The 126,763-nt window shown below is 39.4% G+C and overlaps 3 protein-coding genes across 4 annotated transcripts; 2 read left to right on the forward strand and 1 right to left on the reverse strand.

The window, feature by feature from the left end:
• Positions 1 to 508: 508 nt before the first annotated feature.
• On the forward strand, positions 509 to 6,796 carry LOC130910046 (ankyrin repeat and SOCS box protein 12-like). Its single transcript, XM_057827077.1, has 3 exons — positions 509 to 602; positions 1,228 to 1,995; positions 5,346 to 6,796. The coding sequence occupies exons 2-3, from the start codon at positions 1,236 to 1,238 to the stop codon at positions 5,495 to 5,497; spliced, it is 912 nt and encodes a 303-aa protein (XP_057683060.1). The 5' UTR covers positions 509 to 602; positions 1,228 to 1,235; the 3' UTR covers positions 5,498 to 6,796.
• Positions 6,797 to 8,702: 1,906 nt separating this feature from the next.
• Positions 8,703 to 87,485, reverse strand: LOC130910044 (zinc transporter ZIP11). Of its 2 annotated transcripts, none has more exons than XM_057827074.1 (10): positions 87,283 to 87,485; positions 85,640 to 85,757; positions 80,875 to 80,913; positions 75,628 to 75,786; positions 50,805 to 50,919; positions 38,901 to 39,059; positions 15,918 to 15,987; positions 11,120 to 11,218; positions 10,890 to 11,048; positions 8,703 to 9,246 (listed from the first exon to the last, which is right to left on the reverse strand). In XM_057827074.1, exons 2-10 carry the CDS (start codon positions 85,745 to 85,747, stop codon positions 9,165 to 9,167), a joined length of 990 nt encoding a protein of 329 aa, XP_057683057.1. In that variant the 5' UTR covers positions 85,748 to 85,757; positions 87,283 to 87,485; the 3' UTR covers positions 8,703 to 9,164. The 2 variants fall into 2 exon arrangements, with proteins under 2 accessions (XP_057683057.1, XP_057683056.1); XM_057827073.1 differs by having other exon boundaries at positions 50,784 to 50,919; positions 87,283 to 87,482.
• Positions 87,486 to 96,399: 8,914 nt separating this feature from the next.
• LOC130910045 (somatostatin receptor type 5) lies at positions 96,400 to 97,614 on the forward strand. The gene has a single exon (XM_057827076.1). The coding sequence runs from the start codon at positions 96,616 to 96,618 to the stop codon at positions 97,612 to 97,614; it is 999 nt and encodes a 332-aa protein (XP_057683059.1). The 5' UTR covers positions 96,400 to 96,615.
• The last annotated feature ends 29,149 nt before the right edge of the window (positions 97,615 to 126,763 follow it).

Genomic DNA, 126,763 nt, shown 5'->3' on the forward strand with positions numbered 1-126,763 from the left:
GTAGTAGTAGTGACATAATACAAGACACGATGTTTACTCACTTCCGCTTAAGTCCAATGGTCCCAAAGTTGTCAGACTTGGTGCAGGGTGGGGGGTTTTGAAACCCAAAAAGGCTCCTAAGTCTCTCCCTGGTGCAGCTACAAAAGCCTGCAGCGCATTTGGCTGACGTGATGTGAAACAAACAAATTAATCCACAAAATCAGCTGAACCCGAGACTGGAGCCGGAAGTCACTCATTTTCATGGTGCGGGATTCAAAAATTGAATATATAAAACGATCGCTTCCACACACATCCAAGCAGTCCATTTCATTCAGGAGCATAAAAAACGGTGTAAATAAATATACATAAACATGTTTTTTGGTGTCATACGCACTTTAAAGGTTTATCAAGTTGAACATTCTTAAAAGCAAAAAGAAAAACAACTACAACACAAAATGATATTCAACACGAACTTAATTTTTTCCCCCTGACGAATATAAGTGTAATTCTAAATGGAGACACAGGGGGGCAGTTACGTACAGTTGTGACCGAATTCCAACGTAAATCAGGCACGACGAAGAATAAGACAGGAGGAAAAACAGACGGCCTCGGGTGAAACAAAGGTATATTATCGACAAAAATGTCTCATAAAATTAAAACATATGTTTTATGTGGTGGTCGCGGTTGTTGTTTTTACGACAACGACAACAAAAGAACGTAATGACATGGATTGGTGGGCTTTAACTGTATGTTTACATTAGCTGCTAACGTTAGCTTTACTTAGGATCAATATGCAGCTTTAGTTATTATTTCCAGGTCATAAACAGTTAATATACATTGATGTTACGGTCGTTCAATTATTATTAGTCACTGACTTAAGAGCGTCATTCAATTCAATATTCGCATTTTCAATTTTAGTAATTTTCATTGTATTGTATTGTACATTGCGTTGTAAATACATGGCAGTTTTTGTATTGTTTCCTGAGGACTAGAAAAATATTTTAAGCTTCTTTATTCATATTTTGTCTTAAAATTGAAGAAACCTGGGGTTCTCTATGGAAAATGTCAAAATGTTAAAATAGTTACACACCACTGCGTAGTACATAGTACAACAGCAATATTAAACATAGGCCTATTGTTAAATCAAAACCTTCCGAACACTAAATATTACTTGGATTGATTTAACCAACTCAAAAATTTGATACCTTTTTGGATATTTGAGTAACATACGTTTGTGTTTTTGTGCAGGAAGCTCTATGCGCCTCCTCGGGAGCACCGAAGAAGATAGCAGTTGCGAGATCTCCCGGCTTCGACGAGTGGTGTTACAAAACAATGAAAAACTCCTGGATGAGATGTTGTGTCAGGAAATCTACAAGAAGGTCATCAACTACCGAGGCGGCTGGGGCGTCGCGGGAACCCCTCTGCACGCTGCCGTGTCCAAGGGTCACCTCAGCTGCCTCCGGGTCCTGCTGACCCACGGCGCCGTTGTCGACTGCGTGGACGTCAAGGCCCAGACTCCGCTTTTTGCCGCCGTTCGCGGGAAGTACCTGGACTGCGTGTTAGCGCTCCTCCGGTCCGGCGCCGACCCCAACGGGAGCCCCTCCAACAATGGTTCCCCCGTCCTCACCGCCGCTCGCGAGGGCGACGCGGAGATATTGCTGGAACTTCTCAAACACGGCGCCGAGGTCAACTCGCGCTCCAAAGTTCTGCTGTGGACCTCCGGCGCCAGGGTGTCGAGTGGCCCCTTGTACCTGGCGGCCGTGTACGGACACATGGAGTGCTTCAAACTGCTGCTCCTCTACGGCGCAGATCCGGATTACAACTGCGCCGACGCCAGATTGCTGGCCGCAGTCAAGCAGCCCAAAACCGTCCTGGAGATGTGCCTGAGGCACGGCTGCGGCGTGGAGTACATCCAGCTCCTCATCGACTTCGGCGCCAACGTCTACCTTCCCACGCTCATCATCGAGAAGTCCACCAAGCAGAATGAGGCTGTGGAGCTGCTTCTGCAGGAGAGAGGTGTCGCCAATATCGTTATTAGGGAGCGTAAATAGTAGAATTAGTGCAATTAGGGATGTCCCCGATCCAACCACTTGATTAGAAATCGGACCCAATCGTGTTATTTTCAGGGAATCGGAATCGGTTGTAAAAGATGGGTGTTTAAAATGTATGTATTTGTTAATTTTAAGTCATTGACTGCCATTAATGGCACTAAAGGTCAATGACAGTAAAACGTGATCACTCAATGCCGGCCTTCCTAGATGAAGTGGATTTCACGTGAATGGCAGTGAATGAGCTAAATGCTACCAGCAATACAATAATCCAAAGGTACAGTAAAGCAATACATTTCAAAAACCTGATCTTTTTACCTGATTCCAATTCTCATCTTTAATAAATACTAGACTTCATAACCTATTGACATGACACGGGAAACGGGGCTGATTCGTAGGGGGCCTATTTTCAAAAACTTCAAATATTTTCAAAACCAAAGCTGCTACAGACCTAAAACCAAAACAGGCACCTACCTTAGCCATATATGAGTCCGCATGAGTAGCGGCATCCAAAAAAGTCGTTCCCTTAAAATCCAGATTAATTATTTTTTATATAACACAACATAAAATGGCTATAAAAGTCTCAGATTTTACACTAGATGCACAAAAATCACCAAATGCAGAGATAATCACCTATATTTTCAGGATCAATAGCAATATTTAACATATAAGGTTTTGACCAACTTAATTTTTTTTTATTTACTACAAGTTTTCAACAGCTAATAAATCACTCAATTTAACATCAAAAGCTTAATACTTGAGGAAAACATGCAGAATCAATTATAAATAATATGTAAATACATTATCAATAAATTCTATATACAGTTACAACTTATTATTGAACAGAATAGCCCCATATAATCATTATACACTGTTAGCGAATGAGGCTAGCGGCTGCCTGGCGTAAACAGAGCTTTTCTGGCGAAAATTCTTTTGAATAAATGCTTAAATCGCTGTATTCTTCATAGATATGGATGTAAAACAGTCTCGATTCTTGGTTAGAAGCAAAAGAAAACGTGCAGGTAGCATGTATTCTTTATGCTGTCATTATTATATAGACAGTGCTGGCCAAAAATATTGGCACCCCTGCAATTCTGTCAGGTAATTTTCAATTCCTCCCGGAAATTACAATTACAAATGCTTTGGTAGTAATATCTTCATGTATTTTGCTTGCAGTGAAAAAATACAAAAGAGAATGGGGGGAAAAAAAAAAAAAACATTATCATTTTACATAAAACTCCAAAAATTGGCCGGACAAAAGTATTAGCACCCTCAGCCTAATACTTGGTAGCACAACCTTCAGACAAAACAACTGCCAACAACCGCTTCTGGAATCCATCAATAAGATTCTTACGTTGCTCTGCTGGAATTTTCGACCATTCTTCTTTGGCCAACTGCTCCAGGTCTCTGAGATTTGAAGGGTGCCATTTTCAGATCTCTCCAGCGGTGAACTATGGGATTGAGGTCTGGACTCACTTGAGAAGTCTCCAGTGCTTTCTCTCAAACAATTTACCAGTGCTTTTTGAAGTGTGTTTTGGTTCATTGTCCTGCTGGAAGACCCATGACCTCGGAGGGAGACCCAGCTTTCGCCATTATGCTGCAAAATGTGTTGGTAGTCTTCAGACTTTATCATGCCATGCACACGGTCAAGCAGTCCAGTGCCAGAGTAACCAAAGCAACCCCAAAACATCAGGGAACCTTCACCATGTTTGACTGTGGGGACAGGGTTCTTTTCTTTGAAGGCCTTGTTTTTTTCCCCTGTTAACTCTATGTTGATGCCTTTTCCAAAAAAGCTCTACTTTTGTCTCATCTGATGAGAGAACATTCTTCCAAAATGTTGGCTTTCTCAGGTAGGTTTTGCCAAACTCTAGCCTGGCTTTTTGATGTCTCTGGGTCAGAAGTGGAGTCGTCCTAGGTATTCTACCATTGAGTCACTCTTCATTAAGACGCCGACGGACGGTACTGGTTAGCACAGTTTTACCCTCGGCCTGCAGGACAGCTTGAACTTGTTTCGATGTTAGTCGAGGTTCCTTAGTCTTTACCGTGCACATCTAGGGAGGTTAGCCACAGTGCCGTGGGCTTTACACTTATTGATGACACTGCGCACGGTAGACACAGGAACATTCAGGTCTCTGGAGATGTAGCCTTGAGATTTCCCATGCTTCCTTACAATTTTACTTCTCAAGTCTTCAGACCGTTCTTCTGTCTTTTCTTTTCGCCATGCTCAATGTGGTACACACAAGGACAAAGGTTGAGTCAACTTTAATCCATTTTAGCTGAAATCAAATGTGATTTAGTTATTGCCACCACCTGTTATGTGCCACAGGTAAGTAACAGGTGCTGTTAATTACAAAAATTAGAGAAGCATCACATGATTTTTCAAAGGGTGTCAAAACTTTTGTCCGGCCCATTTTTGGAGTTTTGTGTAAAATGATAATGATTTCATTCTCTTTTGTGTTTTTTCATTGCAAGCAAAAGAAATGAAGATATTACTACCAAAACATTTGTAATTGCAATCCTTTTCTGGGAGAAATTGAGCATTATCTGACAGAATTGCAGGGGTTCCAATACTTTTGGCCAGATACAATATTTACAGAACAAGCATGCCTGAAGCTTACCTGTGGCAGCCTGTTTTCAAGCTGTTGCGGGGTCCTACGGTCAGTCAGCGGCAGCCGCAGTTGCCCACACAGATGCCTGATTTTTTCAGGGGGGGGCGGGATCAATATATCGGCTGGCCGATATATCGGTTGACCTCTAAAAAAATACAACTAAACAAAAAAAAAAAAAAGCGGACAGAGACTCTTATTTTGTAAATCGTTAGCCTCACAGCATAATTGCCTTAGTCACTTTTTGGCCAAACTGCGATAGCTGATGAAATTTATGTTATTTTCAATTCTGCGTAATCTTGCCTTTCTGCTTAAATCCTTGGCGAGTCACAGTGTAAGCAATTATGCTATGAGGCTAGCAAAATAATTGTCATTTTCTATATTCCAGGTGCACCTTCATTTGTAGAGATGGGCTTTCAGTTTTCTTCTTCTTTCCAAAAGCTTGTTTTTAAACACAGTGCTTAGTCTCCCATTGTGCAGGTAGTTTTGAAGGCTTCATTGCCTCATTGGTTGGTCAATCATCAATTGCAATAAGTCCATGTTTTGTTTTGTATTCAATTTATAACACCCTGCCATCACATTCCTTGATGGGACTAATCGTCCCAAAAAGAAAAGCTGTTTGGCATTTGTGAGATTCTGAAATCCCTTACGCGTGCAGGCCATTAAAAGCTATATTGAGAGACTCACATGATGAATGTCATTCTTCTTTCAGGTAATCCCAAGGCCTTGACTTCACAGTGCCGACTGGCGGTGCGAAGATACCTCAGAAAGATCAACAAAATCCACTGTATCGAGCAACTGGACGTGCCGACGAGTCTCAAAAGCTTCTTGCAGTACAAGCCGCTCCCAGTTATGATTCTCTAGCGACGCGTTAAATCAGAATAAATGTCGTTTTTTTTTTTTCTTCTTTAATTGACCTCCCAATCCTGCTTTGTTCTGAAAAATCTAATACATTAAACGTATTTATGTGTGGCTCTGCAGTTATTTTGTTTAGCCATCTTGGGCGTTGTACATAAAAGTAGGGTTGTCATATTTTCTAGAAAAAGTTTTCAAAATTAGATTTGTTTATATGAGTAGTTATTTTTGTTTCAATATTTTGTAATAGTCAATAATCTATAGGGTGTTAAAAAATGGTTGACCCCATTAGTGCTGCAACGGTTAATTAACTCGAGTATTCGATTAGGAAAAAAAAAAAAATCGAATTTTGCTGATTCGAGTATTCGTTTGATTATTGTGGCATTGTAATAGTTTATTTCAAAAGTGTTTGCATTGTTTTATTGAATGGATACACTGGCCTCTAGTCTGCCTCATTTTACATCCAGCTGCTCCATGTTAAGACCAACATAAGCTAAGTTTTTGTTTGAGCTATTTTTTTTTTTAATGCATTCATAATTTAGTGTACGAGTATATTTGGCCGTTTTTTGTGGGAATGTGTCTGAACCATTGAAGAGCATTGTAAAGAAAAATAAAACAACTTTTTATAGCATTTAAGCTAGCGGAATTTTGCTGTGTAAATTAGCCAATTCTTCTTTTGGTAAACATAGATCCTTATTTATTTTTTAAACCGTTTGAGACTCAGCTCATGTATTTTAACTTTTCATGTTCCTTATCCGATTAGTCGATTATTCGAACCAACTAGTTCATCGATTAATCGACTACTAAAATAATCGATGACTGCAGCCCTAAACCCCATTCTAAATGTATCTCGGAAACTACTCGATGGATCTTAATGAAACTAAATGCAGTTTATGTTGAAGGTCATACGTTTTATTGGTTACACTTACAAAGAAAAAGTACCAATATTTGTTGGCTCTATGACAGATTTTCATTCATCAAATTGCCTTTTCTTTTGAAGTGAACGGCATTTCTTAACCTGAAAAGATAGAAATGCCAAACGTTACTCGCAACAACTTGAAACGTTTTTACACAACCTGTGAAATTTTGAGGTCATTCCAACGAAAATTGTCAAAATGATTGGCCTACGAAATGGGGTCAAACATTTTAGGAATACAAAAAAACCCTGCTAAAAAAACGCCTTGACGCCTGAATTTGCATTTAACAAATACATTGAAAATCATTGTTGAAATACACTAGTACATTAAAATGATCGTTAAAATATACATATAGTAAATGATTTGACAATACCGTGAACCTAAAACGTTTGTTTTAAAACAAAACTTCTAGCCAGTAGATGGCAGCAGATCGCTGTAAAAGGCACGGATATTGAAATGGACTTGACAAATGTTGATCAAAATGAATGAAATCAGTAAAAGGCGATTGTTTAGTTTATTACCTTTATCATCAAACATGGCAAAAATATCCCTTAAAAAACATTTGCATATTTCAGCATCCCATTAAACAACATAGTGAAACCTCAGGATATATTTTATTTCTTCATTAAAAAAAAAAAAAAAAAAAAAAAAACTTTTAGTTTCAAACAAGCAGAACAAATCATTCAGCTCAATATGAATCACAGAGTTCAAGTATTGCCACCATGAGGTAATCAAAACAACTGAATGTACACAGAAAACCCCTTCAAATAGGAGGATTTCCGTTTCTATGTAAATTGTAGTTGGGGAGGGGGGGCATACGCTGCTGGCCAAAAGTATTGGCACCCCTGCAATTCTGTCAGATAATGCTCAATTTCTCCCAGAAGATGATTGCAATTACAAATGCTTTGGTAGTAATATCTTCATTTATTTTGCTTGCAATGAAAAAACAAAAGAGAATGGGGAAAAAAATGAAATCATTATCATTTTACACAAAACTCAAAAGTATTGGCACCCTCTGAAAAATCATGTGATGCTTCTGTAATTTGTGTAATTAACAACACCTGTTACTTACCTGTGGCACATAACAGGTGGGGGGCAATAACTCAATCACACTTGCAGCCAGTTAAAATGGATTAAAGTTGACTCAACCTCTGTCCTGTGTCCTTGTGTGTACCACATTGAGCATGGAGAAAAGAAAGACCAAAGAACTGTCTGAGGACTTGAGAAGCAAAATGGTGAGGAAGCATGGGCAATCGCAACGCTACAAGTCCATCTCCAAAGACGTGGAATGTTCCTGTGTCTACCGTGCGCAGTGTCATCAATAAGTGTATAGCCCATGGCACTGTGGCGAACCTACCTAGAGAAGAAAAATTGACGAGAGATTTCAACGAAAGATTGTGCGGATGCTGGATAAAGAACCTCAACTAACATCCAAACAAGTTCAAGCCGTCCCGCAGTCCGCGGGTACAATAGTGTCAACCCGTACTATCCGTCAGCATCTGAATAAAAAAGGACTCTATGGTAGGATACCCAGGAAGACACCCCTTCTGACCGAGAGACCTGAAAAAGCCAGGCTGGAGTTTGCCAAAACTTACCTGAGAAAGCCAAAAATGTTTTGGAAGAATGTTCTCTGGTCAGATGAGACAAAAGTAGAGCTTTTTGGGAAAAGGCATCAAAATAGAGTTACAGGGGGAAAATACGAGGCCTTCAAAGAAAAGAACACGGTCCCTACAGTCAGTCCCTGATGTTTTGGGGTTGCTTTGCTGCCTCTGTCACTGGAATGCTTGACCGTGTGCATGGCATTATGAAGTCTGAAGACTATCAACAAATTTTGCAGCATAAAGAGGTCATGGGTCTTCCAGCAGGACAATGACCCAAAAAGCAGTAGAAAATGGTTTGAGAGAAACTACTGGAAAGTGACCAGCAATGAGTCCAGACCTGAATCCCATAGAACACCTGTGGAGATGGCAGTTTGGAGAAGGCCCCCTTCAAATCTCAGAGACCTGGAGCAGTTGGCCAAAGAACAATTATTTGGCCAATGAGAATTTGGCCACATTCTCATTGATGGATACCGGAAGCAATTATTTTGTCTAAAGTTTGCTCTACCACGTAATTAGGCTGAGGGTGCCAAAACTTTTGTCTAGCCCATTTTTGGACTTTTGTCTAAAATGATAATGATTTATTTTTTTCATTGTCTTTTGAGTTTCTTTCATTTCAAGCAAAATAAATGAAGATATTACTACCAAAGCATTTGTAATTGCAATCATTGTCTGGGAGAAATTGAGCATTATCGGACAGAATTGCAGGGGTGCCAATACTTTTGGCCAGCAGTGTAGTCATGTTCAGGAAACCTAAACAAAAAAGTTTTTAAAGGTCAAGCCGCTTTTCCACCAGAAAATACACAGTTTGGTCAATATATTCCCGAGAATGAGAGATGATTTAAAATGTTGCCGTTACACATTTTCAAAACTATTTCCACTTTACGCTAAGTAATGAACCTGCATTTTTGGGAGCCAAAAATCAGTACCTAACTTTACTAAAACGAGGTCATGATAAAGACAACGTAACCATCCTTTGCACAGTATACGTGTGTGACATTTAGGATGAAGTCACTTTTATTACCATGGCAACGTGAGGTCATACTGCACGGTGGGAAAGCGGCTTGCTTTTTATTGACATTTCAACAAAACGTGAATCGGTCCCCTTCTTTGACACCGACGTGTCGTGGTCAGGATGGCTTTTGTCGACTGTAGTTACGCTCATCCGGCCAGTCCCACATCGAGCGACATCATCACGATAAAGCCCAATATAGAAGTCCAGGAGGCCAGTTTCCCGTTTCCACTACGGAAAAGTTAAGAGCGGAACGTATGGGGTAAAAACCATTTTTGTTGTTGTTGTACAGACTGCTAAGCACGATGGAATTACTTTACATTCAAACGAGTATGTACTGTAATTTTCGGAGTATATTCCGCTTTTTCCCCCTCATTTTGAATCTTGCGGTTAATAGTCCAGTGCTGCTTATTTGTTGATTTATTTGGGTTAATACTAGTAGGGCTGTCAAAATGATCACGTTAACAGGCGGTAATTAATTTTTTTAACTAATCACGTTAAAATATTTGACGCAATTAACAAACATGCCCCGCTCAAACAGATTAAAATGACAGCACAGAGCAATGTCCACTTGTTACTTGTGTTTTCTGGAGTTTTGTCGCCCTCTGCTGGCGCTTGGGTGCGACTGATTTTATCGGCTTCAGCACCCATGAGCATTGTGTAATTATTGACATCAACAATGGGGGGGCTACAAGTTTAATTTTTGATTGAAAATTTTACAAATTTTATTCAAACTAGGGCTGTCAAACGATTAAAATTTTTTATCAAGTTAATTACAGCTTAAAAATTAATTAATCGTAATTAATCGCAATTCAAACCATCTAGAAAATATGCCATATTTTTCTGTAAATTATTGTTGGAATGGCATCGACGGATATATAAATTCAACATAAGTACTGTATATGTTTTATTATAACAATAAATCAACAGATGGCATTAACATTATTAACATTCTGTTAAAGCGATCCATGGATAGAAAGATAAATGTTAGTACAAGTTATAGAAATTTTATATTAAAACCCCTCTTAATGTTTTCGTTTTAATATAATTAGTAAAATTTTCAATCAAAAAATAAACTAGCAGCCCACCATTGTTGATGTCAATAATTACTTACACAATGCTCATGGGTGCTGAAGCCTATAAAATCAGTCGCACCCAAGCGCCAGCAGAGGGCGGCTAAACTCCATAAAACACAATTAACAAGTGGGCAGTTCACTGTACTGTCATTTAAATCTGTCTGAGTGGGGCATGTGCGTTAATTGTGTCAAATATTTTAACGTGATTAATAAAAAAAATTAATTGCCGCCCGTTAACGCGATAATTTTGACAGCCCTAATTAAAACGAAAACATTAAGAGGGGTTTTAATATAAAATTTCTATAACTTGTACTAACATTTATCTTTTAAGAACTACAAGTCTTTCTATCCATGGACCGCTTTAACAGAATGTTAATAGTGTTAATGCCATCTTGTTGATTTATTGTTATAATAAATACAGTACTTATGTACAGTATGTTGAATGTATATATATCCGCCTTGTCTTTTCTTTCCATTCCAACAATAATTTACAGAAAAAAAAGCCATATTTTATAGATGGTTTGAATTGTGATTAATTACGATTAATTAATTTTTAAGCTGTAATTAACTCGATTAATAATTTTAATCGTTTGACAGCCCGAGTTAATAGGTAACACTTTATTTGACAGCGGCAACATAAACAGTCATTATTTTGACATGGCACTATCATGAGCATTAATGAATGCTTATGACAGTTGCTTATACTTTTACAGTATCAACCGATGCAACACAGCCGAGTTTTGTGAGCCCAAACAATGATATCTGCGCTACACTAAAAGCAACATCCTTCTCTCCTACCTGACTTGAGCCTCAGGTATGATGTCATCCACTACCACGTAAACCATGGCCCCGGCAGCGAACGCCAACGCGTAAGGCAACACGGGCTCGGCCAACACCACGGCGATGGCGCCTAGGAGCCCGGCGATAGGCTCAACCATGCCGCTGAGCTGCCCGTACCTGAGAGCAAGAAAGCAAACGGGCGCAGTCAATCCGTGCGCGCGTCGGGCTCCGATGAAGAATGTTTTCACCAGAAGGCAGTCCACGTCGAAACGCCCGAGCCTCGAAGTGGCAAGCTGACGGCAAGGCCTTCTGGGAAATTTTGGATGCCGATACCAACAGCCAGATTTCTGCGGAGTTGAAGAAGAAGAAATTGAAGGCAATAGATTTTGATGATCTACTACTGGGATCCCAAACAGATTATTTTGCCACCAAAACATACAGTGCCCTCCATAATTATTGGCACCCCTGGTTAAGATGTGTTTTTTAGCTTCTAATAATTTTTTTTTAAATTCAAATAATATGGGACCTTAATGAAAAAAAAGAGAAAAAGCCAACCTTCAATACAAGTGCATTTATTCAGTGGGGAAAAAATCCCAGACAGAGAAATAATTATTTAACATCAAATAATGTGTGTCTCAATTATTAGCACCCCTGGTGTTAATACTTTTTACAACCCCCTTTTGCCAACAAAACAGCACCTAATCTTCTCCTATAATGTTTCACAATCTTGATTTTGTGTCTGGTGAACCATTTCTGTGTAGATTTGGCCATATGTTTAGGGTCATTGTCTTGCTGAAAGACCCAGTGACGACCCATCTTCAGCTTTCGGGCAACAGATTTTGATTTCAAATGTCCTGGTATTTCAAGGCATTCATGATGCCATGCACCCTAACAAGGTTCCCAGGGCCTTTGGAAGCGAAACAGCCCCACAGCATCACTGAGCCACCCCCATACTTCGCAGTGGGTATGAGGTGTAGGGCTGCAGCTATCGAATATTTTAGTAATCAAGTAATCGACTGAAAATTCTATCGATTAATCGAGTAATCGGATAAAACAAATATATTTTTAGGTGAAGAGCAATTATAGATATACATGAGAAAACAAGACATTTTATCATTTTCAGTCAATCAATGTCTTTATTTTTGATGTATATTGTTGAAAACAGCCAACAATTGCATCTCAGATGTAACTAGAATTTTAAAAAATGACTAATTCACTGCTTTCACTCAAAAAACCTTTAGATCTTATATATATATAACACACCTAAAAATGCCTTTACGCTTGATAACACACATCACTTAAAAGTTAGGATTTTTTCCTACGTTTTTCAATTAAATTTCTATTTGTGTCAAGCCATTTTTAAGTTCTAGTTAAGTTTTAAGTTAGTCTAAACTGTAAGTCCTGATAGGATTTAAGTTTTTGCACTGTTCAGAATAAATGTATGATACAGGCTGTATTGGAGCACATCAGGGAGTAGTGCTACTTGGTGTTTTATCCAGCAATGATTACTGAGCTAAAATTGATAGTTAGCATTGTTGAGTTTTTATTTGACATGCTCATCACTCCACAACGCTATGTTATGTTATAGCCTGTATGTAAGACACGTTAGCCACGCATCGAAAGCGGTCTTAATTAATTGAAACCTAGCCCTCCGCAGTGCTAACGTAAGGTGAGCTAGTAGTGACAGTAACGTTAATCTTATACAGTATATTAGCGTTTAGCGCTCTTTATTAGCGCTCTACTGCTTTAAGATGGCGGCTGTTTGCTAACGCTGCCCAGACGCGGCCTAGTCTGTCATTGCGCATCTAGTTCAACATACATGTGATCTCTATGAGACTCACTGGACGCCACCTGCAACTAACGTAGCATGAGCGGGCTAGTATTTAGCAACGTCGGCGTCGTTTGTAGCGGTTGTCGGCTGCAGTAAGTTTTTTTTTTTTGCTTCTTCCTCTACGCACGTGACATCAGCGCGTTGTCCCGCATTAAAAGTAGTCCGAGCAAAACGTGATGCTTAGAGCTGTCAAAATAAACGATTACTCGAGGTGAATAAAATTACTCGGATCAGTTTTTAAACTCGAGTTACTCGAGTTGCTCGAGTATTCGTTTCAGCTCTAATGAGGTGCTTTTCAGCATGCGCATCTTTCGTGGCACGCCAGACCCACTTAGCGTGTTTGTTGCCAAAAAGCTCGATCTTGGTCTCATCTGACCAAAGCACACAGTATTTTTGTGTGAGAATAGAATGTGTGAGTTTCTTTCGTGGCACGCCAGACCCACTTAGAGTGTTTGTTGCCAAAAAGCTCAATCTTGGTATCATCTGACCAAAGCACACGGTCCTAGTTGAAGCCTGGGATGGTTCACCAGACACAAAATCAAGCTCCTCCCATGGCCATCTCTGTCCCCAGACCTTGTTTTGTTGGCAAAAGAGGGTTGTACAAAGTATTAACTCCAGGGGTGCTAATAATTGTGACACACATTATTTGATGTCAAGTAATTATTTCTTTATGTGAGATTTTTTCCCCACTGAATAAATGCACTTGTATTGGAGGTTGGATTTTTCTCTTTTTTTTCCCATTAAGGTCCCATATTATTTGAATTAAAAAAAAATATTAGAAGCTAAAAAACACATCTTAACCAGGGGTGCCAATAATTATGGAAGGCACTGTAACTGTATCAAAATAGTTTGTTCAGTGGTGCACGAGTTAAAAAAAAAAAAAACACACACACACAAAAAACCAACAAAAACCATAAATCGATGCAATAAGTAGTGTTGTATGTTATTTTTCAGATCACACAGAAAAGTTTTTATTGCCAGAAAATAGCCCATTGAATCACTCCCACAAATTCAGTTCTTTTCCTCCTTAAATTAACAGGGGTCTCAAACTTATAACCCCTGCAATTCTGTCAGATAATGCTCAATTTCTCCCAGAAAATGATGGCAATTACAAATGCTTTGGTAGGAATATCTTCATGTACTTTACTTGCAATGAAAAAACACAAAACAGAATGAAATAAATCATTTTACACAAAACTCCGAAAATGGGCCGGACAAAAGTATTGGCACCCTCAGCCTAATACTTGGTAGCACCACCTTTAGACAAAATAACGGCCAACAACTGCTTCCGGTATCCATCCATGAGTTTCTTCCAATGTTCTGCTGGAATTTTAGACCATTCTTCTTTGGCCAACTGCTCCAGGTCTCAGATTTGAAGGGTGCCTTGTTCAAACTGCCATTTTCAGATCTCTTCACAGGATTCAGGTCTGGATTCTTTGCTGGCCACTTTAGAAGTCTCCAGTACTTTCTCTCAAGCCATTTTCTAGTGCTTTTTGAAGTGTGTTTTGGGTCATTGTCCTGCTGGAAGACCCATGACCTCTGAGGGAGACCCAGCTTTCTCATACTGGGCCCTACATTATGCTGCAAAATTTGTTGGTAGTCTTAAGACTTCAAATGACATGCACACGGCCAAGCAGTCCAATGCCAGAGGTCGCAAAGCAACCCCAAAACATCAGGGAACCTCCGCTATGTTTGATTTGGGGGACCGTATTCTTTTCTTTGAAGGCCTCACTTTTTTCCCCCTGTAAACTCTATGTTGATGCCTTTTCCCAAAAAGCTCATCTGACCAGAGAACATTCTTCCAAAACGTTTTTGGCTTTCTCCGGTAAGTTTTGGCAAACTCGAGCCTGGCTTTTTTATGTCTCTGGGTCAGAAGTGGAGTCTTCCTAGGTATCCTACCACAGAGTCATTTTTCATTCAGACGCCAATGGATAGTGCGGGTTGACACTGTTGTACCCTCGGACTGCGGGACAGCTTGAACTTGTTTGGATGTTAGTCGTGGTTCTTCATCCACCCTCCGCACAATCTTTCGTTGAAATCTCTCGTCAATTTTTCTTTTCCGTCCACATCTAGGGAGGTTAGCCACAGTGCCATAGGATTCACACTTATTGATGACACTGCGCACGGTGGACACAGGAACATTCAGGTCTTTGGAGATGGACTTGTAGCCTTGAGATTGCCCATGCTTCCTCGCAATTTTGCTTCTCAAGTCCTCAGACAGTTCTTTGGTCTTCTTTCTCTTCTCCATGCTCAATCCGGTACACACAAGGACACAGGACAGAGGTTGAGTCAACTTTAATCCATTTCAACTGGTGTGATTTAGTTATTGCCACCACCTGTTATGTGCCACAGGTGCTGTTAATGACACAAATTAGAGAAGCATCACATGATTTTTCAAAGGGTGCCAATTCTTTTGTCCGGCACATTTTTGGAGTTTTGTGTAAAATGATCATGATTTAATTTTTCTTTCCATTCTTTTTTGTGTTTTTTCATTGCAAATAAAAACAATGAATATATTACTACTAAGCATCTGTAATTGCAATCATTTTCTGGGAGAAGAGCGTTATCTCACAGAATTGCAGGGGTGCCAATATTTTTGGCTAGCAAAGTGTGTACATGATATGTTTTTTTTTTTTTTTAAATTATACTTTGGGGAAAAAACAAAAACACATGCCTTATATGTATCTCTTTCCAAATCTAAATCTGAATAAATACACTGTGCACACACACACACACACACCAAAAAAAATGTGTTACTTTGCGGTTTTTCCACTTGTCGCGGCGGGTTCTGGTCCCCGTTAACCGCGAAAAATGACGGATCACTGTATTTCACACAGCTTAACTCTTTGGCTGCCGTTGACAGCAATAGACGTCCAATCCATTTTAACAAGGAGGTGCCGGAAACGATTGTTAGAGCCAACCAATTCAAAGTGATTGGACGTCTATTGCCGTCAAAATGTGTTTCCAATGTCAATTCCCCCATTTTCCCAACTAACAACACATACTCTGCCGATGCTTGAAATCTTGACAAAGAAATAGAAACTAAAAAGTTCTAGAATGTATTTAACATGAAAGGAATTTCTACTTTTCAAGTATTCTGTTCTTCATGACTTATTTATGTTACAATGATTCAATGCAAACTGATGCGAGGCCTTGAGCTGACTTCACACAAGTCAAGGACATTCAACTTTGGAAGCTCCGTTGTGTTTGTTTACCTGGCATTCTCAAACGTTGCAGAGGAAGTCTTCCCAATGGCCCCGAATCCAACTCCAACTGCTAACCCCTCTGCAAAAATAAGACCTTGAGAATGACATATCTGCAGCCCGGCACACCTTTTGAGCACGTTACCGTCACATTATTAGGAGGAAATATTAAACAAATACGATCAGACGGCAGGAGGGCAATGTACAAATTGAAAAATATGCTAATGAGACGGGATTTATTCACACCGTTCGCACGGATGGCTTAATCCACGTTCTCGAGCCGACCCATTTGAATATTTCAATTTCCCCAATTGGCTGTAGTCTGAGAACGACGACTATGTATGGCATTTAAAGAGCTGAGACTAACGACACTGGAGGCAGAGAAAATTAATTACATCACGACACAAACAGACACTTAATTAGAATGATTTAAATAGTCCTTTCTGTCATGGAATAGTGTGACACCCCCAGGCTCTTAAGTCCCTACAATCAAGCCATCAACAGTATGTGCACGCTTTGAAAGTCGACCACACGAGGATTGTTAACCCTTTAAGGCGGACTGTGGACAGCTATTCAAAGATTGACACTTAAAGGCAAAGTTCAGAATTTTTGACAAGAGGCTTAATCTTGGAGTTTGCGAGGGTTTAGTTTGTCGGTGGAGTTGGTTCGCTAACTCGAAGAATTCGAGTAACTGGATTTAAAAAATTGATCGAGGAATTTTCTCCACCTGGAATAATCGCGAAATTTTGCCATCTCTAAGCAAGACGCATTGACTTCATTAACTATTGATGTGACACTTCGTTCATTCTTTGCGTCACACCCTATCAGACGGGGCCGAGCTTCATTTAGTATAGTCAGGCGAAGACGGCACACGCTCATGTCTAAGTTGGAATCAAGCCAGGATTTTTGAAGAACTACGAAAGCTGTACCGCATACAAACAGGAAGGATTGTCTCAGGAGGATTCAAGGTAATTATTATATTTTTCGTACCATGCATGCATTTTGAAACGTTGTGAAAAAAAAACATCAATGGGAGAATGGGAACCGCTACGGCATTGGCGTCATTCTTCGACATATATACTTAAAATAGATGCGTAACTGCCCGTTTTTTTTGCTCTTTTGACAAAGAATCAAGACAGTTTTACGTCCATATATACAAAAAATTCAGTGATTAAAGCATTTATTCGCAGGAATTTGTTTCTTTGTTTACACATGGCGGTGGCTAATTTTCGAAACTGACTAGCCTCATAGTCGGCAATATTTATGCGAAATTAATACCATGGCAAAATGTGGCTTTTTTTTTGCCATGTGGCAAAACGGATTTTGCCATGTGGTATTTTTTATTTATTTTTTGCCCTGTGGCATTTTTTTGCCATGTGCAAAATGGATTTTGCCATTTGGCATTTTTTTTGCCATGTGGCATATTTTTGCCATGTGGCAAAATGGATTTTGCCATTTTTTTTTGCCATGTGGCAAAATGGATTTTGCCATTTTTTTTGCCATGTGGCATATTTTTTTGCCATTTTGCATTTTTTTTGCCATGTGGCATTTTTTCCATTTTGCCACATGGCAAAAAAATGCTTGATTTTGCCATGTGGCTTTTTTTTTTTTTTGCTATGTAGCATTTTTTTGCCATGTGGCATTTTTTCCATTTTGCCACATGGCTAAAAAAATGCCACATGGCAAAATAACACTTTTCGTTCTCGTTCTTCGTTCGATTACAAATGTTGCTGTTCAGCCTCCAATTATTGACATGCAATGGTAAATTTTAAAAACTTTACCCTAAAAATATACCCAACACTAATGATTGCATGGGTCATCAAGGATTCTCATGCGCGCATATTGCATGTTGTTGACTCGCACTAGTGTAGCCACTCCGGAGCCCTGAAATTGACAAATAACAAACTGCATGGAATTTGTTGAAACCAACTCCACCGACTAATTAAACCCCCGCTAACTAAAAGATCTCGAACTCTTTGTAGCACAACTGGCTATTTTTGGTCATTTTTTGTCATTTAAAGCAGGAAGACTGGCCGTGAATGCTCATTTTTTAGTGCCATTAATGTTGCTAGATGTCCAATCCAATTAGACCGTAAGGGGGCAAATGAACATTCGCCCTGTGAGATCAAAAATTATAAATGGCGCATGAAAGGGTTCATGCTAATGAGACATTCTTCGAAGCTTACCTAAAGCTTTATACTGTAGTTAGCTGGACCAGAGCAACGTCGGAGCAATTATGTTTCACCGTTTACTTGGACACTGTCAGAATGACAATTTTCCACAGTGCAAAAATTCCATTTTTCTTGGCATATAAGAGCACCACACACCTTGATGAGAGTTATTTTTAGTGGCTCAAATAAGATGTCACATGGCGTATTGGCTCTCGAGAGCTTTAGGCCGAGTGCAGACTTCCTCACATCTCGCTCACCCCCTCTTGTTCTTGCCGACATGTTCCTGTGGTTACCAATGACACATGGGGAGAAAGCAGCCTGCAGGAAGCTGTCGATAATCTATTCAGGGGATTGAAGATTGACAATTACTGCTACCTAACGCTGCAAAAGAAACTTTAGTATGAGCTAGCATACACTGTAGGCATGTGTCGGTTACCAGTTACAAGGTATACCGGGTATGAAATCGTCACGGTTTCAAAACCAGCAAAATTTGCCGTCATACCGTAGTTATGGTATTAGCTATTTTTGAGCTCCCAAAAAATGTAGTGAGATGTCCGTGGCTTGGAACGACAGCGCTCACCCATCCCCTTCCAGTTGTTGCTCGGTCCTGTGTCTGTCAGTGATACTACACCTAAGCTTTTTCAACGCTCAAAAATAGACAAAGTCGCTAGTACGGGAGTTCTTCGGCTAATGAAAAGAACCAGACGGCGGCGGCTTAGAGGAGGAAGGACAGCAGACGTGCAGGCAAAACTTCCTACATGATTTAACATTTACGTGATCACGTTACACAAAGTTCAAGGTAAATAAACTAGTGCTGCAACGATTAATCGATTAACTCGACTATTCGATTAGAAAAAAAATATTCGAATTTAATTTTGTTGCCTCGAGTATTCGTTTAATTTAAGTGGCGTTGTAATGGTTTATTTTGAAAGTGTTTGCATTTAGTTTTATTGATTAGGGTGGATACACTGCCCTCTGGTCTGCCTCTTTTCACATGGCTGAATCCAACTGCTCCCTGTTAAGACCAACGTAAGTTTTTGTTTGAGCTAATGTTTTTTAATGCATTCATAATTTAATATATAGGTGTAATTAGATCCTGGGGGGTAGCACAGCCCATCCCTCCTCCCGCAGCCCATGATGAATCAGTTTTAAAACTTTCACATGTCGAAAGTAGACAGAAGGGAAATTATGAAATAACTGGAGCAATTTTAACAACTTTAACGGTTGATTCACAACATTAAATGAATTGAATGTAGTTCAAAGCTGCTGATACAGAATGGGGACTTGAGGTTTTTTTTGTACTGTTTTTAACTTGATACTAAAATAATAGTTTGCTTTAGCCTGACAGGATTTTTGAACAATAAAATTAAAAGCCGGGGTTCACATCAATAATTGATTTATAATTGAATCGTTAGGTGCCCAAAGATTCCCACCTCTCGTCTTAACCCCTTGTACTGACTCCATTTTGAAAGCTGAAAAAAGGCTTTGAAACAAAAGTTGACCATTTATTCTGAGTCGACAGCAATCGTACAGCACAGAGGCACCCAAGCGGGGATTCAGGGTCACCATATCACAAGTCGACAAAAGGTTCCCGAGAAAAATGACAATGCTTCGTTAAACATTGTCTTTTTGAAGGCTCTCGCAGGTCGGGCCGTGAGCAGGAAGAAGAGTGTGTTTGGCCGTTGTTTAGGATAATCTTCTATCGCAGTTTGGGCTGTTTAGTTCGTGCGTCACAGTTGCTGAGTCACCGTTACTGGGGCAACCACAGTGGGAGATTTTGCCCGCCTCAGCGTCAAAGGGGCTCTTGGAGTTTTATCAGTCGTGTTATCAGTTAAATATCGGGCGTTCTTCGGTGTTCCTTGCGTTGGGACAGGACGTCCCGCCATTTGTTCTGGATTGGCCGGAAGAACTGATTACGGTAGTTGGTAGTGCAGACATGGGCTTGTAGATGTCTTGTGGCCCTGGGGTGGCATCTCTGCTCGTCTGCGTGGCTATCGCATGTTTGGTGGGATTCGTGCATGGCTGGATGTGATTGGGTGCGCTTGGGTGGAGGACCTCAGTGCCGGGATTGGCGATGGGGCGGCGTAGGGTGGGTTGCCAACGGGCTCACACTCACAAGGGATTCACACGATCTGTGTTTTACATCGCAGGGCTGATTTGTGTACACTCCACCCCTCCCAATCCCTTATCTTGTAGACTCCCCCCCCATCGAACATGCCCCCCACATGGTGTCAACCGGAAATACATCTAGCTGACGATAGCACCAACATATTCATAGTTAGTGTAGGCGTTCAATGCATTTCTTTTTGTGTGTGTTTCTTCTGTCTCTCTCTCCTTCTTTTCTTCTGTTCCCCCATAACCCCTTCCTGTTCGCTGCTTTGTCTTAATATACGAGTTATGTTGAATGATCACAATGGGAGTAGGTCATACTCCAGTGTGAAACATTAAAACTGTTCGGAGCTACCAGACACCCAGACTTCCATTCGCCGTGTCAAACAGCTGAACAGGACAGGTTTAAAAAAACAAAGAAAAAAATCACATAAGTCGGGAACGTTGTAACCGAGGACTACCTGTACTAAGACATCATGTGTTGATGCGGTGCATTATGTACTCTGACATATAGTTTCAGTTCCTGCTTAGAGCGACTATGTTAGAAAGTCACATTAGCATGGTTGGTGCAGTCAGGCAGTCAAAAAATAAAATAAAATAAAGAGCCGAAGGATCCACCAAGTTCAAAGGTTTGAGCGTAGCAGAAACTCCATGCTAGAATTATTCATGTTCAGCCCCAAGCCACAGGTGAAAGTGGCATACAGTATATAAAAAGAGCAATGTGGAGACTTTAAAGGAGACAAATGAAAGATGAAAGCATGCGGCGCACAGGCAACTTGGGGATCCTCCACCCTGTGCAGCTGCAGATAGATAGGAGCCTGAAGGGCCACTTGATCATCATCTCATGCCTGTCATTACCTTGGATAACGACAAATCTATTCCCCCCTGCCCATCCAGGTTGAAATAATGAAGTCCTATTCCGGGGGAAAGCGCTGTTCACTTGCACTCAATCCTCTGGATTGCTGGGAAATGCCACAGGGACCCTAGAAACTCTATTTGCACTTTAACACTTTGTTTAACTATATAAATTAACAAAATGTAGTGTTTTCCTTTGGGTGAACGCTACTTAAAATGTCTGAGGATGTTTTGTTGTACAGTGAAAACTTTCAACACTTCATACTCCTGAAGTATTCGTACTTTTTTAGAATATTAATTTTAATTACATTGTTTTGCTTTGCTGAAACCACCCAACTAATATCATTTTTATATGACTCGAATGTTGGGATAACTTTGTTTAAATTGGCATTTGGATGTGCTCCTGAATACATTTCAGAGTGATTTGATCGGTATTGTCAGATCTTCAAAATAGGATGACTCAGACTCCATCCATCAATTATCCACCGCTAAATTCGAGGTCGGGTCACGGGGGCAGCAGATTTAGCAGGGAAGTCCAGGCTTCCCTCTTCCAAGCCACCTCAACCAGCTCCTCCGGCAGGATCCCAAGGCATTCCCAGGCCAGCCGAGAGACAGTCTGTCCAACGTGTCCTGGGTCGTGCCCTGGGCCAACTGCCGGTGGGACATGCCCGGAACACCTCTCCAGGGAGGCATCCTGGCTCCTCTCTACGCGGACAAATAGCGGCTCGACTCTTGAGTCCCGCCTGAATGACCCAACTTCTCACCCCATCTCTAAAAGCGCCCGGACACCCTGCCGGGGAAACTCATTTCAACTGCTCGTATCCGGGATCTTGTTCTTTCGGTCACGATCCACAGCTCATGACCCACGTGACGTAGACATACTGGTAAATCGAGAGCTTCGCCTTTTGGCTAAGCTTCGTTTTTTTACCACAATGGACCGGTGTTTTGCCAAAATCTCCTACATCGGCGAAACGTCCTACTTTAGTCAAATTTGACACCCAAAGTACTACTGTGCGCTCTAAACTTGTTTTGTTTAGATGCATACAGGAATAACGTACAAAAAAAATGCCTGCAGAAAATACTTAAATGTAGTTATATCAAATAAAGACGGTTTAAATACGCTACGTGCCTAATGTGGTCAACTGCTTCAAAGCTAACACAAAAAACACACTGGTTAAAAGTATGAGAGGGTAATACATGCAAAAAGTATCTTTGAGACAGTGAAAAGGTTCTAAATAACTAAATAAAAACAAAAATAGCGAGTACTCGCCGCTTCTGACCGATGTGCGCATGCGTGTGGATGCATGCGCAAGCGCGCTGAGCATTGTGTAGGACGTTTCGCCGCGTAGTAAGGAATGGCCGAACACCGGCACAGAGTGCGCACCGCTGCAGACGTTGCACCGATCCGCCTGTCAATCTCCAGCTCCCTCCTGCCCTCACTCGTGAACAAGACCCCAAGATACTTGAATTCCTCAACTTGGGGCAGGATCTACACCCCAACCTGCCACCCTTTTCCAACTGTGGACCACGGTCTCGGATTTGGAGGTGCTGATCTTCATCCCAACCACTTCACCCGCAGCTATGAACCGCTCCAGTGGGAGTTGGAGATCACGGCTCGATGAAGTCAACAGCACATCATCTGCAAAAAGCAGAGATGCAACGCTGAGGCCACCAAACCTGAGACCCTCAACGGTTCAGGTGTGTCTAGAAATTCTGTCCATAAAAGTTATGAAGAGAATTGGTGACAAAGAGCAACCTTGGAGGAGTCCAAACCTCACTGGGATCGAATCTGACTCACTGCCCGCAATGCGGACCAAACTCCGGTCGTACAGGGGGCTCGGAACCCCATACTCCCGAAGCACTCCCCAAAGGGCACGGTTGAACGCCTTCTCCAAATCCACAAAACACATGTAGACCGGTTGGACGAACTCCAATGCACCTTCAAGGAACGCAGACTCATATTTAAAAATTTGTTATCGGGATATCGCTACACTGCTAAAATGACTGCAATTACAATTTTTCTCATCGTAATATCTTCTTTTTAGGGTTGTCAAACAATTAAAATTTTGAATCGAGTTAATTAAAGCTTAAAAATTAATTAATTGTAATTAATCGCAATGCAAACCATCTCTAAAATATGCCATATTTTTCTGTAAATTATTGTTGAAATGGAAAGATAAGACACAAGACGGATATATACATTCAACATATGGTACATAAGTACTGTATTTGTTTATTATAACAATAAATCAACAAGATGGCATTAACATTATTCACATTCTGTTAAAGCGATCCATGGATAGAAAGACTTGTAGCTCTTAAAAGATAAATGTTAGTACAAGTTATGGAAATTTTATATTAAAACCCCTCTTAATGTTTTTGTTTTATTAAAATTTGGTAGATGTCAATAATTACACCATGCTCACTCATTGTGCTTAACCCTTAAATACCTGCAACATGAAGCCATTATCAGAGAATCCCAAAATTTGAAAAATAAGGTCCTAACGAAACCTTATTTTTCAAATTTGTAAAATGAAAGGTCAAAATGAATATGTGTAATCAGCGCTCTGATATCTATAACCCTTGCTAAATCCTGTTTGTTTTTCTCATTAAACCTGCAGATGCATGAGTTGACTTGCATCCATCATTTTTTTTTTCAAAAAGAATTGTCAAAATTCCGAATAAGTCTCAAAATCATGAAATTTTAGGTGTATCAAATGTGATACGTTTGGCAATAAAGGGTTAAACACAAAAAATCATTTGGACCCAAGCGCCAGCAGAGGGCGCCAAACACCAAAAAACAAGTAACAAGCGGACATTACACTGCTGTCATTTTAATCTGTTTGAGCGGGGCATGTGAGTTAATTGCGTCAAATATTTTAACGTGATTAATTTAAAAATTAATTAACGCCCGTTAACGCGATAATTTTGACAGCCCTACTTCATTTATGTTGCCCGCAATGACAAAAAAAAACAAGAGAAAATTTTGATGGCCCTGGCGCCAAGCTTCAAAAACAAGACTCTGTCAACTGACAGCGGAGGTCGCATTTGACAGCATTCGTGCCGCGGTCCTCCTCGCCAGCTGTTTGCTCGCCATTCACTCTCGTGTGCGTTTGATCGCTACTTTGTTACATTCCCGCTATTTCGGTGAGGTCTATTGTGTTTTGCCATTATTGGATCGTTTTTGTTCACCACTGTATAAATAAGAGCACAGAAGCAGTAGGGGTAAGCCGCCATTTCTGTTCAACCCATTTTCTCCTGTTTTGTTTAGAGTAGGAAGCTAGGGTAGTGGCTGTCTTTGTGTTCTTTCCTTTTTACGATCAGGGTTTAGTTAGCGGGTGGCGTTGAAGTGTAGATTCCTTTTATTTGTTGTTTTGGCCTGGGCTTACCCTGAAGCTGTGCTTCTTCCACATTTTGTATATACAGTATTGTTCATTGTGAGTTTGACTGTGTAAATAAATTTGTGCCACTTGTGAACTTGTGTGGCTCGTTTTATGTTACGCCCTTAGCGAGCCGTCCGTGGGACGTATCAAGAATGAAAAAAAAAAAAAATTAAATCATTATCATTTTACACAAAACTCAAAAAATGGGCCGGACAAAAGTATTGGCACCCTCAGCCTAATACTTGGTAGTACAACCTTTAGACAAAATAACTGCGAACAACCGCTTCCGGTATCCATCATCCATCCATTTGTTCCAATGCTTTGACTGAATTTTAGAACATTCTTCTTTGGCCAACTGTCTCTGAGATTTGAAGGGTGCCATTTTCAGATCTCTCCACAGGTGTTCTATGGGATTCAGGTCTGGCCACTTTAGAAGTCTCCAGTGCTTTCTCTCAAACCATTTTCTAGTGCTTTTTGAAGTGTGTTTTGGGTCATTGTCTGGCTGGAAGACCCATGACCCATGACCTCTGAGCTCTAACCTCTCAAATTATTCTGCAAAATTTGTTGGTAGTCTTCAGATTTCATTATGCCATGCACACGGTCAAGCAGTCCAGTGCCAGAGGCAGCAAAGCAACCCCAAAACATCAGCGAGCCTCTGCCATGTTTGACTGTGGGGACCATTTTCTTTTCTTTGAAGGCCTCATTTTTTTCTCCTGAAAACTCTATGTTGATGCTTTTTCCCAAAAAGCTCTACTTTTGTCTCATCTGACCAGGGAACATTCTTCCAATGGGTATTTGGCTTTCTCAGGTAAGTTTTGGCAAACTCCAGCCTAGCTTTTTTATGTCTCTGGGTCAGAAGTGGGGTCTTCCTTGGTATCCTACTATAGAGTAGCTACCAAGTATTAGGCTGAGGGTGCCAATATTTTTTTTCCAGCCCATTTTTGGAGTTCAGAGTAAAATGATAATGATTTAATTTTTCCCCCCTATTCTCGTTGGTTTTTTCATTGCAAGCAAAATTAATGTAGATATTACTAGGGCTGTCCCAAACGACTAATTTTCTCCCGATTAGTAAGCCGACTATTTTTACGATTAGTCGACTAATTTAATAATTAATTTTTATTTTTATTTATTTATTTTTTACTAATTTAGCAATGAAATTTTTGTTGACGCTTATCAATTCACAAAAAACATATTGGAACACTCAAATTATTTATTAAAGTACAAATAAACACGTAAATAACAATAATAAATCACAAATAAACAATGAGTTCAAATGCTGATAGAATTAACTAGTGTAGCATCCCGATTGAAAAGATGGTCTCTTAAACTGATGGTTTACAACTTTTATTCCATCCTTGATGTAAACACACTGTAAGAGCTACGGTACACACAAATAAAGCAACACAATTAGAAATTAACAAAAACTTTTCACCTTTTTCCTTTTAAACCTTATTTATATATCAATGAATTGCCTATATGAATTGCCTTTACCTTATTACCTTATCATTGACAATCTCTCCCTTGAGTGCAATCACTGTATATACTGTATATATTTATGACCTTTTAACCTTATTTTAACCTAGTTTTCTATACCATAAAATAAACCATAACATGAAATAAACCTTTCAATTAGCAGTAAGAACAATACTAATAGCACTTATAGGCCCATTGGCAATGAAACATTATTATTTAGTAAGGCGACAGCACCCTCTGGTGTACAAAAAATGAAAAAAAAAAAAAAAATTACAAACTGTGTGAAGGCGCTTGAGGTGTTTATTCACGGCCGACGTGCAGCCAAGCTTGGCATTGAAGAGACAGGACAGAAGAGTGTACTCTCCTTTGTTTCTTTGAAATAAGGCAATGTTTTGGACACTCTGGTGCGCTTTTTTTGGCTTTGTGCCGCTTTCCCCGCTTGCAAACAGAGCATCCGACATTCTAACTTTCCACGCATATATTTTTTTAACCCTTCATTAACCGTCGACGGGATGTTGTGCTCGTCGACGGATTTACGTCATCGATGACGTCGACTATGTCGACTAGTCGGGACAGCTCTAGATATTACTAATTAATTAAGTAATTGCAATCATTTTTTGGGAGAAATTGAGCAACATTTGACAGAATTGCAGGGGTGCCAATACTTTTGGCCAGCACTGTAACATGTATTTGTGACATGTTTTGATGTATTTTTATTAGGGCTGTCAAACGATTAAAAATTTTAATCGAGTTAATTACAGTTTAAAAATTAATTAATTGTAATTAATCGTAATTAATTGCAATTCAAACCACCATAAAATATGCCATATTTTTCTGTAAATTATTGTTGAATGGAAAGATAAGACACAAGATGGATATATACATTCAACATACTGTACATGAGTACTGTATTTGTTTATTATAACAATAAATCAACAAGATGGCATTAACATTAACATTCTGTTAAAGCGATCCATGGATAGAAAGACTAGTTCTTAAAAGATAAATGTTAGTACAAGTTATAGAAATTTTATAATGAAACCCCTCTTAATGTTTTCATTTTAAAAATCTAACATTTTCAATCGAAAAATAAACTAGTAGGTCGCCATTGTTGATGTCAATATTTACACAATTCTCATGGTCATAAAATCATTCGCACCCAAGTGCCAGCAGAGGGTGACAAAACACAAGTAACAAGTGCACATGACCCTGTTCTGTCATTTTAATCTGTTTGAGCGGGGCATGTGCGTTAATTGCGTCAAATATAAGTAAGCGCGATAATTTTGACAGCCCTAATTTTTATGCATCATTAAAGATTTATGTCAGAATTTTGGCTAGGAACATAATAGGGAATTTACAAGGAAGACACGTCTCTACTTACAGAATTTTAATGTTATAAAACTACTTCTAGAACCAAGTAATTTTGTAAGTAGAGCGGCACGTCAACTGCTTTCCACCTGAATTGTTTTCCTGGAAAATAAGCACTCTGCAGGAGTAAATGTCCCCACGCATCCACCCGTGGAGTGGCCGTCTCGAGCGTTCGATCCCAGGGGCGAGTCTGATTGTTCTTCTGCGGACAGTTAATTGGCACAACACAGACTCATTTCCATGGCATTCTTCTCCCCACCTACTTCTTCATTTTCCATCAATTGTGTTGCCATTTGCGGGCAATCAATACTTCCTCTGTAAGGCTGCCTTTTCACATTACACAACAACTAATTAAGTATTATTTTCCCAATGCATAGGTGCTAAAGCTCATTAGGCCAGTTGGAACAATGAGTATTGAGTTTAGCAGATACCAGTGAAGGTCATGCGCATTTTACTGATCCGACCCAATGCCGGCATAACACAGATTTGCAGGTAAATTGCTGACAAATAGCCACATCCATCTCAAAGCTTATTTGAATGGATATTCCATCTAATTTACCATAAAGACATTAGGAATAATCAACATTGACAGTTATTACGTGAAGCAAATAGGCATTCCATCGCCTCGTGCATTGTTTCACGGAACTGATGCAGATTGTTGTCTTTTCAGAATGCGTTCACGTTGGGATTGACCAAGAAAAAAAAAACATCTACATGTACAGTGATTTACAAGACTCTAGCTGAACAGCAAAACCAATTTGAATTAGCCAGGTGTTAGCGGTTGGTGCCCGAGGCTCCAGATGGTAATTGGAAGTACAAGCTCATTGTCTGCTATTTGAATTGATTGAAATAAGGCACAAGATGAGGATCGAAGGATTGCTTTCAGCCCGCCCTGGGCGAAATGTATTGGACGTCTACTGCTGTCAATACAGTGCTGGCCAAAAGTATTGGCACCCCTGTATTCTGTCAGAAAATGCTCAATTTCTCCCAGAAAATGATTATAATTACAAATGTTTTGGTAGTAATATTTTCATTGGTTTTGCTTGCAATGAAAAACACAACAGAAAATTGATTTTTTTTTTTTTTTTAATCATTATCATTTTACACAACATTTCAAAAATGGGCCGGACAAAAGTATTGGCACCCTTCGAAAAATTGTGATGCTTCTCTAATTTGTGTAATTAACAGCACCTGTTACTTACTTGTGGCACATAACAGGTGGTGGCAATAACTAAATCAAACTTACAGCCAGTTAAAATGGATTAAAGTGTGTCCTTGTGTGTACCACACTGAGCTACTTCCGACATGTTTGAGTGGTACGTGACTACGCCAGTGGCATAAAAGCAGGAAGTAAGAACAATGGTCACCAGGGCTCCATCCAGCCATCGGACTTTGATGGAGTCTAAGCCGAAAATAGGGCACCGCTACGGGGGTGTGACATCGGTGAGTGCCCGCGATGGTACGATGCCCTGTCGCGGGGAACACGGTGAACTTCACCCGCTGCCCTGACTAGAGATGTCCCGATCAAAGTATTGGAATCGGCAAAAAAATATCGGACATGCCTTTTTATCATATATATATATATATTTTTTTTTAATTAAATCGTTTTCTAATTGTATTTAACGTTACAAACATAATATGTTACACTCATCCAGAGTCTTTAGTTTAGGCTTGAGGGAGGGTTATCAAATTTATCCCAATAACGGCGGTAATTAATTTTTTAAAAAATGTATCACATTAAAAAACGCAATTAATGCATGCGCTGCACGACCCACTCACGCATTGTCGCGCTCAATCTGTAATGGCGGCGTTTTACCTATATAGAGAGATAAAAGGCAGCTTAAAATGAGCAGAGTGAATTTTGGCAGCCTTAGGAGCCTTTTGTTAATTGGCAATAGCCTTACAATCCCTCTCCCTACGATTAGAAATATCATGGGAAGCAAGCATGCACGACCCACTCACGCATTGTCGCGCTCAATCTGTAATGGCGGCGTTTTACCTATATAGAGAGATAAAAGGCAGCTTAAAATGAGCAGAGTGAATTTTGGCAGCCTTAGGAGCCTTTTGTTAATTGGCAATAGCCTTACAATCCCTCTCCCTACGATTAGAAATATCATGGGAAGCAAGGTAATAATTGATCTTTTTCTTAGAACCCTATGTTATTTCCCAACGCAGAGAATATATATCAATTGGTAGCACTACGCACAGTCATGGGTGCACTTCCCATCATGCATTTGGGCAGAAGTTAAATGTCTGAGTTATCATTTACTGAAAGCTCATAAAAATCCACTAGATGGCAATATTTAGTCACAATATACAAAGTCACATCTGTCCTTTAAGAATTACAAGTCTTTCTATCCGTGGATCCCTCTCACAGAAAGAATGTTAATAATGTAAATGCCATCTTGAGGATTTATTGTCATAATAAACAAATACAGTACTCATGTACTGTATGCTGAATGTATATATTCGTCCGAGTTGTGTTCATTTTTTTCTAAATGCATTGCCAAAACGTATATGATTGGGAAAAATTATCGGGAATGATTGGAATTGAATCGGGAGCAAAAAATAAAAAAAAGCAATCGGATCGGGAAATATCGGGATCGGCAGATACTCAAACTAAAACGATCGGGTTCAGATCGGGAGCAAAAAAACATGATCGGAACAACCCTAATTATAATTACAAATGTTTTGGTAGTAATATTTTCATTGGTTTTGCTTGCAATGAAAAACACAAAAGAGAATGGATTTTTTAAAAATAATCATCATTTTACACAAAATTTCAAAAATGGGCCGGACAAAAGTATTGGCACCCTTCGAAAAATCGTGATGCTTCTCTAATTTGATAATTAACAGCACCTGTTACTTACCTGTGGAACATAACAGGTGGTGGCAATAACTAAATCAAACTTACAGCCAGTTACAATGGATTAAAGTTGACTCAACCTCTGTCCTGTGTCCTTGTGTGTACCACATTGAGCATGTAGAAAAGAAAGGCCAAAGAACTGTCTGAGGACTTGAGAAGCAAAATTGTGAGGAAGCATGGGCAAACTCAAGGCTAAAAATCCATCTCTAAAGACCTGAATGTTCCGGTGTCTACCATGCGCAGTGTCATCAATAAGTGTAAAGCCCATAGCACTGTGGCTAACCTCCCTAGATGTGGTCGGAAAAGAAAAATTCACGAGAGACTGTGCGGATGGTGGATAAAGAAAGAGTTTTGCTACCCTCTGCTGGCGCTTGGGTGCCACTGATTTTATGGGCTTAAGCACCCATGAGAATTGTGTAATTATTGACATCAACAATGGCGGGCTACCAGTTTATTTTTTTATTGAAAATTTTACAAATTTTATTAAAACGAAAACATTAAGAGGGGTTTTGATATAAAATTTCTATAACTTGTACTAACATTTATCTTTTAAGAACTACAAGTCTTTCTCTCCATGGATCGCTTTAACAGAATGTTAATAATGTTAATGCCATCTTGTTGATTTATTGTTTGTATAATAAACAAATGCAGTATTTATGTACAGTATGTTGAATGTATATATCCGTCTTGTGTCTTATCTTTCCATTCCAACAGTAATTTACAGAAAAATATGGCATATTTTAGAGATGGTTTGAATTGCGATTAATTACGATTCATTAATTTTTATGCTGTAATTAACTCGATTAAAATTTTTAATCGTTTGACAGCCCTAATTAATTTACGCCATTTTCGTGTTGCACATGTATGTTTATGATGTATCTAGTTTAGTTAGCAGCTTTGGATAACATTGAGAGTCCAACTGAATGTAAAAGAGGGCTTTTTCAGCGCCACAAAAGCTTTGGGAGCAAAATTTTATAAGGGAGCAAATTTTGACAGAACACCGGTTGTTTCCTTGTTGTGACCTCACCCACACAATATGCTAGATTTCCGGGATCTCGGGCGCCGGTCGTTTTAGCTTGACAATCGATCCAAATTTCTATCATTTTCTTGGTGTTGCGATGTGTATGATTACACGAAGTGGCATGATATGAATCCAAAAGGCATGCGTTTATGGATAAATGATGGAATATTAGCATTTCCCCAGGTGTTATAATACCCTTTAACAACACTACATATGATGACATAAGCTTTAACAGTATAATATGCTCAGCCTCGGCAATTTTCCTGTCAGACATTTTTACCTCTTTCCCCTCATAAGAGTTGTTGAAACAAGCTGTCACATCGAATGTAGGCACGGTGAGGAAGTGTTGACAGTGACAAATATCAGTAGGCGGAGAGGGTTGCTACTTGGTGGCAGAAACTGCGGTTTAAATGCCAATACTATCCATCAAAAGGAAAAAAAAGTATTGATGAAAAAGTTTATTTTAAAAACCTAATTCGAAGCTTTGGCATTAATTATTTATTTAGACTAAAATACGCCACGCTTCTCCATGATAAATTGAAGAATTGAACCCTTTTTGGAACAGTTGTTACTAGGGGTGTGACAATATAATGAAAAAGGTGATCTATCGTAATACTTTGTAGCCCAAAAGATTATCGATATGCTCATAGGCGGAGTTTGACTTCTGGGGGAGGGGGGGCACAACATGTTGATGACCCCGAAACACTGTGTCAGCAATAAAATTAACTTGCAAGAATATTTATAATAATATGTTGAAAATGAGCGTTATTTTGTTTCCTATCGTTCTTGAGGGGAATTCTAAATCAGGCTGCTGGCCGGACAGCTATACATTTCGCCAAGATCATCATCCATCTAATATGGTACGACCGCCGGTGTCGTGCCAATGTAGTTACCTCAGTCAAAAATTGTAGCCCCTGGGCGGAGCCATACGGAGGTAGATTTGTGTCTTCGTTATTCGATCAAAAAGAAAAATTGCTTCATTAAAAAAAAAAAAGTTGCTTCGATCAAAATATATGTTCAATTAAAAAAAAAAAGTCACTTCAATAAAAGAAAATGGGTTTGAATGCAACAATACATTTGAAACTAAAAAAAATGCATATGAAAGCTATTTTTATTTGAAATTTTTTTTTTTTGGTTGAAGCAACTTTTTAATTGAAGTAATGTTTTTAGGGCTGTCAAGCGATTACAAGTTTTAATTGAGTTAATCACACCTTAAAAATTATTTAATCGTAATTAATCGCAATTCAAACCATCTACAAAATATGCCATATTTTTCGGTAAATTATTGTTGGAATGGAAAGATAAGACACAAGATGGATATATACATTCAACATACAGTACATAAGTACTGTATTTGTTCATTATAACAATAAATCAACAAGATGGCATTAACATTATTAACATTCTGTTAAAGCGATCCATGGAGAGAAAGACTTGTAGTTCTAAAAAGATAAATGTTAGTAAAAGTTGTAGAAATTTTATATTAAAACTCCTCTTAATGTTTACGTTTTAATAACATTTGTAAAATTTTCTAACAAAAAAGAAACTCGTAGCTCGCCATTGTTGATGTCAATAATTACACAATGCTCATGGATGGTACTGAAATCAGTCGCACCCAAGCACCAGCAGAGGGCGAAAAAAAACACCAAAAAAAAACACAAGTAACAAATGGACATGACACTGTCATTTTAACCTGTTTGAGCGGGGCATGCGCGTTAATTGCGTCAAATGATGTAACACGATTAATTTAAAAAATTAATTACCGTGATAATTTTGACAGCCCTAGCTGTTTTGTGTTTGGGCATCATTTTGGCTAGGACATTTGTGTCTTTATTATTTAATCCAAAAATAAGTTGCCTCATACAAAAAAATATATATATTTTCAAAAGAAAAATCACTACAATCAAAAAAAGAAAAATTTCAATCATAGAAAAAAAGTTTTGAATGCGAAAAAATATTTCAGACTCAAAAATTTGCATTTGGACACTTAATTTTTTCATCAAAAATATTTTTTTCTTTGATTTTAGCAATACTTTTTGTGTTTGGGCCATATTATGGGTAGGACATTTGTGTCTAAATTATTCAATCCCTAAAAAAGTTGCTTCAATCAAAAAACAACAAAAAATGTATATATATTATTATAAATTGTTATATATTATTATATTATATATTATATTATTATTATTATATATTATTATTTTTATATTATATTTTTTTCCAATCAAAGAAAAAAATGATTTGAAAAATAAAATTGCCCTCCCCAATTTTAATTTTTTTTTGGGGGGGGGGGGGGGGGGTCAATATGCAAAGCAAATGACCGTGTAAGGTCATGATCTGTTCGAAAAATCATTTGGACCCATTATAAAAAAATTGTTTTTTCATTTAATTCATTTTTGTTGTTTGTTTTCTTGCTTTACAACTTATATATATTTATATATATATATATATATATATATACATAGGAAAGTCAATTATATGCAATGACACTTTTCGGCCACCGGGGGGGCCTGCCCCCGCTAAACTCCGCTTATGGATATGCTCCCACAAAGAACCGATATATCATTTTAAAAAGGTGTCACTGTTAAGAAAACAAAAAACAAAAAAACAAGTTGCTAACAAAATCCTAACGCCAAGTCTCACAATCACAACTGCATATGACGTGAAATGTCACTGGAAAAACACTGCACAATTGCTTGTCCACCTCCACATTTGCCTGCGCTAAAATTGGCTTCTCTCCACATATTTTAATTATGGAAATGTTGCTGCGCAGATTGAAACAGCCCTGCCAATCAGCAAGGATGTGTTAAACATTTAGCGTATAAAAGGGCAGCTGCATGAGGTCCGCAACTAATGGATGCCTTACTGGTGATGCATTGTTACTGTGCAATTAAATCAATGAAAAGAATAAACAGACGGTTTCAAACATAATGGCAATTTGTACGGAACGTCAGGATTACTGTGTTCAAGAGCTAAAATGAAATTGTTGTTTTTTTAATGGAAATATTGATTCGCAACAAAAGCTCCTCCTGCCTTTTAAGTGGCACAAATGGAAAATCAAATCAACTGATAAATTATTCAGCTGCATTTTAGTGTTGCACCAATACCATTTTTGGCTTCCTGCAGAGATTTCGATATCGATACCGTACTAGGGCTGCAGCCATCGATTATTTTAGCCGTCGATTAATCAACCGAGTAATCTGATTAGGAACATTTAATCCGTCACAGAACAAACTTTAGGAGATGGAAAATAAAGGCTTGCCCTTTCAAAAGAGCATTAAAGCGCCTGTGACAGCATAAAAACATCTTAAATGGCATAATGATGTGGATTTGAATTTTATTTTGAGACGATTCGACTACATACAACAATTTAGCAAAGCTCAGATGATGAGAAATTAGTCTTTTGATCTGCTGTTTAGACCCGCCTGTCATTATAGCGCTCTAGCGTCTCAACAGGAGGATGACGTCGGCAGGGTCACTGTTTCATCTGATTTAGCCCATTGAGGGGGAAGTACCAGAACGAGGAAAATACGACACAGAGCAGCGAAATGTCATCATTGTTTCAATCTCTCCACAATATTTTTACGGGATATTCTTTTTATCTAAGTATTTATGTTATATTATTATATATTTAAGTATATGCTAAATAAAAGGTATGGTCATGACATGTGCTAAATGGAATATGAAATATTCAAAATGCATTTATTCAGTACAACATGGCAAAATTACTCCATAATGGTCAAAACTGTCTACTTCATGCACATCCCGAACGATATTTTATGCCACCGGAGTTTGTCTGGCTTTTGTCATTTCCCTGCCCCGGCTTCGGAGAGCGTAAACAAACCAGGAGGTGTGACAGCTAGCCAGGGGTCACGTTAACTGAATATTTTCCGTCGTTGACCGGTTTTTTAAAACGGTGACGGAAAAAACTGAAGTCCATCTGTCATTTTGACAGGTTGTAATTCACACCCCAGACCACAGGGTGGCGAGTGAGCATATTAATTAGCTATTGTCTCTCTTGATGCATGACGTCGTTGGCCTTACTCGGAGTTTCTTCAAAAAAGTTTCTTCTTGAGACATTTGATTATGCACAAGCGGGCACGCAATTCAAGTCCATGTGCACCAGGTGGAAAGTGTGGAGGCTCAAACACACTAGAAACGTCAACGTTGCATCGACGATCCCGCCGCGATAACGCACCAGTGACGCTCGGCGTCAATTTCCATAGGACGCATTTCACGAGCAGCGCGTCTGTGGAGCGGCTCGATCGGCTCACGCGACGATTGCAAGATCGCACGAGAATAGCGGGTATTTAAAGGTAATAAAACAACAACACTTTGCCTTTCAGACCCCGCATATTGGCCAGCTTTCTTTTTGAAAGAAAGAAGAAAAAAAGTCATGTGCTGAAGCAAAAACCGATCCCAATGACAAAGATTAGGGCTGCAGCTATCGAATGTTTTAGAAATCGAGTAATCGACTGAAAATTCTATCGATTAATCGAGTACTCGGATAAAATATTTTTATTTTCAGGTAAAGAGCAATTACAAATATACATGAGAAAAAAAGACATTTAATCCAATATTGAACCATTTTCAGTCAATCAATGTCTTTATTTTCGATGTACATTGTTGAAAACAGCCAACAATTGCATCAAAGATGTGACTAGAAAAAAAAATTCACTGCTTTCGCTCAAAAAACTTCTAGATCTTATTAAAAAACAACAACATATTTCTTACCTAAAAGTGTAATTACGCTTGATAACACACATCACTTGAAAGCTATGTGTTTTTCCCCACGGGTTTCAATACAATTTCCATTTGTGTCAAGCTATTTTTAAGTTTTAGTTAAGTTTTAAGTTAGTCTAAACTGTAAGTACTGGTAGGATTTTGAGTTTTTGCAGTGTTCAAAATAAATTTATGATACCTGCTGTATTGGAGCACATTTATTCAGTAATGACTACTGAGCTAAAACTGACAGTTAGCTTTATTATGTTTTAATTTTACACCCTCATCACTCTACAGCGCTGTGTTTTTACAGATTAAATAAACCCTTTATGTAAGACACGTTAGCCACGCATCGATAGTGGTCATAATCAATAGAAACCTAGCCCTCCGAAGGGCTAACGTTACGTGAGCGGGTGACAGTAACGTTATACAGGGTGACCCAAAAAAAAAGTTTACTCTCAGTTGACTGCCATTGAAAGCCATTGAAACATATCTAAATAGGTTGTCATGCTTAAGTGATTCATTAAGGTCACTCAATGCAGCTGGTAATCTCTCGTCTCTACAATTCCTGTGCTTCTGCTGAAAATGAAGAAAACTTTAGCTGTACCTGAATTGCTGCGTGCCGGTCTGACACCTACTGAGATTGCAGCAAATCTGAGAATATCCAGATGTGCAGTCTACAAAGTTAAAAAGAAGCTGAAAGATACTGGAACAGCCTCACGAAAACCTGGGTCTGGAAAACCCGATCTGTGCGGGCCAAAAAGTTGATTGACAAGGTGATATGTGGCCACTCCAGAGTCCAGATCTCAATCCCCTGAATTATAACATATGGGCAACTGTGGAGGACAGTGCCTGTAAGAAGCCACAAACTTCTGTGGCAGCCTTGGAGAGGTCCATTGTTAAATCTTGGGAAAAGATGAAAGCATCCTACATAAAGAAGCGTTCCGCAGGCGCCTGGAGGCTGTTGTGACACTTAAGGGAGGACACATTGAAAAATAGAGTGTACTGTACATGTTCTTTACAATAATGTATAATTTGTGATTAAATTCTAATTCTAAGATGAATAAACATGGCATTTAAGTTGTATTATGGCAGTGTAAACTTTTTTTTGAGTCACCCTGTATTTATTAGCAATGAGACGTCTACTGCTTAAAGATGGCGGCTGTTTACTAACGCTGCCCAGACGCGGCCGAGTCTGTCATTGCAATTCTGGTCTTAAATGCATGCGATATCTATGAGATGCATCGGACACTACCTGCTACTAAACTAGCATCATGCGGGCGTAGTTTTTAGGGAAGGCAAGGCAAGGCAAATTTATTTATATAGCACAATTCAACACGAGGCAATTCAAAGTGCTTTACATCACATGAAGATCATAAAAATCACATTTAAATCAATACAACGTAAAAACCAAGACAAAAGTTCGCACTTAGTCACAGAATAAAAATAAATAAATACAAATAAAACAAAAATAAAAAATAAAACAAAAACTACTACTCCTAATAATAAAATAAAATAAAATAAAAAATAAATAAATAACATTTTAGCAACGTCGGCGTAGTTTGGAGTGGCTGTCGGCTGCGGTAAGTTTAAAAAAAATTTTTTTTATTGCTTCTTCCTCTACGAACGTGACGTCAGCACGTTGTCCCGCATTAAAAGTAGTCCGGGCAAAACGTGATGCTTAGAGCTGGCAAAATTAAACGATTCCTCGAGGTGAGTAAAATTACTCGGATCAGTTTTTAAACTCGAGTTACTCGAGTTGCTCGAGTATTCGTTTCAGTCGTAACAAAGATTTTAACAATTTTTTTCTTATGAACATTTTTCTAAGCTTTATTGATGATTTTTCTCAAGTTAAAGCACCACGCAGAAATTAATTTAATTGTGTAGCAGGATTTGTGTATTATTCGTATTAATTGCAGGTGTTTTAGCTCATTTCAGTTGATTTTATTTATATAGTAAGTTACGATTGCATATTTTGAAAATCGACAGGATCCAACGTATTTTTACACGAGTGACTTCCGGCCTGCCCGATCCTACCTAGTAGTATTGACGCAAGGGGCCGCCTCTCGCGTCAAAAAACAAACTCTGCTGTTCTTTTCGCGTGCGTCGCATTTAGCGCTTCTGGGACGCGTCTAACACGCGGACGCACTGCGACTGGTGTGCATTGACTGATTGACTTTAATGGTCGCGTTTCGAAGTGTAATCGCGGCGAGATCGTTGACGCGACGTTCACATTGCTGGTGTGTTTGAGCCTTGAGACTGCGTTCAGGCCACAGCAGGTGAACTGTTAATTTCATTGTTCCATATGTAGCCTACCTACTGGGGCCACAGTCAGCTGTTTTTGTCACTGCGGAGAAAAAGTTACATATTCATCTGCTTGATGTGTGATGGCACGGTGTGGATTCTCTGTTAAGCTTGTTCGGACAGAATATTAATTAAAAATGAATGAAAACTAAATACGTCATTATTATCATCATCGTCAATATGTCATTATTATCATTTTAAAAATTTAAGTGACAGGTAAAAATAGATTATGACCGGATTTTTATGACCCTGTCAGTCAAAATGACAGACAACGAAAAAGTCTAGCGCAACCTCTGCAGCTAGCCGACATGCTAACCCGAATCAAGCGGCGTTTCAAAGTCTTATTCTCGCCTTTCAAAGCGAAAAATCACACAAAACTACCCTGGCTCATATCACACGGCGGCGGGGTTGTCGATTGTCTTCACCGATCGGGCAACCCCGCCCCTGCCTGTTTTGTAATATTGTAAGATTTATTTTTCTTGCATGAGAGAAAATGCAATGTTTTAGCCTTTTAAGGTGTTTACTGAGTGATCTTGACACTGTAAACGTAACTTGTAGCATTAGCGAAGCATTTGCATTAGGATTAATCCTTTGTCTCAGGTCATCATTGTAGATTTGAAGCATTTTTTTAAATGACCAATTAATCATAATCTACGTGCTTTAAAAAAAGTATATCAGCCGCAAATATCGGCTATTTAATATCATATTCTATCAAATTGTTCTTACCTGGAATGTTGTGAATAGTAATGGCGAGGATTAGAAGAAGGATGCGTCTCCAGCTGCTTCCTGAATGGCCAGTCAATCCGAGATGTTTGTTTTCTGTTTCATGATCACCCGACGAAGCCCAATGAGATACTCTCTTTCTGGGGAGTTGAATCCCCTCTTCTGTTTCAATGGCAAAAACAAAGAGAACAGAAATACAGCTAAACTTAACCCAAAAAGAAACAACAACAAAGGCAATTTTTGAAGAAAGGGAAGAAAAATATTTGATGAGGATGAGGAAAACGGCAATGAACAACGCTCAAAATGATAGAAGGCTCTAAATACTGAAGTATGCAAATGTTCGTTATTATAAATTGGTGAGGAGCCAGATGAGTAAGTGAAACCTTCAAATTTCCGCGACTCATTAATCAACCTGTAACCAATTTATCCGATAAAAGTTTCATATATTTTTTTTCCTCATTTCCCAATAATTACCCATTATTTAACCCTTTACACTCCAGGCATTTTTGTGAAATTATGGGTTGATTTTTCTATGAGTATTTATAAACTAAAAAAAAAAAAAAAAAAACAGTTCAAACATGCCTTGTTACACATCTTTTTATTCCTAAGTAATCAAGGGATAAAGTCATGAACTTTTTCTCAAAATGTTTACATTTTTGAAAGTGTCATAACCAGACATACTTGAAGAATTTCAAATGCCAAATACAGAAAATCATACACACTGCCCAATTTCTGATAAACTATGAATCTCGAGCTCCTTAAAAAAATTAACATCTTAGCTTTAATTTGACGTATTGCACATTGAGTTTGAGCAAATGAGCAAATTTACATTCCAAAAATGGCACTTTTTGACAATATTTTGTAAACAATAGACATTATTGTCATGAAACGTGAAAAAATAACTGGTGTCCTACACCTCTTCTCCCCCTGCCTTGTCGTTGTGAGGCCATTTTGTCAATGTAATTGTGAGAAAAATTGATTACTCCAGCAGAGACGTGATATGAAACATCACGAATGCAAGAGGGCGGCCACTGACGTGAACATCAACTCACTAACTTCAAGTCAGCTCAGGAAAACTCATTTAGTTACCATGCGACAGTGCTGCCATCTGGTGTTGAACGAAATCGTTACTATTCCTCTATATACTGGAAAAAATATGACATCTATGTAACGAGTACAACTGACGTTATGGCCGACAGAAATCAAGCGGACGCCGGCGTCCCCGATTGTACAGCGTGGAGTGTAAAGGGTTGAATGAGTTTTACACCCGTCCATATTTACTTGTGTTGCACCGATATTGTACCGATACGGCACTAAAATTATGTTATCGGTATCCGGGAGTACACGTAGTCCCCAGGTTACGAGGGAGTCCCGTTCCGACGCTGGCGACGTAAATCGAATTCCACGTGAGTTGGAATTTACCCTTTAAGTAACCCAAAATAACTATCCAAAAATTGCAACAGTTTTGTATTTTGTTAAATGACGAAGGATACACTGCCCTCTGGTGGCAGCGTTGGGTCTGGGTGGAGTATTGCCTTCTATGACTGAGAAGCAGACTCAGACATCTGATAGGATAAGGATAGCTGCGCTCTGATTTGGCCCACATAAGGCTGTAAGTTGTTTCAGCTAATATATGTTTGTGTATGCATTTGTAGGTAAATTTACAGCTACAGTTTGTGGAGTGACGTGTGATCCATTTGCTATGAGGATTGTAAAAACGTTAGCATTCATAGCATTTAAGCTAGCTGACTTTTTTTAGGCAGATTAGGCTAATTTAATCGACTAACTTACCATATTGATCATACTAGATGAATGTTTGAACACCAGTTGTATTGTGTCAAGTGTTTTTTTTTTTTTTTTGTTGGAATGTGTGGCGTTTGGAACATAAGTGTACATACAGTGGTATGAAAAAGTATGTGAACCTTTTGGAATTTCTCAAATTTCTGCATAAAATCATCAAATGTGAACTGATCTTTTTTTCAAAATCACACAGATGGAAAAAAAACAATGTCTGCTTGAACTAAAACCACCCAAACATTTCGAGGTTTTCATATTTTAATGAGGATAGCATGCAAACAATGACAGAAGGGGGATAAATAAATAAGTGAACGATCACATTTAATATTTTGTGGCAACAATAACTTCAACCAGATGCTACCTGTAGCTGCAGATCAGTTTGGCAGATCGATCAGGATTAATCTTGGCCCATTCTTCTCGACAAAACTGCTGTAGTTCAGTCAGATTCCTGGGATGCCTGGCATGAATCACTGTCTTTAGGTCGTGCCAGAGCATCTCAATGGGGTTCAAGTCTGGATTTTGACTTGGCCACTCCAGAACGTGTATTTTGTACTTCTGTAACCATTCTGAAGTTGATTTACTTCTGTGTTTTGGATCATTGTCTTTTTGCAGCATCCATCCTCTTTTTAGCTTCAACTGTCTGACAGACGGCCTCAGGTTTTCCTGCAAAGCATCCTGATAAACTTTTGAAGTCATTCTTCCATTAATGATTACAAGTTGTCCAGGCCCTGAGGAAGCAAAACAGCCCCAAATCATGATGCTCCCTCCACCATGCTTGACAGTGGGGATGAGGTGTTGATGTTGGTGAGTTGGTCAATTTTTTCTCCACACATGACATTGTGTTTTACTCCCAAACAATTCAACTTTGGTTTCATCAGTCCACAAAATATTCTGCCAGAACATCTGAGGAGTGTCCAAGTGCCTTTTTGTGAACATTAAACGAGCAACAATGTTTTTTAGGTCAGCAGTGGCTTCCTCCCTGCAGTCCTCCCATGAACACCATTCTTGGCCATAGTTTTACATCTAGTTGATGTGTGCACAGAGATATTGGACTGTGCCAGTGATTTCTGTAAGTCTTGGGCAGACACTGTAGGGTTCTCTTTTACCGCTCTGAGTATTCTGCGCTGAACTCTTGGTGTGATCTTTGGTGGACGGCCACTCCTTGGGAGAGAAACAACAGTGCCAAACTCTCTCCATTTGTAGACAATTTCTCTGACTGTCGATTGATGAACATCAAGACTTTTAGAGATGGTTTTATATCCGTTCCCATTTCTTGATCGCAGGTCTTCAGACAGCAGTGCCCTGATGCACAACAGACAATGCTTCTCATCAAGACAATTCTTACCAGGTGTGTGTTTTATAGTGGGGAGGGCAGTCTTAAACTACTCATCAGTGATTGGGCACACACCTGACTTAAAATGTTTGGTAAAAATTGGTTTCAATTGCTCTTTAAGTCTCCTTACGCAGAGGGTTCACTTTACCCCCCCCCCTTCTGTCATTGTTTGCATGCTATCCTCCTTAAAATATGAAAACCTATAAATGTTTGGGTGGTTGTAGTTCAAGCAGACACTGTATTTTCATCTGTGTGATTTTGACAAAGGTCAGATCACATTTGATGGTGATTATATGCAGAAATTTGAGAAATTCCAAAAGGTTCAGATACTTTTTCATAACACTGTATGTACACTTTTGTTCAAAACGACACACATTCTAACAAAAAAAAAAAAACACTTGACACAATACAACTGGTGTTCAAACATTCATCTAGTATGATCAATATGTTAATTTAGTCGATGAAATTAGCCTAATCTTCCTAACAAAAGCTTAAATGCTATGAATTTATGAAATTTTTTTACAATCCTCATAGCAAATGGCTCACACATCACTCCACAAACTGTAGCTGTAAACTTACCTACAAATGCATACACAAACATATATTAGCTGAAACAACTTACAGGCTTATGTGGGCCAAATCAGAGCGCAGCTATCCTTATCCTATCAGATGTTTCAGATACTTTTTCATACCACTGTATATGTGTTACAGCTTCACAAATTGTCAAAAGTGAAGGAAGTCAAAAGCTTCAAAAAGCAAAATTGCTTGATGTCCGTCAAGCCGAACAACTTCACGTTTAGTAAGGTAAAAAAATGTCATATTGATAAAGCAAAGTAAAAAATAAGATACTGTTAGGTACAATAAGGCACTGTTTATGCGATTAAAAAAAAAAAAAAAAAAAAGACTGGAGACAAGATGGCGGACGAGATACTGACGTCGTAAAGTCGAAACCGCATGAGTACCGTACGTCGTAACCTGGGGACTACCTGTACCAAGAATAATAACAAAAATAAAGTTTTCACGCACCAATATTTTCAACTAGAATAGTGTTTTATGTTAACTCATTGGACATCTAGCTCCACCATTGGCACTCTAACATTCAAAGCCACTCCTCCCAGTTTATATAAATTGAACATCTAGCTTTGTCAATGGCTGGCAATGAGTCACTTTTTTTTTAACACAAGAATGTTGCAACAATACAGTGTTGCTGTATTAGTTGACAGAAATATTGCAGTGAAATATTCTCAGTCTGTGAGGACGACAAAAGTTTTTGACAGATTGTCCGTGACGGCGCAAAAAAATAAACTTCTATGTTGGCTCCAGAATGGAGATAAGGGTAAAAAAGACACAGACAGAGAAGGGAGAGTGCTATAAATAATACAAAAGGTTAACGTCTGAACTTAGTTGTTAGGAGTGTTGAATGTTTACACCTCTGGTCCAACTCTACAGAAGCTCACCTTGATCAAACCGAGCCCCCTGCTGTCATCTGGGGGCCGATTGTCATTAGTATGAAACGGGGTGAACCATGAAAGCGGGGAATTTGGAAACGAGAAATGGAGACTTTATAGCTGCAAGGTCGTCCGGTCTAAAACTAAAAACTGAGCAAGTCTGCTATAATTATTGTCTAAATAAGAAAAGAAATCAATTCAGTAGATCATTAAAAATACAGTCATTTGGGGTTACTGTGCTCCAAATTAAGTTGATGCTCTGGCAGTCTGTGCACAGATCAACCAAATGAAAATGATGAACTTTGTCATCACAATCTCCACACTCTCCCATGTTAAAACAAGATAACCAGCTCCTAAAAAAAGGCAAAGAACTAATCGAATTGGTGAAAGAAAAAGGACAGCTGTAGATAATACATACCATCCACATTCATATACCACACATTTCATAGTAAGGAAGCAGATATTTGCTTATTCTTCTGTGATGGCTGAAAACTGAGAGACCCTTTCAAAGCACCGAAACAACAGAAGACCCACCACCAATAATCTTGCTGTGACTGAAACACACAGAAACTTGAAAGAGGTCCAGAAGAGCAATAAAATGATTAGAGCAATGGTTCTTAATTGGGCTTTGTTCTGATCGAAACCTAGGGGTTCGGTGAGTAAGCCTCAGAGGTTGGATGAAGACTAAGAAATGCAGAGCCCTATTTGGAGAGACGGCGAGAACCAAAAGTGGTATTCGCCATGTGGCAACATTGAGTTTGCCATGTGACCATTTTTTGCCATGTGGCAAAATGGGATTTTGTCATCTGACATTTTTTTTCCCATGTGGCAAAATGTGGCATTTTTTTTCCATGTGGCAAAATGGATTTTGCCATGTGGCATTTTTTTGCCATGTGGCAAAATAGATTTTGTCATGTGGCATTTTTTTGCCATGTGGCAAAATGGATTTTGCCATGTGGCATTTTTTTGCCAGGTGGCAAAATGGATTTTGTCATGTGGCATTTTTTTTTTGCCATGTGGCATTGTTTTTGCCATGTGGCAAAATCGATTTTGTCATGTGGCATTTTTTTTTGCCATGTGGCAAAATGGATTTTGTCAATGTGGCATTTTTTGCCATGTGGCAAAATGGATTTTGTTATGTCGCATTTTTTTGCCATGTGGCGTTGTTTTTGCCATGTGGCAAAATGGATTTTGCCATGTGGCATTGTTTTTGTCATGTGGCAAAATGGATTTTGCCATGTGGCTTTTTTTTGTCCACGTGACAAAATGGATCTTGCCATGTGTCTTTTTTTTTTTATTATTATTATTTTTTTTGCTACGTGACAAAATTGATTTTGCCATGTGGCATTGTTTTTGTCATGTGGCAAAATGGATTTTGCCATGTGGCTTTTTTTTTTTTGCCATGTGGCATAATTGTTTTTGTCATGTGGCATTTTTTTTTGCCATGTGGCAAAATGGATTTTGTCAATGTGGCATTTTTTGCCATGTGGCAAAATGGATTTTGTTATCTCGCATTTTTTTGCCATGTGGCGTTGTTTTTGCCATGTGGCAAAATGGATTTTGCCATGTGGCATTGTTTTTGTCATGTGGCAAAATGGATTTTGCCATGTGGCTTTTTTTTTGCCATGTGGCAAAATGGATTTTGCCATGTGGGATTTTTTTTTTTTTTTTTTGCCATGTGGCAAAATGAATTTTTCCATGTGGCATTTTTTTGTCCACGTGGCAAAATGGATCTTGCCATGTGTCTTTTTTTTTTTTATTATTATTTTTTTTTTTGCTACATGACAAAATTGATTTTGCCATGTGGCATTGTTTTTGTCATGTGGCAAAATGGATTTTGCCATGTGGCTTTTTTTTTTTTGACATGTGGCATAATTCATTTTGCCATGTAGCATTTTTTTTTTTTTTTTTGGGTATGTGGCAAAATGGATTTTGGTAAGTGACTTTATTTATTAATTAATTAATTTATTTATTTATTTATTTATTTTTGGTATGTGGCATTTTTGGGGATATATGGCATCTTAGCAGGTCATCCACGTCCAAATTTTCCATTAATTTTAAATGGCAGAAAATCATGTGTAGCTGTGATTTTTGACTATACACTTACGATTAAAGCCATTACCACATGGCAAAATAATGCCAGATGGCAAAATCCATTTTGCCACGTGGCAAAAAAAATGCCACATGGCAAATCCATTTTGCCACGTGGCAAAAAAAATGCCACATGGCAAAATCCATTTTGCCACATGGCAAAAACAATGCCACATGGCAAAAAAACATGCCACATACCAAATACCACTTTTTATTCTTAGCCCTGCTGCCATTTTGTGCGACTAAATCTACTACATCTAGGCAATTATTATTAAGAGTACCGTAGTAGAAAATCAAAATTTCCCCATGACAACGAATTTTGGTGACCTGTGTCGTACATAAAATGAAATAAATGAGTATCGATATTTTTGCAATCAAATATCATATCTGGATACAACAGCTCAGTATCGATATTGCGATACTTTTGACAACCCTTCTAAATACATAGAGCTCATCGGCCACAAAATAATCCATATATAAGCAGCACTGGAATAAAGGCTGAAGGGTTCAAAGCGGAGAAAAAAGTAGCGGTTACTTGTCTGAAAATGACGGTATCATCAAATTTTGAGATGTGATTAAATGGCATACAGAGCATCTGTTAATAATAGCACAATTTTTTCTTCTCCTTGGAACTATTGTCACTGTAGTACCATTCAAGTGACTATTAAATAAATCAAAGCTTATTTCTGGGATTCGAAAGAAAATATCTGCAAACTACTCACATTTACTTGTCTCGCCTACTGTGTGAATTTAGCACTCAGAGGGGAACCACTGTTGACAATGTGAGCCCTGAGGATCTAATGAGCCCTTTTTCCTCTGAGCTGTCAGCATGCAGGCTGGGCGACATTTGCCACTGAGTATGGCGGAGAGGGGTCATGCTTTCAAAAGCATTTGTCTGCTCTCATCTGAATTATGTTTACGGCAGAGAATGTTAAGCACTTATTGCTATAATGTGGCAGTCGGCCACTCTGAGAAGACATTCAATTGCAGAATTGACTGGTCTATAGCAAGAGTAGTGTTGCACCGATACTAGAGGTCGACCGATATATCGGCCCGATACATGGACTTGTTCCCAACATCTTCCGATGAGCAATAAAAATAAGACGATAAAAAGGATTTTTATCAGGCATCTTTGTGGGCAACTGTGGCCGCCGCTGACTGACGGTAGGACCCCGGAAGGACCCTGCAGCACCTTGAAGGCAGACTAGTATTGGAAGGTTCAGGCTTGCCTGGTTTGTAAATATTGCAAGATTTTAGCATGAGCGAATATGCAATGTTGCTATAGCCTTTCAAGGTGTTTACTGAGTGCTCCTTACATTCTAAATGTAACTCGTAGCGTTAGCGTTAGCATGGCGAGCATGCTCTTAAACGCTCACATTCGTTTACATCTCGTCGTGATGTCCTGGTGGGCTTGATTAGTTGAAAATAATATACCTTACCTGCAGAGTGTGCACAATCATAAAAAGAAGTGCTGGGTTCGTTGGTCTGGTAGCACTAGACCGAATTAACCCTTAAAGTTTAGGGCAGTGGTGTCCAAACTATTCCACATAGGGCCGCAGTGGGTGCGGGTTTTTGTTCAAACCCATCATGAGGACAACCTTTCACCAATCTGGTGTCTCACAAGTGTAATCAGTTGATTGCAGTCAGGTGCTGCTTGTTTTAGCACAAACTTCATTTGTTAAACTCTCTGTGCTCGATTGGTAGGAACAAAAACCAGGACCCACAGCGGCCCTTGAGGACAGGTTTGGACACCCATGGTCTAGGGTCATCATTGTAAATTTTAAGCGGTTGAAACTTTTTTTTTTTTTTTTTTAATTGCCTTTCATTATCTTCGTGCTTTAAAGAAAAAAGTGTATCGGCCTCAAATATCAAATATCAGAATGCTGATCTGTGTGTGTCCATGAATGTGAGTATTTTTTCTTCATTTTGGAGGGTTCCAGCGATAGGTTAGGTTGTTGTAGCCACTACATGCGCGGCCGTTTCATGGCTTTGCCATTGCAATGGCGGGTAGCCAGCAGTGAGCATTGTTTACATCATATTCACGTTGCACATTTATGCCGTGAGGCGACATGTCCGTTTAGCACCTAGGGGATGTGCTGCAAGTTTGATTGAGTGCAAAGTGCTTTGTTACCGCCACGTTTTGTGGTTAAATTGACCGTGTTTCGTACCCGCTCCCACTTATACTCCAGTGCGACTTATATAAGGCTGGTGCGACTTATACTCAGGTGCGACTTATAGTCCAAAAATACGGTAATAGTGCAATAAATTTGTGAAATTGTCATATAAATATGCTTGCAATCAACCTGGGGACTAAAAAATGTTTGGCAGTAATCCACATTTTCTTAGTGTTTTGTTTGCAGTTATTTCAGAATCCATCTTGAATGAAAACTAGTTGGCATTTATTTGACATTTAACAATTCTCATTTAAATTCTGGTTCCAAACAGTTGTCGCAAGGCGCAAGGACGAAATGTTTTTCAGGGTTTAAATGATTCAAATTTTTTTCCCAGAGTGTTTTATATTCTAAAATAAAAAAGAAGACATTTTTTTTCCCCTGATTTTGCCTTGGCATTGAAGCAATGACACATCATTCGTTAAGATGTGACGCCGGGTCAATTTAGCACAGAATGTTCCTGTTCTGGTTTTAAATGTGGGGATGAAGTTGGATTTGCAACGCAGAGTTGGATTTTGTGTTCATTTCTGCTGCACCCACCTCCATCTGAACTGTCATGGTGGCATGTCACCAAGTCGTCAGCTAGCAAGCGGCTACGACAGAGTATTCCGAAATTTCGCCCTAGATGCTCGTGACCTACGATTGGCTGGCAACCCATTCGGGGTGTACCCCACCTAATCTCTATAGTACATAGGGATAGGCTACAGCACCCCTACGATCCTCTTGAAAATGAAAAGTATGAATCATAGACATCATAATGTAACAACATTACACATTCCCCATTGACTGCGTTACACCTTCCTGAAGGGGGCCGTCCCACACTCCGCTTCATGCAGCGATCTAACGCCCGATTTAGGTTAAAAAAGTACATAAGCTGTACTGCATACAAACAGGAAGGATTGTCTCAGGAGTAATTTGTTCAAGGATTCAAGGTAATAATATTTTTCGTACCATGCACGCATTTTATTTTGGAACGTTGGGAAAAAGATCAATGGGAGAATTTAGACGCTACAGCATTGGCATTATACTCGCAATATTTACGTAAAATAACTGCTAACTGACTGTTTTTTTTTTTTTGCTTTCAACTAAGAAACTAAGAAAGACCGTTTTACGTCCATATCTATAAAGAAGAAGGATTTATGCATTTATTCACAAGAATTTTCAACGGAAAAAGCTCTGTTTACATATGGCGGCCGCTACATTGATTAACTGATTGACTAGCATCGTACTTCATAGTTCGCAATATTTATGTAAAATAAATGCTAACTGCACGTTTTTTGTTTTTTTTTTTTTCCACTTTCAACCAAGAATCGAGACTGTTTTACATCCATATCTATAAAGAATTCAGGGATTTAATCATTCATTCACAAGAATTTTCACTGGAGAAGCTCTGTTTACATATGGCAGCTGCTAATTTCCTTACAGACTAGCCTCATAGTTCACAATATTATGTAAAATAAATGCTACCTGCACGTTTTTTTTGCTTGTAACCAAGAATCGAGACTGTTTTACGTCCAGATCTATAAAGAATTCAGAGATTTAAACATTTATTCACAAGAATTTTCAATGCAAAAAGCTCTGTCTGTGATATGGCAGCAGCTAATTTGCTTACCAACTAGCATCATAGTTCGCAATATTTACGTAAAATAAATGCTAACTGCACGTTTTTTTTTAGCTTTTAACCAAGAATCGAGACAGTTTTACGTCCATATCCATAAAGAATTCAGGGATTCAAGCATTTCTATAAAGAATTCAGGGATTTATGCATTTAATCACAAGAATTTTTTTACGGAAAAAGCTCTTTGTCTGCGTTTCCACTCAGTCAGCTTTTACGGAGATAGGCCCCCTATTAATCTGCCCCGCGCCCCGTATCCCGTCAATACATTATGAAGTCTATGGATGGATGAATGAACTTCCCTTATGAAGAATGTGCATCCCTCATTTTCAACAAAGCTACTATGCATATTTATGTATTTTAAATTAAATGCAAGGCATATATAATTATATATAATGTGTACATATAATGAGTTCAGTCATATAGGTAATTTAGAATATGTTGTAAGGATAGAATAGACCCTAACATTATTAAGTGAATGATTTTCATTATGTTCAAACTTACATTTACCCCTTTTCACTTGCTGAACATGCCGGTCCACCCCCCCCAAAACGCACGTTTGATTGGCTGATGACTTCACCCCACACTCACACACACAAGCAAACTCACACAGCACTGACAGATACAAGATACGGCAGATACTCTTTCAAAAGACTGAATTCTTTGGCTAGCCGCCATCATATTTCGTGGGAATCTTCGAAGAGGAGGGATATTTGAATTTTTTTGGGCCAGCAGCAGCCACTCTAATTAATGTAAAAAGACGTCAATGCTGTGCATGTGGGGGAAACACAACTAATTTTGCTACTGAAAGTCGGACCTGCATTAGAGTTAGCATAACATTAAACAGTGTGAAGTTGCTAACCTAAGAAGCTATTGCAGTCAGGCCAATCTTCACAAGCAACAACGAAGTCAAGCTAGCTTTGGGGACAAAAAGTGACAGAACAAGAACTTGTCTTATATGTATCTCTTTCAATTCTAAATAACTACATTGAACACACACACAAACACACACAAAATCGCAACTTCGCGCTTTTTCACGTATTGCGTGGTGTTCTGGTCCCCATTAACCGCAAAACTTGTTTTATTAGAGCCTTCAATGGTGACGTAACAATTACCTAAGCAACATACAGTTTTATTGGTATCAAGCTAACTAAATTTCAGGTGAATTCACGTCTTCAGAATAAACCCTGAAATGTGCTTAAAGCATCAGCATTCTGCCTTTTCTCAAACTATTTAGATAAAATTCGTGATAAAAATAATAATCATGCGATACAAGCGATGCCAACGCCATATAATTGACAACCCCAATCAAAGGACACCACCCCAGTATGAAAAAAGTAGAAACACAAAGATGATGACAGTCGATGTTAGAGGAAAGAAGCCATCAGAGAAGATCTTTTTTGAGTGGTGGGTATATGAAGGGTGGCTTGCCTGTAAGAGGTCCGGCTCTACCTAGCTTGATGGCTTGGGATTCAGAAAATTGGTAAAACTGTTCCTCTTCTTTCTCTTTGACCATCTTAGATTCTGAAGCAAGGGCCAAAGCAATGTTAGGATCGGCGGATACACCCTGTGGAGACAATAGAAATGGCATTTAACATGGAATACTGCATAATAAATCTCTGATGATTTGCATGAATGGCATCATAATTAAATATACAAGCAGTTTACAAGAAGAAATCATTTGAAAATTAGGTCCAAAATTTATTCAATTGTCATTCATAATATTTCCAAATAGGATTAAAACTCATGTTGTACCGATACTCGGCGTGTGACAAATATCGAAATAGTGAAATATCGTGATACTTGGTATCTCTAAAGGTAATTCATATGTTCCTGCCAAGAATCGGCATATTGTTTTAAAAAGGTGTCAACTCCAGAACGTGTATTTTGTTCTTCTGAAACCATTCTGAAGTTGATTTACTTCTGTGTTTTGGATCATTGTCTTGTTGTAGCATCCATCCTCTTTTTAGTTTTAACTGTCTGACAGACGGCCTCAGGTTTTCCTGCAAAACATCCTGATACACGTTTGAATTCATTCCTCCATTAATGATTGCAAGTTGTCCAGGCCCTGAGGCAGCAAAACAGCCCCAAATCATGATGCTCCCTCCACCATGCTTCACGGTGCGGATGAGGTGTTGATATTGGTGAGCTGTTCCATTTTTCCTCCACAAATGACGTTGAGTGTTACTCCCAAACAATTCAACTTTGGTTTCATCAGTCCACAAAATAACTTCTGTGGAGTGTTCAAGTGCCTTTTTTTTCTCGACAGCAGTGGCTTCCTCCGTGGAGTCCTTCCATGAACACCATTCTTGGCCATAGTTTTCTTTTTTTTTTTTTTTACATATAGTTGATGTGTGCACAGAGATATTGGACTGTGCCAATGAATTCTGTAAGTCTTTAGCAGAACCTTTAGGGTTCTTTTTACCTCTCTGAGTATTCTGCAGTTAACTCTTGGTGTCATTTTTGGTGAACGGCCATTCCTTAGCAGAAAAGCAACAGTGCCAAACTCTCTCCATTTGTAGACAACTTCTCGTAATGTCGATTGATCAAAATCCAGATTTTTAGACGTGGTTTTGTATCCTTTCCCAGCTATACAGACAATTCTTTTGACTGAGCCATGATGCACATCAGACAATGCTTTTCATCAAGACAATTCTTACCAGGTGTGAGTTTTATAGTGGGCAGGGCAGCTTTAAACCACTTTGCAGTGATTGGGGTCACCTGACTTAAAATGTTTGGTAAAAATTGGATTCAATTGCTCTTTATGTCTCCTTAGGCGGAGGTTGGTTTTAGTTTAAGCAGACTGTTTTTTCATCTGTGTGATTTTGACAAAGATCAGATCACATTTGATGGTGATTTTATGCAGAAATGTGAGAAATTCCCAAAGCTTCAGATACTTTTTCATACCAGTGGAATTCCCAATTCGGAACTATTCCTTATTTAAATGGACGGGTGGCAAGCCTAAACTTCAAAGTGGTCCGTAGAGATGCTTATAAAGCATATCTAGCAATAGTCAAGGTTTCGTCCTTCTTTAATTGTTTTTTTTTTTTTTTTTTTTTTTACTTCCGTGTCATCCTCTTGCAGCCGTGCTGTGGCTTCTTGCAGTTGTGAAAATGGCTTCTTGAATTTGTCTTGCGAGCCATTTGCATTCGTGTTGTGGCAACTGGGGTTCGTGCCTTTGCCAATCTGCAATTGCAATTTAGGAATAGGGGATCGTGTTGTGGCAGTTTGTATTCGTACGTTTTTCTTTTGCATTTGTGTTGTGGCAATTGGGTTTCGTGCTTTTTCCAACTTGCAGTCGTGCTTTGCTATCTGAGAGTCGTGTTGTGCCAGCTTGCATTTGTGCTTTTTTTCTTTTGAAAAGCATTTGCAATTGGCATCTGTGCTTTTTCCTTTTTGCAAAGTGTTTGGACTTTGCATTTTGCCTGACATCTCTCAGCACCATAGACTTGGGTGAAGGCAGCGTAGGTTCGGGTTCTACTCAGGGACAGTGTGAACGTAAGTAGTATTGTTTGTCAGTGACTTAGGCTAGGATCATACTACAGGTCTTAATGCACGAATCCGATATTTTTCGTGTTTTTCCGACTCGAGTAAGGCATTAACTTGACTGTCTGAACGGGACAAGTTGCATAGAAGTGGACCATTTCAAATCCGATCTGGGTCACTTTCGTATGTGGTTTAAATCCGATCTGAGCCACATTTATCCAGAATGTCGTGGCAGCCTGAACTGTCAAGTCTCCGAAATCGGAATTCATGCAGGAATTACGTCAGAAAGGAGCGAGAAAGACAGCACGCTACGGTAGCGGTGCAGCTGTGCCTTATTGCCTAGCTTGCCTTGAACACGGCTTTTGGGAAAGGCTTGGGCTTGGCAACAGTAATTTTAAAAATTCAAATGGATTGAGGATAAGCCTGAGAATGATCGGTTTTCTCTCTGCTCTCAATGAGCAATATTTCAAGATTGCTTACACGGCTGAAAGTCGGGGCATCTAGGGAGGTTAGCCACAGTGTTGTGGGCTTTACACTTATTGATGCCACTGCGCACGGTAGACACAGAAACATTTAGGTCTTTGGAGATGGATTTGTAGCCTCGAGATTGCCCATGATTCCTCACAATTTTACTTCTCAAGTCCGCAGACAGTTCTTTGGTCTTCTTTCTTTTCTCCATGCTCAATGTGGTACACACAAGGACACGGGACAGAGGCTGAGTCAACTTTAATCCATTTGAATTGGATGCAGGTATGATTTAGTTATTGTCAGCACCGGTTATGTGACACGGGTAAGTAACAGGGGCTTTTAATTACACAGATTAGAGAAGCATGACATGTTTTTTCAAAGGGTGCCAATACTATAGTCCGGTCCATTTTTGGAATTTTGTGTAAAATGATAATGATTTTTTTTTCCTTTCCCCATCCTCTTTTGTGTTTTTTCATTGCAAGCAAAATAAATGAAGATATGACTACCAAACCATTTGTAATTGCAATCATTCTCTGGGAGAAATTGAGCAATATCTGACAGAATTGCAGGGATGCCAATACTTTTGGCCATCTCTGTATGTGCTCTGCGATTGGTTGGTGACCAATTCAGGGTGTAATCTGCTTTTTTCCCCGAAGACAGCTGGGCAATGATAAGTCATGTTGAAAAAGGATTGATGGATTGTTACACTTCATTGCTACTTGACCATGCAGTAAGAGAAGCTTAAAGCTAAGAATGTGACACAATATAGGAGAGTATTTGCCCAGGCATGAACTCATCATAGTGTGCGTGTGTGTGGGGTAAACGTGTTGTTTCACCCATGAAAATACTGATTTTTTTTTCCAGCACTGAATCCATTAAACAGTTGGGATTTGCCAATACTGTCATTTGAAAAAATATATATTGTCTACTACTGCACAGCTTTTCTTAGGCACTAAATCCTGTTTGCTTGTCTTCTATGTGATTATTGTTAGGTGCCACATTTATTGCACATCGTGCAGGTGCACTACGGAATCCAGCTGGGCTTCTGTAGTGACCCATAAAATGACAGCTTGTCAAAGCTCCGCTTGCAACCAGTTCAGGGTATCGCCCGCCGCTTACCAGTAATCGCTTGGAATAGACTCAAGCCTTAGCTAATGAATGAATGAGAGAACCATATTTAAAAATTACAGTTTTTAACAATCATCGTTTTGTAGTTTATTCCTTTAGTTGCGTGACCTTCAAAACAGGAATACACAGATACACTTAACACCATTTAAAAGATTGCTCTGTCATATTTCATCTAACTAAGATGGACACATCATTGATGACAGCAAAATGCTAATGCAAATGACACCCTGCATGCTACTAAAAGAAGCCGTACTTGAAATTAATGAGCTTTTACATCAGCAGGAATGAAAGTATCATTTGGAATGAACTGACATTTAGAACACACAAGCATACACACAAACCCACACACACGCAGATGTGTGCAATAGGGTGAAAATCCTGTGGGCATCAACATGTGGATTGTGCTAATGATGATGTTGTTCAAGTTGGAACCTGAATAAGTGACTGATCATAAAAGCTGACCCATTTCACGGACAAATTACTACATATAATCATGAAGTTTCACAAAATCAAACAATACCAGTAAAAGGAGAGGTTATGATTTTATTCCATCATCGCATGCACTGAAGCAATGACGCCGAACCTCTGTGTTGCCATGGGAGATAATCACAAATGACCCAATGTCACTTAATTGGTTTGGAAATGTACGGATATACAATACTATTCACTCTGTTTTCAGAAGCTGATCAAAACTAGCGGAAACTCATCATTTTAGGGGAACCATATTAATACAAGAACCTTTAAAAGACAATGTTGAACTAATCACTGTCATTTTTCTCGGAAATTTTTTGTTGACCTGCTGATTTGGTGACCCTGGATCCAGCCTTCCTCTTCGTCTGGGTCAGTTTGCCGTTTTTGCCTTGCTGTCTGATTGCGGTCGACTTGGAATAAATTGTCAAATTGTGTTTTGAAGCCTTTTTCCAGCTTTTAAAATGGAGTCGGTAAGAGTCGTTAACGTAGTTAAAACTAAGGTGAATGTGCGGAGTTTGGCTAAGGTGAATGTGCGGAGTTTGCCCTTTTGGCAGAGTTGTTTGTGTTGTGCTGGCGGGGTTCTGGCGGTTTGGCTATAAGGTCAAATTCCAACACTATTACAATACTGGGGGTATTGGAAACGGGGTATTGGAACCCATACTGTACCAATATCCCATTTTTTCAGTTTTAATTTTTTTTTAATTAAATACATTTTTTCTAAAGTTCTTTATAAAGTTTTTGTATTTATTTCTATTTTTTCAATACCAAATTTCTTCATACTCCAATGAATGTTGTCATTTTTTAATCATTTATTGGTTGCCTCTGATAGCCGTAGCCGTCCAATCCATTTGAAGTTGAAGGGTGGCAGCGAATGAACGTACGCCAACCCTCCCACTTCAAATGGATTGGACTTTGTAGGAATTTGACCTTTTAACTAGATGTCGGAATCCTGCCAGCTAAATCGCCGGAACTGCGCTAGCACAATTCGAACGACCCGGGCCTGTGGTATGCCAACAATCCGGCCAAAAGGCCAAACTCCACGTGAATTCGAAACACAAATTGACAATGTATTCCAAGCAGACAGCAATCAGACAGCAAGGCAAAAACAGCAAACAGACCCAGACGAAGAGGAAGGCGGGATCTAGGGTCACCAAATCAACCGGTCAACAAAAGATTTGCGAGAAAAATGACAGCGATTAGTTACACATTGTCTTTTAAAGGTTCTTCGGAAGAGCGCCGTGGTCCGGAATAAGGGTGTGTTTGGGCGTTGTTTAGGGTTATTATCTGTTGTGGATTGGGTAGGAGAGTTCGGGCGTTACTGTTGTCAGAGCAACGAGTGTTGAGGATTTTGCCAGGCTGAGTGTCCAACAGGTTCCTTTGTTATCAGATGTTCCTTGTGGGAGGAGAGGAGATGTCCTTGCATTGTTCTGGACTGTCCATTGTTGGTAAAGAGAAGAGCTGATAGTGATAAACTCATTCAAATTGACAGCAGAACGATAATCGGACACTACACGATTAGACGTCTATCATCATCTCACTTTTTACAGAGTTGTGCGTAGCTGGTGGCCATCTTGGGTGGGGCAATCAGCGGTTTGAAACAAGATCTCGAAAAGTACATATTGCAAAGCAACGTTACTTATTTGCACTGCAGTGAAATATGCAACCCGTCCACCACAAATCTCATTTTACAAGAAAAGCAGAGCACTTTCCATATCTAAAATCTTGACTGAACACTTAAATTGCTCACAGAGAGAACATAACTAAAAACAAAACATCAAGTCCCTGGGGTGGAAGTGTACAGCCTGGCGTACTATGTTTAAAACAATCCCTCGATAACAAAACAATCAAAAATCAACCGCACAAAACAAAAATACTCCAGTGAAGGAAAAATATAAATCTGAAGAAAACACAAGAGTATGGAATGTGAAGCCGTGCAGTCTTGAAACACACACACAAATGAACGGAGTCACGCACACATCAAGTTGCAAAAGGTTAATTAGTGGAATACCGGTAGGAATTAATGATTGACTAGGAAGGCTGTGTGCTTGGATGCAGCAACAAATCCAACTAAAGAAAATCCAGGAGTGAACGCTCATTTTAAAATCCCAAGTGACATACTGAATATGCATTCAAACCGTTGATGCGATTCGAGGGATGAATAGCAGATGAATGACTGTAGGGATGTCCCCGATCCGATCATGTGATCGGAAATCGGGCGGGTTTTCACAGATCGGAATCGGGTGTAAAACATCTGCTTTTTATAATGTATTGAATTCATTTGGTTTTTAGTATTAATTCATTGGCTGCCGTCGACGCCGATAAAGGTTCAATTGAACCTTTGAGAATGAGCTGCCAGCCCTCCCACTTTAAACAGACTGGACGCCTAGCACTGTCATTATAGGAATGACATTCAAGTCACTACAGAAATATAGTAACAAAAAGAATAAAATATTTAAAAAAAAAACAAAAAACAACAACAACAATACAAAACTTGATATCAGAGCAGTATTAGCGATACCACACAGCAGGGTATCGGAATCAGGAACCGGAAAAAATATATATATATTAAAGATGCACGATAATATCGGTTACCGATAATTATCGGCCGATAATGGCAATTATGACGTCACGCCGATAATAGCCTTCAATTGTGTGCAACCGACACACTTTTGTCGAATTCTGGGCCGGCACCCCAACCCCTCCTAAAGGTATTTTTTGTGCAATTAAGTAATTAATTTGTAAGCATTATGAATATTAATTAATATACAATGATTTGACGTTGGAATTTACTACTTGCTCACATTTGATGTGGAAAAAGTAGCGATAAATTGTATTTTTGCACAGTAACATTTCGTCTTTTTTATAATTTAAATTTGTATATGTGTATATCTTTTCGGCTTGACATCGGTTATCGGCTGGAAGAAGGAGGTGATTATTGGTTATCGGTTGAAAAATGCATTAACGTGCATCACTAATATCTGTATATATATATATATATATATATATATATATATTTTTTTTTTTTTTTTTTTTTTTTAATTTTATTTATTTAAAAAAAATATATATTAATAAAAAAAAAAAAATATATATATATATATATATACATATATATATATATATACATATACATATAAATACACTTATTATTACCATAGCTGTACCATAGTACCATTGTATTGAGGTGTCACATCCGTCAGCCACTGCACAACACCAACGCCAGATTTTGGTTGAAAAAGTATGAAAAGCTGTTCCGCATTCCCATTTCTACAAGAATTTTTTAACCGAAAAAGCTCTTTGTTGTAAGGCTGCCGCCACATTGTCTAACAGACTAGCATCATACTTCGACATATTTACGTAAAATAAATGCTAACTGCACAGGTTTTTGTTGTGCTTTTAACCAAAAATCGAGACTGTTTTAGTCCATATCTATAAAGAATTCAGGGATTTAAGCATTTATTCACAAGAATTTTCAATGGAAAAGCTCTATTTACATATGGCAGCCGCTTCATTGGCTAGCATCGTAATTCGACATATTTACATGAAGTAAATGCTAACTGCACTTTTTTTTTGTTTGTTTTGCTTTTAACCACAAATCAAGACTTTTTACATCCATGTCTATGAAGAATTCAGGGATTAAGCATTTATTCAAAAGAATTTTCACCGGAAAAGCTCTGTTTACATATGGCAGCTGCCACATTGACTAACAGACTGGCATTGTACTTCGACACATGTACGTAAAATAAATGCTAACTGCACATTTTTTTTTAGCTTTTAACCAAGAATTGAGACTGTTTTACATCCATATCTATAAAGAAATTAGGGGTTCAGGCATTTATTCACAAGAATTTAACGGAAAAAGCTCTGTGTTTACATTTGGCTGCCGCTAATTTGCTTACCAATTAGCATCATAGTTCGCAAAATTCACATAAAATGAATGCTAACCGCACGTTTTTGTTTTTGTTTTTTTTTTGCTTTTAACCAAGAATCGAGACTGTTTTACGTCCATATCTATAAATAATTTTGGGATTTAAGCATTTATTCACAAGAATTTTCACCGGAAAAGCTCTGTTTACATATGGCGGCCGCTACATTGACTAACAGACTAGCCTCGTACTTCGACATATTTATGTAAAATAAATGCTAACTGCACGTTTTTTTGCTTTTAACCAAGAGTCGAGACTGTTTTACGTCCATATCTATTAACAATTCAGAAATTTAAGCATTTATTCACAAGAACTTTCACCGGAAAAGCACTGTTTACATATGGCGGCCGCCACATTCACTAAGACACTAGCATTTGAATTTGACATATTTAAGTAAAATAAATGCTAACTGGATGGTTTTCTTGCTTTTAACCAAGAATCGAGACTGTTTTAAGTCCATATCTATAATGAAATCAGGGATTTAAGCATTTATTCACAAGAATTTTCACCGGAAAAGCTCTGTTTACTTATGGGGGCTGCCACATTGACTAACAGACTGGCATTGTGCTTCGACAAATTTACGTAAAATAAATGCTAACTGCACTTTTTTTTTTTTTTTTTTTAGCTTTTAATCAAGAATTGAGACTGTTTTACGTCCATATATTTGAAGAATTTGGGGATTTAAGAATTTATTCACAAGAATTTTTACCAGAAAAGCTCTGTTTTCATCAGACTGCCTCTAGCTACCGTAATTTTCGAACTATATGTCGCATTTTTTTTTCGTAGTTTGGCTGGGGGTGCGACTTACAGTATACTCAGGAGCGACTTATGTGTGAAATTATTAACACATTATTATATCATTTCACATGTTATTTCGGTGTTTTGGAGTGACACTGATGGTTTGGTAAACTTGTTAGCATGTTCTTTATGCTATAGTTATCTGAACAACTTTTAATAGCTATGTTACGTTAACATACCGGCCATGTTCGCATTTCGTTGTTCATGCATTATGTAATATTATGATATTGTACACTTATTCAGCATGTTGTTCTCTATTGTAGTTTTATTTTAAATTGCCTTTCAAGATGACATAACTGTCTTATGTGTTGGATTTTATCAAGTAAATTTCCCCTAAAAATGCAACTTATACTCCGGTGCGACTTATATATTTTTTTTCTTCTTTGTTGGGCATTTTATGGCTGGTGCGACTTACACTCAGGTGCAACTTATAGTCCGAAAAATACGGTACTTTTACTAACAGACTAGCATTGCACTTCGCAATATGTACATAAAATAAATGCTAACTGCACGTTTTTTTTTTGTTTGGTTTTTTTTTGCTTTTAACCAAGAATCGAGACTGTTTTACGTCCATATCAATAAAGAATTCAGGGATTGAAGCATTTATTCACAAGAATTTTCAACAAAAAAAGCTGTCTGGGATTCCACTTGGTCAGTTTTGACGGCCTCGCCAACAATGCAGGCCCCCATTTATCGGACCCGCGCCCCGTGTTCCGTCAATACTTTATGAAGTCTGCGGCTCAATATACTTTTCTGCGCTCAAAATCTAAAATTGCTCGCTCAGAATAGTGGCACAAACATAACATAAGTGTGCAGAGACATGGCCTCCAGGATTCCTTTTTGTACAGCAATCTTCATCATTCAAAGATAAACCCCTTTAGCCTGGAATAAACAGTATTAATTGGGTCATTGTGAGTCAACCAAAGCCTTCCCAAACAGATCTATTCAAGTCATCTGGTGAAAAGTCTTCTAGTTGTAATATCGCAATATATAATCACAAACCCCAAAAAGTCACAATGTCAGTTTTTTCCAATATCGTGCAGCTCTACTACCTGTGCTACCTTTTGTGCTCATATCCAAAAAATGAACTAAAGTACATTGAATTCAAGTCCTAAAAGATAAGTTGGCACCACTTGAAACTACCAATATTTCCAGAAAATGTTGAATTCCTAACCGGATAACGTCTTGTTCATTAAACATGATCAAGGCTTTCTGATCAGACGGGAAATGTGCGTGTTATCAATGAAAACCAGCAAACCGCATGAGATTCTCACATTCATACACAGAGATAAGAGAATCCCCGGTGAATTTCCGTAGTGTCTCCGAGGGCCACAGAGTTTGCCCGGTGACATTTCAGACAACAATGATTATTCAAGTAAAGCGGACGATAGCCAGCGCGGTAGGAAAAACACAGAACACACACACATACACGCTGCCTTTTGTAAAGTGATATTCAGTATGGAGCATGAGTTCTGTGTCCATGTTGTGAATAAATGAGGTGGAGAGACACTGCTGGCTGCATGAATCATAGGGTGATGCTGGACCTCTGCTACCTGAAAATCCTCGTCACCCTCAGGGCTATATTCACACACACAGTCAGCCACAATTAGGCATTCATGCCGATAACGATTAAAAGCAAACGCTGAACATACTTTTTGGAATTTATGAGGGTACAGGTTCCAACAGTTCATATTAGGGTTGTTCCGATCATGTTTTTTTGCTCCCGATCCGATCCCGATCGTTTGAGTATCTGGCGATCCCCATATTTCCCGATCCGATTGCTTTTTTTTTTTTTTTTGCTCCCGATTCAATTCCAATCATTCCCGATAATTTTTCCCGATCATATACATTTTGGCAATGCATTAAGAAAAAAATGAATACAACTCGGACAAATATATACATTCAACATACAGTACATAAGTACTGTATTAGTTTATAATGACAATAAATCATCAAGATGGCATTTAGATTATTAACATTCTTTCTGTGAGAGGGATCCACCGATAGAAAGACTTGTAATTCTTCAAGGATAAATGTGACTTTGTATATTGTGACTAAATATTGCCATCTAGTGTATTTGTTGAGATTTCAGTAAATGATACTGCAGCCATTCAACCCAAATGCATGATGGGAAGTGCAACCATGACTGTGCGTAGGGGCACCAATTGATATATCTTCTCTGCGTTGGGAAAGAACATAGGGTGTTAAGAAAATGATTAACTACTACCTTTCTTCCCCACATTGCCTCCCAATTTAATTGCTAAGAGAGGGAATGCAAGGCTTTAGCCAAATAAAAAAAGGCTCCAGAGGCTGTCAGAACTCTTTCTACTCATTTTACGCTGCGTTTAACTCTATACATTGGTAAAACGGCGCCTTTATAAATTGAACGCGACAATGCGTGAGTGAGTCGTGCAGCGCATGCGTTAATTATTTAACGTGATTAATTAAGAAAAAATAATTATGCCATAAATTTGATAGCCCTACTTTAAGCCAAAACTACTCTGGATGAGTGTAAGACATTTTGTCTGTAACGTTATATACAATTAGAAAACGATTTAAATAAAAAAAATACATATATATATATATATAATAAAAAAAAGGCATGTCCAATATTTTTTTGCTGATTCCGATACTTTGAAAATGACGTGATCGGACCCGACGGGACATTTTTAGTTCATATACATGAAGCACGATGTGGAGACATGGGATGTAATAACTGACTGTTCTTTGAGAGACCAGAACCACAGTTGCGATGAGATTCACAGTGTGGACCCAGAAATGTTCTTTTAGCACCCCTAAAATTTTGGGTTAGAGACGAGCACGCTCGCTGGTAAAATGAGTTATGGACGTGACGCGAAGTCAGAAAATTCTGGAGGTGCACGTAAGGCTACGGTGGAGGGTCGTAAATCGGGTCTTCCTTGACGGGCAGGTCTGACGCGGAAGCATAATTCGGCCTAAAGGGAGATCCTATGAAGGAAACTCATTTCAGCCGCTTGTAACCGGGATCTTGTTCTTTCGGTCACGAACCACAGTTCGTGACCATAGGTGAGGGTAGGAACGTAGATCGACCAGTAAATTGAGAGCTTCGCCTTTCAGCTCAGCTCCCTCTTCACCCCGACGGACAGATGCAGAGTCCACATCACTGCAGACTCGGCACCGATCCACCTGTCAGTCTCCAGTTCCGTTTTATCTTCACAATTGAAGATACTTGAACTCCTCCACTTAGGGAAAGACCTCATTCCTGACCTGGAGTGAGCATTCCACCTTTCCCCGACTGAGGACCATGGTCTCTGATTTGGAGGTGCTGATTCTAAACCTGACCGCTTCACACTCTGATGCAAACCGTTCCAGGGGCCACGGCTTGTAGAAGCCAACAACACTAGATCATCTGTAAAAAGCAGAGATGGAATACTGAGGCCACCAAACAGGACCCCCTCAATGCCTCGCCGGTGCCTAGATATTCTGTCCTTAATAGTTATGAACAGAACCAGATCACATTCGTCAACCTCCCTGCGAAGGTCTACTCAGCGGTACTGGAGAGGATGGTCCGTTTGGAAGTCGGATCTCAGATTGAGGAGGAGCAGTGTGGTTTTCGTCCGGGCTGCGGAACAGTGGATCAGCTCTATACCCTCAGCAGGGTTGTCGGAGGGTCATGGGAGTTCGACCAACAAATGTTTTTTGTGGGCTTGGAGAAGGCGTTCAACCGTGTCCAGTGGGGAGTCTTGTTGGGGGTTCTCCAGGCGTATAGGCTATCGGAATCCCTGATACGGGGGTCCCGTCCCTGTATGACCAGTGTCAGAGTTTGTTCTGTGTAGCTGGTTGTAAGTCGGATCAGTTTCCAGTGAGGGTTGGACTCCGCCAAGGCTGCCCTATGTCACCGGTTCCGGTTCCAATGGAGATAACGATTGTAGTTTCTAAGTTTTGCACGATTACACTGTACATCCTACCTGCTGCACACCCACACGACCGTGTACGACAGAAATCCAGTCCAACTCCAATACATCAACACACGACACAATCAATTTAAGTAATGACCCAAGCCAATGGCCATCAATTACATGCCAAGGATTTGAAAGTGGCTTACGGTTTTTCCACTCAGTTTGGTTTCACCTCTTTACAAGATTGATTAGTGAAGAAACCATATGGAATATCAGGTGGGGAATGCACATTGTGTCATCACAAAAGCTCCCAGAATTGTACTTTAAAGTGTAATTTCTTTTGCTCACACTGTTAAAGTGAAACAAAGCATCTGGCTTATCAGGTTAGCCTTGACTGGATAATAGACTATTTTAATTGACTGTGCAATGTAATGTTTTCAAACTATTGGAATTTGTGAAGAACTCAAGACAATGCACGCGTTTCTATCAAGAAAAATGTCTCCGTTTCATTACTTTTAAATGCAGAAAAACAACCATTTGTTGACAAGAACGCAGCAATAATTGTATTTACAAAAATGTTGCGCTAAATATTCTGATGGTCAATGAGAAAAACAAAAGATTTTGACGGATTGTTCATGACAGTGCAAAAATATTTCCCATTTAGAAATGGCTGTTTTATTTTTATTTTATTTTAATTTTAACACATCTTTTAAAGTGAAATTGCCCCGTTTTTCCATTTATTTATTTTTGTGTTTTAAATATATAGTATAGTATTATAGTGAAATTTGTATTGACTAAAACTTAACAAATATTTTGCAGTAAAGTTATTAGTGGGGTTTTTTGATATAAGGATTATTTACTCACATAGGTCAATCTTTTTGTAAAAAATATGAATTTTTGGGTATTCATTTTGGTCTGCTTGGCTTAATGAAGGTTCATGGCATATATTTAAAATTTAAGTTTTAAAAATTCGGTTTCTGACACGTTTAACTCTCATTGCCATTGGGCGATAGACGTCCGATCCATTTTTGACTGGGAGTCAAAGATGGATCGGCTATCGTAGAATATCAAAGGTTGATTTCCTGACCCATGCATCGATAATTGTTGAATGTGCCAATCACATATTTTTGCACACGAGTCCTAGTCACCAGATTTTGAGAATCTGCCGACACAGAGCCCTCATCTGATACTGAAATAAAAGAAGTATTTTTATTTGAATAAAAGTTCCAAACATGTTACAGTACTGTACTGTTTACGGTACTTCCTCTTTTTCCAAGAGTGTTGCAAAATATAAAACGTAAATATTTTTGTTTATTAGGGCAAGGCCATCATATTTCCGGATCATTTTGTTACTATTTACCCCTTAAAAGATTTTTTTAAAAATACATACACTACCGGCCACAACTTTGGGCACCCCTGCAATTCTGTCAGATAATGCTCAGTTTCTCCCAGAAAATGATTGCAATTACAAATGCTTTGGTAGTAATATCTTCATTAATTTTGCTTGCAATGAAAAAACACAACAGAGAATGGGAAAAAATTAGATCGTTATCATTTTACACAAAACTCCAAAAATGGGCCAGACAAAAGTATTGGCACCCTTCGAAAAATCACGTGATGCTTCTCTAATTTGTGTAATTAACAGCACCTGTTACTTACCTGTGGCTAAATCACACTTGCAGCCAGTTAAAATGAATTAAAGTTGACTCAACCTCTGTCCTGTGTCCCTGTGTGTCGCCATTGAACATGGAGAAAAGAAAGAAGACCAAAGAACTGTCTGGGGACTTGAGAAGCAAAATTGTGAGGAAGCATGGGCAATCTCAAGGCTACAAGTCCATCTCCAAACACCTGACACATGTTCCTGTGTGGACTGTGCGCAGTGTCATCAATAAGTGTAAAGCCCACGGCACTGTGGCTAACCTCCCTAGATGTGGACGGAAAAGAAAAATTGATGAGAGATTTCAACAAAAGATTGTCCGAATGGTGAATAAAGAACCTCAACTAACATCCAAACAAGTTCAAGCTGTCCCACGGTCCCAGGGTAAAACAGTGTCAACCTGTACTATTCGTCGGTGTCTGAATGAAAAGGGACTCTATGGTAGGATACCCAGGAAGACCCGGCTTCTGACCCAGAGACATAAGAAAGCCAAGCTGGGGTTTGCCAAAATTTACCTGAAAAAGCCAGAAACGTTTTGGAAGAATGTTCTCTGGTCAGATGAGACAAAAGTAGAGCCTTTTTTGGGAAAAGGCATCAACATAGAGTTTACAGGGGAAAAAACGAGAAAAGAACAGAACACGGTACCCACAGTCAAACATGGCGGAGGTTCCCTGACGTTTTGGGGATTTTTTGCTGCCTCTGGCACTGGACTGCTAGACCGTGTGCATGGCATTACGAAGTCTGAAGACTACAAACACATTCTGTAGCATAACGTAGGGCCCAGTGTGAGAAAGCTGGGTCTCCTTCAAAGGTCATGTGTCTTCCAGCAGGACAATGACCCAAAACACACTTCAAAAAGTCTAGAAAATGGTTTGAGATAAAGCACTGAAGACATCTAAAATGGCCAGCAATGAGTCCAGACCTGAATCCCATAGAACACATGTGGAGAGATCTGAAAATGGCACCCTTCTAATCTCAGAGACCTGGAGTAGTTGGCCAAAGAAGTATGGTCTAAAATTCCAGCGGGGCATTGTAAAAAACTCATTGATGGATACCGGTAAATTCGGGTTTGGGCTGCACAATTTGTAAGGTGGTGGGAACTTTGGGGCCAGAGATGACGGAGGGGGGGATGAAACTCACAAAAGAATGGGTTTGTGTTATTTATTGTAATCTCAGATTTTTTTTTTTTATGTTTTACAAGCTAGACCTGTTGAGAAACTAATAGCTGACTGTGTACTGTAAAGCCTGAGTTATACTCCCGCGTTGCGGTGACGGCGCAGCGACTACGGCGTCATTCGACATTCCATAGTTCTGCGGTGAGGGAACGCGTTGCTCTGTAATTCACCGCCAAGTCACTAGAGGGATGTGGATGCCGCACAGAGAGTTTTAGACTCGGGTGGAGAGAGCTAGCTGTGGCGGCTAGCTTCAAACTGGCGTCGAGCACTGCGTTCAAGGTCTGCAAAGCCCTCCAGCCCGATTTGTTTGCCGTGTCCTACAACCAGCCAGGGGGAAGCCATAGCAGATTTCTGGCATCTATGGGACTTCCCAAACTGCATTGGGAGCCTTAATTTTAACGTCATCATAAAAGCACCGAGGCACTCTCAATCAGTGATGATGTATCGTGTGTGTGAACTGTCTGTTATTGATAATTAAAGATCAAAACAACTCTTTTGACACCAAATCTCTGCTTTATTCTTCATATACTTGAAGTGTGACACGTAAATAAGCCACAGACTCACAGCAAACATATGTACACAATAAATGATGAAGTGCACCAACCAAAAATACGACATAAAATGATAAAAAGTTGGCAGTTTTTGGCCGACTGGGTCACCGCTTCGTGTGGCCACTCGATTCCGAACACACACGTCTCGGTGGTTCTTCCATTTTTTAAAAATTTTTTACCCCCCCCCCCCCCCCCCCCCCCAATCGCCGACCTTGCCGTTTGGCAATCACAATAATGTCTTGACGAGACTTGCTCTTTGATGATACTCCCGTCGGCTTGGTCCATTTTTGCGTGTAGAAAATAATGTTTGATTCTATTCTAAAATGGCGGTGATTTCGCGCTAAACCGGGAACAACAGTCTGAGCTGACCAATCACAGTCCGTTTACGCCACGTCATACACGTCTACGTGACGCGAAGGTTAGAAAATTCGAGAGGCGCGCGTCAGGCTACGGCGTAGGGTCGTAACTCGGTTCTTCCTTGACGGCGTAGGTCTGACGCGGAAGTACAACTCGGCCTTTAGTCCCACCTGTGGCTATGTCGGCAATTACCCGTGCTGTGTAGAGAAAAGCCTATATAATTGTAAATTTTGTCCTAACAAAATTGAGGCTTGTAAGTCCCACAGCATAGCAAGTGGGCATTTGCGTGTTGTTTTCAGCACCATTTTTTGTGTATGTTTCGGGACCTGCGTCCGTCTCCTCATCCCTGCTGTCATATGTACTTTGCACTGATTAGGACAATGCACATTAATCAATACATCAGGAATAAACATCACTAGAAATATGCCCGATTTAGCATAGTTGCTAAATTCCATCCGTTCTCCGAAGGCAGGTGTTCTAAAACAAAATAATTATAACACAAAAGAAAATACAGACATCACACAGAATACCTACAGGTGTACAAAAGAATGGAAAGCCATGTTCACACAGTACACAATAAGATTGAGATCATTAATGGGAGCAGGTCTGGCTTGTTTTCAGCCACTGTTTAATAGTACCGAGTTAGGTCTACACCCCTATTACTGCGTGTCAAACTTCCTCCCTGGGTAACCATGACAAGCTTTTTAAATTGCTCACTCCGTTCGAATACAAGAAATGCCATGTGTTTGCTGTGCTTTTCTCATTTGGTCATCCAAATAGCCCTTGTATGCTACAGGACAGAAATCCCAGTTTTGCTGATATATTGAGTATCATGACATCAGCCTCTACGCGTCGGCGAAAGCTCTTGTAAGGTGAAATACAAATGTCAGCGATGCGAGACAATGACTCAGACTTGATTGCATTTGAAGTGACAGCAAATACTGTACACGCCAAGACTATCCGAACAACTCATGACTGGGGAGGGTCTTCTATATCCTTACAAATCAGCAAAAAGTTTGGGAAAATAAACATGTTCAGGCAATCATCATCAACCAATGAATCCATCATGCTCTGTCCTTTTCACCCCTACTTGTTCACACCTGACTAGCGTTCTGTTGCCTTATCGACTATCCTTCTCACAATTTATCTTTTTCTTCTCCCGGGGCACTTCATCCGGCTCTGGTGTTTGTTGAGGAATCTGTAAAAGTGGCCACCAGCAGCTGTCCAAACATCGATGGCACCATTTGTGTTTGTGTTGAAGACCCCCTGTGTTCCAAGTTGATTTCATGCTCGCTATTATCGCGGTTCCACATTTCCCCTACAATCACCATGGAACCAGGTAAAGAAACAGCATTTGTAAGAGAGGAAAGAATATGAGGACAAATGCAAAAGGGAGGAGGGCTGCAACTCGTAATGTAACCGGGGAAAAACATCAGTGAAAAAGACAAAGATGATCTAGAGTTGAGACTGAAGTAGAACTACCCAACTATGGTTTCAGTGGAACATTACGCAGACAATGAGATGCTTGAACTGCAAAAAAATAACAATCTATACAATGACATTCATTAAGACGGCGCATATTTATCAATGGATGAAATGGTGCTTAACAGGCCCAAGTACCCTTGAGTACACGCAGTGGATTCATTTCGGTTTCATTGTTGAATACCCTGACGAGAGAGTGAAAAATATTCTATTGAAAAAACCCATCCATCCATCATCTACTGCTAAATCCAGGCCGGGTCGCGGGGGCAGCAGCTTTAGCAGGTAAGCAATAGGGGTGCAACGGTTCAGTTAGCCCACGGTTCGGTTTGAACCTCGGTTTTGGGATCACTTTCGGTTCGGTTTCGGTTTTTTTTTTTTTTAATAAAATAAAAAACTGCCTTTATTTTGCTTCTAAGAAAGTGAAATAAACACTTAAAATGTAAACATTTTCGACTGTTAAAATTAAAGATATCCCGATCGATCGGGATGTCCGATAACGTCATTTTCAAAGTATCGGAATCTGCAAAGAAATATCGGACATGCCTTTTTTTAATATACATATATATATTTTTTTTTTTAATTAAATCGTTTTCTAATTGTATTTAACGTTACAGACAAAATGTCTTACACTCATCCAGAGTCTTTAGTTTTGGCTTAAAGTAGGGCTATCAAGTTTATCGCGTTAATGGCGGTAATTAATTTTTTTTAGATTAATCACGTTAAAATATCTAATGCAATTAACGCATGCTCTACACGACCCACTCACGCATTGTCGCGTTCAATCTATAATGACGCCGTTTTACCAATATAGAAATAGAGAAATAGTCTCGGACCCAGCCTATTAACGGCCTCTCGAGCTAGGTACAAAATCAATCGTCCAATCAGATTTGTTTATTTGCGTGACGTGTTCTTAACGAGTAACGTCACTCTTGCGCGCCGAAAGTCGTGTCTACAACAACACAGATGGTGAACGGGAGAGCCGAGAATATGTTCCAATACGCGGTAAAACCAGTTTTAAATGACCAAAAACACATCGAAACAAGTCATTGACAACAGACAACATGGCTTGCGCTAGCCGTGTTGAATAAACTTCTCCATTCTCCGCTCACTTTTTCAATATTTTCTCTCCCTCCGCATTGTAGTCCACGGGGAAACCGAAATGTTGCCACACCGCAGATTGGAAAGAGGCCGGTGCTTCCTCAAAATTCGGTCTCTCCACTCCTCCGCTCGCCATAGCGTTTTGTTTTCTTTCTTGTTTCACTTTCACTTCGCTTGTAAGCGAGAGAGGGCGTTTCTCTGCTACTAGACGTATTTTGAAATGACTAAAATATGACGGACTAATAAGTATTTTTATCCAAAAGACTAAAGCCTGAGTTATACTCCCGCGTTGCGGTGACGGCGTAGCGACTACGGCGTCATTCGACATTCGATAGTTCTGCGGTGAGGGAACGCGTTGCTCTGTAATTCACCGCCAAGCCACTAGAGGGATGTGGCGTTATGTTTGTACGGTTTTGGGGCATGCTTGTTTACTTCCGCTAGTCGGAGAAAAATAAACAATGCAATATGGAACTCTTGAAAGTAAATATTCTGCTCATCAACACTGAATAAATATTGAACATACAAATGTTGTGGGGCAGGCGACACAGAAGACGGTTTCGAGGCGGTCTGGCCGACTTTTGATGCCGCACAGAGTTTTAGACTCAGGTGGAGAGAGCTAGCTGTGGCGGCTAGCTTCAAACTGGCGTCGAGCACTGCGTTCAAGGTCTGCAAAGCCCTCCAGCCCGATTTGTTTGCCGTGTCCTACAACCAGCCAGTGGGAAGCCATAGCAGATTTCTGGCGTCTAGGGAACTTCCCAAACTGCGTTGGGAGGCTTGATTTTAAGGTTATCATAAAAAGCACCGAGGCACTCTCAATCAGTGATGATGTTTCGTGTGTGTGAACTGTCTGTTATTGAAAATTAAAGATCAAAACAACTCTTGACACCAAATCTGTGCTTTATTCTTTGTATACTTGAAGCGTGACACGTAAATAAGTCACAGACTCACAGCAAACATATGTACACAGTAAATGATAAAGTGCACCAACCAAAAATACGACATAAAGTGATAAAAAGTTGGCAGTTTTTGGCTGACTGGGTCACCGCTTCGTGTGGCCACTCCATTCCGACCACCCACTTCTCGGTGGTTCTTCCATTTATTTATTTTTTCGATCGCCGACCTTGCCATTTGGCAATCACAATAATAATTTCTTGACGAGACTTGCTCTTCGATGATACTCCCGTCGGCTTGGTCCATTTTTGCGTGTAGAAAACAATGTTTGATTCTATTGTACAATGGCGGTGTTTTCGCGGTAAACCGGAAACAACAGTCTGAGCGGACCAATCACAGTCCGTTTTCGCTACGTCATACGCGTCTACGCGACGCGAAGGTTACAAAAATCGAGAGGTGCGCGTCAGGCTACGGCGTAGGGTCGTAACTCGACTCTTCCTTGACGGCGTAGGTCTGACGCGGAAGTATAACTCAGGCTTAAGACTCCGACAAAAATTAAAATGGCTGCCAAAAACAACACTGCTCACTTGAATGTAAAATAATTCCTGTCATGGCTTGGTCAGACATTGCTAGCAGTTTCATACCTGAAGCAAAGCACTGGCCAGCTTTTTTGACATTAGCGGTACATTTGCAAAGGAAGGTAGAAGAAAACCAAAGAGTTGAAAAACAGTATGCATACTCAAGATTTGTGCAATGAGCAGAATGCTTCTGTATTTTCAGCATGGGATATTAGCGTGCTACACCCACCAATGTCCTTAGTAAACTGTGTTTGTGTGTGCATACGTGTCATCTTTTATAAAATTACATGACAGTGATCTGCTATTTCATATGCTGTTTGTGTCACTGCTTCTGTCCTAGCGTGAACGCAGAAGCTTGAGGCAACAGCCAATCTCTGCGACTTGGACCACTGTCGCTCCTTTATTTTTCCCCAACTATATTTAGTTTAGCCTGGTCTAAGTTTGGAGTCGAGTATGCTAATTGCTAAGCTAAACTCCCAAGCGGAAGCCTACCGGGGCTGGCTCAGAATGTCGAGCAGATGGCGGCGCTAGGCTGGGGAGCCAGAGGTATGGTGCATAAAAACATATGAATGATTTTAAAATAGAAACTTGCAAATTGGCTTGCGATTAAGGCTGCATTAACTAATCGATGAATCAATTAGTTGTCAATGAAATTGATAATCGATTTTTGCCGGCGGCTATGAGCAGCCTCCTTTGGGTCATTGTGCGCGCGCGCCAGTGTATAGAGCAAGAGAGAGAGTCTGCTACACTCAGGTTGGGGTGCTGAATCAATAACTTTACAAAGTGTCGGGAATTAGATTGTCTTTTTTGTAGCTATAACTAGTGTGCCTCCATCAGAGGTGAGTAAATGAAACCAACTGTATGGGACGTTACTACTTAGCGCTAAGCTAGTTAGCGATGATGCTAATCAGTGTCTTTTGGAGAAGCATATTAGCACTTGAGTTATTGTTAGATAGTAGTTCTCATTTCTTTTTATAAAGAAACCGCACATATGAACCCATTCATATACAGTTTTTTTCACATTTCTAAATAAAACCACCATCAAATGTAATCTGACCTTTGTCAAAATCACAGAAATGAAAAAACAGTGTCTGCTTTAACTATGAGGATAGTATGAAAACAATGACGTTGGGGGGCTGGTGGAGTAAGTGAATCGTCACATTTAATATTTTTTGCCCCCCCCCAATTTGGCAGCAATAACCAGACGTTTCCCGTAGCGACAGATCAGTCTGGCACATTGATCAGGACTAATCTTGGCACGTTCTTCTCTACAAAACTGCTGTAGTTAAGTCAGATTCTTGGGATGTCTGGCATGAATCACTGTCTTTGGGTCATGCCACAGCATCTCAATGGGGTTCAAGTCTGGACTTGGACTTGGCCAATCGAGAACATGCATTTTGTTCTTCTGAAACCATTCTGAATTTGATTTACTTCTGTGTTTTAGATCATTCTATTGTTGCAGCATCCATCCTATTTTTTACTTCAACTGTCTGACAGATGGCCTCAGGTTTTCCTGCAAAACATCCTGATAAACTTTTGAATTCATTTTTCCATTAATGACTGTAAGTTGTCCAGGCCCTGAGGCAGCACAACAGCCCCAAACCATGATGCTCCATCCACCATTCTTCACGGTGGGGATGAGGTGTTGATGTTCGTGAGCTGTTCCATTTTTCCTCCAGACACGACGCTGTGTGTTACTACCAAACAATTCAACTTTGGTTTCATCAGTCCACAAAATATTTTGCCAAACTTCTGTAGAGGTTCAAAGTAGAGATGTCCGATCACGTCATTTTCAAAGTATGGGAATCGGCAAAAAAATATCGGCAATGCCTTTTTTAAATATACAGAATATATATATATTTTTTAATTAAATCGTTTTCTATTTGTATTTAACGTTACAGACATAATATGTTACTCTCATCCAGAGTCTTTAGTTTAGGCTTAAGGTAGGGTTATCAAGTTTTTTAAATGTATCACGTTTAAAAAAATTTTTAACGCAGTTAATACATGGGTTGCACGACCCACTCACGCATTATTGCGCTCAATCTGTAATGGCGCCATTTTACCTATATAGAGAGATAAAAGCAGCATAAAATAAGTAGAGTGAATTTTGGCAGCCTTTGGAGGCTCATTTTAATTGGCTAAAGCCTTACAATCCCTCTCCCTACGATTAGAAATATCATGGGAAGCAATGTGGAGAAGCAAGGTCGCATGTGATCTTTTTCCTAACACCTTATTTTATTTCCCAACGCAGAGAAGATATATGAATTGCTACCACTACGCACAGTCATGGTTCCACTTCCCATCATGGTTCCACTTCCCATCATGCATTGGGGCATGGCTGCAGTATCATTTACTGAAAGCTCAACAAATACACTAGATGGCAATATTTAGTCACAATATACAAAGTCACAAGTCTTTCCATCCGTGGATCCCTCTCACAGAAAGAATGTTAATAATGTAAATGCCATCTTGAGGATTTATTGTCATAATAAACAAATACAGTACATATGTTGAATGTATACGTATTAGTGCCGCAATGGTTAATCGATTAACCTGAGTATTTGATAAGAAAAAAAAGATTCAGATTAAATTTTGCTGCTTCGACTATTCGTTTAATTAAAGTGGCGTTGCAATGGTTTATTTTGAAAGTGTTTGCATTTTTTTAATTGATTTGGGTGGATACACTTCCCTCTAGTCTGCCTTATTTCACATGGCTGAATCCAGCTGCTCCATGTTGAGTTTTTTTAAGCTAATGTTTTTTTCTAATGCATTCGTAATTTAGATTATTGGTATATTCAGCATTTTTTTTTTTTTTTTTGGTGTGTGTGTGGGAATATGTGTCTGAACCATTTTTTAAGAGCATTGTAAAAAAGCGTTAGCAATTTATAGCATTTAAGCTAGCAGACTTTTGCTATGTAAGTTAGCCATTGTTCTTTTGTTGTACATAGATTGTTATTTATGGGTTTTTTTTTTTTGTTTGTTTTTTTGTTTTTTTTTAAATACCGTTTAAGGCTCAGCTCAGGTTTTTTAAGTTTTCATGTTCCTTATCCGATTACTCGATTATTCGTACTAACTGGTTCATCGATAAATCGACTACTAAAATAATCGATAGCTGCAGCCCTAGTTTTAACAATTTACATCGAAAATAAAGACGACTGACTGGAAGTGGTTCAATATTAGATGAAATGTCTTGTTTTCTCATGTATATTTATAATTGCTCTCTACCTAAAAAAATATGTTTTATCCGATTACTCGATTAATCGAGAGAATTTTCAGTCGAATACTCCATTACTAAAATATTCGAAAGCTGCAGCCCTAATACGTATATTCGTCCGAGTTTTATTCATTTTTTTCTTAAAGCATTGCCAAAATGTATATGATCGGGAAAAATTATCGGGAATGATTTGAATTGAATTTGGAACAAAAAAAAAAGCAATCGGATCGGGAAATATCGGGATCGGCAGATACTCAAACTAAAACAATCGGGATCGGATCGGGAGCAAAAAAAACATGATTGGAACAACCCTAGTTCTAAGTGCCTTTTGCGAACATTAAACGAGCAAAAATATATATTTTTTTTTTTTTAAAGACAGCAGCCGTTTGCTCTGTGGAGTCCTCCAATGAACACCATTCTTTTCCATTGTTTTACATATAGTTGATGTGTGTACAGAGATATTGGACTGTGCCAGCGATTTCTATAAGTCTGTAGCAGACACAATTAACTTCCAGTTAATTGATTATAAAAACAGTCGTTAGTTGCAGCCCGACTTGTGATGAATTAAAACATCCATATTGTCCTTGACTCGGTTATAAAAAGAAAAAAGTCGAGAGAGAAATGCGTTGTATTTTTCAGCTTGAAGCAGTAGATATTGTATATTATTATGTGTAGCACACCTTAGCTGTGCCTGAAACCTGATAATATTTTGCTGTAATACAACTGATTGGAGATATAACCGGCAAACCTTTCTCTGGATGACAGCTAAACTGCAGAAGTACAGGATGAAACCCAGATATTGAGCAAAGATGCTTGTAAACAACATTGAGCACGTTTTATCTATTGATACTTGGCAACCTCAGCAGGCATTTCCCCATCTGCGCAGGCTGCTATCATGCCTGCTGTGACAACATCTGCCTGATAGACTAGAAAATTCAAATGCTGTTCACTCAGTAAGTGAACAACTGTGCCAATAAGAATTTCTTTTAAATGCATGTACTTGATCATTTATTCACAATAATTGACAACACTGACAAAAGGTATTTTGAGTTGTGTTTTACATATGACGCAGACTTAAGATTGAGTGCATGTGTCAGTTATGAGGTAAAAGTCTTACCAAAAAGGGCAAGGCCACGTCAGCCAAGTAAACAAAAGCAGCCCCGAGTGCGAAGCCAATGGCTACAGGCAGAAACGCAAATGAGCCATACGTCCCAGAATCCTTAGCCATCTCGATCGCCGGCGCCAGCAATGACCAATAGGACGCAGCCAGCATCACCTAAGTGAGGACGAAAAGGCAAAGTCAAAAAACAAAGAAAGGAAAGGATACCTCGTCTTTTGATTGGTATTCAAAGTAGGAGTGTGATCGTGATACTTTGCATCCCAAAAGGTTAGCGATATGCTCATGCCAAGAAACGAGATATTGTTTTCAAAAGGTGTCAGTGTTTAAAAAAGAACAAATAGGGAACCAAAAAGTTGTTGAAATCTTCCACCAAAATAGTATCTCTGTTAGCTCTATGGCTGCCATTGACGGCAATGGACGCCCAATCCATTAAGACAAGGAATAGTGAATTTAGGAGCATTTACAGGTCACTTTCTGTTCATTCCTGTTGAGTTTGAGTCAATGCCTATCCATTTCCCGGTCGCTTCCTGTTCTGTAACCCAAAATCAACAGGAAGTGACCCACAAAATGCCCCGAAATCAACATGAATTGACCCTGAAATAAGGTGTGCCATGGTCCGGTCGTGGACCGCGGTTCGCTGATTGAGGACCCCGACCCTAAAGGGACATCGACAGAAATAAAATACATTTAAGCAATCTGGTGCGCACCAGAAACAACCTGGTATACATTAGCATTATATAGCATTTAAGCTAGCGGACTTTTGCTATGAAAAATTAGCCAATTGTTCTAAACATTAGCATTATGTAGCATTTAAACTAGCAGACTTTTGCTATGCAAGTTAGCCAATTGTTGTAAACATTAGTATGATGAAGCATTTAAGCTAGCAGACTTTTGCTATGAAAGTTAGCCAATTGTTGTAAACATTAGCACTATATAGCATTTAAGCTAGCGGACTTTTGCTATGCAAGTTAGCCAATTGTTCTAAACATTAGCATTATGTAGCATTTAAGCTAGCAGACTTTTGCTATGAAAGTTAGCCAATTGTTGTAAACATTAGCACTATATAGCATTTAAGCTAGCGGACTTTTGCTATGCAAGTTAGCCAATTGTTGTAAACATTAGCATTATGTAGCATTTAAGCTAGCAGACTTCTGCTATTAAAATTAGCCAATTGTTCTAAACATTAGCATTATGTAGCATTTAAGCTCGCATACTTTTGCTATGAAAGTTAGCCAATTGTTGTAAACATTAGCACTATATAGCATTTAAACTAGCGGACTTTTATTATGGAAGTTAGCCGATTGTCGTAAACATTAGCATTATGTAGCATTTAAGCTAGCGGACTTTCGATACGCAAGTTAGCCAATTGTTGCAATATTGCAATTGGCTAACTAGCATAGCAAAGTCCGCTATCTTAAATGATACATAATGCTAATGTTTACCAGATAGTTTCTTTTATTACTAGTTTTGTAGAATTTCCCAGAATGATTTTCTGACCAATGTATCAATCATAGTTGTATCGCCATATCATGAAATCATTGGTACCGCGAGCTTTGTATCGCAAATCATAACGTATCGTGAGGTACCAAGAGGTTCCCACCCCTAATTCAAAGAAGGAATAGAAATGATTTCAATAGAAAAAGTGAAGAACACACTGTAATTAGTATGGGCCACTTCCTATTCATTTAGGGGCATTTTCGTGTAACATTTTGGCTTCCAATGACGGCCGGCACTAGACAGTCAATCCATTTTCACTGGTAGGGGCGAATGACGTCATCCCCGCCAATGGCAGCCAAGGAGTTAAAACTTAAAAAAAGATAAATACCGATATTTTACGAATGAGATTTTTTTTTTTTTTTTTTTTACCCTATACCGACCCTCTGATACTGACGTGATAAGGGCTGATTTCAAAACATCCACTCAAAAGAAAGTCTTGCAAATGTAAATATGGAGTGTTTTCACACATTGCTGACCCAATCCAGATCCACAGGAGAAAATTCTAATAAAAAGAGGTTTGTATGGTAACCACATGCATCATGCATCGATTTATCCACCTCCCTTTTAACCTGATGTTCCCGCTGCTGTAGAACAGGGTCAACGTAGACTCTCATCAAACCGTGACATTATGTTACCCATCTTCATGTTCCCTTGCAAATTGGAATATTTTTCAAAATGCTCTCTTATCACAATAAAGCTGTTTACAACTAATGATGTTCTAGGTCTGACAATATATTGACTAAGGGTGTGGCAAAATATGGAAATGGTGATATATCGTGATACTTTGTTTCCCAAAAGGTTATCGATATGCTATTAATACATTTAACTAATTTTATTAGTTAAATAACATAACATAGCAGATATTACTACCAAAGCATTTGTAATTGCAATCATTTTCCGGGAGAAATTGAGCATTATCTGACAGAACGGGAGGAGACAATTGGAGAATACTTTTGGCCAGCAGTGTAGATAAGGTAGTTTTGGGAAAGTTTAGATCTGTTCGAGAAACTAAATTTGCAATTTCGGTGTTAAGCAGTTTAAGTGTGGGAGGCCCTGATGTTGTAAATCTAGGAGACTTATTTAAAAAGAGACATAACACAGAGGCATCATTTTTGATTCTAAACAGACCAGCAGTCTGAAGAGGAGTTGTACTCTTTAAGCCAATGGTGACAAGCTATCTAAATGTTAATTAGCTACAAGCCAGGAGTGACTGTTTAATGCAGTCGAGCCAAAAGAGACTCCCCCAATTGTCTACACACACACATGTGAATGAATGGCTTTTCATTAGAGATTTTTATTTACTGTTAATTAACATTGTCTGTGAAACCCTTTGAGCTGTTTTGGTGATTTAAAGCTACCGTGTTTTCGCGCAACAGTGCAACAGTGTAGTGCATTTGTTCTTTATCTTTTAAAAACTACAAATACCGTTTCATTTATGAATGTATTTATTGAGGGATTTGTTTTATTTATGGGTTTGATGAGTGTGTGTTTTGAGCACTTTACTGGAGCAGTATAATACTGTCATGCTCAAACAAATAGGTTCGAGGTCATTCAGCGTAACCAGAAGTCATGGATAAGGTGCGCTATTTTGGGGGAAAATTAAGAATTTTATTTTGCGCAATTAGGCCTCAACGATATATAATTTGAACGTCTGCTTTACGTCCTCATACCCACCGCAGGTCAACTTGCAACTGAGTAAAACCAGTTTCTCCTTCCGTCAACTTGCTACCGTTAATGGGAAAGCAAAGAGACCTGCTTATTGGTTTGCAAGGAGTCAGCAGTGCTCACTCTCTCATTCAAGATTCCAGTATTTTAGAATTTAAAGCAGAAATGTGAAGTAATTTCATAAAATGCCAAATAGGGTCACATTAAAGTAACTAAACGTTGTTCAACAAATAAAGCATGAAAAAAATAATTTATATGTTGTATATTTGACAAAATAATCGCGTTTCCGAAGTTCGAGCCTGAAAGGGGATGAACGGAAGTGATACGTCACACCGAGAACAGTGATACGGCCGCCATACAAAGCCCTTCAAACAATGATTCAAACAGCGATATAAGCGATAGATCGGGCGCAAGGGAGGAGATCCAAGTTTTTGAAGAGTTGGAGGAAGAAGAGGAGGTTGGAATTTTATGTTGGACCTAACATGTATTAGCCAGATGCTAATCAGGATGCAAACAATGTGCCTAGACTACCTGACATGGGATGGTGACAAGACCCATCGAGGTTACAAGATTGGTAAAATATAGGCTGTTATTATTTTCATGATTTGAAGATGCAGGCATTTGCACATATTTTTTTGTTTTTGTCTATCTGATGACATTGTTTAAAAAATATAATAATCAGACTTCATGTTCATTTTGGCAGATCCGGCAGCTCTCGTGCATATAAAATAATAATATAAAAACGTTGGGGTGAAAGAAGGAGATGAGTCGTTGATATTGACAACACGCTAGTTGCCACCCGTCTTTTATTCACGTATCCTACCTACCAAGCGTTACGTATGTAAAGCACACGACAGCTATGGATGCTAAAAATCTACATAATTATACTGGGATAAGATTGAAAATGCAATAGTTTACCTTGAGGAAAAAAAACTGGAGTTCTCAACAGCATACACTCTCTAGCTCCATTGTCATTGAGACGCACTTCCCGCGAGTACATCACCAGTTTTTTCCAACTCTTGTCTTATCAAGTACTGTATTTCCTGCTCTCATTTAGCCTTTGCTGCTCGTCTTGTGAACGACCGACAGTGCTGTCCTGCTCTTCACTTTTCCGATCCGGTTCAAATAGGAAGGGCAGAACCGACGACATGTTGCGGTAGCTAAGAGTGACACGCTGAAAGTTTGGCAACGGACCTGGTAACGTCACGCACTGCGACGTAACAAGAACGGCGACCTATCACTTAAAATAATCAGACAAACTTTATTAAAACGAAAACATTAAGAGGGGTTTCAATATCAAATTATTATAATTCATACTAGCATTTATATTTTAAGAATTACTTGTCTTAAAGATCGAGGATCACTTTAAAACCATTTCCAAGTTTTTGAAAAAAGTCTTCTGTCATTTTTGGTCAAAATGAATATTGTATGAAGAATTTCAGCACCTATATCACAAAGATCATCCAGTTTTGCACTGCACTTGGTACTGCTCTCAAACAACATCAATCCAGCACATCACAATTTCACTTGTTTGTGTAATTTCACACTTCATGAGTGGGCAACCCATCCAGAGGTTCAACAATTTGTATACAAGCAATTAAAAAGTCAATTTTCCCCTTTAATCAACCATTTAAATCATAGGCTGAGAACTACATATGACAAACGCATGAATAAATGCTTATATAACCAATGTGATGAATAAAACATATTATGTGGTGTTTACCGAGCTGTATTCGTGGAAGAATTGTGTTTCTTTGAGTGTGTGTGCGTTGAATTCAAAAATTGCAAACACCAAAAAAAAATTATTACTTTTTTTTTGGGGAAACACTAATAGTACACTCTGTCTGTTATACCAAATATAACTACATTGTGACCTGGTAGTGTAAGATATGAATTGTCTTCTATCCAATTTTATGTTTTTTTCCTCCATACAGGTTAAGAGATATCTCTGTAGCTATTTAAAAATGGCAACTGTCTTCTCATCAAACAATGGTCTCTTAATACAAAAATACATGAAGGAAAGTGACACAAATCAACTCTGCTTCATCTGTGCGATCATATTTAAAGAAAAGAAAAACTCACCCCTGCTGCAAATCCTAAACTTCCATCCAATATGTGCCTCTGAAAAAAAAAACAGACAGATAAGGGCATTCAATTGAAGTCTTGAGGTTAGCAAATATGTTCAACTTGTATAAATATATTGCTGGGATCAGCTAAACTGTCACATCTAAATCAAGGACGTAGATTTGCATAGGGACAGTAGCGACATAACACTACCAACTTTTCAGGATGCTTTAATTGTCCCCACCAATTTTAAAGCAACCAATTTTTGCATTATATAATTTGTCCAGTTATATTGGTCATTTAGATTGTCTTCCCATATGTTGTCAGGATAGAATTGACCCTACCATTATTCAGTGGATTATTTTCATTATGTTAAGACTTACATGTACCTCTTTTAACTTGCTGAATGTGCAGGTCCATTTTTCCCCTTATATGCACGTTTGATTGGCTGATGACTAGATTTCCCCCCAAAATCTAAATCCAAAATCCAACCCCCCAAACGCACACTCACACAACCCCAACAGAAATACATGTCAACGTGCCCTCAGCACAGCAGCAGCAGCCACTGTAAGTAATGAAAAGAGACGTCAATGTTCCGGAGGTGGGAAACACACCACAAATGTTGCTATTGAAAGTCCCAACTGCATCATAGTGAGCATAACATTAACCTGTGTGACCTTTAGTAGGAAGCTGCTGAGAGAAAAGTGTCCCCCTGTATGTTTTCTCTACTGTTAACCATATGTTAACGTTAATGAAACTGTGAGAAATGTAGTGAACTCTGCTGGAAACTATAGAACCAGAAAAATGGAAAGGTGGCTACAGCATGTTGTGACTTTACACTTTTGGAAACAAATGCCTATTAGTGAATTTATTCATTTATTAAAATGTATTTATTTATTTTCTACATTATGTATTGAAAAAAAATATCTGTAGCCTATGCAGAATTTTTTTCACTTAATCATACATTAATCATAATCGAGGTGAAAAGTTTATATCATCCGAATTTAGATTTTTTTCCATGATTGCTCAATCCACAGATGCACTTTAGAGATGCACCTTTCTCCCATCATGAAAAATGACTTTTTCCCATGAAAATAACAATTTTTTCATTTTTACATAGGATTCACATCAGCATATTCATGAGTCGTAACAAATGTAGCCCTCAACCCCGTTCATCCAATCTGTCTGGTCTTATCATGTCCAGTCCCAAGCAAAAAGTGTACAGTAAATGCAGGTTATGCTGTTATTGCGTCTAGGGTTTTTCCGATCATGTTTTTTTGCTCCCGATTCGATCCCGATCGTTTTAGTTTGAGTATCTGCCGATCCCGATATTTCCGATCCGATTGCTTTTTTTTTTGCTCCCGATTTAATTCCAATCATTCCCGATAATTTTTCCCGATCATATACATTTTGGCAATGTATTAAGAAAAAAATGAATAAAACTCGGACGAATATATACATTCAACATACAGTACATAAGTACTGTATTTGTTTATTATGACAATAAATCCTCAAGATGGCATTTACATTATTAACATTCTTTCTGTGAGAGGGATCCACGGATAGAAAGACTTGTAATTCTTAAAGGATGAATGTGACTTTGTATATTGTGACTAAATATTGCCATCTAGTGGGTTTTTATGAGCTTTCAGTAAATGATACTTCAGCCATTTAACTTCTGCCCAAATGCACGATGGGAAGTGCAACCATGACTGTGCGTAATGGTACCAATTGATATATCTTCTCATCGTTGGGAAATAAAATAGGCTGTTAAGAAAAAGATCAACTACTACCTTTCTTCCCCACATTGCTTCCCACGATATTTCTAATAGTTAAGAGAGGGATTGTAAGGCTTTAGCCAATCAAAAAAAGGCTTCAAAGGCTGCCAATATTCTCTCTACTCATTTAACGTTGCCTTGTAGCTCTATGTATACTTAATATGCATGAGTGGGTACTGCAGCGTATGCGTTATTTGCGTTAAATATTTTAATGTTATTACTGCCGTTGATGCGATAAATTTGACAGCCCTACTTTAAGCCAAAACTAAAGACTCTGGATGAGTGTAAGACATTTTGTCTGTAACGTTAAATACAATTAGAAAATGATTTAATTAAAAAAATATATATATATTAAAAAAGGCATGTCCAATATTTTTTTGCCGATTCCGATACTTTGAAAATGACGTGATCGGACCCGATCGGCATCATCTTTAACCCTTTAAGGTCTGGGCCTATTTTGTCTGATTTTGCATGCCTTTGAAGTTGCCTTTATATTTCAAAGAAAGAATTGTTTACGATGGCCTGGTTTGGTCCCTTTTTTTGTGACACCTTGAACTTCATGTCCAAACTGTTGTTTCCGTCACTGACCAATTATAAATCATCATTTTGGGCCCAAAAAGACCAAAAATTCCACAATCGTTTTGTCAAAATTTTTAATTTTGATGTCCAATTGACAACCAAACATGCGTAACGAACCGTTTTGAAACTTTGTAATATTTATTCAACATGTTAGGATGAACATTCAACCAAAAAAATTTAGAATAAATAGTCTTATATTTGACAATTCAACATAAACAACAGGTATAGCATAGGCGTTTTTTGCCTTTATACATGCTCTAGTCAAAACAGGTTATATACAGCAGACCGAACAGTGAAAAAATATATACCATCTAATAGGCCTGAACGATATATCGTTTAAACATCGCCATCGCGATGTGCGCATGTGCAATAGTCCCATCGCAAGGACGTGCGATAGTTTTTTTAATTTCATTTTTTTTAATCCACAAACGTTTGTTTTGAGGAAGGAGAGGGGAAAAAAGCGCACAGTTTCTCTTTCTCTCCAGCAAGTCATCGGCTCCTCCCCCTCCCCCTGCAACAGCGGAGTGGAGGGAGGAGGGGCCGAACAGCAGAGCGGAGGGAGGAGGGCCCGTTCTCAAAGTGAAAGCAAGCAATCAACACGTTGGAGGAGCAAGGAAGACTGTATCCAAAAGGAGTTTTGGAAGTATTTTGGCAAGAACAAGACTATAAGGGACAAAAAACAGCCCTGTCGACAGTGCCTCGCCATGGTTGCCTCAACAAGAAGTAATCTGTCAAACATGTGGGACCATTTAAAACGCAGGTATCTTATCTATGCATTCCTGCTACGAGCTCCCCATCAGAGGCTTTTTAGCACAGGTGGGAACATTGTTACGTGCCAACGTTCTTGTCTCAAGCCTGCTATAGTGGATAAACTAATAGTCTTGGCCAAAAACCTATGAGACCCAGTTGAGAATTGCTGAGCAAGGAAGGTGGACGATATGCAGACAAATACATAACACAGCTGAAGGAATATCTTTTCTTCTTTTTATTCATGTGACAGCTATCAGGAAGGCAGGAAATTTGGGAGTTAAAATGGTTCTGTTATTCAACACAGTTATTTGCAGTTATTCAGTTCAATTATTTACAAGTTCAATTGAGTTTGTTTCTTTTATATTTAAATTTATTGTAAACCGTATTTTTCAAATAACTATATATAGTACAGCTGCACATAAAGTTTTGATACTTAATATTTTTGTTGAAATATTTTTACAACTTTGTTGCCGTTTTGCAGTTTTATATTGTTATATTTTGTGTAAACAACTCAGGGGACTAATGCACTTGCACTTTTATTAGTCAGATTTAATATTTAAGTTCAAATATGTTGACAACTTTGTTGTTTAACTGAGGTTTTTATGTATTGTTATAGTTTGTGAACTCTTTTGTCATATTTAATATTTTTGTTCAAATATGTTGACAACTTTGTCGTTTTACTGAGGTTTTTATTTATTGTTATAGTTTGTGAACAACTCTTTTATTTGTCATATTTAATATTTTTGTTCAAATATGTTGACAACTTTGTTGTTATTTTACAGAAGTTTTTATTTATTGTTATATTTTGTCAAAAACTTAAGGGACTAATGCACCTGCTCTTTTATTTATCATTTAATGTATTTGCTGCTGTTGAAGTGTAAAATATTGTATTCAATAAATGATCTATTTTGTGCAGACATGACTTCCTGGATACCTTCATACAGAAATCTTCATCATTCACAAATTAAACGGTATTATATGAATACACTGTGGTCACGGTGTGTTATGTAAAGTATTTCCAAACAGCTATTCAAGTCATTTAGTGAAAATTTCTTTAAAAAAGATAGATCTTTTTTTTTTTAATATCGCAATATAATATCGCAATATATTGCAAACCTAAAAAAAATCGCAACAATAGTTTTTTCCAATATCGTTCAGGCCTACCATCTAACACAAAAAGTGTTTAGAGGCCATCTCTTTATGAGTTTAGGTATTGCGGCCCATCACCTGATGAAAACTATGTACACACAATCAAGCTTCTTGAACACACATTTATATACACAAATTGAGAAGACTGATTGTGGGAAAAAATGTATATACTGGACTGTCTCAGGAAATTAGAATACACAATATTCTAATTTTTTGAGACAGTCCTGTGTATATATACAGGACTGTCTCAGGAAATTAGAATACACAATATTCTAATTTCCTGAGACAGTCAACGATGTTAACGATGTGGTCTGAAATCGGGCCCGATTTTAAGAGGGTCTGAAAGATCACGATTTCAAAATGTTTTTTTTTTTTTTTTTTTTTTTTTTTTTTTTAAGTATTAACTCATTGGCTGCCACTGACGACGACAGATGAAGCCAAACACGCCAAACCTAAGTGTCTCTAACTCTGCTTTCCTAAAAAGTTAATGTACATCAAATTGCCAAGAGCCAAATTATTACACCAACCTGTCGGCCAGAGAAAACAAAGACGGTGGCGGCCCCGGCGGCGGTCAGACCCCAGGTAAACAGAGTCCCTAGGAGGGCCTGGGCTACGTGGGAGTAGCCCTCTATCATAGTTTCCCACCTGAAACCACAGCAAAAGCAACAGTAAACACAAATGTGTGGCTATTTTTCAGGAGAAACTGAGAATCATCCATCATAACAGGGCAGGATCACTCAAATGTAGGCAACAAAACCCTGGAAAGATGAACCACCTTAGACAAACACCCCATAAGCTTCAGGCAACAAGTCTGCACGCATCATAACTAATAGGCGGTTAACCCACTTCTCCAGGGTTGAAAGTAACTAGAATTTCTTGCAGGAACTCCCTGACATGAAGGTCGCCACGGAGCCAGAAAAATGTGTTTATTTATTGTCTTTTATTTTGTTTTTTTCTTTGGAAGGATTAAAATTTTTAATCGAGTTAATCACAGCTTAAAAATTCATTAATCGTAATTAATCGCAATTCGGACCATCAATAAAATATGCCATATTTTTCTGTAAATTATTGTTGGAATGGAAAGATAAGACACAAGACGGATATATACATTAACATACTGTACATAAGTACTGTATTTATTTATTATAACAATAAATCAACAAGATGGCATTAACATTATTAACATTCTGTTAAAGCGATCCATGGATAGAAAGACTTGTAGTTCTTAAAAAATAAATGATAGTACAAGTTAAAGAAATTTTACATTAAAACCCTTCAATGTTTTCGTTTTAATAAAATTTGTAAAATTTTCAAACAAAAAATAAACTAGTAGCTCGCCATCATTCAGCACCACCAAGTCTCATGGTGCTAAAAACCATAAAATCATTCGCACCCGGGCGCCAGCAGAGGGTGACAAAACTCCAAAAACACAAGTAACAAGTGCACATGACACTGTACTGTAATTTTGATCTGAGCGGGGCATGTGCGTTAATTGCGTCAAATATTTTAACGTGATTAATTTAAAAAATTAATTACCGCCTGTTAACGCGATAATTTTGACAGCCCTAATTTATTATTTTTTTTAACATAACGTTTTGACAGTTGCCGTCATATTTTTGGAATCAAAGCACCGTTTACCGGAACAGCATTCCGGCCCTCAATCTTATACCGGAACTGCGTTCCTGCCCTAAATCTTATACAGGAACTGCGTTCCTGACCGTTCTGGCCCACTTTCACCCCCGCATTTCTCTAAATTAGTCCTTTTTAACTTGAATTTACATGGGCATACTTACTACAATTGTAATGTAATGTTATATGATTTATGCTGTATTGTATGATCTGTAAATTACAAAATGAAAGAAAAAAAAAACGGTTAGTGAAGCAAATCATTTCCCCCATTTACCATATTCGCTTTAGAATCAAAAGACAGCTGCCTATGACAATACTAATCTTAAATATTCCCACGTTAAGTAATTATTAGTTTTCTCATTACAACGCCACGTTTTCACTCATTTTGCACACTTGCATGAGAAACGTCAGACTCCATTTAGTGTGCTTTCATATTGGAGTCTTCCACAAATGTCCATGTTTATAAACTGTAAGTGTACGATGCAATTAAATGCAATGCTCACGGTTAAGACAGCAATTTGTATGATACAGCATGACTTACGCTCAAAACTCTGCTTCTTCAACTACGGACGAAAAGGCACCTTCTCCGAAACGTATGTTATACAGCTAAATGTACATTTTCATCATTTTTATCGTTCAAATGACTTTTATCAGTTACTATAACTTTGGAGTTTATTTTCCCTCCTGTGTATTTACTTCCTACTTCCCGGTACACGTGTCCAGACCCCACCCTCCTTGATGTTAATTCGCCAAATGTATGTGACGTCATCGAGAAACTCTCAATTTTTAAAGGAACACGGCGCTCTAAAGACCATGGCGTACTGCACGCAACCCATCACTTTAGCTAATTAATATTAATGACGTTAGCCATTGTTGCCAGGCGGGTCAAGCTCGCGTTTGTCCCAATGCGAAATGCATGTAAATAGTGTACGAACGAGATGTGTACTGAGCTAAACCTACCACTTCTGTCCGAAAATGATGTCCCTGGTGCCAAATTTGCTGGTACAGATGTGAAAGTACATACAAATGTTCAGTTAAAGAGATGGCTTGAGTGTCGAGAGCTGAAAAAGACGAGAAAAAGAGCTGACCTGATCCAGAGTTAGCTTTTTTATCAACACCATTTTCTTGTGTGCATTGCCTTATGCCACGATGTTCCCTGTTTTTCTTATATATAATATCCTCTGGTTGTCTTACGTCTTTAAACGTTCTTGGGGGGGTAATTTATATAATTATTTTTGTGTAGCGAGCGCAAATGCTACTCAGTGTCAGCCAACGAACACCTTTTTTTTTTTTAATTATTAATAACAAATATCAATTCTATAATTTATTTGCACTTCCCCCTTACTAAAGTGTTTTTTTGTTTTTTGTTTGTTTTTTTTTACATCAGGGGCAGTCAGATACCTTTTATTCAGGTCATTTATTGTCAGACAGAAGCAGCACGGCAAAACTCCCCGCTAAAAAATAAGTAAAAATATCAAAATGGCTTACCTCTTTGTCCTCTGTAGGGCCATGGCCCCCAACAATAATTTCACTGCATATGATGGTGAATGGCTTCACCTTGCTGGCATTAAACTTGTCTTTTGGACGTTGATCCGTTCTTCACATTTTTTCCTCCACGTTTTTGGTTTTGGGAAACGTATGAAGAAAACATCCTTCATATGTCGTAATGTCTAGAGTCGTTTCTTCAAGTTCCATAGCACCAGTGTTTGATCGGCATGTTCTTTTTTCAAAAGATGAGTTTTCTATCTTAGAGATAGGGTGAGAAGCTCGGTCATCCGGGAGGGACTCAGTGTTGAGCTGCTCCTCCTCCGCGTTGAGAGGAGCCAGTTGAGGTGGCTCGGGCATCTGGTTCGGATGCCTCCTGGACGCCTCGCTGGAGAGGTGTTCCGGGCATGTCCCACCGGCGGGAGGCCCCAGGGACGACCCAGGACACACTGGAGAGACTATGTCTCTCGGCTGATGGATGGATGGATGGATGGATGGATGGATGGATGGATGGATGGATGGATGGATGGATGGATGGATGGATGGATGGATGGATGGATGGATGGATGGATGGATGGATGGATGGATGGATGGATGGAACTCAATGCTCAATGAGCATTCACAGCCATTTCTCCCAGTTTAAATGAATTGAACGTCTGGCAGACAGTGAGTTAACAATGACACTATTCTAATGGAAAATTCTGACCTCAACCTGTTAATTCCTTTACTAAAGTGACATCTTTTTAAAATGATATATATCTGGACGGGAGCAAATCGATAACCTTTTAGAATACACAGTATCGCGTTATATCACCATATTAACTAGAAATTGCAATTTCTGGAGAAATTACTCTGGGTCTTTGCTGTGTGGAGATACAGATCTTAGCCCCGCCCAAGTTGGTTTGAGGACATTTCAGGGACAAATCAGGTCACTTCCTGTTGATTTGGGGACATTTGGGGGGGGGGGGGGGGCGTGTCCTGGTCATGTCAGGTCCTTTGGGACATTTGGGGGCGTGGCCTGGTCACATCAGGTAAGTTGGGGACCTTTGGAGGGCGTGGCCTGGTCATATCAGGTAAGTTGGGGACATATAGGGGGCATGGCCTGGTCATTTCAGGTCTTTTGGGGATATTTGGGGGCGTGGCCTGGTCATATCAGGTCATTTGGGGACATTTGGAGGCGTGTCCAATTGATATCTGGTCATTTCCTGTTGATTTGGGGGACATTGGTTTTTCTTGCCATTGAAAATGAATGGGAAAAATTTGGACGTCCATAGCCGTCAATGGCATTAAACAAAGTAAATGTCATTGGAAATGAATGGGAAATTTTGACGGTCAAACAGTTTGAAGAAATCGCGCTGAAGAAATTCCATTAAAAAATAATAATGATAATTTTTTTTGTTTTTTAAAACAGAATACCACTATCTGGGTCTTTTTCCAAAGCCCCAGATAATTAGACCTGGTTCAAATTGGTACTTCTAAAAAATGATACATAGCAGCTTCTTTGATTGTTCCTTATGGAGCAACGACAAAAGTGTAAAAACGCAGTCAATCCTTAGATTTAATTGTAGATAATCACCATTTGTAATTAAACCAAGCATAAGTGACACTCGCAATTTAGACAAATTTGATTTGGAATAGAAAGAGGCTGTTGATGAGCTCCACTAGGAGTTCTTTGAGAGGGTGGGATTGGGCGTGTCAGAGGCTTCATCAAGCCCCGCACTTTTATGCGCCTGTCTTGTGTCACACAGCGCCCAGCGAAGCGCGACATCGCTGCGTCTTTGTGCAAGATCACACAGTGACGCACATTCCCTGCCAACTTGATCATTAGATGCGTGCCAGCATCATCCGTGACGCATAAGAATACTCGTCGGGTAAAACGGTGGCTTTCAATACAAAAGGAAGGCAATGGAATACAGTAAATCTTGCTTGTTAACTCCAAATCAGGCCCCATTTCATGTCCAAAACTTTTACAAGGATCAGTGCAGTGGGGGAAAAAGATGGCTTTATTGGGCAGCATTTTATGTTCTATGCATATAATATTCACATTTTCCCCCCGTGCTGCATAGCGCAGATTTTAACTGATCCTCACCGTTCCAACTTCAAAACTTTCCAAAAATTGATATGAAGCAGGCTTGCTTTTGAGTTTGCCCCTCACATTTAGTATTTAGTAGTAAATGTGAACTAATCTTTGTCAAAATCACACAGATGTAAAAACAGTGTCCGATTTAACTAAAACCACCCAAACATTTATAGGTTTTCATATTTTAATGAGGATAGTATGCAAACAATGACAGAAGGGGGGAAAATAATTAAGTGAACCCTCTGCCAAAGGAGACCTAAAGAGCAAATGAAATCAATTTTTACCGAACAAAGTCAGGTGTGTGCCCAAGCACTGATGAGTGGTTTAAAGCTGCCCTGCCCACATAAAACACACACCTGGTAAGAATCGTCTTGATGAGATGTGCCTCATGGCTCGTTCGAAAGAGCTGTCTGAAGACCTGCGATCAAGGATTGTTGATTTGTATAACGCTGGGAAAGGATACAAAACCATCTCTAAAAGTCTGGATGTTCATCAATCAACAGTCAGAAAAGTTATCCACAAATGGAGAGAGTTTGCTACTGTTACTTCTCTCCCAAGGAGTGGCCGTCCACCAAAGACAACATCAAGAGTTCAGTGCAGAATACTTAGACAGGTAAAATAGAACCCTAGTGTCTGCCAAAGACTTACAGAAATCACTGGCACAGTCCAATATCTCTTTGCACACATCAACTATATGTAAAACTATGGTCAAGAATGGTATTCATGGCAGGACTCCACAGAGGAACCCACCGCTGTCTAAAAAAAAAAAAAAAAAAAAAAAAAAAAAAAAAAACATTGTTGCTTGTTTAATGTTCGCAAAAAGGCACTTGGACACTCCAAAGAAGTTTTGGCAAAATATTTTGCGGAGTGGTGAAACCAAAGATAAATTGTTTGGGAGTAACACACCTACACTTAGCTCGCCTACATCAACACCTCCTCCCCACAGTGACAGTGAAGCATGGTGGATGGAGCATCATGATTTGGGTGTGTTTTGCTGCCTAGGGGCCTGGACAACTTGCAGTCAGTAATGGAAGAATGAATTCAAAAGTTTTGCAGGAGAAGCTGAGGCCGTCTGTCAGACAGTTGAAGCTAAAAAGAGGATGGATGCTGCAACAAGACAATGACACACAAAACAGAAGTAAATCAACTTCAGAAGAACAAAATACACGTTCTGGATTGGCCAAGTTAAGGTACATACTTGAATCCCATTGAGATGCTACGGCATGACCTAAAGACAGAGATTCATGCCGGACATCCCGGGAATCTGACTGAGCTACAGCAGTTTTGTAAAGAAGAATGGGCCAAGATTAGTCCTGATCGATGTGCCAGACTGATTTGCAGCTACTAAAGTGTCTGGTTGAAGTTATTGCTGCCAAAGGGGGGGCACAAAATATTAAATGTGATGGTTCACTCACTTATCTTTCTTCCTTCTGTCATTGTTTGCATATTATATTAAAAAATCCTATAAATATAAATATTTGGGTGGTTTTAGTTCAAGCAGACACTGTTTTTTCATCTGTGTGATTTTGACAAAGATCAGATCACATTTGATGGTGATTTTATGCAGAAATGTGAGAAATTCCAAAAAGTTCAAATATTTTTTCATACCACTGTATGTTTGAGGCTGGCTTGGGAATGCCTTGGGATCATTTGGTGATCAGTATCATCAGGAGGAGCTGGTTGAACTGGCTAAGGAAAAAGTCTGGGCTGCCCTGCTAAAGCGCCCGGATTAAGCGGTAGGTAATGGATGGATGGACAACCCTGCAAAAATTAGAAAAACTGCAACACAAATAAAGAACAAAAACCCTCACTTAATCCACAAACACTCACAAAAAACCCATGGAAAACTTTTAGTTTAAGTCTTTATAGGCAGATGTCCAATCAGTTTTGACAGAAAGGGGCGAATTAACCCAGAACCCAGTGGACAGCAATTTTTACAAACTGAAACTTTTACAAGTTTCACACACTTTCCACGACCATTACTGTACCGTAACCCGAATTAGAGCACAAATGGGAACAAGCCGAAGTCTCTCGTCCATAACATAGCGGTAAAGTCAAAATTCCAACAAACATTTTGATAATGAAGCAATTATATGCTCCTCTAATGAACATTTTATTTACAAAGTATCACCGTGTAGCATATGGAAATGTTCATCTTTGGTTTAAAAAAAAAAAAAAAAAAAAAAACACTCTAATCTCAATGTTTACCATTGTGTTCTTCTGCTCCAGACTAAAGTATGAGGAAATGGATGCCAGAATGACACCGAAGTGAAATATTACCCATGAAATATGAAGCACCTTCACTGCGTTTTGCGGGATGATTAATAGGGGATGTAGAGGTGGGCCACATTGTATGAAGTGTTGGCAGCGAAACCTCCCCGCCTAATCAGCTTCAACTACAAAGGCATTTTTTCCTCTCAGTAAACTGGAACTAATACTTGTTGCCAGACTGGAACTACGTCTCCATAAATCTTCTGATGAATGAGCCCCGGGACGGTGGAGAGAAGTGTTAAGTGTGTCTTTGGACTCCCATCATATTCTGGATAAACACTTACAGCATGGGAAATAATTGGACGGCTTAGATATTTTGTGGATTTTAGACACTCCAGAGGATTTCTGGGGGTATTCCAGCTATGCGAGTCAGTGACAACAGGATGGAGGTCATTGCTCATTCATGGTCTTTAATCTTCATCATTCACTCCTTCCGCTGCTTGCGCCATCCTTTTCCTCGCTGCTTATATGTCCTTGTTTTATTACATTAAACAAAATGAGCCGGGCAAAGACATTAAAAAAAAGTATTCTACCGATACGGATCATATCATTACCGATACGGCACTAAAATTATATCATCGGTATCGGGGAGTACAGTGATACCTCACTTATCGCTGTTAATGGGGACCAGAACTGATTGTGTGAAAGTGAAAAACCGCGAGGTAGCGGGATTCAAAAATTGAATAAGGCGGAAAACACTCAGGTGACTTGAAGTTCCGCTCTGGGACCCCCAATTTGGTCAAATTTCAAAATTGTCCTATATGCATGTGTGATAAATCATTGGAAAGATTAAAATCATAATTTTCTGGGGAAGCAAAATTTTGTAACAGAAGGGCATTTGAAAAAAAACAATTTTTTTAAACAGCAAAACCCTAACTCAGGGCCGGCCCAGGCCATTTGGGGGCCCTAAGCAAAATAATGCAAAGGGGCCCATATTTTTGGCCCACAATTTTGTCACAGTGTACTGTGAAACCCATACATGCAATCCAAACCATACGTCCATATTTTGTATATTAATCAGATTTTGTTGCACTGCATACTTCAAACTTCTCACCCCAAATGATTGTCAGTACTTACAGTAGATGGCGCCAAACCTTTTTCTAAAAGAGGAAACAAAGAAGTTAAGGAATAACTTTTATTTTTTAAAGCTTGTAATCAAGTATCAAAACTCACAAAAGTCAAATAAAGCAAACTGTAATAAACAAAATAACATATAAATCAAACAATTGCCAGATTGGGGGCCCCCTAGTGGTCAGGGGCCCGAAGCACCTGCATAGTCTGCATATAGGCTGGGCCGGCCCTGCCCTAACAGGAGGTGGGAGCACGTGAGAGCATAATTAAAGACGCCACGATTTTAACGAGATATTATCGCGGACTTACCTTGTTTCAATCCAAAAACTCCAAGTATCATCGCGTGTCAAGACACAGATGTGAATGGCCACAGCTGGATTTTTTGGGGATTTCATGGGTGAAACACGGTAATATAACAAAGGGTCGCGATGCAGACATCAAGGAGTGGTCGACATGTTCTATTTGATATGTTTACCCTTTTAAACCTTTTTTTTTTTTTTTGTCTGGATCGATCATTTATCATCTAACTTATTGTAGAAAATGCAACAGTAACGAAAGAAATGAAAGTAAGCCATAGTTATGAGGTAGATATCCGTGACTTATTTACAGACACCATTTTTTTCAGTTTTTTAAGTTTAAAATATGCGAGTGAATAATTTTTTTTAAGTCTTTTTTTTTTTTAAACAAAATATTAGACATCAATTAATGATTGTAAGCTAAAAATGAGACATTTTGAATAAGAAATATAATTACTTACCTTCTTTTTATGGCTGGGTTGAAACAAAAGCGCAACGTCTGTAAACCGGGGTTTCAAAACTAAAAGCCATAATTTCAGGTTTTCATTATATTATTGCAGTAAAAAGGTCAGGGGAAAACTATCAGAAAGACTTAAGGACACGGCTACTGATACACTTTGGTGTATTGTGTAATATTTGATGTTACTAATGATTTAATGTGCATAGTCCATAACTGTCCAGTCACCATTTAGAGTTCCACAACAATTCTGTTTTATTGTGTTAAGTATCTATTGGGCATAAGGTGTACATTTAACTAGGGCTGTCAAACGACTAAAATTTTTTAATCGAGTTAATCGCAATTCTAACCATCTCTAAAATATGCCATATTTTTCTGTAAATGATTGTTGGAATGGAACGATAAGACAAGAAAGATATATACATTCAACATACTGTACATAAGTACTGTATTTGTTTATTATAACAATCAGTCCACAAGATGGCATTAACATTATTAACATTCTTTCTGTGAAAGGGATCAACGGATAGAAAGACTTGTAATTCTTAAAAGATAAATGTGAGTTTGTATATTGTGACTAAATATTGCCATCTAGTGTATTTGTTGAGCTTTCAGTAAATGATACTGTAGCGACTTAACTGTTCTTCCCAAATGCGTGATAGGAAGCTGTGCAACCATGACTGTGTGTGGTGGCTGCAAATGCTATATCTTCTCTGCGTTGGGTACACTACAGGGTGTTAAGAAACAGATTAACTCCTGTCATTCTTCCCCACGTCGCTTCCCACAATATTTATAATTGCTGTGGGAGATGACAAAGCTATTGCCAACGGCGTACCGCAAGCAACACATCAGTCTTCCTTAATATTCATGACATTAGCTACTGTTGCTAAGTAAGGACACGCCAATGTTTGTCCCTAATAGGAAATGAAAGGAAATCGTGTACGAAGGAGATGTTTACAGCGCTAAACCTACCAATTCCCTCTGAAAATGATGTGCCTGGTGCCAAATTGACAGGCAAAGATGTGGAAGAACATGAAAATGTTCAGTAAAAGAGATGGCTTTAGTGTCGAAGGCTGAAAAAGACGAAAAAAAACGAGCCGCATGCAGAAAAGCACCTCATACCCACTGTGAAGTATGGGGATGGGTCAGTGATGCTGTGGGGCTGTTTCGCTTCCAAAGGCCCTGGGAACCTTGTTAGGGTGCATGGCATCATGAATGCTTTCAAATACCAGGACATGTTAAATCAAAATCTGTTGCCCTCTGCCCGAAAGCTGAAGATGGGTCGTCACTGGGTCTTTCAGCAAGACAATGACCCTAAACATATGGCCAAATCTACACAGAAATGGTTCACCAGACACAAAATCAAGCTCCTCCCATGGCCCTCTCAGTCCCCAGACCTTGTTTTGTTGGCAAAAGGGGGTTGTACAAAGTATTAACACCAGGGGTGCTAATAATTGTGACACACATTATTTGATGTCAAATAATTATTTCTTTATGTGAGATTTTTTCCCCACTGAATAAATGCACTTGTATTGAAGGTTGGATTTTTCTCTTTTTTTCCATTAAAGTCCCATATTATTTGAATTTTAAAAAATTGTTAGAAGCTAAAAAACACATAACCAGGGGTGCCAATAATTATGGAGGGCACTGTATCTGACCTCCAGTTTTTACTATGAGTTTAAGGGGTGGAGTGCGTGGAGACATAATAGATAGAAGGGAGGGTACGTGTGAAGTAAACAGAAGCAGAGGAGGGGGAAGTTATGAAAACAAAGTATGGGAGCAGATGGGGTTTACCTTGGAAACAGCAGAGAACCTGGGGGGGAGCACTCAGGAGGGGCTTAAGCCAAGCTGGACTTTATCACAGTCTCAGGAGACTGATGAACAAGGGGGTGGACGGCTTCCAGGCGCGCACACAGCAGCGCTCGTCACACACCGTGGGGGGAAGATATATAAAAAGGGCTCCCCGGGAGAAAGAGCGGCCAGTGAAGCATCCGTCCTGTTCCTTTGAAGGGTGTTCAAGCAAAGGCCCGTTATCATTTTGACACTTTTTACATTCAACAAATGAAAGTTTGGAGTGGATGAGGCGATGCTACAGAGCGTTCAAAGCCTGCGTAACATCTTTTGGCTTTTTTCTTCTTCCATCTGGGGACGTTCTATTCTGGGAGGTGAGAAAAAGTTAACCAACTGCACCGATTGAGTTTATTTCAACGCGCCATGGAAGTGGAGATACAAAACTGGACCCGTACGGACGAACACGTCGACTTCCAGGACCGCATCGACAGTTTCGGCGTCCTTATGGCCGTTTTGTACCTGGTGGTGTGCGTGGCGGGACTCGCCGGGAATTCTCTGGTGGCGGTGGCCATTTTGAAACTGGACAAAATGGCGTCGGCCACCATGGTGTACATTTTCAACCTGGCGCTCGCCGACGGCCTCTTCATGGTGGGGCTGCCGTTTATCGCCAGCCAGAACTTTCTGAGCCGCTGGCTGTTTGGCGACGCGGCGTGCAAAGCGGTCACGTTCCTCGACGGTATCAATCAGTTCACCAGCGTCTACTGTCTGACGGTGATGAGCGTCGACCGGTACATGGCGCTGGCCGACCCACTCAGGTTCGCCTCCTGGAGGACGCCGCGGTGCGCTAAGGTGGTTTCGGCCTTCATGTGGCTCTTCTCCCTCCTCACCATCCTCCCGATGGCGCTTCACTTCTCGGCGGAACGAGGATTGTGCATGCCGGACCTCTTCTCGGACATTTGGTGGCTAGGGGTCTTGTCCTACACCTTCATCTTGGGTTTCGCTTTGCCGTTTGCCATCATGACCGTCTCGTACGTGGCCTTGGTGCTCACCCTGAGATCGCAGCGACGACGGTCCAACGCGCCCGACCGAGATAACCGCCGGCTGGAGCGACAGGTCACCAAAATGGTGGTCGCCGTGGTGGTGGTGTTCGCCGTGTGCTGGCTGCCGTTTTACACCGTCAACTTCTGCTCCACCTATCAAAGTAACCTCACCTTCGCCCGGATGTTCGAAGTCTTCGTCTTGCTGTCGTACTCGTGGAGTTGCGCCAACCCCATCCTCTACGCCTGCTTCTCGGACACCTTCAGGAGGTACTTCCGGGCCCTCCTCTGCTCGGGCGCCAAGGCTTCTCCCAGCATGCAATGCAATACCGAGCAGTACGACCTAAATGTCACGGGAGCGCAGGATGTGACCATTCTAGCGTGATGAGACCATGTTGAAAGTCAGGGTGGGAACCTCTCTCTCTCTCTTTTTTTTTTTAATTTAATTTTATTGTTTTTATTTTTTATTTTTTTTAATTTTTTTTTTAATTTAGTTTTTTTTTCTCCAAAATTTCTTTGAATTAGAAAAAACTTTTTATTTTTTATTTATTTTTTTTAATGTTTTTTTTTTGTAATTTTTTTTTTTTTAGGGTGGGAACCTCTCGTTACGGTTTGCGACGGAAGGCTCACGATGACGATTGTCTCACGATATGCCACTACAACAACTGTTGATAAATTGGTCAGGACTAGGGTTGGGCATCGTTTGAAATTGAATGATTCTGGTTCCGATTACAATTCCACGTTTCGATTCCGGTTCTGAACGATTAAGAGGCAGGGTAAAAAAAAAAAAAAGCAGGGTCAAAAAAATTGCATGGTTTACATTAAATGCCATTGAAAATTATTGGGAAATTTGGACGTCTATGGTATCGACTTACATATGTGTCAATGGAGTCCAAGTACATTGGCATCAATAGAATCGACATACATGGCTGTCAATGGCGTTAACCAAAGTAAATTCCATTGGAAATGAAAGGGATAATTGAACGTCCATGGCCGTCAATGGCATCGACTTCCATATGCGTCAATGGAATCAGGGACATTTGAGGGGCATGTCCTATTTAGAACTGGTCATTTCCTTTGGATTTGGGGACTTTCTTTTTTTTTTTTTTGCCATTGAATACGAATGGGAAAAAATTTGGACCTCCATGGCCGTCAATGGCATCAACTTACATATGCGTCAATGGAATCCAAGTACATTGGTATCAATAAAATCGACATATATGGCCGTCAATGGCATTATCCAAAGTAAATGCCATTGGAAGTGAATGGGAAATTTGGACATCCATGGCCCATTAAAAATGAATGGGAAAGTTTTTGGCAAATTTCCGGGGAACCGTAAATTTTTTCCAAATTCTGTATGCAATCTTTATGCCCCTCACCGTCCCGGAATTTTTGATGTCCAAATTATGTGATTTGGTCAAAAATTGTAGGACAAGAAGATGAAGCCATAGGGCTTACCAATTGCGCCAGAGGCATGAAATCGAAACTATCGATGAGGAAAAAAAGAAAAACACAAGTAACGTGTAACGCAGACGACAATTCGAAAATTGCATTAAAAGGACAGATACCTGCCGCTGTAAAACAGTGGAGTAAAACGTACCACTTCTTATTTGTACTCGAGTACATATACACAAAAATGTACTGAAATACAGTAACAAAGTACCTGGTTACATTCCACCACTGTTTGCTGGCAATCTCAATCTTAACCGCTGTCCTTGTCATTATGTTAAGAGATTTAGAGATGGGGGTAGGGATTAAATTTGCAGGTTTTTTTTTTTTTTTTTTTTTTAATATATGTGTACAGCACTTTGCCCTCTATTTGGACAGATATTTAAAAAAAAAAAAAAAAAAAGATCTGAACCTTTTGGAATTTCCCACATTTTTGCATTAAAACCCCTAGCTAATGTGATCTGATCTTTGTCAAAATCACAGAGATGAAAAAACAGTGTCTGCTTTAACTAAAACCATGCACCCACACATTTATAGGTTTTCATATTTTATTGAGGATTGTATGCAAACAATGACGAAAGGGGGAAATAATTAAGTGAACCATCATTTTTAATATTTCGTGCCCCCCCTTTGGCAGCAATAACTTCAACCAGACACTTCCTGTAGCTGCAGATCAGTCTGGCACATCGATCAGGACTAATCTTTGCCCATTCTTCTCTACAAAACTGCTGTATTTCAGTCAGATTCCTGGGATGTCTGACATGAATCGCTGTCTTTAGGTCATGCCACAGCATCTCAATGGGGTTCAAATCTGGACTTTGACTTGGCCACTCCAGAACGTGTATTTCGTTCTTCTGAAACCATTCTGAAGTTGATTTACTTCTGTGTTTTGGATCATTGTCTTGTTGCAGCATCCATCCACTTTTTAGCTTCAACTGTCTGACAGACGGCCTCAGGTTTTCCTGCAAAACTTCTGAATTCATTCTTCCATTAATGATTGCAAGTTGCCCAGGCCCTGAGGCAAGAAACAGCCCTGAATCCTGATGCTACATCCACCATGCTGGGGATGAGGTGTTGATGTTGGTTAGATGTTCCATTTTTCCTCCAAACATGACTTTGTGTGTTACTCCCAAACAATTCAACTTTGGTTTCATCAGTCCACAAACTATTTTGCCAAAAACTCTGTGGAGTATCCAAGTGCCTTTTTGCGAACATTAAACCAGCAACAATGTTTTTTTTAGACAGCCGTGGCTGTTCTGTGGAATCCTCCCATGAACACCATTCTTGGCATTAGCTTTATATACACTTGATGTGCGCACATTGATATTGGACTGTGCCAGTGATTTCTGTAAGTCTATAGCAGACACTATGGTTCTTTTTTGCCTCTCTGAGTATTCTGTGCTGAACTCTTTTTATCATCTTTGGTGGATGGCCACTGCTTGGGAGAGAAGCAACAGTGCCAAACTCTCTCCATTTGTAGACAACTTCTCTGACTGTCAATTGATGAACATCCAGACTTTTAGAGATGATTTTGTATCCTTTCCAAGATTTATACAAATCAACAATCCTTGATCGCAGGTCTGCAGACAGCTCTTTTGACCGAGCCATGATGCACATCAGACAATGCTTCTTATGAAGACATTTCTTAGCAGGAGTGTGTTATATAGTAGATTGGGCAGCTTTAAACCATTCATCAGCGATTGGGCACGCACCTGACTTAAATTGTTTGGTAAAAATTGGTTTCAATTGCTCTTTAAGTCTCCTTAGGCAGAGGGTTCACTTACCTTTTTCCCCCCCTTCTGTCATTGTTTGCATGCTATTCTCATTAAAATATGAAAACCAATAAATGGTTGGGTGGTTTTAGTTAAAGCAGACGCTGTATTTTCATCTGTGTGATTTTGACAAAGATCAGATCACATTTGATGGTGATTTTATGCAGAAATGTGAGAAATTCCAAAAAGTTCACATACTTTTTCATACCACTGTAAACAGGCCAGGCCAGTTGGGGGCCCTAAGCAAAATAATGCAAAGGGGCCCATGTTTTTGGCCCACCATTTCGTCACAGTGTACTGTGAAACCCATACATGCAATCCAACCCATACGTCCATATTTTGTATATTAAACAGATTTTGTTGCACAGCATACTTCAAACTTCTCACCCCAAATGATTGTCAGTACTTACAGTAGATAGCGCCAAACCTTTTTCTAAAAGAGGAAAGAAAGAAGTTAAGGTAGAACTTTTATTTTTTTAAGCCTGTAATCAAGTATCAAAACTCACAAAAGTCAAATAAAGCAAACTGTAGTAAACGAAATAGAATATAAATTAAACAATTGCCAGATTGGGGGCCCCCTAGTGGTCAGGGGCCCGAAGCAGCTGCATAGTCTGCGTATAGGCTGGGCCGGCCCTGACTGTAAACCAACCACATTCCAGTTTGACTTCGAGGACTTTATAACACTTTATCTGTTTAATCCCTCCTTGAGCTCCAGCTAGTTGTGTAATCGGCTTCATAAAAATTCTTCTCATAATTCCGTCCACTGGGGGCATCCCATTCTGCTTTCTCTCCTGTTATGGCGCAATTTTCTTGGTGGCAGCTGGCGTATAAACAGATTCATGTGCTCTAAGCTAAAAAGGGAGCACTTAGAGTTCTTGTCTTCAATGCATTTACATATCCGCGCATGAGAATTTACTACTATCCAGTGCCTTCTATAATATTTCAGGAAACTGAAGAAAACACATTTTAACAGAGTGTGAGCTGATATTTTTGTCAAGATTTTCTTACAGAGCTAAAACTAATGAAGGCATTGATAATGGCGAGGAAAAAAATATGTGAGTGACAATCAATGTTTTTGGAACGAAAAGAATTGATTGTATGTTTGTTATAATGTGAGGCACAGTTGACTCTTTCTGTAAATAAAGATGGTTTCTTCAAACTCAGACCCATTTGTGTCAAGCCACTTATTCTTTCAAAGCAGTAATAAAGCAGCTAAAGTCTTAACGCGCCGATGACAAGATGAATTTCAATGACAGTAAAAGACGAGGCCGAGCGCAGCCGCACGCGTTTGAAGTTGATATCATTTTTTGTCAAAAGCTTTCTTCTACGACAATAACCTCTTGTGGATTCGTGCGTGATGGCACACTTCTTTGGAACATGAATAAAACATTCGCATATTGTCACAGCGTTTATGACATCCTTGTAATGAATTCTATTGCCGTTTAAATATCCATAAAATGTGCATGATTTCCTTGTACCGTGCTTTCCGCTCAACTCAATTTTGCTCCAAAAAGAATTTCTCCTGGCGGCCTTGGTGATGCCCTACACCCGGGATGTTTTATCTCTAACTGATGTGCATAAAAAGCGGAGGCTGACAGCTTGAAGTTAATGATGCGCCAGACTTTTCAAATTGGATATCTGGTCACATTTTTACCAACAAACAGCGAAGAACAAACCGGACAGGTCAAACGAAGCGTTTGCGCTTCTATATCGGATCACTTCATGAGGAGCCATTCTATGGAGGAATGCTGTATTTTGACAAATATTATGTCTTTAACAGAGGTAGGGTAAAGTAACCAAAATTTGACTCAAGAAGAGTAGCATTACTTCAAAATAATATTATACATGTACAGAGGCGTTGCGTCCCATTAGGCAAACCAGGCAATTGCCTAAGGCTCCCAACCAGCAGGAGCCCCCAGAGGGCCAACATATTTAGCACACGCAGCTTTATTGCACTGTCGCAGCGACAAGTGCAACAGTGGCAGTGAAAGCCTTGTGTCTGAGTTCCCTGAAGGGGCCCCTTCACTTGCTCTACACCATCCCCCCCCGTCCCTCACGTGAATCATGTGACGGGTGAGAGTGAGCGGCGATTTGTTTTTTTCTTTAATTGCCGTATATCCAAAATGAAGAGAATTTATCCTTGTGGAAGCGACAAAAGAAAAAAAAAAAGAGGAGAAAAGGAAGCAAGACAGCGGTGAGTGTACTACGTTACTGTCGTTTTATGTCCTAATGTAGTGGAAGCACTTTGAGTGTCCTAAAAAGCGCTCTATGAGACCGAGGCATTATTAGGGCTGTCAAATATATCGCGTTAACGGGCGGTTATTAATTTTTTAAATTATCTTTCCATTCCAACAATAATTTAGAGAAAAATATAGCATATTTTAGAGATTGTTTGAATTGCGATTAATTATGATTAATTTTTAAGCTGTGATTTGCTATTAATGAAAAAATTACAAGGGTTCATTGGCTGTCACTGAGAAGCATTTGCGACCTCTACACAAAAATAGCAATATATTGTTAATGACCCCCAAGAACGGTCAGAAACGTAAGACAACCAGAGGATATAAGAAAGACAGGGCATATGGTGGTAAAGGATAGCTTGTTGAAACAGTAGAATGTCATCGCCAGTGTCGTAAGGTAACGCGCACAAGAAAAAGGTGTCGATAAAAAAGCTACCTCTGGATCAGGCTCTTTTTTCTATCTTTTCAGCCCTGGACACTCAAGTCACTCTCTTTAACTGATCATTGTATGTTCTTCCACATCTTTACCAGTGAATGTGGCACCAGCGACATCATTTTCGGACAGAATTGGTAGGTTTAGCTCGGGAAACATCTTGACCGTACTCTATTTATGTGCATCTAGCGTGAGGGACAAACGTGAGTTTGACCCCATAGCAACAGTTGCTAACGTCATGAACATCAACGAGCAAAGGTGACGCGTTATGTGCGGTACGCTATTATCGATATGGCTCAAGAAAATAAAATATGATACTGATACAAATAATAAATGAATGGGATGTCTATTGCTATCAATGGAATGGAATCAGTTCAATATGATGGGGAGAGGGACAACTTTAGACTTGGGGGGTGTAAAAAAACGTGTATTTCTGTTTTTATACATTTGAGATTTTATTAACACTAAAATGAATTTAAAAAAGCAAAACAATGATTATTAATTTTTAAAAAATTATTCACTTACATTTTTCCTTTTCAGTACACCTCTGGTCAAAAGGTTTGAGACACATGCTGATCCTACTGAATGGTGAAGTGTCTCCAAAACCTGTGACCAAGTTGAGAAAGTGAAGCCATTCACCGCCAGTGACAGCCAGAGACATCAAACCCCTTTCAACAGGGATGATTAGGATGGAGCAAGTACATTCCACTGCTATTGAAGGGCTGTCAAGAGTTAAAATGCATAATCAAATCTTCAGAAATAATAATATGGTGAAAATGCATGAAAAGCTGCTTTCATTTGGAATGTCAGTAATTCACGGGCATCACGCGGTTAAAGGTCTTGAATCACTGTAATAAGCAAGCTCGTTTCCATAATTCTATATCTTTAAGACCTTTTTTGTGTCAGTTTGCCATCCTTTCACCATATTTCCACAAATCCGATTTGTCATATTTAAAAATTTCACAGTGTGTTGCGGATAGATGGTAGTAGCATAAAACCAGAGGTCTGGCTTTGATGTTAAGGATAATGCCAGGAACAAGAACCCATTACATATTTGTATCCATTGCGTTTAATAACTTGGATAGCCGCATTGGCCCTATTAGCCTTTTTTTGTGTATGATGATGAAACATAAATGTAATTTCTCGAACTAGAAAATGGCCATTGATGCGCCTGAGAGATCATGAACTTTAGAATGCGAATAGAAAATGCTAAAAATGCCATTTCTGGAAAAATGAATTCAATAGGGTACCGCACGAATGCTATTTTTAGACTGTGACGTCGCCACCGAAACGCGGAAGTGGGTCATTATAGACACGCCCTCGCATACAATCCATGTTATTTCTGCTTGTTTTCTCTGGTAATCTTTCAAAAAAGAACATGCCGATCAAACAATGCTGCTATGGAACTTGTAGAAACGACTCTAGACATTACGACATATGAAGATTGTTGAAACAGGGAAATGTCATTGTCAGTGGTATAAGACAATACACACAACAAAAAGGTGTCTATAAATATATATCTCTGGATCAGGTCACTGTTCTGTTTTTCCCGTCTTTTTCAGCCCTCGACACCCAAGCCATCTCTTTAAGTAAACGCTTGTATGTGAATTTGGCACCAGGGACATAATTTTCAGACAGAATTGGTAAGTTTAGCTCAGTAAACTTCTCGTTCGTACACTATTTCCATGCATTTACTATTAGGGACAAACGGACAAAAAGTTGACCCGCCTTGCAACAATTGCTAACGTCATGAATATTAATGAGCAAAAGTGATATTTCTCGTGGTAAGCCATTGTAGGGTACTTCTTACAAATTTTAAGATTGGTTCACACTGCAGGTCTTAATTCACAAATCCAAATTTTTCTCGACTCGAGTCAGGCATTAACTTGACTGTCTGAACTGGAAAAGTCACATAAAAGTGAACCATTTAAAATCCGATCTAGATCACTTTCGTATGTGGTTAAAATCCGATCTGGGCACATTTTTCCAGAATGTGGCTGCGGTCTAAAGTGTCAAGTCCCCCAAAGAGCAAGAGAGACCAGGCGCTACGATAACGATGGAGCTGTGCATGAGCGTTAGCGCCTACCTTGAACGCAGTTTTTAGGTAAAGGCGGGCTTGACAGCAGTCATTAAAAAAATTGGGAAGGATAAGCCTGAGAATGCTCGGTTTTCTTTCTGTGTGCCAAATGAGCAATGTCTCAAGATTGCTTACACGGCCGAGATTTGCGTCAAGCTGTCCATGCACTGCTGGCCAAAAAGTATTGGCACCCCGGCAGTTGTCTCAGATAATGCTTAATTTCTCCCACAAAATGATTGCAATTACAAATGCTTTGGTAGTAATATCTTCATTCATTTTGCTTGCAATGAAAAAACACAAAAGAGAATTCAATCATTATCATTTTACACAAAGCTCCAAAAATGGGCTGGACAAAAGTATAGACACCCTTTGAAAAATCAAGTGATGCTTCTCTAATTTGTGTCATTAACAGCACCTGTTACTTACCTGTGGCACATAACAGGTGGTGGCAATAACTAAATCACACTTTCAACCAGTTAAAATGGATTCAATTTGACTCAACCTCTGTCCTGTGTCCTTGTGTGTACCACTTTGAGCGTGGAGAAAAGAAGACCAAAGAACTGTCTGAGGACTTGAGAAGCAAAACTGTGAGGAAGCATGGGCTACGAGTCCATCTCCAAAGACCTGAATGTTCCTGTGTCTACCATGCGCAGTGTCATCAATAAGTGTAAAGCCCACGTCACTGTGGCTAACCTCTCTAGATGTGGGCAGAAAAGAAACATTGACGAGAGATTTCAAACGAAAGATTGTGCGGATGGTAGATGAAGAACCTCGACTAACATCCAAACAACTTCAAGCTGTCCCGCGGTCCGAGGGTACAACAGTGTCAACTCGTACTATCCGTCAGTGTCTAAATGAAAAGGGACTCTATGGCAGGATATTGAAGTCAGTATGCATCTTGCCTAATGCAATCATGTCCATAAATGGAGTTGTTCTTCAAAGAAAACCGCTGACAGTTAGTTTAGCCTCAGGAAATCAAACAAATAAATCAACAATAATCATGGACTTTTAACTGCCAACCAGCAAGGCTCATGATCTATTTTGCGAGTTAATCACCAAACAGACACACCTCCTTATCTGTACAGCATATAAGCAACGCCGAGCTCTCTGTTCAGCATGCATTTCTCTACACAGCTTTTGTTCTGTCATTGAATGCACCCAGAAATTTCTGAAATTAAAACTGCGCAGTATTAATCCCTTGTCTCCAGTCTTCACTTTGCAATCCAGTCTAGCCGTCTCACCTGAATTGAAAACGGACAAACTTGGCAGAGGTTCCCTGATATTTTAGGGTTGTTTTCCTGCCTCTGGCACTGGACTGCTTGACCGTGTGCACGGCATTATCAAGTCTGAAGACTTTGCAGCATAATTTAGGGCCCGTGTGAGAAAGATGGGTCTCCCTCAGAGGTCATGGGCCTTCCAGCAGGACGATGACCCAAAAGCACTAGAAAATGGTTTGAGAGAAAGCACTGGAGACTTCTCAAGTGGCCAAACCTGAATCCCATAGAACACTATTCTCGTACTTGAACGGGCTCAATGGACAAAGGTCAGGCCTGAACGGGCACGCCCAAATCCGATATGACAAAAAATCGGAATTGCGCATTAAGACCTGCGGTATGAACCTAGCCTTAGTGTCACTTGCTTGTTACGCCCTCCCAGTCAAATTGGGTTGGACGTCTAGCATCGTCCATGGCAGCCAAGAGGTGCCTTGTAAGGATTGAAAATAAATAAATAAGTAAATAAATCATAATTCATGCACGAAAGTGCTAATGTGCGCTTTCATATTTTCATGATGCTCTCAATAGTTCACCTTTCTCATTTATTTAGCAGGTGGGAATCATTTCAAGCTGAATTCACCTTTTTGATATTGAAATTTGAAGTGCCTCTTTATCTTACATTCTGTCTGTGCAGTGCTTTGTTCTTTGCGGTCAGTCGGCCCTTTTTTTCTTTGTTCTGGAAGGGGTGCGGTGAGTGTCGGCGGTGTGAGGAAGGAGGCGCGCCGGGGAGCGCTTGCCAATCAGCGCCCGGGAGCTATTGGTAATCATCTTCCATTCTCAGGCACAGCTTGAACACTAGGAAGATTCTGTTCATCTATTCATGTTTTGCCATTATTATTTGCATTGTGTTTCTCTGTTTTGTACTGATATCATTCCTTGTAGGTTTTGTACCTTGTTTTTTCTGCTCATTTTCTTCCAATTCTTGATATTGGTACCATATCAGCCAATGCCACACAGTATTGGGAGCCAAAAAATGGTATTGGTGCAACACTAATAACTAGGGTTGTTCCGATCATGTTTTTTTGCTCCCGATCATTTTAGTTTGAGTATCTGCCGATCACCATATTTCCCGATCCGATTGCTTTTTTTTTTTTTGCTCCCGATTCAATTCCAATCATTCCCGATAATTTTTCCCGATCATATACATTTTGGCAATGCATTAAGAAAAAAATGAATAAAACTCGGACGAATATATACATTCAACATACAGTACATCAGTACTGTATTTGTTTATTATGACAATAAATCCTGAAGATGGCATTTACATTATTAACATTCTTTCTGTGAGAGGGATCCACGGATAGAAAGACTTGTGACTTTGTATATTGTGACTAAATATTGCCATCTAGTGTATTTGTTGAGCTTTCAGTAAAAGATACTGTAGCCATGCCCAAATGCATGATGGGAAGTGGAACCATGACTGTGCGTAGTGCTACCAACTGATATATCTTCTCTGCGTTGGGAAATAACTTAAGGTGTTAAGAAAAAGATCAATTGCTACCTTGCTTCCCCACATTGCTTCCCATGATATTTCTAATCGTAGGGAGAGGGATTGTAAGGCTTTAGCCAATTAAAAAAAGGCTCCAAAGGCTGCCAAAATTCACTCTACTCATTTTACGCTGCCTTTTATCTCTCTATATAGGTAAAACAGCGCCATTACAGATTGAGCGCGACAATGCGTGAGTGGGTCGTGCAGTGCATGCATTAATTGCTAAATTGTTAAATATTTTAACGTGATACATTTTTAAAAGAATTCATTACCGCCGTTATCGGGATAAATTTGATAACCCTACCTTAAGCCTAAACTAAAGACTCTGGATGAGTGTAACATATTATGTCTGTAACGTTAAACACAATTAGAAAACGATTTAATTAAAAAATATACATATATTAAAAAAAGGCATGGCCGATATTTTTTTGCCAATTCCGATACTTTGAAAATGACGTGATCGGACATCTCTACTAATAACAGTACTCCTTTCGCATCAGATACCCAAACAAACACCAGGCAGTTCCCGGGTTACGACATGCCCGACTTACGTGATTTCAACTTTATGATGCGAAAGAAGAGCACACACATGAGGAAGAGCGCACACACAAAGAAGTCCCGCAGCTGAGAGAGGGTAAAGAAAGCCTGCGCGCACATTTGTTGATTGTGAAGCATCCATGTAGGCAACAACTGTATATAACACCTTTTATAGGATTTGTGCGTTTTCAATTGCGGTCGAATACTTGGGGCGAGTTTATGTGATTGTTTTTGATGATGTGCGGACGCTAACTGATACATGCTAATTGTTCGTGTGGATTGTTATTGCTGTATCAGCAGCTAGTTATCAATGCAAGTTTGATTTGCTGTGATTCAAGATGAAACAGATTGAATTTGATTTTTATTTTAGTTTCATTCTACAAGTGTTGATGCTTTGAGCAGCTGAATAAAGTCATCATTTCCGAGCTTAGCTCGCTGTCGAGCTAAGACTTAGGTCCAACGTCTTGATGAGGACGGTACAATGATATATAATACATGTTTTTGGATGGTTATTTTGAAATTTAAGAGTTAATTCTGACATACGCAGCAATTCGGGTTACGTCGCTAGTGTTGGAACGCAACTTTTTGTAACCTGGGGACTGGGTTGACTAGTCTACCACTGAGCCAACGACACAAAGCCAAATATTTCACCTACTTGGTATCTGATCAAAGCAAATGAAACATACCAACAAGTTTGCTACAGTAGTACGAAAAAGTATCTTAAACTTTTGGAATTTTTGACATTTCCGCATAAAATCACCATCAAATGTGTTCTGTTCTTTGTCAAAATCACACACATGAAAATATGGTGTCTGCTTTAACTAAAAACACCCAAACATTTACAGGTTTTCATATTTTAATGAGGATAGCATGCAAACAATGACAGAAGGAGGAAAAATAAGTAAGAGAACCCTCTGCCTAAGGAGACTTAAAGAGCAAATTGAAACCAATTTTTACCAAACATTTTCGTCAGGTGTGTGCCCAATCACTGATGAGTGGTTTGGAAATGTCTTGATAAGATTAATTTTGGGGTGATTTTAGTTAAAGCAGTCAGTTTTTTCATCTGTGTGATTTTGACAAAGATCAGATCACATTTGATGGTAATTTTATGTAAAAATTTGAGAAATTCCAAATGGTTCAGATACTTTTTCATACCACTGTAACAAGTAATTAAATCACTTTTCAAGTAATCTGTGACAACACTGCCACCAACCTGTTATCTGAGCAAAACAAATGAAACATACCAACCAACAATTTTTCTAATTCCAATAACTTTGTAAGTGGAAGAAAAAAAAACGTCATGCTTTGAGGGATCATAGCCTATTATAGTGAGCCCGTGAGTCTCCCTAATTGGTTAGTGCCTCGTGTAAAAAAAAAAAAAAAATCTCCAACCATAATTATGAAGACGTGTTCATCATCTGTAATTGCAATCAGTCTCACCGCTAATGATTTTGAACTGCGTGACACTGTGAATATATGGTTTCAAATAGTTTACAAGCAAAAGCCGGATCTCTTTCCCCTAAAGCCACAAAAGAGAAACTTGTTTATTTTGTTCATGTGCCCTCAGTCTACAATGCTACAGTGATGTATCGCTCTCGTGAGAATAAACTGGTGATTACTTTAACACCCAAAGGCAAAAAAAAAAGACTTGATTTTACACAGATGTCAGTGTGATGAAATAATGCGTAAAAGGCTGCAAATCTCATGTGAATCCAATGTCGATATTTTATTCTGTCAGCCAAAAGTATTCGGGCCATTTTTCTAGACAGACTTTAAAAATTTTTTTTTTTTTAGAAAATCCAGCCAAACGCTATGCTTATTATTCAACAGAGCATGGCAACACACTGATGCATTTGTCACAGGTAAGCTAAGCCACGAGTGGCGATTTTTCACTCTGACCAGTGTTACATCTTGCTACGCATAATGAATGAATGAGCCGACTCTAATCAATTCAAATATTTTCTACGCAGTCGCGTAATGTAATGCAAACTGCTGGTTTGGGGCAGCTAATTAATGGCGGGTATCATCTGACACGCTGAAGATAATCCAGATCTGACATTTTAGTTGTACAAAAAATATAGAGTGGTAAGAAAAACTATCTGAACATTTTGGAATTTCTCACATTTCTGCATAAAATCCCCATCGAATGTGATCTGGTCTTTGTCAAAATCACACAGATGAAAAAACAGTCTGCTTTAGCTAAAACCTCTCAAACATTTATAGGTTTTCAGATTTTAATGATGATAGTATGCAAAAAATGACTAAAGGGGGGAAAATAAGTAAGTGAACCATCACATTTAATATTTTGTGGCCCCTCCTTTGGCAGCAATAACTTCAACCGGACGCTTCCTGTAGCTGCTGATCAGTCTGGCACATTGATCAGGGTTACTCTTGCCCCATTCTTCTCGACAAAACTGCTGTAGTTCAATCAGATTCCTGGGATGTCTGGCATGAATCGCTGTCCTTAGCATCTCAAAAGGGTTCAAGTCTGGACTTTGACTTGGCCACTCCAAAACGTGTATTTTGTTTTTCTGAAACCATTCTGAAGTTGATTTACTTCTATGTTTTGATTCATTGTCTTGTTGCAGCTTCCATCCTCTTTTTAGCTTTAACTGTCTGATAGCAAAAACCTTGAATTCATTGAATTCAGTTGAATTCATTCTTCCAATAATGAAGCCCTGAGGTAGCAAAACAGCCCCAAATCATGATGCTCCTTCCACCATGCTTTACGGTGGGGGTCAGGTGTTGATATTTGTGAGCTGTTCCATTTTTCCTCCACACATGACGTTGTGTCATGTGTCAACTCTGGTTTCATCAGTCCACAAAATATTTTGTCAAAACCTCTAAGGAGTTCCTTTTTGCGAACATTGAGGAACAATGTTTTAGACAGGAATGGCTCGCTCCATGGAGTCCTCCCATCAACACCATTCTTAGCCATATAGTCGATGTACGCACAGAGATATTGGACTGTACCATTGATTTATGTAAGTCTTTAGCAGACACTCTAGGATTATTTTTTTACCTCTCTGTGTATTCTGCGCTGAACTGTTGGCATCACCTTTGGTGGATGGCCACTCCTTGGGAGAGAAGCAACAGTGCCAAACTCTCTTCATTTGTAGACAACTTCTCTGACTGTCGAGTGATGAACATCCAGACTTTTTAGAGATGGTTTTGTATCCTTTCCCAGCTTTATACAAATCAACAATCCTTGATCGCAGGTCTTCAGACAGCTCTTTTGACAGAGCCATGATGCACATCAGACAATGAATCTCATCAACACAATTCTTACCAGGTGTGTGTTGAAGTGGGCAGGGAAGCTTTAAGCTACTCATCAGTGATTGGGCACACACCTGACAAATGTTTGGTAAAAATTGGTTTCAATTTGCTCTTTAAGTCTTATTTTTCCTCCTCCTGTCATTGTTTGCATGCTGTGGTGCATGTGGTTTTGGTTTAAGCAGACACTGTATTTTCATCTGTGTGATTTTGACAGAGCACACACATTTGATGGTGATTTTATGCAGAAATGTGAGAAATTCCAAAAGGTTAGATACTTTTTCATACCACTGTAATGGACATTACACATGGAACAGCTAACCAACATCAACACCTCATCCACACCGAGAAGCATGGTGGAGGGAGCATCATGATTTGGGGCTGTTTTCCTGCCTCAGGGCCTGGACAACTTGCAATCATTAATGGAAGAATGAATTCAAAAGGATGTTTTGCAGGGAAACCTGAGGCCGTCTGTCAGACAGTTGAAGCTACAAAGAGGATGGATGCTGCAACAAGACAATGATCCAAAACACAGAAATAAATCAACTTCAGAATGGTTTCAGACGAACAAATACACGTTCTGGAGAGGCCAAGTTAAAGTCCAGATTTAAACCCCATTGAGATGCTAAGGACAGCGATTAATGCCAGACATCCCAGGAATCTGACTTAACTACAGCAGATTTAGAGAAGAGTGGGCCAAGATTAATCCTGATCGATGTGCCAGACTGATCTGCAGCTACAGGAAGCGTCCGGTTGAAGTTATTGCTGTAAAAATTATTAAATGTGATGGTTCACTTACTTATATTTCCCACCTTCTGTCATTGTTTGCATGCTATCCTCATTAAAACATGAAAACCTATAAATGTTAGGGTACGTTTAGTTAAAGCAGACACTGTATTTTCATCTGTGTGATTTTGAAAAAGATCAGAGCACGTTTGATGGTGATTTTATGCAGAAATGTGAGAAATTCCAAAAAGGTTCACATACTTTTTCATACCACTGTAAAAACAGAAATGTCTTTCGTCTTTTATGATAGTTGTGACGTCAAGACCAAATGTGCGAGTGTTTTAGAAAATAAAGGCATTGCCTCACTGTGCCGGCAAGTTTGGCTAGGAGGTTATCAGAAGGTGCACTATTACAGGATGTATAACTCATAACCAGACAAGTAAGCGGGCAAAAGGGAGCAACGGGAAAGCCATTAACAAGAAAAACATGAACTCAAAGACAACTGGACCGAAAAAGAAGCATTACGACGCAACGCGCCTGGAGCTCCATGCAAATGGTTCATTAAAATGTATTTAAAATGGGCATTGTAACGCTTGCCATTGGGCAGAGAGAACCAGACAATAACATTGGGGATTTTATCGTACAAAGGGGAACAGCGAATAAAGTACTGGTAGAGAATCAAATCTATTTCTGTATCGTCCATTTAAATGTGCAATGTTAACAGGGCGACCTTGTTAAATTATACCTTTACAAGCGATAAAAGCATTGGCGGCATTCGTATGAAGAGTGTTAATGTGTTCGTTTATTAGCGGGCTACTCTCAAACAAAGACGTACATTTTTATTTGAACCCTTTCAGGGACAGTGACGTTGAAGGAGAAAGTACGTTTTCTCATAGGCACCGTCTGATTACATTATTCTAACACACTTAATATAATCTGGGAATAGTATTGTTTCTCGTATTTACTGTTTGACTGTTTATATTACTCTAACACACCCAATATAAAGTAAATAGCACTGATTCCATAGTTTAAGGAAAACAAGCAGAATATAAGGCAGGGCTTCTTATCACAGAAGCCCAACGTGTGAGTCATGCAACTGACCGAACAAGATTGATGCACCAACTCCCGTAATCAGTTCTCCCGACAGTCCAGAACACATGGCGGGACGTCCTGTCCCAACACAAGGAACACCGGAGAACGCCCCATATCCAACTGATAACACGACTGATAAGAGCCCCTTTGACGATGAGGTGGAAAAATCCACAACCCTCGTTGCCCTGACAACAGTAACTCCCGAATCCTCCTGTCCAATCCACAAACAGACAGTAATCCTTAACTCATTTGCTCCCAAAAACGTATAAATACATTCTATTTTTAATTGTTTCAGTGTCCCAAAGGTGTATTTATACGTTTATATCGTTATACGTTGATTGGGGAAAATACTACATTATGCGTTTGTGATGTATGATTGCTTCTGTGACATAGATTGTAACAACTTCTATTGTTTTTCATCTTGTTCCCATAGTTAGGAGACACGCTTGAGGATCTCACGAGATAACTTGTTTTGCACCATAGTATTGTTTTACTACATGCCTGGGTCCCATAGTTACACGCCTGGGTCCCATAGAGACAACTTGTTTTGCACCCATAATATTTACCATTTGTTGGCATCTGTTGCAGCACAGTTCATTTGTCCCGTGTGAAAAGCCTTTTTTCAAGGGGGCTGAACCAAAAGTAGCTTAAATGTTTGTGATTGGACGGGGCCGCACCGCTCAGGGGCGGAAGTTGGCCTCTCCGCCTCCGAGGGGTGCGTCCCTACAAAAACCGAACATTTCCGGGCGACCAGTGAAGTCGGCTGGTGGATTAAGTACGGATCGCCCAGCTTTTGTCCTTTTGACGCTTTACTGGAGTGTTGTTGGCTTCCCACTCGTTTGTCACGGTAAGCGATATTCATTTTTAAGGGACAACTAGTTGTGCTGTAACGTAACGCGGGGATTCTGAGATTGACCAACTCAAATCTAGCATCACGTTACCATTTGTTTGCTTGTTTTTGATATCTGCTTGCTTTTGTGGGATTGTAATCAATAAATCTGCATTTTCTAATCAATAAACATCATCGATTGAGCAAAAGTGTGCCTGTTACTGATTCACCGCGAACCTAGAAATTTTGGAAAACGTACGTTTTTTTCACAAAACACATCTCTAGGTTCTGATTCAAACTAGCTCCAAAGCACAATGCTGAAAATTCATTTTAAAGCAATAAAACTGGCCAGTGGAGGGCAGTAGCGCATTTGGTAAGACCCCCAACCTGATTCAACGGAACGAACGGCCGGGCCGCACGTCCGGTGCACCGGCGGAAGACGAGCTAGGGACGTCCAGGATGTCAGGCGGCTGACAACCGAGCAGAACAACCGGGAGGACGCCCGGGATGCTAGGCGTTGGACGACCGAGCAGAACGACCGGGTTCACCAGTGCAGCGGACGATGCCGTTGAGTCCGTGCTGCTCGCCGAGCAGAGCCCGCGCCGCCGTGCTCGGTCAATCGCGTCCACCGCACCCTCCCAGGCGAACTCCACCCCGAGGCAGTGGCCACCACAAAAGAACTCAAAATAATCCATCTTTATGAGACAGGCGGCGATGGGGGAAAGTTTACCCCGGCTGTCGCAGCCACAACAGCATCGTCTCTCAGTTATGTGTCAATAAATTGTTACTTTGCTATCAAAAGCTCTGTTTGTCTTGTTATGTTATTTTGTAAAAGGAAAACATTATTCAGATGTTTGGAATGTAACTAAAGCAAAAAATAGCTGTGTTAAAGTCAAAGTTATGTTTGAAATGTATGCGTTTACAAAAAGCTCAATTTCTCTGTTTTTTCATCAGAAATTGGAAAATTGCTCAAACTACCGTAAGCTATTTTCTAATGCTGATTTCTAAAGAATGGAAAAATATATGAACTTTTATTTCCTGCTGAAAGAAGAGAGTCTAATCTTTCTTTTGGTGGGTTCCATGTTTATATAGCAATAAAACAGAATTTTCTGTGGTCCTTACAAAATCAGTCAAAATCCAGTAAAACGGCCTGAAGCGAAGGGGGTTTCACTGCTGAAAATGGCTGGGAGTGAATGAGTTAACAACGCCCAAACACACCCTTCTTCTGCCTACAGCCCGCCCTGCGAGAGCCTTCAAAAAGATCACTGAAACCCAACGTGTGTCATGCAACTGACTGAGCAAGATTGACGCTGACATGCCCACGTCTGCACCATGAATTCTCGCAATCAGTTCTCCTGGACAGTCCAGAACAAATGGTGGGACGCCCTGTCCATACTAGGAACACTGGAGAACACCCGATATCCAATTGATAGCACGATTGACAAGACTCCAAGAGCCCCTTTGACGCTGAGGTGGCAAAATCCACTACCTTCTTTGCCCTGACAACAGTAACTCCTGAAGCCTCCTGTCCAATCCACAAACAGACAATAATCCTAAACAACACCTAAACACACCCTTCTTTCTGCCTACAGCCCGCCCCGCGAGAGCCTTCAAAACGACAATGTTTAACTAATCTTTGTCGTTTTTTCACGGAGACCTTTTGTTGACTCGTGATATGGTGACCCTGAGTCCTCACCTGGGTCCCTCTGTGCTGTATGATCGCTGTCGACCTGAATAAATTGTCTACTTGTGCTTCGAAGCCTTTTTCCAGCTTTCAAAATGGAGTCAGTAAATGGGGTCAAGATTAACCCTATAATGCCAAATGTATCACATTTGCTACATCTAAAATTTCATGATTTTGAGACTAATTCAGAATTTTGACATTTAAAACAAAAAAAAAAAGATGGATGCAAGTCAACACATGCATCCGCAAGTTTCATGAGAAAACAAAACAAAACAAAACAGGATTTAGGAAGGGTTATAGATATCAGAGCGCTTAATACACAAATTCATTTTGACTTTTTTTTTTTTGCAAATTTGAAAAAAAGGTTTCATTAGGACCTCATTTTTCAAATTTTGGGATTGTCTGATAATTGCTCAACGTTGCAGGTATTTAAGGGCTAAGGTGAACGCGCAGAGTTTGGCCTTTTGGCCGGGTTGTCGGGTCTCGCCGGCCCGGGACGCTGGAGCCGCGCCAGCGCGGGTCCGGCGGTTCGGGTGGCGTAATTCCGGCCGTCTGGCTAAAGCAGGGGTCCCCAAACTTTTTTCTGTGAGGGCCACATAACTTTTCCCTTCTCTGATGAGTGGCCGGGATCAGTTTGTAACAAAAAAGGTGTGACGATTGCAGGAGTGCCTAAATGTAAAAATTTAATGTTTTTCAGAAAGCCACGATCAAATAACTCTTTCTGGATTCTTCACGGAACAAAAGTAAATAAGATACAAATAATAATAACATAATATACCATATTATAATAGAACATAATGTAATATAATATAATAAATAATAATAACACTATAAGTTAAATATATAACAACCAAATAACCCTCTCTGGGTTCTTCACAGAAAAAAGCCGGCAAATAAATAACACTATTGAAAAAAAAAAAATAAATTTTGTTCAGGGGGCCGGACCGAATGTGGAGGACCCCTGGGCTAAAGGGTCAGATTCCTTAAATAGCAAAACAAATAAATTACTAGGCCTGCAAGGAGGACTGAACGGGCCTTCACAGTTTGGCGCAACTCGGAAGTCACGCAGGTTTGAGACCCCTGTCCCCCATATGAATCACATAAATAACATTTAGAATTTTTTTTTTTTTTAAATAATCGTCATTTGTGCACGAAAGGGATAAATCTGACATTTTTAGATCGAGTTAAATAACTGTCAACAACTCAAGATCAGTGTAATCCCATCAGGCTTATTAGCCTCGGGCAGATCTGATCCGAAGATCAATTGCGGTCTTCAAGGTTAATGTGAAGCGACTGAGGCGCAGTAAACCTTGAAGTCAGAACAAAACAGTCCACTCTATTTGTCCACAGGTTGAAACACTATCATATCAGCCATATCTCAAAAGTTACTGTTTCATGCTCGTAAAATCTCTCAAGTGATAATAAATGGAACTCTAGTCCAAGATCTGTTGTTGAACTGTGACTCTAAAAACAAGTCGAAATTTATTTCTATTCCCAGTACTTTTTTACGTCGTCTGGGTGGCGTTTAGGAAGGGGTGGGTGGGGGGGGGATCCTCTAAGAACAGAAAACAACCTGCATCCTTGAATCGAAGGATTATTTGCATATTGTGTGTGCGTGTTTGTGTTGCTGAAACCAGCAAGGTTGTTCATGTTAGGATAAGAAAGCAACATTTTTCATTTAGATTCAGGAGAAGACTTAATATGGACTTCCAGCCAGTGTTGTTTTTGATGGCTCGTTTAATTCTCGGTTTCGTCTCAGTCTTTTGGACGACAATACTTACCGTAATTTTCGGATTATAAGCAGCTTCTTTTTTCCTTCATTTTGAATCATGTGGCTCATAGTCCAGTGCATCTTATTTGTTGATTTATTTGGGATAATAGGCAACACATGCCTCCTAGCATGCATTGCAGCACTACAGATGTAAATAAACAATAAAAATTCATGTTCTGTGCCAATTATTTCTTCAGTTACTGTTCAAGTTGTTTCATTGATTGTTTGTTATCGTATTTTGTAACACTCAATTTGACAGTGGCATCATAAGACCGTCATAAGACCGTCTTAATTATGTGACATGACACTATCATGTGCATTAATGAATGCTTATGACCAAGGGCGTAGGTTTGGTCTCAACATTGGTAGGGACACTATAACAGCATAACCTGCATGTACACTTTGTGCTGTGGACAGGACATTAATAAGACCAAACAGATTGGGTACATTTCTCGAAAAAAAAAAACTGGTTCCTATGTAGAAATGAAAAAAGTTACAGTAAAATTATTTTCATGGGAGAAATTCATTTTTCAAAATGCTTGCTTCAAATAAAGGAAATTTACAATGGTTGTGTTTAAAAAAATGTGCATCGACTGCAAATAAAAAAATATTTTTTTAATGATGTAGAAAATACATTTTAATTAGGGAATAAATGCACAGATGAATAAACGTTAAAAGTAGAAAAATTACAGGAAGACACGTCTTTAAGCAGCTTTCTACTCCAGTTTTACAGGTTAGCAAGTTCACACAGTTTAATGTTATGCTAACTCTGTTGCAGGTTGGCCTTTCAGTTGCAAAATTAGTGGTGTGTTCCCCACCTTCACAACATTGACGTCTTTTTACATTACTTAAAGTGGCTGCTGCTGGCCAAAAAAAACCCTTAAAATATCCCTCCTCTTCAAAGGGGGCGGAGGAGGCGGCATGTCGACATGTACAGTATTTCTGCCAGTATTGTGTGATTGTTGGGGTCCTAGTCTTTAGCCAGTCAAACGGGCATTTGAGGGGAAAAATGGACTGGCATATTCAGCAAGTGAAAAGGGTTAAATGTAAGTCTGGACATAATGTAGGGCCAATTTGATACTTACAACTTATGGGAAGACAATCTAACTTACCTATATAACACAAATTATTATTTAATGCAAATAAGGTTGCTTAGAAGTTGGTGGGGACAATTGGAGCATCCTTAAAAGTGGGTGGTGTTATGTCCCTATCGTCCCTATGCAAACCTACGCCCTTGCTTGTGACAGATGTAATTGTCAACCGGCAAATTTTATCACTAACTCCATTTATGTCCAGTTCGGATCATTTGTCTTTATTTGTCTTTGTCTTTACTGTCTTTGTTTTTACATTCTTTTGATTTAATGTGATTTTTATTATTTTCATGTGATGTAAAGCACTTTGAATTGCCTTGTGTTGAATTGTGCTGTATAAATAAATTTGCCTTGCCTATTAATAATTTTTGACATATTTTTTTAATAATTAGAAACAGCGTCGTCGATGACAGTCACTGAATTAAATGAGTGCATGTGTTCACGCACTCCTCACTTAAATATCTTTCACCCTGGCACCTACATACTTATTCATTCCTTCGGAGAGTGTTGGAATGGGGCCATACAGTCCCAGCCCGGCTCGCACCCTGATTTTAATGCATCACACACCGAGGTTGTGGGATGGATGGGACCTGTTGGGGGTGGGGGTGCGCTCACGGTTACCTCCTCACGGCAGGCCCCGCCATTCTTGCACCTTTTTTAACACATCACACACATCATACTCCACGGGGGAGCTCCAGCAAAGGGCGGTGGGACCGGTGGGAGAACCTGCCCTGAGCTTGGTGGGCCGTTGGGGGTCCCGTGGCATGCTGTGCCGGTTGGGGGTCTGCGGATGTAGCTTGTGAGCCAGGTGGGCGGGCGGGGGTGGTGGTGGTGCATCCCCTCTTCCTATCCCTGAAGGGCGGTTGATGGGGGCACGGGTTGCCTGGGGGACCACCCTGGATCTCGGGGGAGGAAGATGGCTCCTATGCTGGGCTGCGGGAGGAGGGATGAGCTGCACTGGCTCCTACCATACCCCACCTCTCCCGCCTGCCTTCCCTCCACAGGCTAGCTGGCTGGGGGCCTTGGCCCCTGGGGTGGCGCCCACGCGACGTCTCCGCTCATATGCGTGGCTGTCGCGTGTTCGGTGGGGCTCGCGTGCAGCTGGATGTGATTGGGTGTGCTTGGGTGGGGGGCCCTGGTGCCAGGACTCCCAATGGGGCGGCGTAGGGTCGGTTGCCGACTGGCTTACACTCTCAAGGGATTCGCACGATTACTAGATCACAGAGCTGATTTGTGTACACTCCACCCCTTCCAATAAATTAGCTTTCAGACTCCCCCACCCACCTCCCCTTCTTTCCCAGGTCAACAGGCCCCCCACATGGTGTCAACCGGAAATACATCTAGCTGATGGTATAGCCAACATATCAATAGTTAGTGTAGGTGTTCAATGCATTTCTTGTTGTTGTTTTTCTTTCTTTTCTTGTGTTTCTTTTCTTCTGTTCCCCCATAACCCCATCCTGTTCGCTGCTTTGTCATAATAAACGAGGTATGTTGAATGATCACAATGGGAGTGTGTCATACTCTCAATGTGAAACACTGTTAAGACGAACTGGACACTCAACAGCTGAACAGGACAGGTTTAAAAAAAAAAAAAAAAAAAAAAAAAGCATGTAATGACGTAAAAACAAAAAGAAAAAAAAGTGCATGTCAATTTTTTTTAAATCAATTTTTGCATGAAACTTAAATTCTTGTGTTCGATTTTTGATGTTATCTCACTATTATTTTTTGATAGCACTGATAATAACTCATGCAATGAGCTCAAATAGGTAGAATGTTTTTGACGTCTAAGGACAAATGGTTATGTTTTTTAGTCTACAGTGAATGCACAACCACCTTTGTACTAGGCGCTTGTGTGTGTGCGGTAGCAGGCAGTGCCGTCAGCTGGAGTCAAGGTGCTGAACTTGAGATAAATCATGTCAGGGTGAACACTTGACAACACTCGTATTGTCAAGATTTTGCACCAGCAGCAGCAGATCAGTCACACTTTGGAGTCTGCGCTTAGTTTGCCAAGTGGCGTGAAATGCGCGCAAGGCCGCTCGAGAAGAAGCAGCCAAGTAAACGGACGTGAAGAGTCACACGGGAAAAGGAAATGAGGCACATTTGGCCTGACGTTTGTCTACGGTCGCTTTCCTCTAAGTCGTCTTCGCTGTGATGACCGTTCAAATAAGAAACAACAGCAAGCGCTCTGTGATTCAAAGTGAAAAGCATCGGAATGGAAAAAGAATTGCAAGGAAAATAGGCCTTTCAAGCATGGTTTTCTCACAAAAGACATGCCATATTTCATCTTTGCCATGCTTCTTTCGCCGCTGTTATTGCGATACCGACTGATTACCATCTAAAAAGTACTGGGAAAGTGTGGGCTGTCATCATGTCAGCCCGACATTATTTTACAAAATAGACTTTACGGCACTTGTTTTTCTTTGCATTTGCTCAGGTTTATCAAAAAGTTGAGGGCCAGGTTTAGACAGCACAAAAGCAGGAGTCTGAGTCACCCCGCTGAGTGTCTCAGAATTTAGACTTACTGAGACGCCGTTATCACCGTCTCTGTCAGCAAGCTGGACTATTATTCTTCCTTGCGTGCCAAGATTTTCCATCTTGGATAGCAGGTATGGTTTCAAATGTGTATCATAGACTTCAATATCAGTTGACGAGACAGCTCCTACAGACATTGCACCATGGCTTCCCGTAAGGGGCCGGGCCAGGCACAAACGCGAAACAAACGCTACGTTCTAATGCCGGTTTTAGGTGGAAACAGGATGAAGGTTTTAGTGCAAGCAGGCAGGAGTGTCTCAAGAGTTATTTGTAATTATTATTAGAGATGTCCCGATCGATTGGGATGCCGATCGATCGGGTCCGATCACGTCATTTCCAAAGTATTAGAATCGGCAAAAAAATATCGGACATGCCGTTTTTTAATATACATATATATATATATATTTTTTTTAATTAAATCGTTTTCTAATTGTATTTAACGTTACAGACATAATATGTTACACTCATCCAGAGTCTTTAGTTTAGGCTTAAGGTAGGGTTATCAAGTTTATCCCGATAACAGCAGTAAATAATTTTTTAAAAATGTATCACATTTAAATATTTAACACAATTAATGCATGCGGCGCATGACTCACTCACGCATTGTCGCGCTCAATCTGTAATTGCGCCCTTTTACCTATAAAGAGAGATGTAAGGCAGTATAAAATGAGTAGAGTGAATTTTGGCAGCCTTTGGAGCCTTTTTTAAATTGGCTATAGCCTTACAATCCCTCTCCCTACAATTAAAAATATTGTGGGAGGCAATGTGGGGAAGCAAGGTAATAATTGATATTTGTCTTAACACCCTATTTTATTTCCCAACGCAGAGGAGATATATCAATTGGTAGCACTACGCACAGTCATGGGTGCACTTCCCGTCATGCATTTGAGCAGAGGTCAAATGGCTGAAGTATCATTTACTGAAAGCTCAACAAATACACTAGATGGCAATATTTAGTCACAATATACAAGGTCACATTTATCCTTTAAGAATTACAAGTCTTTCTATCCGTGGATCCCTCTCACAGAAAGAATGCTAATAATGTAAATACCATCTTGAGGATTTATTGTCATAATAAACAAATACAGTAATTATGTACTGTATGTTGAATGTATATATTCGTCGGAGTTTTATTCATTTTTTTCTTAATGCATTGCCAAAATGTATATGATCGGGAAAAATTATCGGGAATGATTGGAATTGAATCGGGAGCAAAGAAAAGCAATCGGCTCGGGAAATATCGGGATTGGCAGATACTCAAACTAAAACAATCGGGATCGGATCGGGAGCAAAAAAAAAACATTATAATTAGGGTTGTTCCGATCATATTACGTACTTTGAAATGTTGAAATTTAAACTGCCCGTTTTTTTTCTTTTCTTTTAACCAAGAATTTAGACTGTTTTACATTCACATCTATAGAAATTCCAGGATTTACACGTTTATTTACAACAGTTTTCAGCTTAAAAAGCTCTATTTTCTGATGGCCGCTGTCAGGGAAATTCAACTTTGAACTCCAAGACAAGTGTTACCTCGATAGCTCGATTTGAGAAATGAATACAACCCCAACCATGGATTGCTTTTCTTCAAAGGCTTTATGATCTCACAAACCTGGGTATTTTTCCATACAAAAACATCTTTGAGCTGAGACCTTGAGCACTGGTCCCGGCTAGAACGATGATAAGAAACATCAGTCCTCCCTTGTATTCAGTCAGAGCATATTGAAAAACAAAGGAAAATAACAGTCCATATTTGGGCATCTTGTGATGCACTCTATGGGAAGGCACACTCAAACAGGTTGATATAACAATGATGCTTTATGCTACAATGTTCTCTATGCAAGCATAACAAAAGCATACAAAATACGATGTATAATGGTTGTGTTTTAAACATGAATAACATTCTCTCACAGCCGCCATGTTGGATTTTGTGTCCATACACAATAGTGTAAATTTACATTCAAATAATCAGATCATTTTTGGCTAACTGCACATTTTTTGGCAAACTTTTTTTTTTTTAATTTAGACATTTCTGTGTCCATACAAGAAAAAAATCTGCTTTTAAATGTTTTATGTAACATAAAAAATATCGTGCAAGTCAACAGTTTTGATCATTATGGAGTAATTTGGCCATGTCTGACTGAATAAATGCATTTTGAATATGACTGTTATTTTTCATGACCACACCATTTATTTAGCAAGTGGGGAAAAATACTTCGATAAAAAGAATATCCCGTAAAAATATTGGAGTAGAGAGATTGAAACAATAAAATTTTGTGGCTCTCTTCGTCGCATTTTCCTCGTTCTGAATATTTTCCCCTCAATGGGCTGAATTCTAAATCAGATGAAACCATGACCCTGCTGACGTCATCCTCCTGTTGGGGACGCTGGTGCCCTATAGTGGTAGGCGTGGCTAAACGGCAAATTAAAAGACTAATTACCTTGGTCTTTCCAAAGGAAAGAACAAGGTAATGATATTCTACAACTTTATTTGTACTTATTATTATTCATCTTATTCTCCGCGTTTTTTTGAGCCACCGCACAGCCCAAACCGTAGCACCGATCGGCACCGTTGAAGTATCGGCACGACCGGAATTCTCGCGTGACGATGGGAATTTTTCAAACCGCCACGAAAAATTTTCCGTTCGCCCGTAAACGGCAATTTTCCGAAAAATAAAAAAAGTTTCAAAATGTATCTAGTCCTACAATTTTTGACCAAATCACATAATTTGGGCATCAAAAATTCCGGGACGGTGAGGGGCATAAAAGTTGTATACAGAATTTGGCAAAAATTTACGGTTCCCCGGAAATTTGCCAAAAACTTTCCTATTCATTTTGAATGGAAAAAAAACGCGCGCTTCACAGCCCGAACCGTTAGACCGATCGGCACCGTTCAAGTATCGGCACGACCGGAATTTTCGCGTGACACAGGAAACTTTACAAATGGCCCCGAAAATTTTTCCGTTCGTCCGTAAACGGCAATTTTCCGTGAAAAAAAAAAAAGTTTCAAAATGTATCTAGTCCTACAATTTTTGACCAAATCACATAATTTGGGCATCAAAAATTCCGGGACGGTGAGGGGCATAAAAGTTGTATACAGAATTTGGAAAAAAATTACGCTTCCTCGGAAATTTGCCAAAAACTATCCCATTCATTTCGAATGGGAAAAGTCCCATTCACTTCCAATGGGATTTCCAATGGAATTTACATTGCATTGATGCCATTGACGGCCATGCATGTCGAATCTACTGATGCCAATGTTCTTGGATTCAATTGACTATATGGATGTCGATGCCATTGACTGCCACGGACGTCCAAAATTTTTCCCATTCATTTTCAATGGGGAAAAAACAAAATTTCCCCAAATAAACAGAAAATGGCCAGATATCAATAGGACGTGTCCCCCAAACTTCCCCAATTCCATTGACGCTTATGGGGGGTGCTGCCATTGACTTCCATGGACGTCCAAAATTTTCCCCATTCATTTTCAATGGGGAAAAAACTAAATTTCTCCAAATCGACAGAAAATGACCAGATATCAATAGGACGTATACCCCAAACGTCCCCAACTCCATTGACGCTTATGGGGGGTGCTGCCATTAACATCCATGGACGTCCAAAAATTTTCCCATTCATTTTCAATGCGGAAAAAACTAAATTTCTCCAAATCGACAGAAAATGACCAGATATCAATAGGACGTATACCCCAAACGTCCCCAACTCCATTGACGCTTATGGGGGGTGCTGCCATTGACATCCATGGACGTCCAAAAATTTTCCCATTCATTTTCAATGGGACATTTTTTTTTTTCCCCCAAATCAACAGAAAATGACTAGATATCAATAGGACGTGTCCCCCAAATGTCCCCGATTGCATTGCTGCTTATGGAGGGTGATGCCATTGACGTCCAGGGACGTCCAAACTTCCCATACATTTCCAATGGCATTTCTTCATGTTTGTTCATTCTATTGATGCCAATGTACTTGGATTCCATTGACGCTTATGTAAGTTGATACCATTGACGTCCAAAATTTTTCCCATTCATTTTCAATGGGAAATTTTTTTTCTTCTCCCAAATCAAAAGAAAATGACTAAATATCAATAGGACGTGTCCCCCAACCTTCCCCGATTGTATTGCTGCTTATGGAGGGTGATGCCATTGACGTCCACGGACGTCCAAACTGCCCATTAATTTCTAATGGCATTTCTTCATGTTTGTTCATTCTATTGATGCCAATGTACTTGGTATCCATTGACGCTTATGTAAGTTGATACCATTGACGTCCATGGACGTCCAAAATTTTTCCCATTCATTTTCAATGGGAATTTTTTTTTTTCCCCCAAATCAACAAAAAATGACCAGATATCAATAGGACGTGTACCCCAAATGTCCCCGATTGTATTGCTGCTTATGGAGGGTGATGCCATTGACGTCCATGGACGTCCAAACTTCCCATTAATTTCTAATGGCATTTCTTCATGTTTGTTCATTCTATTGATGCCAATGTACTTGGTATCCATTGACGCTTATGTAAGTTGATACCATTGACGTCCATGGACGTCCAAAATTTTTCCCATTCATTTTCAATGGGAATTTTTTTTTTTCCCCCAAATCAACAAAAAATGACCAGATATCAATAGGACGTGTACCCCAAATGTCCCCGATTGTATTGCTGCTTATGGAGGGTGATGCCATTGACGTCCATGGACGTCCAAACTTCCCATTAATTTCTAATGGCATTTCTTCATGTTTGTTCATTCTATTGATGCCAATGTACTTGGTATCCATTGACGCTTATGTAAGTTGATACCATTGACGTTCATGGACGTCCAAAATTTTTCCCATTCATTTTCAATGGGAATTTTTTTTTTTCCCCAAATCAACAAAAAATGACCAGATATCAATAGGACGTGTCCCCCAAATGTCCCCGATTGTATTGCTGCTTATGGAGGGTGATGCCATTGACGTCCATGGACGTCCAAACTTCCCATTAATTTCTAATGGCATTTCTTCATGTTTGTTCATTCTATTGATGCCAATGTACTTGGTATCCATTGACGCTTATGTAAGTTGATACCATTGACGTCCATGGACGTCCAAAATTTTTCCCATTCATTTTCAATGGGAATTTTTTTTTTTTTCCCAAATCAACAAAAAATGACCAGATATCAATAGGACGTGTACCCCAAATGTCCCCAATTACAATGATGCTTATGGAGGGTGCTGCCATTGACGGCCATGGACGTCCAACTCTCCCAATCTTTTC

The sequence above is a fragment of the Corythoichthys intestinalis genome, chromosome 21 (assembly GCF_030265065.1).
Source record: "Corythoichthys intestinalis isolate RoL2023-P3 chromosome 21, ASM3026506v1, whole genome shotgun sequence".
Lineage (NCBI taxonomy): Eukaryota > Metazoa > Chordata > Actinopteri > Syngnathiformes > Syngnathidae > Corythoichthys > Corythoichthys intestinalis.

Coding starts and splice junctions, on each gene's coding strand:
- LOC130910045 (XM_057827076.1), top strand. CDS start 96,616: ATGGAAGTGGAGATACAAAACTGGACCCGTACGGACGAACACGTCGAC.
- LOC130910046 (XM_057827077.1), top strand. CDS start 1,236: ATGCGCCTCCTCGGGAGCACCGAAGAAGATAGCAGTTGCGAGATCTCC. Junction 1,996..5,345: donor GCTGCTTCTGCAGGAGAGAG/GTGTCGCCAATA, acceptor TTCTTCTTTCAG/GTAATCCCAAGGCCTTGACT.
- LOC130910044 (XM_057827073.1), bottom strand. CDS start 85,747: ATGATAGAGGGCTACTCCCACGTAGCCCAGGCCCTCCTAGGGACTCTG. Junction 50,920..75,627: donor ACGTGGCCTTGCCCTTTTTG/GTAAGACTTTTA, acceptor TTGTCTCCACAG/GGTGTATCCGCCGATCCTAA. Junction 9,247..10,889: donor ATACCTGAGGCTCAAGTCAG/GTAGGAGAGAAG, acceptor ACTTTTCCGTAG/TGGAAACGGGAAACTGGCCT.